This window comes from Bombus pascuorum, chromosome 2, assembly GCF_905332965.1.
Source record: "Bombus pascuorum chromosome 2, iyBomPasc1.1, whole genome shotgun sequence".
NCBI lineage: Eukaryota > Metazoa > Arthropoda > Insecta > Hymenoptera > Apidae > Bombus > Bombus pascuorum.
The window spans coordinates 23,116,198-23,260,376 of record NC_083489.1 but is presented as its reverse complement, the minus strand read 5'-3'; the positions used below and the strand labels follow the sequence as shown (position 1 = coordinate 23,260,376).

At 31.5% G+C, this 144,179-nt stretch overlaps 3 protein-coding genes, 1 long non-coding RNA gene and 1 pseudogene across 4 annotated transcripts; 3 read left to right on the top strand and 2 right to left on the bottom strand.

The window, feature by feature from the left end:
- The first annotated feature begins 75,579 nt into the window (after nt 1-75,579).
- On the top strand, nt 75,580-104,104 carry LOC132904726 (uncharacterized). Its single transcript, XM_060955440.1, has 6 exons — nt 75,580-75,727; nt 77,353-77,440; nt 86,761-86,933; nt 98,305-99,266; nt 100,167-102,857; nt 103,011-104,104. Exons 1-6 carry the CDS (start codon nt 75,580-75,582, stop codon nt 103,272-103,274), a joined length of 4,326 nt encoding a protein of 1,441 aa, XP_060811423.1. The 3' UTR covers nt 103,275-104,104.
- On the bottom strand, nt 103,984-106,550 carry LOC132904624 (serine-threonine kinase receptor-associated protein). Its single transcript, XM_060955279.1, has 5 exons — nt 106,249-106,550; nt 105,479-105,777; nt 105,166-105,395; nt 104,730-104,866; nt 103,984-104,629 (listed from the first exon to the last, which is right to left on the bottom strand). Exons 1-5 carry the CDS (start codon nt 106,361-106,363, stop codon nt 104,418-104,420), a joined length of 993 nt encoding a protein of 330 aa, XP_060811262.1. The 5' UTR covers nt 106,364-106,550; the 3' UTR covers nt 103,984-104,417.
- A 6,224-nt stretch (nt 106,551-112,774) lies between these two features.
- Nucleotides 112,775-120,422, top strand: LOC132904725 (E-selectin-like). The gene is made up of 8 exons (XM_060955439.1): nt 112,775-112,784; nt 113,701-113,933; nt 114,535-114,746; nt 115,484-115,698; nt 117,077-117,280; nt 117,372-117,488; nt 118,395-118,679; nt 119,699-120,422. Exons 1-8 carry the CDS (start codon nt 112,775-112,777, stop codon nt 120,196-120,198), a joined length of 1,776 nt encoding a protein of 591 aa, XP_060811422.1. The 3' UTR covers nt 120,199-120,422.
- A 4,999-nt stretch (nt 120,423-125,421) lies between these two features.
- LOC132904623 (putative serine protease K12H4.7) lies at nt 125,422-127,828 on the bottom strand (annotated as a pseudogene).
- Nucleotides 127,829-131,096: 3,268 nt separating this feature from the next.
- Nucleotides 131,097-134,146, top strand: LOC132904622 (uncharacterized). The gene is made up of 3 exons (XR_009657633.1): nt 131,097-131,739; nt 132,218-132,309; nt 132,893-134,146. It is a non-coding gene; the product is annotated as an uncharacterized LOC132904622 (long non-coding RNA).
- The last annotated feature ends 10,033 nt before the right edge of the window (nt 134,147-144,179 follow it).

Sequence of the window (144,179 nt, the reverse complement as noted above, 5' to 3'; positions counted from 1 at the left end):
TACATCACACGTTTACGTGTAGCTTTCTATGAAACTTCGATAATTTATTTTATGATCGAGAACACGTTATATGTTATTTTACCCACGATTTCTGTCCATTACTTTCCTGTAAACTTACAGGAAAATGCACCTTTCTCGCAAGTTCTTCTACTGTCGGATTTGTGTGATGTTGTTCACAAACCTTTCATCAAAAACTATTTTCCTTTATCTTTTCCAAAATCCCAAATTCTCTCTGACGTAAGTAATACCAAGAACAATTTTTGTGACTCACAATACTGCACCGCACGATATGTACTTTGATCGATGAATTGACTTCTTTAGTTTCATTTTTGGTTTTATTGAATGGTCAAATTATTAAATTATTACGTATGTGTATTCATTATTAGTGAAATTCTATGTTATTTTTTTTTATACTATATGCACATATAAAACTTTGTTAAAGTATGTTATGCATTAAAATTTATGGCAAACATAAATTTACTTCCAGTATTTCATTTTAATCATTTTCATAAATTATGTGCAGTTGGGTTTGTTCTTCGAAATCATTTATCTTTTGTTTGAAATTCAAGAAAAATGTATGGTATTCCATTTTTCATGACTCATTTTCTATCGTGTTACATAAAGATTAACAAAATTGTAGGAACTTTTAACAAATTTATTCAGTTACGAATATATTGTATATCCATAAATTTGTAAATTTTGTGTATTTTGTAATATATTTTTGCGCATTTCATGTATTTTCATGTAATTTTCTGTAATTTTTTAGAAAATGCAGAAACGTTTAAAACATCGTACTTTTAATTGATGCACTTTCACAACTGATTTTTATTCAAAAAATTTTGTTTTCTTTAATTTCATGGAAAGTGTTGTATCTTTGGTGGTACATCATTTTTAAAAGCAAGAGTAGATAAAATTTCTTGTTGCATTAAATGAGGAGAATCGTGCAAATATCATTTGCAATAGCTGTAACAACGTTTAAATAAGAATACGTTTAAGATAAATGTTAAAAATTTATGCTTGATACTAAATATAACTTAATATTTTACTAAAATTAAGAACGTAACTTATCTAATTCTAAACAATTAAAACATTAATTACAATTAAATTAAATTACATTTAATAGGAAGAGTTTTTCAAATCGATAAAGATCCAGTGAAGTTAAGATCTGGTAAAAATATTCAATTAAATTAAAAGTGCAAAACTGAATGACTTTAAATGCTTCGTGTCGAAAAATCAACGATTAAATTACGAATTACAATTAAGATGACAAATATTTTAACATTCTGTGTATGTTATTACCTATTCAGTCTGAGAGAGAATTTAGGTAATTAGAGATTCTTAAAAAAAGACAAAATTTACTTTTGATCATCATTTGTTCTCCTCCATAAATAGCTATGTGTCGCAAAAAGTCCAATAACCTTCGGCCGATTTTCGAAATCTTTGTTTTTCTTTTGGCACTAGCTCGGTCAACATTCTTCGCGGATATAGTCGTGATCGAGTTAAAATTTACGCACTCCGAGACCATGACCCACCTTGATAAATCGTTTGTAACCGATTCTCTGTTTCCACATGTTTGGAATGATCGAATGATCGCACGACCTTCATCGCGTCTCGTCCTCAGAGTTATTTTGAAGTCTGCGTGCGTTCAATATTTACAGGTAAATTGTTTTTTTTTTTTAAATCAAATAAAGATTAAACTATTTGATGGATAGTATTAACGTGGATCGCGACTATAAATACCTTTGTTTATAACAAGTCCAAAAGATTTGGGTATTATTCTTGATTATTAATTAAGCACCAGTCGTTAAATAGTAAATTTATCATATAATAAAAGAATTTTTATGAAATTATTTAAGTTTGATTATTTTAAAATGAAATTTAACCATCTTTCGTGCTCTAGAATATTTCGGGCCATGCAAAGAATTTAAAGATATGATGTAACAAAAAATAATAACAATAACATGTTGCACCATCCATACATTCTACTGCTTTCGGATATAATATATTATATTCTGGAATTTAAAAGTGTAAATATTGAAGTAAACTCTGACATGATTTTTATCTGTTTCTGTCAAAATAAATATATTATTTGAAGAGAAACACAAGATGAATTTGATGAGTTCATGGTTTTAATCTAAAGCAGTTTTGTTAACAAAAACATGAAAATAATTGTATTATAGTAAATTGTCTAATATACTGTTGTTTATACCCATTGTTATCTATATTGTATATAAGATTATTAAGGAACCACATGTCCGATCTGTACGTGTTAATTTAGTGACAGATTAGTAGATATTGTGTAACGATAATTATACAGATGTTACAAATAAAAGGTCCCATACTTAAAAAGTTTATAGTAGTCATCGGAAGAAGTAATAAATGTTTAACTAATGTAGGTGTTAAAGGTAATCCTTTCGATGTGAAGTCAACTTTCATTATTCACTAGATTTCGCCCGTGACGTCGTTCGCGTCGATTACTAATTGTAATCTGTATACTGCTACTCTGTACTCACCTGTGTTCACCTTTTTACAATATTTTTTCATAATTATTATCTTTAATATATTTTATAATATTTTTCGAAATACTTTTTAAGGTCATTTTTTAAATTAATGTTTCCACACGTAAAACGAAAGCAAAGATTCTCATTATTTGCTCTTATATCTTGATATTGTTTACTGTAATCAAAGAAACCAATTTGTTGGCCATTATCGTAAGTTCTCGATTGTGACAATTTCAATTCACTCTCGCCCTTGCGTTTTCGCCATTAACGACTTCCTTTACTATCTCGGATCGAGCAATTAAACCAACGTTTATGGTAGAAACCAGTCAACCTCAACCCTGATTCGCTCGTCCTTTCTTTCTGAAGCAACGTCACCGAAATTTCTCAATTCGTTCAGTGAAAAAACACCTTGCAACATGATTGTAACATCGTAAAGGTATTAGAATGGTCATTGTTAGTTTTTACATAAATTTGAATATTCATTGTGTAAAATATTAGAGAATGGCAATTGGTCAGTAATTCCACTTAAAAGTATTTAGAAACAGAGACATTGTGCTACTTGCAAAACGGACATGGATATATTTTTCATTTGAAATATTTTCTAAGAATGGGGTATAAAATATTTTGGTTTTCTAGGTTTTTAGATTCATAGTCCATGTGCTTTTGTGAACAAAGAATTCTTAAAAATTGAAATATGTAGATTGATTCAGTAATTTTTATTATTTATGAATTTTGAATTTCGTACGATCACTACGAAATCATCTGTGAGCGCCTCTACTTAAAATAAAGGAATCTCTTTATCTTAAAATAAAGGAATAAAATATGCATCATAATAGGTATTATCATTAACAATAGGAATAAAACGAATTGTATTAGCATCTCTAATAGCGTTCTTGTCGGATTAAAGATATAGCAGGAATGTTAAATATGCTCATTTTGCAACTAAAATACTTTAAATTAAAATATTGGCAATTAAAATACTATACAATAGATATTTCAAATTATTATAACAATTATTTAAAAAATTAAATCTTTACATTATTAAATTAAAAGCACAACATTTTCTTTTACATTTAATGTAAATTACATGTAATTGGGACGTTGTAATGGTAAATGATGTAAGTACCAGAGATGAAGATGTTCAGTATAAATGAAAAGCACGTACTCGTTAATTTTGGCACTTACATCGTTTATCACTTGGACGCTATATGCTTTTAGCATTTACCACCTTCATAAATCAATAGGATAAATAGATAAATGACACTTTGGTGTTTTCTAACTGCGTGTAGTTTGCACTTACATTTCTAACTTTATCTTAAAATGAATTCTCGTATTTGCTATTTCTTACTACTAAAAAAATAATTTTTGTTCCTTTTTGATAATTATACTCCCTTCAAAAGTACGTATTAGGAAACTTATTTACTTTCGATAAGATTACAAAATTACTTATGAACCATTTAAAAAGATCTTTAAGCAAATAGTTATTTATAGAAATTGTTGAAAGTTTACGCAATATTCTGTTGGATTGCTTGCAAGAATTATAGAAAATTTCTGTAACTCTAAAAATATAGACTGAATACAAAACTAATGAAACAGTTTACACAAATTATCAAATGTTTCTTTAGAACACGAATATTCGTCATATTTGTGAATTTCTTCACGTTTTTATTTCTACATTATACAATATTACACAATGGTATATATTTTATCTTTGGTTAATAACTTTTAAATAGTGTTAAACATAATCTGCGCCCAGTGAAACCTTCGTATGTTTGAAGAATTACGAGAATTTGTGTTCTAGAATTAAGAGTTAGTACGAATGACTTGTTGAAAGTGAAAATTCAAAATGTTGAAAAGTATTTAATAATGCATTTAATTCGTGACGATGTAGTCAGTTGTAAAAAATATTTAGTTTTAATGTGTTATATAAAACTGACTAATTAACGATTTCATGTAATAATTAGCGAGTGATCCATATCATTGTATACTTTATTACTCGTTGTGTTTGATATTTCTAAGATGATTGACTTAACGTTTCAATGCATGAAAATATAATTATCGCTGGACACAGATGTGTGTTTTGACGTGGGATCTAATGATTGAAAGATGGTTCGTTACACAAGGTTGTCGGTAGGTATGCTTTGAGAAAGTTTATCCAGGAAATGGGTGACCCTGTATGTTAGATTGAAATTGCCGCGTCAGAATCAGTAATTATTCGCTTCGTTCAATCTTAGTTATCCTTCAAATGGCACGATTGAAATTTTCTTCTTGCAATTTTGTTGCGTACGTATATCGGAAATATGGAATATTTAAATCTCGTTGAAATACATAGTAAATAAAGTACTTCATTGCTAAACATTTCTTCATAATTGCAGTACAGAAAATAGATTAATTTGCACGTAGTTCTGAAAATTCATAAATTTTGTTAGCTAATCATTATTTAGTTATTTTTTAGCTGAACATGAATTAAATTCAAAGATTGGATTGGAAAAATAAAATAATTTCTCATCTTTTCTTTTCTACCCTTTGAATTTTCTACTCTTAGAATCATAATGTATGATCTGTAATTTTCAGCATTTTTTACAATTTATAGATAGTTTCATTTAACTGTATATTACTTGAAGGAATTGAATAGAGTAAAATTCAATGAACGAAAGAAAAATCATTAAAAATATTACCTATGCATAATTATTATACCTTGTATGATATATGATTATTATTTCACATTACATATTTTAATACGATGCTTGTTTAATTTGAATAATTTTGTCTATAAATAATAAATAATTATAGCTATAAATTTCTTCGAAATCACAATAGAAATTAACCTGAAAACAAGGAAAAGCCTCGTGCGTGCAATAAAATTTCTTCTTCGTGCAGTTAAATACGACGTCTATAAGAAACAGTAGTAAATTACTGTATATTTTTTATCTTCCGAGATACATGGGATGAAATTAAATAGTGTACAGAGATAACTGTTCACACGTGAAGTTGCAATGTGTTTCTCTTCGATTATACTCGTGTAAGATCTACGATTAATATTGGATCAGAAGATCAGAAATATACTTTGTTTGAATTATATAATTACGTTTAACGAAAAATAAATAAAAAATAATCCAATAAGAAGTTAGGATATCCTTGGATTTAATGACTGCATGCCCCCTGCGTGGCATTGATTCAATTAATCAAGCACAATGTGCAATCGATATTTTGCTTGTAAAAGATTGACTATCCAGTTGACGTCTAGTGTGATGCCACAAATGTTCAATTGGGTTTAAGTCAGGAAATTGAGTTGGCCACTTAATTATATTAATATCTTGTTCCAGAAGAAATATTTTTATTAATTTAGAAGAATGTCTCACAATAACAACATATAAGATTGCGAATCAACTATCTGTACTAGTTGACCAGGACCATTGTTCGTATAGGTATTTAACATTGAAACTTATTGTATGTTTATGTATGCATCCACACACCTAATGTATCTCACAAGGTGTCGGAATAAGTTACACAGTAATTTTCAAGCGATCATTATGTTTCTTAACTTTTATCAGTAAGTGTATGTATATGATGCTATAATCGTTAAGCCATAAAAAATTAAGATATATTTATATTTATGATCGAGGTTGAAAATCCAAACAACGACTTGTTTTCCTCACTTGATAAACAAAAACGAAGACAGAAAGAAAGAATGAGAAAGTATCACATATAAAATACATTAAGTTAAGTCATCGCATGAAACTGTATCTTTCTCGATCATTTCAATTAGAATCAGTCCATTCCAATACCAAACGGAGCGGATCACGACAAAGAATCCATATACGTAGGTGCAAAAAAACTCGCGAAGGTACATGCATATACAGAATGTCAGAAAACATATGGACGATACCGAGTTTTACATTCCGAACATTTACAAACGAACGAGATTAAACATAACGATCGAAATCCTATCGTCGTTTGTATTAGTGTTTGCGGATAGAGAGAAAAATACATCAGCTGATTTATTGACACCAATATATCACTCGTACGTACATATCCAGCGTAAAATGAAATGATCCATAACTTGCAAAATTATTCTAAAACGACATTTTTATACATTAACTTTTTTCACTTCTTTCTTGTTCAGGTTCGATCCTATAAGCAGCGCACATTTCTTATTATCAAGCGTTCCATTGCTTTTGTAATAGGGCATTGTCTTTTTAGTTACTGAATATCTATTATTTTCTTCTTACTATAATCAGATTACTTAATACTAATTATACTAATTATATACTATTATTAGATTATCATTCGTAGGAAGAGTATTCCTTGTATTGTAAGATAATGTGATTTGTCATTGATACAGCGTTGCACAGTTCACAAAATATGACCTGATTGATATTCTATTTAATCAATTACTCTAAAAGAAATTTGATTAATTTTCTCGGCGCATGAAACTACCACGATGCACTCAACGGTGCAATTTTGTGACATCCTATACAAATGCACACGAAGCTCGTCTTGCACGACGATTACTCGACACACAGCATCACGCGAGGAATTACGCGCGTCGGTCGTGACGAACGCGCACGGCTACGTCTACGATCATTAAAGACCAATCCTTCGGTATGGTAGGAACGCGTCTCTTCTTCTCGTCTTTACCCAGAGAGTAGCACGTATAATACACACAGTGAATTGCAACCGTGAGCCAGGGTTGCGTAACGGATCACCGAGTCCCGCGAGTCCGTTGTGTTGCTAGCGAGCAGGGAAACACACTAGCTGACTAATGCACGAAGATGCATCTCTCCCTCGGTTACAACAAGCCGGCCCCTAAGCGTCGTTCAGCCGCCTGCATATTATGAAACAAGGATGTCTGCGACGGAAAGCGGGTCACTGCACGGTTCGTTTATTTGTTGCGCCCGGTTCCTGCATCGTTTCACCTAGCCACCGTCCTCTTTGCTCCTCTTTCTTTACTCGAGTTATCGAAAACAGTTCGATCAACATCGTTTGCCATCTCGCGCCATTGTCTAGTCTAGTGCGTAGATCGCGAACACGAGAATGGTTTATAGCGGACGTTTTCAAGAGGGTTCAAGATGAATGTAGCGTACAAGATGTCACGCGCAAGAATCTTGTAATGATCGTATAATGGCTAATTTTATAAACTTGCGTCGATGAAATAAAAATAGTAGTGTTTCAGCAGTTATTTGAAATCATTTTTCATGGATATCGTGAAGCTAAATAATTTAAATGATTAAAAATCGCAGGTAATCGTGTTTACTGCATGATTTTTCAGACATGATTTATCTGAATCCATCAGGAGATAAACAATTTATGTGATAGAAGCTCATTGATTGTCCCCGTCAATTGTGATTTTTTGTTTAGATAAACGACTTTACACCGTATGCCTATTAATTCTCATTTTACTTGTAATTATCCATACATGGGATATTTGAGGATATTAGACGTCAATGATCCAAATGTTAAATAACTAATTTAATCGCTAATTCAACTAATGATTATATATCCACCTTAATTGTCAGTTGGAATTATACATCGATCAAATAAAAATTTAATTGCAAATCACAATTCATATAAAAATATCTTTGTAATTGGTAACTGGTTATCATTAGACTACGATAATTTATACAAATTCATATTTTTATGAATATAATTAAAAAGATGGCACTTGAACAAAAATTTTGTTTGTATAGAAAATTATGTGCATTCTGTGCACATAATTCCAATTTCCAATAAATGTATAAAAATTCAATCAAGTTATCTTTAACTGCATTAAAACTTGCTCAACACTAATGGCTACCTACGTATATTTATCCACATAAATAAATATAAATCTTGTGTTAATTTGTACAAGTATCATCATTTCATCAGCCTCGAGAATGTCCCTAATTTATCACGCGAATTTCTTCATCTTTATAAACTAGATTGTAACTCAGACATTGCATAATGTTAGTCCAACACGCTACTTTTAATACGGAGCAAGTTCGCTCGAATTTACTGAAATATTTTATTTTTGTGCTGGAAGCGAGAAATATTTTCTTTGCTTTTTGAGAGCCTATACTTCCTTTCCTTCGTATTTCTTAATTACGGCGATTTTACAAAAAATTTACTAATTTAAAAAAGTAGATGCGCCTGACAAGTACCTACATTACAAAGTCTATTCGTATGGGATTAGAAATTCAAAACAGATTTCACAATATGCATTGCATCCTCGCATTCATTGATTACCGCAACCATTGGCATTACGGTGTTTACTTCTGTAAATCAGATTATTCAACACTCTGGTATGCTTTCATTAATTCAAGAGAGAGTAGTAAAAATGTATGTCATAGTAAATAGGCCATCTATTATTAGAATAAGCACACCCCCGATCATAGTTGTTAAGACGCTAACGTGAAATAAGGTAAATCTTAGAAACGATTAGGAAATCACATTAAAGTAAATTGGGAGCATAGAATTTTTTAGATAAATAAATAATCGATATATTCAATATTATCATAAAAATCTCATCTTTCTATATAATAACCTTAAATTTCTTTTCGTTTATATCCATTATGTATCTGGATCGTCGCTATCCAATACCAGCGTTCTAATAATCAATATCAATATTATTAATTTTTCTATCGTATTTGCTCTTGTTTAATCCCAAATTGTAGATAAACTTCTGTACTTTGCATCCAGTTTATACAACACATCGTCTTCCTAATAATCTAATATTTATAAACATTAGTGTAGTTTATTATTTCATCGATTCGCGTCCAATCCTATTCGCATACGTTGGGTAATTACGCGTGGAAGTCGCCACGTGTGGTACAATCGCAAACGTCCTTGATACACGTGTACGTACTTTACGTCACCGATGATCTGCTGACCCATAGCTAACCTGATGGAAAGACACGAAAAAATGATTGTGCTCTTTTGCACACTACGAAAGTCGATCAGCTGAACCGAATGGTCCAGAGATTCTCAAGATTGGAAATAAAGAGTGTCCTTGCGCGATACGAGCCTCCTATTGCACGTTAGGATAAAATTCCTTCGAGAAGATACTGACTGCTTTCCACTCGAAGCGATCGTGTTTCTCGTTGCGAAGGTTTCGACTAAACTTTTCCAGTTGCACCTCGTGCTCTGTCACCAAGAACATCGAGCAGGCTGAACGTCTTTCAGATTCTATCGTTGATAACACTCGTTTAAATATTCTAAAAAAAGGTATGCATGTACTTTTTCTCAGTGTGATGTATTGAATTAAGTTTTCGAACGGTTTGAAGAGGCATTGTCTTGTTATAGATGGTTTCTTTGAACCAAAGTGAGGTCACGAAAAATACTTTGCGCACAGTTATTTTATTCTCTTGCAAGTTAGTTTCGCTCTAATAAAGTTTTGTTTCAAAGTATTTGAGGAATAATTTGGTTGTGATTACTTTACTTCATTTTGGATCTCTTTTATTTAATAATGCCTCGTTTCTGTATTTTTGAGAAATGCTTTGTATACAATTATTTCATCTTCTTATGGATTTCCTTTGCTCTACAATAACTTTGTCTCCTCCGAATCTTCTGCTTAAGGTGATTTAATATGAATCACCTTGTATTTGATTAATAAACTTTTTAAATTTACCAACGATACCGACGAATTGTTATTAAAAGTATAACTAGTTCGGAAAGATCTAAATTCTGACCTACATTTCTGTGCATGTGAATAAATTCTATTTTCGAGTGAAAATTAAAATTATGGAAAAAATAAGTTAGTGAAAGCTTTAAAGTTGTAGCTTTGTAGCTTATACTGTTGTAAATCAGCTAAAGAAATGGAATTGAAAGAGAACTTTGCTTCATCCTCTAAACATTATAACCATTGTTTTATTATGATATATCATATTATATACATATATATATATATATATATATATAAAAAATTATAAAATAAAAATATATATTATAAAATTATAAAATATATATAAAAATTAAATATACAGGGTGCGCCGTTAGAATTCGGACAGAATTCAATTTGTAGTTCCCACCATATTAGAATTCAGATGTTTGTGCTGATTGACTCTGAAGTTAGTTAAATATGTCAATAAGTCTTCTATAACCTCAAAATGACAGAACTCGTTAAGCAAAACCCGGAATACGATAGAAGAGCGGCGATTATAGAAAGTCTTCGCGCCGGGAGAACGCCGGTCGAAATTATAAAATTCTTTAGCTACCCAAGATCGACGGTAATTTAATTTTGTTGTGGGCAAAACCAAATTTCCAGCAAGTGTTCACGTTTTGAGCGTTGTCTCAAGTGAGGGCGACGTCATGCCTCCGCACTTCTTCCAAAAAGGCGAAAGAATCACAAAGGAGGTTTATTTGGAGGTCCTGAAGACAGTAATAAAGCCGTGGATGGAAATTACGGCTTCTGGAAGGCCGTATTTATTTCAACAAGATGGCGCACCTGCTCACACAAGTCATCTTGTTCAAAATTGGCTCTCTGACAATGTGGACATGTTTTGGTCGAAAGATTTCTGGCCTCCTAACAGTCCCGACCTAAACCCATTGGACTATTACGTGTGGGGCGTTATCGAGAGACAAACTAATAAATGCAGGCACCCCAACGTCAACTCCCTACGAGCTGCTATCGAGTCAGAATTCGCGACAATTAAACGCGACCAGTTGAAGTCAGCGTGCTCGCGCTTTAGAGCAAGAATAGAGCAGGTCATAGAGGCAGAGGGTGGTTACATAGAATAAAAGTTCTCAGCAAGGACCCTTTAAATGAGATATAACAACATTTTCATGTGTTTTTGTGTATTGACTTAAATAAACAACTTTCTGCACAAAACTTCTTTTGTCCGGATTCTAACGGCGCACCCTGTATATATAAAAATATATATATATATATATATATATATATATATATATATATATATATATATATATATTTTGTACAATTTCATGCATTTAAATTTTGCGATATAATTATACACTTGTACCAGATTATAAAACTTGTTTGATTCTTGCGTTTGTAAGATTTTATCTTACATAAATATGATAAAACTTTGACTTTGCGTTTGTAATATTTGCACGAGTTGCGTAAATAAAACAAGTAAAATTCCACGTATCCTTATGTCATTCAGATAGTTTATTTTTATAAACCGATGGCCATCTTGAAAAACATTCTTTCTAATAATTTAGAAAAAGATGCAGGAATATGTATATAATTTTTATATTTTAACACTAAAATTGAACAATAAATCACTTTTATCCCTGATAATGAACATATAGCGTGACTTGATCTCCAGATTAATGCATTTTCTTCTTGAAATGCGGAAGCGATTATTTGTCGAGAAAAGTTGTATCTCTATTTCAATAACGTTGAAAGATTGTCCCCATTATACTTGCTGGAATAGCAGTACGCGCGGTATTCTTGTTGTGCTGGATGAAGATGAAAACGTATTGAAAACACATGACATTGTACATTACATTGAATAGAAGCGAGTGTTTGATATTGACATGAAGGGGGAAGGTTAATTAGGGTTAACGTCGATGATATATCCACGTCAATGTAAAATAATCCACTGTTCGAGCAGCGTGATATTGTCGAAGAGTCAAACGTTCTACGGGATACTTCATGGAAATTAATACTTCACAGTTTCTCCGACGTTTCAGGAATTTTGAAAATACGATGAAGCAATAAGATGTTCTAGCAATTAATTGCAGTTCTTATTCATGGAATTTTGCCCATAATTATAACGAGAAGTTATCCTTTTTTAATGGAACGCATAAAATTAATTTTTTATATAGAAAGGTAGAAGTATGATTGTTAAGTACATTTTAATATTTTATTTGTAGGAAATTTAAACTGTCGTTTAAAATTACATATGGTTATATAATGCTTAACAAAACAGTAGTAACAATATAGTTTATTTATTTAGATTATTTTTATCTTATGAGTTTATTATGATAACGTAACATGAAGTTTATAATGATAACAAAACAATAGCAAGAATATACTTATTTTCCTTACTTCTATCTATCTTATGAATTTATTTTCCTTCACTTTTCAAAATTTATTTTCTGATTTATTTCGTTTTTAGAATATCCTCAGCCTCAAATATTGTGAAGTACTATTGTGAAGTATTCAATTAATAAAATTAAAAGTTAAACAAATCTCTCATTTTCTGGAAGAAACTTTTTCTGATCATTTATATAAAGTATGAATAAAGTTTTGCATATATAAGAATTATCAAATACAACACTAGAAGTATATAAAGTTATATAATGTTATATATATAGTATAGACAATGAAAATTTGATCAGCAGTAAACTAAGAATTATAAAATAATAATAAGAATAAGAAAGATTAGAGAATGTTAGCAAGTAATAATTGTTTTTATTTTGATTAAGCTATTTTTAATGGCTCATTTATTTTTCTACACATATTTTTGTCATTCATATTCATTTCATTAATAATTCTGTATGGAAAATATGCGTTATAGTAATACGATTCGTAGTGACATTTCTTCGTCACACTATTATAAGTAGAGCGTAAAGTGACATGTTCGACCAATAGAAAATTTTCATTTTTGCGTAAATTTAATTCAAAGGGTTTTTCTACTATCGAAATTGAATTCAGCTTCTTCAAATGTTAAATGAGAATGAAATTATTCAGTTTAACTTTTAGCAATGAGCAACGACGCATTTAAGTAAAGAAGTAAATGAATGCTTCCACTGTGATTCTTCTATACTAATTTGATATTTACTTGTCATGATATTACACGATACATGTGCACGATAAAGTCAAGCTTACTTTAAAGAATTGAGTAACTCTTCCCAATTAAGATTCATTAAGTCCACTACACGCTGATAGCGTGAATCCGATCGATACTCATCCTGTTCGCGATTGCATTCCAGAATAATCCTCTTGGCGTAACAAGATGTAACGCAAGTAGGAGAAAGTTGTTATGTTTTTAGCGCATATTACCTGCCATATTCGACCGCATTCGGTGACCAATTCTCTATACGTAAACGTATTGTATAAGTATGAACTATATTCACGGCCAACGATCGCGTACAATGATGTGCAAATCGACTGGATGTGATTATATTATATAATTACACTTATTATTATATAATTACACTTCGTTTGTTTTCCAGAACATATTAAAATATCTCTGACTAAATTACGCCTGTGTTTAAAACGCATACGATTTTGGTATGAAAAATCGTGGTATTTTCATGAATCGCCGAGTTGCTAACGAATAAAAGAAAACTTTTGTTTACGGCTATATAACAGTATGTAAAATTGTTTACGAAATTGCGTTAGATAATGCGATTCAAGACAGGATGAACAGTGAGTCAGGTAGTCACAAACTGGAAACTACCGTTTGCGAAATTGAATAAAGAATTGTTTCGTGCAACTCCACTTTCTTTGTTGTATGCGTTTTGTTTAACTGTAGTTAAACATCGCTGCTCATTTTCATGGAAGTATATTCTGCATTTGCTAATGGAAAAAATTGATTATATTTCTTGAGATCATAAAAATGTATCCATAGCACAGTCTAAAGCTATACAATAGCTAGACGGTGAGGAACATTAGATTTTCCATAAATGAGGAATTTTTATATCTTTTATTATTCATTGCGTGAATGGAGATTCTTTTGTATTGTGTACAATGAAAAGATAATTATTTTCTTTTATTCAAATTCACTTGATTAGTAATCGTAATGTAAAAATCATAATACTTAAAAATATATTTAATATAAACGAAATTTTAGTGAAAGGGAAAATAAAGAAATGAACATGATGATTCTTAATTATTTTTCGAAAAGGAATGACTATAGCTTTTAAACGAAGAGAATTGAAGTTATTATTTGAAAGTTAGATAGAATATATTGAAAATCTGAAATTCAATCCAATAATTTACGAATGATCGTCGATTAAATTCGATTCTCAGTTTTCAAAGGCGTTTCATTCGTGTTATATTCGTCTGATTTCACTATTTTATACAACTTTTATTTTATTTATTAGTTTTGTAAGAATTTTAACAGCATGATGATAGCAATTTAAAATAAACGATTCATTTCATTGAAAGATAAATAATAATAATATTGAATATCACGATTGTTTATGCAGTCATTTCTTTTATACCTAATCGTTTAAGCACGTGCTTGCTCAATTTTATATTTTACAGATATAGCCACAATATGTACATTAAAATAATCAGAAGAACGAATCAGGAAACATTAATTATAATTAATTATTTTATGAGATTCATAATTATCCTGTATCCAAGCATGAAAGTATTTAATTATACAAAGTCATCTTCATTCAATTGCTTTCGCAGAACAGATGCATCGATGCATACATATAATCATAGTTTCTACCTGTTCCTTATCGGTATGCAAAATTAAAAAATTATCATATCGGCAAGCAGAACCTATTTCATTAATTGATGTTTGTAATTTTGTAGTTAATTTCTTTTTAATTTACCCTTTAAATGGAATCAGTATTTATTCAATTTCTATTACATAATAAAGGTTTGCAATTAATAACAATTAATTTTGTAATCTCATAGAAAGCATAATATAATTATCAATTCCTTATTCATTATTATTATGAATTAATATATTACATAACCAAAGATATTACAAATATTCTGAAGATGGTATTTATATTGTATTCTCCTAAAACTATGCTTACCAATTGTACATAAATATGCAGGAGCTGAATTTAAAGATAGGTATTTCTACAGTATATTGTTACAATGCTACAACATATAATTTAAGGCGTGAATTGCAATCATTCTATATCTCTATATCATTCTATATACATGTATCTACAATCGATAGATGATTATACAAGTATAATAGAAATCTGAGAAGCAGGAACTTATTAGACACTGTTCTAGAAGTAAGCGTAATATTAAGTCCGCTGGAAACTGACACGTGCACTTTCTTCACCGATTACAAGTTAATTCTGATTATATGAGCAACTGAGTATCTATAGTGTTACTAAAATATATGTATGTAATATATTAGTAAGTTGCTAAATTCTGTGTTATATGTAGATTTCAATTGCGCAAACAGTGTATATAATTTGATAATTTCACATCAAACAGTATAAACAGCTGACTTATAATTAGCTAAATTAATATTATTAAAGAAAGTTTACAAATGACAAATTGTAAATTAGCACTGTTAATAAATACTCTTGCGTAACAACCAATGCTAACTAGTTTGATAATGACAAAACAAAGAAAATTTTGTAAATAAACGTTCCAAATTAAAAAATCCTCTTATTGGGGGAAAAGTTGTAAAATCAAAAGGAAATGTCTATAACCTATCATCATAATTATTATTTTTAACACTTAATATTATTAATTGTTAAATTATATAAATACAAGAGAGAGTCAAGTTGCTAATTTCTAAAATTATTTCAACGATCACTTTTGTTACCAAACTTTTATTACCATGTAAACAAATTTATTAATAGTACTGATAATTTGTAAACTGTGACTTAAAAAATGTCACTAATAGTATTAGTCTAATTATGCAAGAAGATAAAGTTAAAAAAAAATCCAGGAGGTAAATTAAGTTATCGAAATAAGGAGTCAACGAGGGTTAATCTAATCCTTCGATCATCGAATTTCCTTCCATTGTTCCATTCGATGAAAGCATATCGAATAGAGGAGGTCTGTACATGAGTCAACGTTATTTTTAAAGACAGTTGCGTTTAGGAGCCCAGCCAAAAGCGGACTTAAAACGCGTACGTGTCGATGCTCGTGTCTCGCTTCCGTTTACGAACCATCGCATTCCGATGCGACGTGAGTTAATCGATGATAAATCCGAACCTTGAACCGATTTCGAACGCATGTTAGACACGAATGTAGGTGACGCCATATCCTTCATTCACCGGCGAATATTTCGTAGACGAGACTTTTCAAGGTCTTATTGAGGCCGCTTATACTTAATCTTGATGACCGATCGAATTCACCAATTCAATGCGTTTCGCGTATTATTACGATATTTTTTACCTAGTCGATGAATGCTTAATGATCGTACCTATATATCCGATTGATCCGAAAATTTATTCTTTCGTGTTTGTTCTTCGAATGGGAAGAGACGAAAACTCGTAACAAAAGTGACTAACATAAAAGAACAGACAAAAAGATGGAAAGATCGCTACAAACATGACCACAAACGCGTGATACTTTTGTATCGTAATCTTTTTGTCCGGAAGGGTACGCTTGGAAAACGTTTTCATCTCAATCGATTAAGAAATATCTTTCATCCAGGAAACACATTCTCGTGGAAAAAGCGTCATAGCTATAGCTCAACCTAGTTAACTTTACTTTCTCTCACTTCGCTCGATAAAGTTGATAGAGATAATAACGCTCTCTATGAAATTGGGGATAACGTCCAAATTCTATTTCTGCTGTTAACCGTCATATAACCATTTTATCACTTAAACTGTTTAAATTCTAAGATTCAGAAGTAACCGTTTTGAAAAACTACATCTCTATAACATATACTTACATATTTCGATACGATGACGCAAGTAAAACCAACTATTAACTAAATGACCAACATATTTCGCGAAATATATTATGTTATTTCGCAAATATGCAATGAGTTCCAACAGATACATATTACCAACCATGATACGAATATAAAATAAATATCTTCTATCCATTGCTATAGTAGAGAATAGATTTGATGTACAGTTTTGCATATTTTTAAATTAGTATGTGTTCTATAGAAATCAAAATTTAAAAAGAAAAATCTACTTAGAATTCTGGTTTTAGAAGATCTTCGTAGAAAAATTTAGCTTTTGTCAGAAATGTATCGAAAGGAAAGAAATAATTATTAATCTACGGTATTAATTCTAAACTAATAATAGAATTAGCGGATGATACAATATATAAGTATGTATAACTAGAAGTATATTTTCCATATTTGTAAAAATTTATAACTAATATATTGAGAATTAAAATAGTTTTTTTTAGTTATATTATTATTCGGGTGTTCCTTCGAATCAAAAACTTGACCGATCTTTATCAAAATCTATCTGTCGTTTCCATTAATCGGTTAAAGATGATGACCATTTTTAAACACCAAACGTGTAATTCTATGGCGCATTATAGCTACGTGTCTTCGAATTCCTAACCATCCTTGGACATCCAACACTTTCTCTAGCAAAGAGACGAAGTTACTAGTATAAATCGCACGATAGTATAACAGCATCGGATTAATTGCTTTCGACGATATTTAAAACCACGTCGTTGCTAAATGCGTAGGCGACAAGTTAAATAAGAACTCTCTAACGTATATCGCCGATCCATGATGTGCTTCTGATGGTAAAAGCGTGATTTGATAATATTAGCATCTTGCATATGGAACGTTGTCCTTTCAAAGTTTGAAATAAACATATGGCATAAATGCTATCTGAAATTTCTTGAGTAATATTCATTAGTTCTTAATATCAGTAAATTGATAAGCGTTAAGTTGTAGGTTATATGGACAACTGTTTCATAAAAATTTATTCAAGCATATATGCATCGCGTTATGTATAATAGAATTATCTCTTTTGTAGCTTTTTAGGAATATGTTATGTAATTAATACAATAAGAATTGCTTACTAGTGTGAGCACCCTGTAATCTGACATAACTTAGTATGAGAAGAATAGAGAATTTCTTTTTAACTTCGCAAGAAAAAATCAAGAGATAACTTATGACAGCGCAGAATCCTGATTATGTTGCAAAAATTTGGAAGTTTGCAACTCTAAACTCTCGGAATAGTAATACTTTTTCGTTTATTTTATTTTGTATTATTTTCGTCAATACAACAAATAATTTAATATATATATAATGAATATATTTAATAATTAAAATATTTAATAATTTAATAATTTACCAGTACCTTTCTTTTTATTTCTAAATTCTCTCTCTCATCTTTTACTACTGTTCCAACAGTTCATTCGAGTAATAAATAGTATATACATATAGTAAATAGTAAATTTATTCTATCACATATTGTTTGTTCGTCCAGTCGCGGGGAGACGAGTCTCCGTTAGGAGCGTCAACGGGAGTCGTAAATTCCCGTTACGATCGAAGGATCGACACCGCGAGCAAGGCGATCCCCTGATTTCAGTTACGACAATAGGGGTGGTTAGAGTGAAATAACTGTAGTTTCCAGTTATCTATTTTTATTTATTTCGCCACTTTTCACAACACTTGGAACGTATATATAAATATGTTATAATGGATATCGGTTAACGCGATGAATCCCGATATCGTATGAAATTATTAGACTAGCTTGCCGAATGATTGCAAGAACCGTCTGAAGTATGTTGACGCGAAGAATCGAATGTCTCGTTCGCGTGAATTGAAGTTACTACTTAGTGCCTCGGTGGCTAGAATTATACTTGAATGACTTGCCGAATGTTAGATTGCGACTTTACGATACTTCTCAATGAGTTCGTTGGACTGAGCGATCGTGGTAGACGTGTTGATTGAATTGACGACGAAGATGAACTAACTTGATCGTGACGATGCTGTGTCGGAGGTGAGCTAAGGATGGGTGTGTCTAACGCACGGAGTCATCTGATTTGTTGATGACAGTTTTTGGTTGGAGAAGTGAGGGTAATAGAAATTGTTTCTATTGGTTAGTAAGACTATCGATGGACTAGGAAGGGTATTAGCCACCCTCGATGGAAAGTTGGGAGTAGGAGGCATCGCACGTGTGAACACTTAGCGTTCACGTGTTTTCCAGATGCTAACCAGAAACCTTGGAAAACGCTTTCGTGGAAAAGCCCTTGTTTGCAATGAAAGACTTTCGCCAGAGTTTTCTGTGATTTATAGTCGGGCTGCGAGTGTTTTCAAGAGTACGCGATAAGGATGTGCGGACATCTGGCTGCCATCCGTCCGCGATGTGAGGTCCGGCCCAGGTAGAGAGTCGGGCGACGTAACACATATAACAAATAGTAAATTACAACATAATTTACACGGTAGTTTTTATGCGCGATCTTAATTTACGCGGCCAGTCACATCAATGCTGTAAGAGATAAGGATAAAAGTACATTACCGCTTATATTAAGGGATGGATGCACCTAAATATATAAATGTCAAAATTAATCGACATGCATTTTATGTTTCTATTAAAAATATTGATTTCTGTGACTTACAAACGCACATAAAGTTTCTCTGTCCTTTATTTTTATTTTTTACAAGTTCAACTATGGTTTTAAGAGCAATATATAGGTGCCCATCTGCCATCTTCTATGATCATAATTAATGCGAAATTTTTATATACACAGAGAGAACTGTTCTATTACAATGAATTATGTACGTATTGAAAATCGGAGGAATAGTTATAATAATAATATGATAATGAATGAAATTTCTTTATCATGATAATGTTCAACGTGTAATATTTTTCTCTCTCGGAGTGTAAATCGTAATCCTGCAAAAATCCACTGAATAATGAAGAAAATCATTATATTGATTCTGTTCTGCTGTATCACGCAAACGAAGAGAAATACATTCTGTTATAACGCTAGACGTATATCTGGCGAGTCTATTCGCGTAAAAAGGAGATTTGTTGGATTGCAGAACTTAAAATTTGTAAGCTTTTGTACATCGCGAGAATAAACGTATAAAAAAAAAAAAAAAAAAAGAAAAAATAAGAAAAAGTGTGAGTGTGACATTATACGAATCCACGTTACAGCAAAATGCGTTATATGGGGGGTTCGTTGTGCTTCGCATAAAAATACTTCTTTTTAGTCACTATATTTTTTTAAACCATCCATCCATCCCTCTCGTTCTCTCGACATCGCTTGCGTATTACTTCAGCCACCGAGCAATGTTATAAAATCCAAAAAGTCAACAAAACTGGACTTATATCTTTCCCGTGCTCTTCATATGGTGATGTGACACGAGTTAATGTGACGCGTACGGACGAGGCATGGCGTTCGTGCACGCGTATGCTCGTCACACGCAAGAATTGCTCATTGAGTAACGCTCACTCTCGCTATTGATACGAGCCCGTATGACACACTGACACAGAAATCGACTTTATGGCGGCTGCTCCTCGCGTCACCGATAGAGGGGCAAAAAGAATCTCGACGAGTAAAAAAGAAGGAATCAGCGTTATCGTGAACGGTGCTTGAGTATTTTGTCGGAGGTAATAATTTTAATGTTACGAATGTTACGAAACGCCTAGGTGAAACTTGTTATTGCACCTCCTTTATTTATTCACTTCGTTTTTGTTCGGCTTGGACGGCCTGTAAAGTTACAGATTAGCGATAAAGCAGAGAGAAAGAGAGTAATGACTTGGTGTATTATTTCTAGGAAATGTTCTTTTTTCATAATGCGATTTGTTTCTCGATTGCAATGATATAGATTGCTAATGAAGACAGAAACGTATAATTGCTGGAACCAGTTTCTTTTTTAAAGAAATTGTATCGTATCGGTTCAGTAGAAATAAATGATAAATGAAGTAGTTGTTATACGGTAGAATCTCGATTATCTAAATTAATACTAATTAAAGATAAAAGTCTCAGTCTCTTTGCTTTCAAATGAGAAAAGGTTACTTATCTTGAACTAATTAGCCCCAAATCTTCTATTAATCGATGGGCAATCGATTCATAGTCGATCGTTTTATTAATTGATGTTTCAATAATCGAAATTTCACTGTACTAGTAAATTGTCTTGTTTTTGTTTAAAAATTGTTTGAAGAAGATTCTTTTCTGTACTTTTTAGCCAATTTATAGGGAAGAACGATCCTGTTTTGTTTTCGCATAAGAATAGGTAAATCCGTTCAACCTTATAAAGTTTTTCGATAAAAAATGGAGAGAAATTTTTCCTTTCTTTTTTTACTTTTTCTTTGGGAAATTACTTCCTGTTCATCCAATCGAACTTATGAGGTAGATTTTTAATAAAGACTGAAGGAAGGTACAAAAATACTGAAATTTTACGAAAAAGACTTCCACCAGTAAAAATACATTGATCTTCTTTATAACGCTTATAATTACATGAATGCATTAGAATAACCACTATATGATCATATTGTAATAAATTTGGGTTTCGAGTTGTTCTTTTCATTATGTTCCGAAAAATATTCCGAGTTTTATAAAATCCACATAAATTATGAATACGATATTCCTTATTTTCAAGTATCTCGTGGAGAAAGACAAAGAAAATTTAGAGAATCAGTGACGAATAACAGCATTCTCTTCGAAAACTATAATAATTCAATTCCATGCCTATTCATCACAAAGGGCATACTGAGAAATTTCTCATGCTATTTTAAGTAGAAGATATACGAAGCAAAAGATCACAAATCGACATTTAATTTTATATATGTAGATCATATTGCGGGTAAACGATATACACGCTTCTTGATATAATCTATATAAAGAATCTGAAGGGTTCAGATGAACATTTCATAGGTTACAATCTAATATTAAAATACACATTCATGTACTGTTGCATATACATGCTTGCTATAGATTCTAAAATCTACACATACATATGTACCTACGCATAATAAAAATATTCGTACAGATTAGATCCTTTTGTAAAATTTTATGTAGTCTCGTGAAGCATAGAATTCTATTTATCTTGTTCTTCTGTAAAATATAACGTTCAAAGTATTGCGAGAATCGATTCCAGGACCGTTTTCGGATTAAATTATTTATTTAGGAGTAAAATATAATGACTCTAGATTGATATATTGGGCCTCATATTGGTTCCACGATAAAGTTAAACTTAAAAATCAAAATAAAATAGGAAATAATCTTCTAGCTGTCTTACGCAATGTATTTAAGCTTTAAATTCGAATTTTATATTCGATCTTTTCAGTCGAAACTTTACAAAGGAATTAATCAAAGAATCATGTTTACAAATCTACACAGAATATGACAAAACAAGGCACCCTATAGTCATTGTACATTATATGATATTTTGGTGAATTAATTTACTGAACCTAGATACAAGAGTTTAAATTTCTTTCATGATACTTTGCAAGACAATTCTGCTTTCTTTTGTTTAGTGTCTGAATTGGATAATCGAATGTATTGATTGTATTTTAACATTACTGTTTATACTAATATAAAATTATTCCGCAGTCATCCTTCTGGAAAGATTATAGGCATGTCTGGATTAATTAATTTTTATGGGGACAATAAATTACTGTTTTTTCCTACAAAATTTTCGTCCGGAATGCATTTTCTACAAATTTATAACATCCACCTCTATGGATATTTTGTCATACTACTTTTATAAAAATCTTTAAATTTGTCTTTAAAAAAGGATTTGTTATATTTTCATCTGAAAATTATTTCATCTTTTCTAGCTAAACCGATTATACTCCCTGAAAGAATGAATATTCGTTGGTATTAAGTTTGTCATTATAAAAAGCTTTCCTATGTACCCAATTCTTAAAGGACTAGTGGAAATATCTTATTCTCATCTCTTGTAAGCTATAGAAGCAAAGTTTACGTTGACTTATATAGCAATGTTTATTATATTTATTATAATATTGTTAACACTAGAACTACCGCTCTATAATACATACTTAGATATCCTGCATGTAAATCATTATAATTCAAGTGATATTAATGAAAATAAATATATTTAAATTCATTTTATTTCTCTATTCAAATAACAGTTAATATCGATCTGAGCAAAAATATCTGTATGTTTCTAAAATATAATCGTAAAAAAGGAAAATCTGAAATTTGCCATGTTAACGGGTTTGGTAATTCCAGTGTTAACTTATTTATATGAGTTTATATTCATGAACGAAGATGGTTACAGAATTTAAAATAACTTAAATAAAAGCACTTAAATGGAAAATAAATTAAACACTATTTACACAATAGCAGCAGTAGCAACGATTTAACATTATCTGCTATTTATTAAGTTTCTTGTTCAAAGTTATGTATATAATGAATTCGACGAAAGAATGTAAAAGGATGAGTAACTGAACATCATATATGCTCACGTGGAGACTACTCGGTCACATTGTAGATTGGTGGCATGCGTCGCGTGCAGGTAACCTCGAAAAAACGACCTTTCGAATTTCACTGGAACACCAATGAAATTCCTCTCCCTCCTACTTTTTTTTCTTCCTCCTTTTCCCTTTACAGCTGCCAGTCAAAGGACCCGGATGATCGAGTCATTGCTCTTCTTACGTTTGCAAATTAAACGATTCGGTCAGAGAAATTTCGAAAACAAGGCTCGCGAGATAGGCCTCTCGCGAGTCTTCGAATCTCGAATGCTCTTTCATTCCGCATTCGTCGAAGGCAGAGAGAGAGAGAGAGACACCGGAAGCGCAGACGTAACGATCCATAAAAGAATGTTGCCTCTGCACGCGTGACAGCGAATTCTTATACATACCACCATTTTCTTTGTTCTTCTTTTTTTTTTCTCTATAATGGAAGATTGCAAGAGAATAATAAAATAAGTCATATTCTGTTGGGAAGCAGTTTCAGAATTCGGTACATTGTTATTCAATTTTATATTATCAAAATTGTCTTCCTACTTGGTTCTGGAAACAAACGTGTATTGCTCCGCACTCTTCGTGATTTTAAAAATCTTACTTGTCATAATATTACAATTTTAGAAGATATTAAAGTATCGCTTGCCTTAAGAGCTATAGAAAAGTCAAGTTATAAGCTATATTGAACCCCTTGATATACAAATTTTTGTCTATTATTATTACAAATTATTACTAATTTTTTATAGCAATTAACCAATACCCCTTATAATAACTAATTGACACCGAAACATTGAAAATAAAGGTATAATATATCTTTTATTACATACATAGTACAATATTTTAGTTTAAGATAGCTTAAATTAATGAAGATGAATGAAGAAAATAATTGATAGAGTAGAAAACAATCTATTATAGACATATACACTGTATATCACTTTGACTTTTGATTAAAAGATATGTATCTTTCGATCTAATATTTTATTTTCGTTCTTAACAATGCCATTTTAAAATACTACTTTTTGTACAATTGATTACAATTGATTCAATAAGAGGTGATATTTCGTTTTTATTAGTTCAATACGATATAATATTAATTATACTGTAGAAGGGATTTATTTAATGAAATAGTAGCAGATCATAGGTATTGTTTTAGTTCGAGCAGTGATTAGAAAATGAAGTTTGTTGTAAGATGTTTAAGAAACGAATAAGCAAGAACTGGTATAACTTTTAGGAGATTTTCTGAGATTTTAAAATTAGATTTCGCCCTGTTATATATAAAAGAATAACATATACAATCACTTTGTTTATGTAAACACAAGTAGTTAACAATATACATGCCATATTAAATTTTAATACTGCTTAAATGCTACTATTTTATTAAATAATAATTTATTAAATAAAAATAAATATATTTTTCTATCTTAGATAAAAACGCGGTTTCAAACTTTTAGAAATATTCAAAACTGTGGCAGAAATACGTATCTATGATTGTTAATTAATAAACGATAGTTTTTTCCGCATGTTAAAGAGTTCGTTTCTAAAAAGCTTAATGATTGAGTAATTAAGTAAAGTAATAAATTTTAGTGACTAAAAATTAATACTTGATGAAATTAATGTCTATAAATATTTATCAATTTATTGGGTATTATAAAAAAATATTTTTCTAAAAGAGGAAAAGAAATGCGGAACAGCAAAAGTTTGCTATTCCTATTAAATCATTTTTATGCATTCTGTTCATATTGAAATAAGGTGCACGAATTACGTCTATAAAGAATTTAAAAATGATGAAGTGAAAATATCTTAACTCGGCATTTAAGAGCATGTTCTTTCACAGTGGTGAAATTATGTTTAAAGTTTAATAAACTGTCTGTTAGGAGGGCAATAATTTAATAAGGTCTTGCTTCTTTGTCGTTGAGGTGCAGTTTTCAATTTCAAGGAGGATTACGTTACCCGGACGAGTAGAAAGCTAACGGTGCTCTCGGACATTGCGGTTATATCATTGCCATGATTTGTGAGTATCAATCAATATTTGAATTCAGAAGTGGCGTAAATTAATGCAAAAGGAGAAATTTTTCCTGGATCACTGGGATCGTAGAATTTAAACTTAGTTAGAAAGTCAATGTTTTGATTCTGCTTCTCCTTTTACATTCGTTCGCATTCGTTTTCATTATGCTTCGGCAAGTGGCTTGTATTTCTTCACGCTTCCGGTAAATTTCTGTGCTTTAATTGTTTTAAATTGCTTTAATTGCAAACGGGAATATTACTTTAATTAATTTGCGATTTCATATCGATTACAGCACATATCTTTTCTTTTTCTTTTTTTTTTTTTTGTTTTTTTTTTTCTTATTATATATAGGATTATACTTTGAATACAAGCTATATTTTACAAATTGGCATCTTATAGAAATGATAATCTATGACTAGAAGCTATTTCTAAAGTATAGTGTATTTATAGTATACCAGATACTGTGTTTTTATCTAATAACTGAGAAGCTTATAAAACTTTACTAATATCAGGCTACAATGACTTGCACAAAAGATATTATAACGAATGAAAGGGAGTAGATACTATAAAAGACAAGAAGAAAACATTCGTGTCCTAAAATCTTGTCTTTTTACTTCCTGTTTTATGATCACAAATATTTATAAAAAGTTGTTGTATGCCATAGTTGAATTCATCGGCAACTTTTTTTTATGCAAGAAAATACTTCTCCATTGAGGGCGGCCATACGTATTTAAAAAAAGATATTGCAAGTATAGAAAAAGTTGATATATTTTATGATATCGGTAAAAAACGCTGTGAAACATTTTCTTCTTTTGCTTTCTTCATACACTTATAATCTGTAGGGAAAAGGGTGCCCTGTATATGTATGTGTTTTTTAATATTGTTTACTTCAGTTTAATTACTAGTAAATTGTTATACAAATTAATTAGCAAACATCAACTATTTTCATTCCTCTCTTTAAGTGTGATTAATGTACTCCAAAATTATATATATATAATAATTAATTATACATATATAATCCCCGTCTCCTTACTCTTTAAAGTTTGCAAAAAACAAATATACATAAAAGATTACTATTAGAGGCAAAAATTGACAAAAAATTGTACTTTTCTCCGGTTTAACGCAACAGGATTTTTGACGCGCTTCCATTTTTAGATATCTTATTAGAATGCGGAAATGTTAGGCAATACCTCGTGTAAACGTAACTTAACGAAACAACTTGCCATTTTGTCTACTACAGCCTGACATTTTTCAATAAATGTCGCGTCAACAAGAATAATAAATCGAGGAACGACTGGAACACCTCCACAATTGATGTTTCATGTGAACATATTGAATAATTGGAGTTTACATTTAGAATATTTAGAATATAGAATATTTTTGTTATAAAGTTACAAATTAAAAAATTGATAATTAATTAAATGACATTTTTACGATTTTTCAGTTAAATAACACTCCAATCTGAATTATACAGATGGTGTCAACTTGCTATGCTTAATAGTTCTGCCTAGTTTCTCATTTTGTATTCTATTCGCCAATTTACGTACAGAATCAGATGTTTAATTTTCTGCATCTTGATACTGAAAATACTGAATATTAATTTAAATTATAAATCAAACTATAAATGAAGTATTGTAAAATCAAATAAATCAAGCTATTGTAAGTCATCATTACAAGACAAATTTAAAGCAGGCTACAGCAGGTGATCCATAGTGATCATCAGATACAAGACTCACGAGACAAATAGAAATATTGTTTTCTCTATTATTGAAATATCTATATTGTCAGGATTTTTTATGCCTTGGGAATAATCGCGATTTCCTTTCTACGAAACTGTTGTCTAACCTCTAAATCAAAGAGTTGTTAATATGCAGTTAAAATGGGAAATTATCTTATGTATGTAATAAATCTTTCTTATTTATTTCAAACTTTTGAGTGACAGGAGATGCGATTGGAACATAAGTAATCTAAGCATCAAAGTAGAGGTAGGTAAGAAGGATGTAAGGGGAGAAAATCTGTAGCAATAAATAATAGATTCTATAATATTAATCATTATGTTGAAATATTTTAACGTAATTTACTTATTTATATATTTATACCTGAAAATCCCCACTTTTCCATTACTCCGTTTATCTTTCTGAACACGAATTGTGATACTGATTAAAAGCTGGGTAGAATAAATAAAAAATTTGGATATTCACAATTTTCATATGCTCAGTAATAGAATTATTAGTAAAGAAATTTCCAAGATTTTTAATACTCAAACTCATCACAATCAATCATATAATTACATGTTCTTAAGCTAAAATAGTATGTTATTTCAATATATTAAAATAATGGAAAGTAATGTAATAAAGTACAAATAATTTATATATATATATATATATATATATATATATATATATATATATATATATACACACACATATAACATGTTAAATAAATTTTATTATAAAACGAAATATTAGATATCATTTTATATTAATAATAAAATTTTAATATATCAGAATGATGTATTAAAAAATGAATAAAACACAAAATATAGTAGCTTAGCCATAAGATAAAATTTTCGTGGCTCTATTGTTAAACGGGACACCTTGTATATACATATCTGTTTCTCGATTTCCGCGAGTCTCCGTACAACTCGGCGATTTTTCACTCGTCTCTTTGGCTGAACGCACTTCGGCGTTGTTAACGTTGAGAACAAAGAGGGGAGTACTTTATAGCCTCCTTCTTTCTCCTTCAACAACACTTTCACTGCATGTCCCGTGACTCTGATCCCCTTGCCTCCCTCGTCGCTCTTGCCCTCGTTACCATACAGGTGTGCACGTGAAATTTTTGTCCATTCGAGGTTCTTGTTTCCTCGTGTAACTCCCGGACAATAGCTTTCTAGGGAATTACGGAATGAGGAAAAATAGTGGTGAGCTTCAATTCAAGATCAGCTTCGACGATCAACCAATGAATTCGGAAGCTTCTTTCGACGCGGATCCATCGACTTCCTAGACCAATTGCTCAACTATATTTCGTGTTTCTAGGATTGCTTGTGATTGTCGAGTGCTTGATAGAGTTTATGATTATAATTTGTCACGTTAGAGAGTGAAAATTGTAATTGAAGAATGATCTTATAACGTTTGTAACAATATAATAGCATACGTCATTGATATAGTATTTATAATGCACTGTTTAGAGTGAATATGTTCATATCGTATTTCTGAAATTAATTGAGATATTAATATGAAAATTTAGAGATATACTAAAGAGATTTTGATTATTATTTCTACATTATTTATTTAATATTATTCAACATATATGTTATCTTATATCCATAATTTGCAATATGATTATTCCACATAAACTCCAATTAGCACATTTCATCGTTAAAGTGTTAATATGAGTAGGTTCGTCACTGCTTGACTTTAAAATTTAGTGCATTTATTTTATTTTTACTTCATTGATGATTATTTTTTTATAGGAAAAGAAGGTTCGTAAAGTAGTTGGGACAAAAAAGTCCATAGAATTTAACTGAGACATGAAACACACATGTGTTATGAAATCATTATGGAACTAGAGTTGCTTTCAATTATCATAATTGTGGCTAATACCTTAACTATTTTTGTTTTTCTATAAATTTTTAGATCTTTTTGTTAAAAACAAATTTCATAATTTATCATATATTATTAATTAAGGGAATTTATTAGTTTTATTATCTTAAGCTTGTATTCTTCAACAGTTTTTTAAGTATTGAAGGAAAAATTAATACAAATTTAGATATAAAAGAAAATACAATAAAAATATATAGCTTACTTTTTATGTAATATTTAAAGCATAATAAAAAATATCATTGTTAGGTCTGAAGCTATTTTGTTATTTCTTGTTACCAATTACCATCATACTTGTTTTTGGAAAATATATTTTTAGCTTATTTTTAAAGACGATATGTTGTAAAATAAAATAATATAAATGACGTATCGTTCTCAAACAAAGCGTTTCCTACCAAAACTGCGCACCATTAAAAATTGCTAAGTGGTTTGGAAATCAAGAGTACGAGATGTTATCTAAACATTACGTAAAATATAGTGAATTGTAGAAAATCTTAACCTATTGTATTTTTGGTAAAAATAGATTTCGAAGAAGATAACGGGATAGAATGTTTCGCTTTCTTGCGTTTACACGATAGCAAGTTTTGCCGTGGCAAAGTGTAACTCAATTAAATTGAGTTCCTAATCGTAATGTTGTTGTTTTTTGTCTCCAATTTGCAAACTTTGAGCAACGATAAGATGTAACATAATTTAGCTAGTACATACATTGGATTTATAGAAATATCTGATAGAAAAGTAAAATTGATAACTAAAAATTAAAATTTTGAAAGAGAAATATATAGAACGTTTTTCTTTAGAAATGTGAAAGTAATCTATTTGTACTGCAGTTTCTACAATATAAGCAACTTTGCAATGTTTTCCTGTTCACTTATATATATTTCCCGCATCTGAAAATATTCCCTCAATGATGGTATAATTACGTTGTGATATTTGCATCATGGTGCATGTTTCGATAACTGAACAATTGATCACCGAACAAATTTTAAATACTTACCGTCTTCAAGAAATTCATTTGATTTTTCACGAAAATTCGTATCAAACAAAGTATTTTGCACGTACATCACACACACATGCACGCACATATTTTGAACTCACCTCAATTTTATATTAATGGAAATTGATCAAATCCATAGAAACTAATCGTTCGATTTCTGGAAACTTAAACCGTAATAATGTATCGTAAGATGTAAAAACATATTTAACACTTAGAGTAAGAAGATGATTGTTGCTTTTAAGTGGTACAATAATTGTATTATTATTCATTTAACGTATCATACATTTGAATTTAATTGACATACATTCCGTCAAATTATTTAAGTCAATCATCTGTCAGTCGATTTTAACGATAATTAATTTTATTTATTAATTCTGCTTCTATTTGTTATTCTAATTTGTTAGTGGTAGTGAAATAATCAGCAATGTAATTTCCATAAAATTGTTAGCGTTTTATATCCTACGATATGATTGTAACGAACAAATGTTTTAAACTGTTAGTTATCAAAAAGAACTGAATGTTTGAGAACAAACTGCATCTTAAAGACGGAAGTAAAAGTTACCCACGGAAATATGAACCTAAAGTGCAGCCTGCCAGTTAAAGCATCACGAGTTCAAAGCTCTGAATGCAGGAAGTAGTATTTCACCCTCAGGCGAACAGTCACCTTGGTTTTAGAATCCCGGTTGTTTCTATTCCGTATACCTTCCTTTCTTCTTCTTTGCCTCGTTTCTCACATATTTCTATCTTCATCGATGTACTATCGTTATTTATCTTACGCCCCTCTCTTTTTCAGAATTTCAATTTTTTGTAGGAAATGAGATTAGTTTGAGCACAAAAATTGATACAAGAGAAGAATTTAAGTCGAATAAGCTTCGTTCGAAGAGTGTAATTTTTTCCAAATTAAAACGTTTATCACTTAATTTGTCTTTATGCCTAACAATTATCGAGTATCAATTAGAGTACGTTGGAGTACTGTAGTTGGAATTGATGGAATTATAAAATATGTTAGATGGAGCTTTTATCTGTAAGAATGAGAAGAATTTTGAACTGTCCAAAGACGTATAAGGCTCCTAATTACGAGATCCTAAATAGAAAAAAAAAAATAGGTCGTCAAATTGGGATCATATACAAAACGTTCACTTTTCTAATTAGCAAGCACGTTATAAGTGGCAAATTATTCTTGGCTACACAAATGATTAATCGATTAATTAAACACGTAAATGGTCGCGTACGTGGTAATGAATTTTCAGGACAAATGTAAAGATTATTGAAAAATGATATGATATTAGAAAATGTAAAGAATATTTTCTCTTAAGTTTGGGACGAACTGATACAATACAAGAGTAGTTTCATCAGGAATTGATCGATCATTCTAAACATTTTTTATTTGAAACAGTGAAATGGTAAATGTAAAAAGCAATTTGTGATTTAGTAACAAAATCGAAGTTTCTCCGCGGATGAAAGTAGAATTACAAGCAGGATGTCAATTTATATTCAAGGGTCAAGGTCACGACATGGCTTTAACGTCGAAACAGAGTTGGGCGTTGTGGGTAGGGATCTCCCCATGTTCTACTTACTTTTATGTGGCCTCGTTTTTATTACTCGCTCAGTTTATTGAAATCTATTGATTTAATCGTTTCAGGATGTTTTCTCATGAATATGTTAATAATGGTTCAATATCATTACACAGGAAAAATTTGTTACGTGGTACTAATTCTAGATATAATATAGTTATAAATTATTATGGACAGAGTGAAACTAAAATTTTTGCTCGTTGTAAATATTTTCTTGTATTCTAATTCAAACAGCAGGTTATATATTGTAATAGTTTTCTTATTTGTTGTAATGTAATAATATATAGTTCATAATTGTTTAAGAGTATGTTTACACCAGAATTTGAAAATTATTTTTATATAGAACAGGTGTACTAATTAATTTATATTGTGTTTTATATACGAATATGAATTTTAAAGATTTAAACATATTCTACATAGAAATATAAATTATGAGCCTGATTTTTCCCAAGTATAAAGAATTTGTAAAACGAAGAAAATATTTTCCTAGGAGAAAAGATAGCTTTATGCTCTATGGTTGCAGTTGAATATTTCACTTTTTGAATGAAGGGATCGAAAAAACAAGTGATACAAATGATAAAATCTGTCAGTAAGGAAGATTATGTGAAATTTTAAATATAAAATAAACAACGTTATAATAAAGTTACATTTTAATAAACAGATTTTCAGGTTCTTAAACATTAAAACACGTTACTATTCATGTTAATAAGGACTTGAAAATTCATAAGAACAACTTTTAGGTAAATACGGATCGGATGTTTCATTTTCTGTATCTATCTCGTTTTGGGGGAAAATGATGCTTGTACCACTCTTTCCTAACGAGTCTCTCAATTATCAAGAACATTCTAAAACTAAAATTTCACTCCATCAGCCATAAGAATCATTCGCCGCTTCTTTATCCGTTCCCCGATCATTTTTAAAAACTCGATGCAACTGCTAAATTACTTCCTTACAATTTCACTTCATTCAATTTTTGCCTCATCTAAGTATTCTCACGAAGTGCGCGGGAAAAATCGTATAGGGAACAGTGAAGGTGCAAGATATATCGTTGGACGATCCTTTCGTCCGATCACATGACAATTACGACACTCTATTCTGATCGTCGAGGATTCCTTATTCGTCGTTTCTAGGAATTTTTGTAACACTCTCGTTTCAACCTCTTCCTTGAACACCTCGATACCGAAGCGTCGATCCCATCGATGTTCACCAACCTCCATCTCTTATTACGCGGACAGGAATGAAAAAATATGAAAAACAATAGGAGAGAGAACAGGAGAGACGACAGAGATGAGCATAGACGCCATCATCATCATCACACGTACACTCATATGACGAACCGGAGGAGGTTCGATAGCGTAATGCTGAATGCTTGTAACTTTCTGTCTTTCTACGATTAAATCAGAGTGAAACAATGGTAATCTATAGACTGTTTGGTTTTTATGCATTTAAAATAGAAAAATATGAATAGAAAAATACGATGGCAAATAAAATAGGTAAAATGTATTGGTTTGCAACATAAATTCGTCTTGCTTTTATATTTATTATATAAACGGAGAAAACAGGTCGAATGTATATTACAATATAATGTAATATATCTAATATTTATGTTATTATAATAATTAGTATTATTCTCTCGTTAATTTTACTTACATTTATTATATAATATTACTCTATAATGATATATAGTAGAACATATAATTTTTCATTATATTATTATTTTGAAATATACTAAAAAGAAATACGCGGTGTTCCGCATAATATACTAGTAATACAGCTACGGGGTGATTCTATATGAAAGAATAAATACAATATTCTAAAAAATTGTCTTTGTCTAGGGCTTAATTTTTGAGAGAATCAACTTCGAAATCTGTGTACAATTCTACTGTAACGAAATTCAATAAAAAGAAAGAAATATTTACATATGAGAATGTAGAAATATGTATAAGCAAAGAACATATAGAATATACAATTAGCATGTTACTAAAATTTCGATGCAAATGTTATTTAGATAGAAACATTATTATGATCATAATTTACAATTAATTCGACACATACCTATAATTCTTTTCTTTTCTAAAAATAAATATTATAATATAATCGAAGAAATTAATATTATTATTGAAATAATGACAAAGTATTTAGCTATTGTTACCATTTCTTCAACCACTTGACATCTGTTTCCTTCAATCCTTTTTCCTTCCTTATTAATCATTCTTCTTTATCGTTTCTATCTTTGGTTCCTTCAATTATAATTGGTATATCGACGTCACACTTTAGCGTCTAAGATATCAAGCGATTATTTTTGATTTACACATTTCAAAAACGAAAGAAAAATGGAAGTTTAGTAATAGTTAAGTTTACTAATTTTGATAAAAAGTGAAATAATTTTATCAGTTTCAGATTAATTTGATAGTTATTATGTTTGGTTCTATCAATTTATAATTCCTATAATTAATTTATAATTATTACTCTGAAATTCCAAAATAGAAATGTTTTCAACTTTTCCTGCCAATATTGATTCCTTTAGAATCGTTACATTCTTAATTATTTTGCCAGTTCTAATTTTCTTTAAATTTAATGACGGAATAAAATGTCTTTTTATTTATTTCTTACACGTTATTTTTCGTTTCTTTTCAAAATTTTGACTTTATATCTCTTATACGTTTGAAAACAGGTAGCTTTTAATTCACGATATACAATGTTTTATGGAAATCTTAACAAATACCGTACAAAATTAATGAAACTACTCCGCATTAAAGAAAGGAGCTGTAAAATCTACAATCGTGTAGTTCTATGTAGAAAAAACTTGAAACGATGAAACTGTTAAATGCTTCAACTATGAGTTGTTCTAGATTCCCAGTACTGTAACTGGTTCTATCCAATACGCAGGGAATACAGCAACGCCGAAGCGCTTCAATTATCCTCTCTACAAATTGATTCCACGAAAAATCGAGTCAATCCCTCTTTCCAGCAATTTTTCTATATCACTTCCCGTCACGTAACTATCGTACCAAAACCATTCGTACATACAGTCACGCGCAAATCTCATTGCGATGGTTACGCTTATAGGATTCAAACATTTGTACATATACTAGAAACAGATAAAAATATTTGCAATAAAATAAATGTTTAGGGTTAGCTACATACAGAAAAAAGTAAGTCAAATGGTAAATTTTTTCGACTAAACAAACATATCATTACATATTATTTTAAATTTATTGTTTTCTATGATTTTAGTAAATAATATTTGTGGTAGTTTTTTTAAGTATAATATCAATATGGACTTTTATTCATATAGCAACATTTAAATTCCTGCATGTTATTTTCGTATATTTTGTTTCGAAACTATGATCATTTGCAATCGACAGTTTCCTACTATTTGTTCTTTGCAACTTCTCTGCTATTCTTTCCCGTTTTTTGTTACCGAATTTTCGAGAAATAATTTATATACAATAATAATTGTACAATTTATCGTAATGCAAGAAATGACGCTTTACTAACATTTTAAATTCTGAATTTTAATCAGTTTCCGCCATTCTCTTTTATAATTTATCTCGCATTATATGTAATTACAAATACAATACTGTGAAAGAAAGTAGGAAAGATATCGGTGTGATTTATCAGCGACAAAATATTTACAGGATAATTTAGGTAATAGAGTGAAGATAAAATATGTGCGCAATGTATAAAACGTAATTATGCAATTGTCTACAAGAAGTCTCGAATGGATTAACATTTGATTAGTTAAGAAACATATCCGAAGAATGACAAGAATTTGCAATGTCAATAAGAATCTAACCATGTAGTTTTTATCGGAAAGTAGTCAAATAAATTGATAATTAGCGCTCAATAATTCAACTCTCCGTTATTTAATTTATCATCACATATTTCTACTATAACAAAGAAACGTCAAAGATTTTGAAAAATGTTTCCGAGAAAAAAGATTTAAAACAATTTTACGTATGGAGCAAATATCGTGAAGCTGAATAAGCAATTAGTAACTAATCAGTATCTCAAACTTCATACCAGTACCAGTATTCTTAAGATATATTTTAAAGTATTGAATAGTGAAAAATAAGTAAGAAGAAATTCACCAAAATGTGAATGCTATAGATTATTACAGCTATTTGATTATCTTTGATTTTTAAATATAATCGCATTCGATTCGCAGTTTTCAAAAATAGGAATCTCCCATGGATGGCCTAGCGAGCATAAAAGCCATATTTCATACATTTTATATATATTTCATTTTATATATTTCATATATAAGAAGGAAAGAAGCATATATCACGTTTCTTGGGAGCATCGCTTCGAGAGAATCCAAGGAACAGATCGGTCAGCTCGCGCGTGAGAGTCATCGCCGAGATTGAATCCGTCTGAAAAGCGGGTGAACCCGGCGCGTATCAGTAGGTTCCTTCCGCGTGGTGCTTTCGCCGTCGTTCCACTCCCTGTCGTTGCAACTCGTTCTGTTCGGCTCCGTTTTCTTCTTAGCACGTGACGAGAGGTTCCCCCGGACTCTTCTGCTCGTCCTTGTCGGGTTCCACTCGTTCCGTCCCACGTCAGCCTACGGTTCATCCATAAATGCCTCCCGTTTCTCACATGACCGGTAACCTGGTGCTTTCTCTCTCGCTTAAATCGGTCTATCGAGTTGCATGTAAGAGAAGAGACAACAACAACAGGCAGCGTTCTAACAACCACCGACCGATCGTTCGATCTTTCTTCGTCTTTTCTTCGCGTGTATTTCCCTTCGTCCTCTACCTCGAGTCCCTGTAAGTACGTTCTTCTTCCCTCTCGGAGCGTAATTGCAGCATCGTGCTTTCTTGCTCGCTTCAATCAGTCCTCCTCGTTGGATGTATGTACGTAACCAGGAGGACCATCGTCCTCGCGCTTCCACGGAGAACGTCTATCCTCTTGACTGCTTCTCTTATCCTCCACCTGGTAGCTCGTAAGGTTTTCCTTCTTTTCACGTGACTGAAGTAACTCGCTTTCTCGCTCAACTACACGATCCTCCGTCTTCCTCTTTCCTGTTCGAACTCGTGACTCGTCGGTCTTCGCTGGTGCCTCTCGCGGCACCTCTCGCTTTCACTCGTCCGTGTGAAGAGGCTATCGCAGGCCCTGAGAGCTCAGTATCCGCCGGACCGTCGCGTGGTTCGATGTCGTGCACGAAGCACGACTGGTGCTAAGGCCTGAGAAAAAGAAAGTGTTTTTCGCTTAGTCGATATATCGGTACGTTCGACTCTTTGCCGGTCTTTGGGTAAAAAGCTAGATCAGGCCTGTGGACACGCGTGACCTCTCTGGAAAAATTGTGATCACTTCGAGAGTATCGAGACAAAGAAATCTTATCAGGGTATCGTGCACCGTGCTCAATTGAACATGGGCAGATTCGATTCGTTCAGGTAAGGATTCTTCACTTGTTCCTTCAGAGTAACTACTCTGGTCTTGTTGGATGGTATATGTAGAGTATGGTTATAAGGTCAACTAGGAGGTAGAGTCAATGGATTTCGAAGGAATTTTCTTTTTCTTATCGTTGAAACACCTATTTTGCAAATATCGCTGTGACAGTTTTTGAATTTTTTACTTATTGTCTTGGGAAAGAATTGATTTCGACGAAATTAATTGCTTTCTTTTGAAAGAGCACAATGATACGTTCAGTAGTATGATCAATATAGCGATCCGAAGACTTAACCCCTTGGAATACCTTGCAGTGCGCTCATAATGATACAGAGAATGGTCCGAATGTGACGAAAATAAATTGTTCTTGTTAGAAACATGAATTTTAGTAGATAAATTTAAAGGACTGACAATTGTCGAATATAGATTGCATATAACATTTTAATGCTCTTTATGCAATAAGATATCAAAGTATATAATGACTGCCAAACATTTTTAGTCTAAATTATTATTTTATTTCGATCGAAATTATACATTGAACTTTGTACAAATAATTTTAAACATTGCATTCAGTAAGCTATCATACATCACACGTTACGCTTGTGCAATAGGCTTTTACTTTCAAAAACCCGCTATCTTAATAGTATGATAATACTATCGTACGTATCCTCTGTCAGGAACTTCAGTGAGTCTTTCTTATATGTATTCTGACAGCCAGCCACTAAGGAAATATGTTTCATAAAGAAATTGCGAGACGAAGATGAAGATTGATCCAAGACGTTGGTTCCACGAGAATTGCGAAAGTGGCTCAAATAAAAAATTTGGCATTTTGTCACTTACTTTGTATCTTTTTCTGACCAATATTGAAATAACATATAGTCGCTGTCAAAGAAGTAATTAAGGAGTAAATATTTTAGCAAGGATGATATTATATTCAGATATCTCTGTACGAAGAATTGTGTATTTAACAACGTTAGATTATTACAAAAGTTGCAATAACAGAAATTGAAATATATAACAGATATATAGCGTAGAAATTAAATTTATCCATTTGTTAATGAAGATAATAGAAATATTTAATAATAGTAATAGAAAAGAAAGAAAATCATGAAATATTACTTTAGAGGATGCGTATTCATTTATTCCAGTATTTTTATTTATAAATTTATATTTAAAGCTTTTTAGATAATTATTTGCAGTTCAGAAACAACAAAACAGAATGATTAATGGCCAAGAATATTTTTGAGATTCCTATTCTTATTATTCCTAATTGAAAAGCTGAAGTATTCTCTAACAGTTATAATTTGCAATCAAATTATTTATGAAATATCATGCAAATGTAATATCACATCTACCAAGAGAAAGTATTTTCTTATTTTATGACTGAATTTAGCAACACTCAATGATATTTCTAAGATAGACTTGTTACTTTAAACGAAGTATTTTGTCCACGAATTAGCTCAAAAGATATTTATAAATAAATCGATATTTTATATGACCTTCTTTTGCCTTTTCAGAAGCGGCTGTTCTTTTGAGAAAGTTGCCGAATAATTTTTTAATAAACTTGTTCAGCATTTTCTATCATTTTCTCCTCGATACTTCAAACAGCTGATTCCCATTTTTAACATTTTTAACTTTCCCTTCCGTTCCTGACTCATTTTAGACAATTTTATACGTATTCTGCATTACTGTGTTATTTAACCCTTCTAACTTTACCTCAGTAGCATTCCGTAGCTGAATTTTATATCTTTAATTTCTTATCGTAAATACAAAAGATAAAAATCTTTGCTCAGAAATAGTTTCTAATATAATTCTATAAGTATTTTGAATATTATATGCAATTTCATACAAGTATTATGAATTTTTAACTAAGAAATATAAAACTTATGTCGAAAAAGTTAAGATGAAAGGAACATGAAAGAATATAATGTGGAAGGAAAAACAAACTAATGTGCACATATTTTATAAAGAATCGTTCGAAGGAATGCTAAAAAATAAGTCATTATGAATCTGCAAATGTTCCCTGAAAAATCTCGAATTGCTAATTTTGATTCCGGTAATCCCAGTATCGCAGACTTAAACGGAGATTTAAACACGAAACGACTAACGTGACGCAAAAACTATGTAAAAATTCATTTACATAATCCATGGCCTAAAAAACATTCCACCAAAAATATTTCGTCGTGATCAGAAGATCGGCAAACATATACAGGCTGACTTTTGCACAACACCAGTGTGTGTACGTGTTCGAGTCTAATAAGGAGAGACACAGTCGAACTGACCGAAGTCTGACTGGAATAGGGTCTCGGCTTCGAAGGCTGATGCACGGTGAATCCTCGACTCGGAGGCTCGTTGCGTGTATCTTTAATTGTGCTCGGTTGCCTAAGATCTGACGTGTATCAACGTAACGAGTTAAGTAACGCGTGGGCGTTCAGTGTGTACGCGATATAGAAATGTCAGATTTCTCATGGTAATCCCGTATGTTGTACCGTTGCGGATACCGAGCATCGCGAGTCATTTCTGTCGATTGTGTGTGCTCGTTGCGAGCGCGTGCAGGGAATCAGAATCGATCGTAAATTCGTCGACGGGACAGGAAGTGGACGTTCAACAGTGAAAGTCGACGGATACGTTTTTCAAATTTTCGAGTCACGAATCACGCTTCTTGGCCCTCCTGTTGTTTAGTGGCACAGATAGGACGTTGCTGATAAAGATGAGTCGTTTGGTGGGTAAAGGGGAATCATTTTATTGTAATGATACGACGATGTGTAGCAATTGTTGTGTTATATTGGTGATTACCGGAATGATACGACCCGCATAACGAAACAGTTTCGGTTGTCAAACTGGCTCTATCAAGAGAAACTGTGGCTTACACTAACGTTTTAAAAGTATCCGGATACCTGATTATTTTTAAGATGTATTTCTATTCCAAAATTAAAAGCAAGTAGATCCGTAATAATTTTATTTTATTTATTTTTTCTTTTCATAATAATCCTAACTATACACGTTCACGAAAGTATTCGAACACAGACAATTTTTACGGATATGTAATGTTTGTAATACGAAATCTTGTAAAATTCCATTAATACTGTACCGAGACACGACTATCCTAATTATACCGATAAAATTTAAAATCAATCTTGAATCGATTTGTGAATGTATATAAAAGTAGCGAGACATTCGTTGTAATCTTTAAGTGAAAAAATTGAAAATACATCTTTCAGTGAAAAATTAATATATAGTATGAATAGTCGTCTTAAATATACATATAATCAGTGTTGAAAAGATGATATCTAAGTTCTATTTGTAAAAACAAACTTTTATTTAATGCGATTAAATGAATTCCTGATTCCATTTATCTGATCGTGAATTCCTACTATATGAAAGGAAAATCATAGGCAGAGGGGTGAATCAGTGAATTTTCATTATACGTAAACTCCACTTACGCACAAACTATTTTTTTGAATCCTACTCTAGCGTATTTGTTCAGATTTTTATTCTATCTGTGATTTTTATTTTATTGAAGTATATTTAGAAATATTTCACATTTTCAAACGTGAGTTATTAAAATAGAATGAAGAGTAGAAACGTAAATAAGGAGAAAATATTGTAACGTTGTAATTAGTGTGGAGAAACCGTTCAGACGATCCATCTATATGGCAGCGTGAATCATATATTCTTACTTAACTTATGCATAACGTTTATTGAGTAAACGATTGTACACTGAAGTGTATTCTTTTTAAACTAAAAAACATTGATTTCTATGAATTAAGTTCGCGTTTCACGATACTATATTTGTGATTTCTTATCGTGTATGAATAGTGAAGTACTGAAATAAAATAAATAACGCTAGAGTAATTAAAAATTAATATTTCGATAAACAATCTAAGAAAGTGTGAAAACGACAGACAAATGTGCTTAACATTTTGTACAATATCTTAATAATGTAAATATATTCATAGTAGAAAACAGAATACTAATTATATCAAATATTAATTTTTAACTTATTTTACTATTTCCAATCTTTATATTACTGCCACATTTACTTAATTTTTTAGTTGAAAATCAAAGGACATAAGCCAAATAATAAAATAGGAATTACGTTCATAATTATTAAAATATATAACTAATTCATTGTACGTAATCCTTAAGAATTGACAAGTGTTATTTATAAAATTTTCCCAACAATAGATTTGCATCGCACATACGTAATTATGATGTATTTGCTAAAGGAAAAATAAGTTTTAACGAGATGTACACTTTTCACTTGATTCAGCAAAACGCGTCATTTCCACAAATGAGCTGTTATCTTGTTAAATTTCCAGTAAACTATCTGACGTTAGGTATCGAGGGAATCGTGAATCGATTTTCCTCGTGATTATCAGTGATCGATCGTTGTAATTGAACCGTTTAATCGCCTATAAACACTACGTAATCCTTCTTTATATTCTTAGTACTTAACCATTATTATGAAGCTGTTGTTTAAGATATAATGTAAGTTGCAAATTTTATAGTGCGTTGATAAAATCTTCCATAAATGGTAGGAGCAATCGATTGTTGTAAGTTTCGGCGCATTGAAGTATGTAGAGCTTCCAGTGCAAGTAGTATGAGACGCTATAGGTCAGACTCGAACGAATTCTCGTAATATGTGAATTTTATATTTGATCTTATAGTACCTTGGCTTTTATTTTATACAAAACGATATAATAATTCATTTACAATAGCTCTCCTTGCCAAATTTGAGACTCTAAGTAACGAATTGCTAAAAAATAAAGATGATATTTTTGTTGCATACATATAAAGTTTGAAATATGTTCGAAAAATTTTTTAAACGAGGTCGCCATAAAAATTACTTTATCGATTATTTATACGTTTAAAGAATTTAATGTAGAATAGTTTTCTTATATGTGTGATTAAATTTTGAAAAGTACTTATTAATGATGAACATTAATATTTGAATATTAATTTAAAAATGCTTTGGATTTTAATCCCAGTCATCTTATTCTCTAAGGTATTTTTTTGATATACTTCTAATTATATTATTTGAAACAATAAAAAAATTTTTTAATTTTAGAATGATAATCAAGGCATAATTACCATTTTATAATAATTATAATTATTAATACTTTTAATATGTAAATGAAAATATTTTAAATTGTACACGCTTGTCTGTAATGGTATAATTGGCTACAGCATGATTCTATGTGAAACAAATAAATTAAAAATATGCAATTTTTTCATATGACGCTTCGTTTTTGAGAAAATCAAGTTTGAAAAGTTAAACTTGTCTAAGTGGAGACTAAGCATGACTAAACAGTCAGCAGGAGATTATTACACATACGAAAATAAATCAAAACTGTAAAATAAATTTTGTCCATTTAAGCTGTCATTTTCCAGAAAATAAAGTTTGAACGTTTAAATGCTAAGAACTGGCCAGGCGTGTGATACATTCTCAAATTTATTTTTCTCTAAAAGAAAGCATTTTATGAAAACATTTTATTCCATATTTCTAACTTATTTTTCCTTGCAGGAATCATCCTGTATCCCTTGTACCATCAGTTATGCAACATCGTGTATATATTAAAAAAAAAAATTGCTTATTTCAGAAACATAAGCTACCAGACTTTAAGATCTAGTCGATCATTTAGGATCAAGTGCACTTTTCTGACATTTACACGTGTACGTACTGAAGAAACATTTACTTCGCTGAATTTTGTTGAACATTATTCAAGTAAATAATTGTATTTAACAGTATTTTTATCGAATATTTAGATTAATTGGTGTGAAACTATATGCGAATGACTATCGACTAGCAGCGAAAACCCCGTAAAATGAATTTCGATGTGTTTATAGCTACGTGCATTTATGTAAAAATACATTCTATGGATCATAAAAGTAGTAACGATTTAATTGAATAAAGAGGATTCTCTTATTACTGAGAATTACTGGGACTTGAATCACGAGAGTTTCCGAGAGATAAATTATACTAATGCACGGAGAAAAATTCCAGAATCAGCCGTGGAAAACACGGTGAGTAAGAAAAGTATGTTAATGAAAGCATTTAGAATTCACTAAATTACCGAATATGTTTAATGAGTTTGATTTAGTAACAAATATTTTATTAATTCAGAGAACGAAATCGTTCAAGTAATATAATAAATTGTTTAAATAACGTAAAGCATGTATTTTACAACTTCTTTTTTATGAAACTTCAAGAATTTGAATTTATATTTGTTATACACAATTTACTTTAGATCTTTTATAATTCTAACAGATGTTTTTTTATTATTTTATATTATTTTATAATATTATAATAACGAGGTTTAGCATCAATACGCGAAACAATTTATTTTTAGAGCTTTATTTCATTTTTGTTAAAATTGAAATGTCCTTTTATTAGTGATACTAGCTTATATCTTTCTATGGGGAATTCATTTCATGATTAGTAATATAGATTCCATTTTATAAGCATTACAGAAATTTTCCTGTAACTAGAAAATTAACGAACACTTTTTCGGATAGCTATTCTGCTTATTTATCAAAAATCACTTTCCTTTTCATGATCGAATTACGCAATTACATAGTCGATAGTATTAGACTCGTGATTTATAGCGAAATGATAGTGTACAGTATACATTAAAGCATACAATTTTTCATTAAATGGATCGAATTAATATGTTGCATAGTTTTTTGTCATCTTACCGTAGCCGACAACCTTTAATCCTTTCAATTACGGTATCCTATTCAATGCTTCCTTATTGAGAAGATATTGATCTCTCACTTTGAAGGACATAATCTGTATGATACACTATGGTAAAGAAACACGAATATTTATGAAGATAAAAAATAAACGTTCTATAATTGAAATATACTAATATTTTTAATAATTTACGTATTTAATTAGATGTGTTTCGTAAATATAATTACGTTGTTAGATTTTAGACACAAGCTATTGATCGTAGACAATTAAATGTAATTAGCAACCTTCACGCATTTTTGTTGGATACCGACAAATGTGATATTAAATGAGCCATACGTAGTAATTATAGAAAAATGCCATGAGGTTTGTAAAACTTTATAGTTGTGTGAAGTGAATGTATTATAACAGTAAAAGTTCATGAATCTTATAACTTTTAAATCAATATTTAATGAAATCTGGATACTTGAGATTTTATATAAAAATTTGAATATTTCTATATAGCCTTCAGCAAAACCAGCTTGCCAAAACTACGAAAACTTTCACGAAAGAATAATTATTTCTTATGTAATTTTTCATTTCTATAATTCTATAAATATTCTATAAATTTGTACGTTCTAACTTTAATCATTTGTAATTTTATCGAAGAAGTGTTAAATATTAATTTTGAAAGTGTATCGAAATTTTTACAAGGTATACGGTTTAATCGCTACAACGAACTCCACTGGATGTCTCTAATTATATTCCAAGCTTGAGCGATTGTGTTTCGCAACGTTTAATACGCATTATGTAAAATATAGAAGCTAATTATTTCATACATCGTTACCTTTATTATCATCACTATGGTAATTGTTATTTCTGGTATTTCATTTCAGTATAGATTAAACATCGCGTTTTCTTTTTTTAATAATCCATATACGGTACTGTGCAAAGATCTGAGGCATAGGAATCGAAATCTTTTGTGAGCCAAATTGTTGGCTCACAAATTTTTGGAAAATATCGACTAAAGACATGCATATACGAAATTGTTTAGTATGTGGCAAAAAGGAAAAACTAAAGCCATAGATCAGTATTTGGAGGTAATATAAATAGAATGGCAGGAACTAGCGAGTCTACTGAAAAATTATTACTCGAAATAATTCTCATTATCTAACAAGTAGATAGAGAAAAAGGAAAATACACTAATAAAATTAGTACTAACTAATTACTAAATAGTAATTACTTACAAACTAGTGTTACACAGACTAAATATTACTGATTAATATTAAAAACGAAGCAAATATTAATTATTAAATCTTGAATTAAGTACTTTTTAAAACACACAAACAGAATTAAAATAACACCAAGAGTTTTTTAGTCAAATATTAATTCGTGAAAGTGAGATATTTCCATTAGTAATAGTAATATTATTAGTAATAGTATTTTAAGCTTTTTGTTTGATCAGTTCACGTTATTTGGAACGTCTCAAAGGCATACATACTGTTAATAGTCTTAAGTAGGTATTTCTACAGGCATCGTGGACATAAGAGAAGCACGCTTTCACACGTATAGTGTAAAAATATACTATCTTCTCCTCCATTTTGATACGTGTTTCTAGCTTGTTTAACGCAAACGATATATTATATAAATAACATATCTGCAAGAGTTTTCCATTGATAGAAAGTATGCGTAAAAGTCAAGATTTATAGAAATCATGCGCGCACGTACAGTGAAATCTTTGCCATTCTCGTGCAAAAGTTCCGAATCTCATTTTACTTATCGCGTGCCTTCTACCGAAAAATTTTAAGAATGGCGATTAAATTCAGGTTTCCTAAAAAATAATGAAAGAAAATTAATTGTATATATTGTATTACTGTAATGTAGGTATTTTATAAAATTGGAGTTATAGTCAAAGTGCCTCCAAAAGTATTTTTGAATCATCATAAATTACCACAATAGTTACTATTGCTATTACAAAGCATAATACTCTAAAATTAATTTTGAATTAGATTACTTAATTTTAACGACCACTGATGACAATTAGTGCGTAAAACGTAGAATGTAAATTAAAATTATATGTAGTAAACTAAATGTAACGGTACACAAAAAATTTATTGAGATAGTATTAGTAATAGAAACATAAGTAAAGGAAATTAAGTAACGATATATTAATTTCTATTTTTTATCTTCTATTTTCGATGGATACTTTAATTTTGAGTTGAAAATAATTTATTAGGAGATGCAATGGAAACGTGGCGGGAAAGCAAAGATGGCAGGGAATAAAATCAGAAATTAAGAGTGAAAAGATATGTATGATATTATAAAACCGCATGCACGCATGGAAATAAAAGAAAAGCTCAAAATAGTAACAAATTTGCGTGCAGTTGTTTTTAAAATTTAAGAGTGACTAAAAGAAAGGGCGACCAAACGTAACTAAAATTACTCTCTAGCGTGTTATAGTATAATCTTTATTACCATATAAGACTATAAAGAAACGATAATTACGCAGTTTTTTAATTTTTGCATTGCTTCTTCAATACTGCAGCACCAAAGTTAGCTATGATGTGTAATAGGAAGCATTTTATGCAGTTTTTACTTGCTCATAAATCCGTTGTTTTGTATTAATCATTCTTTACGAAGTGCGGAATATACAAGATGTACTGAAGTGAAAGGAATTAGTTTTAAATGAGATTCTTCAAATTCCTCGTTTAACATGCTCTAGGAATGTCGCGGTATTTTTCAGGTGACGCGATCAACTATAATATATTATAGGGAAAGTCCGATTCTATTTAAATTGTAAGTTTCAAGAAACAGATACATCTATACAAGTATATTATTATCACACTTATTTACAAACTATTCTCTTCCCGCGCTATAAGCTCTATGTACTACATAAAATATTATACAAAAAGAGAAAATAAAGTTCTCAATTTCTTCTCAATTACAGGCTAATAAAAAGTAATACATACGAGTTTAAGATCCCGAATTGTTTTTGAACATCATAATAAATTTAAATGGCATAAAAAAATAAAAATAAAATGCTAAAATTATTTAGGGAATCTTTTATTATAAAATATTGGGCATTATCAGTTTTTCTTTATCTTATAATTTTCCGTCTTATTTACGAAGAAACCTATATATGCAAATGTTTTTCTGTTACTCCTTCTAAAGAGATTACATTCTTCGTTATATTATTTGTTTAATATCTTAAAGGATTATTTCTCATTTATAATATTTATCTCATTCTTATCGCCATCCGTATTGTTTCCTACTGGCAACTTCCTTTTATAATGATACTTTGCACATTCAGTCCTTTTTAAATGCTTTCTTCAGAAGAAGTACCATAAACCAAACTGCTCAATTTCATGCCATGATTTTAGTATGAAAATTCGTGAGCTTATTCGCATGTAATAGTATTAACTACTTGTATTATGATATTGAGTCGCAGTCGTCGTACAAATTATGGTTCAAATGCAACAACGACACGTTGTATTCGTAATAAAGTTTCTTTTTAACACCGTCTTAAGCTTTAGTAAGGACCATCAGAAATAAATTACATACACTGTTTGAATATTGCACTTCTTTTGCCAAGTGCGAAATCATCCCCGCACGAGCACTTTTTCACCAGACCCCCCTCCCCTCCCCACTCATCCCCCCCCAAAATCCCACAACGCATAAAAGTAATACACCGAGGAGTCCTGTTTTGCGGCCAAGTTTCAGGACAAAATACAACACACACAAGAATACACAAAAATCACGCACCAATGCGACTTAAACCCAAAAAAACAAAAAAATAAACGCAAAAACCTAAAACCCACGACACATATTAGACCATGGCTACGTCGTACCGACGCGTATCGGTACTTTTGCCTAATCCACCCTACAACCGAAATTCATTGTTTATTGTGAATAACATACACATGTAATACTCATCTTCTTGGACAATAAACGTTATAAAAAAAAAAAACTTTTTCACCAGAAATACATCACACTCGACACGGTTTAGAAAATTGCTTAAATGTCTTCTAAAAAATCTTAAGGTAATGAATTGGTGCAAACAACACAGCAGAATTCTAGGGTAAAAGATTTTCTAATATAATCAAAACTCTCGTGGCCCATTCTTTACTTTGAACCTAACAGTATAAGGATGTAATTTTAGGCGAGGTTCGTATATTGTAATCGTACAAAACGATTAGAAAAATCTTAATGAAATTCTTCATTTAAAATCTTGACATATAAAACTTCTTAAAATAGTCGAAGCCCATGACTTCTACGAACCTGATCGTTCTATTGTAGAGCTACGTGAATGCAATTTAGGAAAACATCGTACGTTACAATGGTAATTTAAACGACATTCAACAAAGTAGAGTCATATATTCAGAATTTTTAGGTAAAAATCTTTCTGTAAGGTGAAATAATTCAAATTCATAGTCTCCTTTCTTATTTTAATGTTGATCGTTTTACTGCAATGTACGGTAATTTTGAATTTGATCGTTCCATTTTAACGCCATAGAAAATTTTGCGAAAAGTTCGTACCTATAAATATCGCAATGTTAATATGAACGATACCTGAAAAAAGAGTTAATAAGATAGAAGCCCAAATATTATCGCCCAAAATAATTGATTCAATTGCCTGTCCTATATTTTAAATCTGATGGTTCTCTTCGAATTATACGTACACGAGATGCATATCTGAATATACGAGTGCAATTTTAAGAAATAGAACGTTATCAAGTGTATTGCGCGACTCTGTGTTACGGTTATCGTCCCAGATGACGACGATTAGTAATCTAATAATGCACGTGTTCGTTCTACCGTAAATCCACTACGGTTGTAAACACAGGTATCCTTACGGGAGTGCAACGTCCTTCGCGTTGTCTCTGTTGCAGAGGCGCACGTCCTCAGTTTCACTGGCGGCCGCGACAGGAAATTTTCAAACGACTCAACGGCAAAACGAAAAAATTACAGCTTGTCGAACGGAACTGGCGAGTCAATGAACACTGGCGCGGCCACGGTTAGATTACATGCCTGCGAAAAGTAGCTTTCCGTGATATGTAGCTCGTTAATCATTTCGCAAAATAGCGCGTATTTCGTTAGTCGCGACGACAGCGTAGCCAAGTAATCGCGTTAGCTCCGTATCATTTCACCGACACTGTTTTCACCGACAACAATTCATCGACGCTAAACTTCACCGATACTAGACTTCACCGACATCAGCTTTGACCGACAACAACAGTGACCGACATAGAGTTTAACCAACTGTTTACAGCGAGCTCGGCCAAAGTACACATTTAGCTTCCAGTATTGTATCAGTTTGCGTTCCATTTTCGCCCGTATAACACGTGCAACATTGATTTAACGTACATACGTACGAATATCGAATATCAATTTGCCACGCGAGCAAATGAAAGGAACACACGTGTTCGTCGAAAATCATCCCCTCTCTCTGAATTGGTATTAATTTAGACTATAATTCTCCTTCTTTTTCTTTTTTTCTTTTTTTTTCCGTTGAGGAAATCCGCACGGACACCCGCCGCCTCTAGGGGGAAGGGCGGCGTGGTAGTGTCGGACTCCAACCGACTAAAACCTCCACGAAGACTGTCCCTATTGCGCCGAGGGGAGCCCGGGAACGGCTGCGGCGACACACCGAGCCCCCCTCGCACAATATTCTGTCTGTACTACGTCTCCTCTCCCTTTCTCAGGGGACGTCCGGATCCCCAACCGGACTGTTTCGTGTCTCCCGGGTGCTGGAAAGTCCAGCGCCTAGCTTCATTACCCTTCGGAGGTCGCTGCGGCTCTCCCGCGCCCCATATAGGCGCGTCCACGGGCACCGCCGCGTCCTCGTCGGCCAATCCTCTCGGGATGGGAGGCCCGCTTCTTCTCCCGCCCCGCCGCCTCCTTCCGCAGCATAACTAGCTCGCAGAAGGAGGTTACGGCCTTCCTGCCCCTCTCGCTTGTCAACAGCGCTTCAAAGATCGCCGGTGGCGAGAGGTCGAGCCCTATTTTCCCGATAAGAGAGTGTCGCGCCGCTGCCCACGCCGGGCAATTCTCCAGAGTGTGCTGCGCCGAGTCCACCCTTGCGTCGCAGTGACATCAACGCGTGGTCACCTCCTTTCCGATTTGGCGCGGATACTCACCGAAGCATTCATGCCCCGCGAGCACCTGCGTCACTCTGTAGGTCAGGGGAGGCGCGCCTCTGTCCAGCCAAACGTCCCAGTTTGGGAGGACGGCCCCGAGGACCCTGAACCCAGGCGCGCCAGTTAGACTATAATTCTCCTGACGAGCGGGCAACGCTGACGACTCTACCACTCGCTGCTATCCATAAAACACAATATGCCTTATTAAAACGTATATATCGTCGGTCATTGTTGTCGATAAAATCATGGCGTGGATGAACTATGGTTAGTGTACCACTGTCCATGAAAACTATGTCGATCGATTCGGATCGGCGAAATAATCCGTACGCGACCAAATAGCTGGAAATCGAAAAGCGAGAGGAAACTTTCACGCTACTTGTGCGTTTATAAATTTGGTCCGTTCGCTTGAATATCGTTTGACCGTATCTGTATCATTGTGTCGAGAGCCACGTAAAAGCGATACTAACGAAGTTATACTGTTATAAAGTATTTTTATTACAAATTAGCTTCTCAACACTAGCTGTCACGAATGGAATATATGAACTATTTAGGAGCAAAAATGTTCCATCCTATTAAGAGAAGATTCCACAATTTTAACGCTAGGATGCATAGTTAGTAATTCTTCAAGAACAAAACAGTTAACCTCGATCAGCTTAACTTCCCTGTGGTTGATCAAAATAACCGACTTTAATGACATTGATTAATTTCATTAAATTGATTAATATTTCTTAGGAATCGTATAAACTTAGAATGATGCATTTTTGGAAATTTGAATAATTTCACGTAAAATATATAGATAGACGGTCGTGTTTCGTCTGAGATAAGCAGATACATTTTTCTCTCGATGCCTTGTATAACGTGGTAGAAATGAGATAATAGCTGGCAGGAGGAACAGGCGTGATTTGTTCTACATAGTACATGCTTCTCTCACACAGTCGTAAAGATACAACATCTTTGTTGCGGGTTAAAACTGTCGCGTCTCAAATTGAAACCTGCATAGCATTGCGTGATGCAGAAAGCAAACGAGACACGTCAGAAGCGAATGAAATATGAACATGAAAGTATTGACATAGATACACACTCAGAGTCTTAAGACTAGAACTATCAAATCTATTAAAGTAATAAGAACTTCAAATTCTGGACTTCATAATTATCGGAAATAATATTATATTATAAAGCAATAATAATATAATAAATATATGTTTCTTTTCAGTATATCATTTTAATTTTAATCATCCATACATGGAATATGTAGGTACATATCTATCTATCTATCGATTATCTATCCCAGTACTATATCAAAATGTGTCCTCAAAACCTAAATTGTAAAAGTACCGGTAATATTAAAAGTGAAGTCATACGAAACGAACAGAATTTTCTTCTTGTCCCTGTGTGGCATAGTTATCTTTTCATCTGTATTTCATACGATTAGGAAATGATTCCACGTACGAAAATAAGTCGATCGTGTGAAATAAAATTTACATTACATTAACATTTATCATGCGAAAAGCTTCCTTTTGAGGAAAATTAGCATGTAATATGTATCTAATTAAAAATTTTAATTTTAATTTGCATAGACGAAATTAGGTGCAAATAGTAGGACGAAGTTTGATGTTTCGCAACAGAGTATTGCTTTAAAAAAATATTATTGTTTTTAAAAAAGTAAGGAAAAAAAAGAGGAATCCGTGTGAATAGCAGATATGAATTGTTTAAATAAAAACTTTATTCAAACTTTCCTTGAATTAATTAAATGTGTTCGTCGTTTTTTTTTTGAACAGATGATTCAGGAAGATATTTTCGTTGATATGTGCACGGAGATGAAACAAGTTTTTGTCTGAGATAATGCACGTATTAACAAATATGAATGATTCATAATTATCGTGATGCATCTCTAAGTAACAAATTAGATCATATGGCAAAAGGTCAATATTGTCAATGCGTGAAAAAAATGACATTGTCATTTTTTCTGTACAATTTTTTTGTTTCCTTCTACTATCTGTGATACCTGACAGTTTATACATTCACGTACAATACGTGCAGTAAAGCTAAGAAAATCCAGATATATTTTCGATACATTTCGTCAGATACATACATTTTTCCATTATCATAATGTACCTCGAGTATCATTTTGAATCAATAGAATATATCAGTTTCTTCCTCATCATATACTAAAATTTTGTTATGCTCGTTATTTGTGACAGTTAAATCTCCGCACTGAGGCTCTCCTCATACTTGTTTTTTCCTTTGAATATCTTATCATATCTTAATGTTAACGACCTGCATAATCATATTCCACGATAGCTGCGAGTCCACATTGCTATAGCGAAAAAATTAAGTCACTGAAAGTAGCACATTCTTTTTAACCTTATGATAGGATGAAAATTTTGAATTTTGAACTATAAGGTATTTATAACGTCTATATAGCCGAATTTTCATTATGTATCAGAAATAATTTTATCTTTTTTCTTTTTAATGCGGTTACTAATACAGTGTATAGCGTATAGTGTACACTATAGTTGTATACACAAAGCGAATATCATCGAATATTATTGCCAAGGTATTTGTATAGTGACTCACGAAAGTATTCGTACTTGTAAGCACTTTTCATAATTATATTATGTATGTTATACGAAAGATTTTAAAATTCCATTAGCGCTATCATAGGATTCGACTATTATGACTACATTAGTAAAACTTGAAATAACTCTGAAAATAACACGAGAGTACATTTTGGAGATATGATAAAAGTATTTAACCAATCAATCATCTTATTGTTAGTAAGCGTCAACATTCAGCAGAATCACCTTTAATATTTGTTGTATACTTAAGATTACCTACAATTTATATTGCGGGCTCGTGTCTTGTTAAATAATTTTTTATTAATTTCTCAGCAAATATCTCGTAACTTCTATATAAATTTTCGAATTGGTTTCAAATTTTATCCATGTAATCGTGACAGTCGTGTCTCATTACCATGCTAATGAAACTTCCAAATATTTTTCAAGACATACACGATATAAGCATGGATAAAATTTTTCTACGATAAGCGTTACAAATATTTTCGTTAGCCACTGCATACACTATTATCGATAATTAATTAATTGTTACGAAATTGTAACCGATTCTCACGTTTTTCGATCTATCGTATAGTTGTCGACCCGCAACAAAACATTTTTTATCTTAAATCGTGATAGGTCACTGCCATGAAAAGGTATTGTCACCGCGAACAGATAAATCCGTGATAAAACGTTGCGATTATTTACAGTGTTGTTTGAATTTCGATTTAATCCTTGAAATTATATTTCAAACTCTTTTTGGTGTTTAATAAACTTTCGAGCTATCGTAAAGGAAGCTTTATTTTAAATTTACATTCCTTAATTTAACTCTGATCGCGTCTCAATAAATGAGAGGATTTATAATGTTTTAAGAAAAATGTTGACACAGAATTAAAACAAGAAATCATATATATTAACAACAACTCTATCACATTTTCCCCAATTTTAAGAAGTTTATTAATGTTTGAGGAATATAGTTCAAATTATAGCAGGATGAATAAAAAAATCTATAAACTAAAAAATTTGATATTTATCATCTTTCAGATTTATACATATTTCGTTCTATTTATTCGAATTGTTTGTTTCTTTGTTAGACTAAATACGAGCAGGGCATATTTGGCATTAATAAATTTGAAAAATTGCTTCTGCACCAGTACAAATACGAATTCATCTAAGAGTATAACAATCATTTACCAAAATTATATTCTAAATTAAGACTTATGTAACATTGATAACTCAATGTACATATTTCTTCAAAATACCTGTTTAAAAGTTCTCAACTATTTAATTATGATGATAAACGCTTCATTTATTATACTATACTATGTCGACAAATTAATCGATCAAGATTTTATACTTGCAAAATCGTAGAATTTGTATCCATCCACTTGTACACAATAGACAATTTCCTCCAATTTCGACTTCCGGAGAAACTTAAACACGCTATTCCGTAAATATTCAATTGTGCCAACGTTTCTACCAATTTCTAATCCTCCACGATTCTTGTATACGGACATCCGGATTTCATTAAAATAATCACATTAATTTGAAAATCGAAGCGTACCAATGTGTTTCGTTAGAGAGAAAGCAGAGTTTACCCCGACGCTATTAAATGGATCACAATTATATACGCGATTCGTTATTCTCCACTGCTGGATGTGTAACTACCTTTTTTTATGCGTTGCAATTCGTTGCTTTCGAAGAGCGCGTGTTGAAGTATATCAATGGGAAGAGAGTAAATACTTCGTAGCTCGTAGTTTCGAGAGAGAAAGTAACTCGCATGTTACTTGCGGAACAGCGTAATTATGCACACATACACCTAGAAGTAGTCCTCTTTCGAGGCTAATATATTCTTATTCAAACTCAAGCAAGGAATCAAGTATAAATTTCAATAGTATTGTACTAATTGAATAAAAAGTAGAGCAAAACAAGAAAGAGACGTAGAATTGAAGATGAGAGATAAAAAATTGTCCGTTAAAAAGGAAACAAGAAGCGAAAAACGTAGATCGACAAGTACATTAGGATAATAATTGAATATTATACAACGATGAACACAAATGTAAATTATGCGATTACAGTTACATTAATGCAAAGATAATAAGTTACTTGTGTTATCGTTTGAACGAGCCTATTCTGTGATATTCATATGTAACGAAAGAAAATATATATTTGTATATATGTATATACGTTGCCAATTTTAAATTCATATAACAGAAAATTTGAAAATATACTTAAAAGTCGAGATTAATTTATGTCATTTTCCAGTTATCTAATTAACATATTAAACAACTACTTATAATTAACCAACTACTTACTGAATTACATTGATTTATAATTAATCTATTATTATATTTTGCAATTATATTTCACCTTAATATACTTTATACATTAGATATGATTAACTGGTTATTATCTCGAACTTAACCTTCTATGACCAGGATTTCATTTACTCATGAGAACAAAACTCATAATCAATTACACTTCCTGACACTGATCTAAAAATCAGCGATCAACAAATATTAGACATAAATTACTTGGTACAAACAAAATAATAAATTAATAAAATATAATAGCGCGATAATAAGAAAATGAAACATCAAACTTAAAATATTTAGATACGCGAGCAATATAACTTTCTATAACTATAACCAAGCAGTATATTACGGTATATGATAATAGTTAATATTCATATTACGATGATCTAAGTTGGAAAGCTTTTACCTAGGAAACCAGCGTCAGCGATCAGAAAGCAATTAATTTTAAAGACCAATGACTCCGGTGAATTATGCCGCGAAGAAGCACGAGAAAAGTTACGTAAATTATTGTCACACCTGTATCTTGTGTGATTACGGTAAGAAGCGTGCGTAACGAGGATAACGATGTCAAAGATGATGAAGTCAAGGAGAGCGACTTTTAACCACAATCTTTCTCTTTCTTCTTCGCATCTTCATGACAATTTCGATTTTTTTTCTTCGTTACTCTGTTTTGTCAATATTACGATAGACTCGCTGCCAGTCAAAAGAAGTTTCTTAAAATAGAAATTAAAAAATTTCTCTAAAAACTTTTTCTTATACTATATATAAATATTTTTGATATGATATAGTTCTTACTTGATAATTCTTCAATTGTATATGAAGAAACATTTTCAATATTTAACATATAAATGTGGATTTAATTTGAAACTGCGAAACCGTGATTTTTGAAATTGTAATTTGATTGTGTAACTCACTGTAAAATGTGAGGTGCGAGAAAGAGTAGTTTATTAGAAATATAGAAATTTGGTATGTTTGCATTTGTAAAATGTACAGGTTTATTTTTTCGAAATAACAGCAAATAAACGCACAGATTTCTAAATTCAGGATATCAAATTATGGTAATTCTAGAAAATTATAATATTTACCTTCGTGCAAAATTTTTTAAATGCGTTGCAGGATGTTTTCACAATAAAGATCTTCCAATAAATTTGCATAATATTTAAAAAAAAAATTTTATTATTATATCATGTAATTCGATTCTTTTATATTTTCCAAGTAATAAGCAATAAATATACAACTTTATACATACAACATATGAAACTACTGTATTTTTACAAAATTATAATATCTCAATTCGTACCGAATTTATAAAAAGATTTGTTTTTCTCACATTTCGAATTTTGTTTTCTTCATTTTGTAAAAATAAGAAGTAAAATATAAAACTGCAAGTAAACTATATGAATTACATTAAAAACATCTAAAGCATAACTATAAAGCATATATTGTAACTTTATAAATTCAAGATGTCAAATTACTATACTTCAAAAAAAATGATACTTTACTTCGTATAAAACTTATAAAATTTGCTTGTAAAATTTTGATATCTGCTGTTCTCATTTTTTTAAAACACTAAAAAACGATATCTCATTTCCTTCTTATAGAATTCCTTAATTCTTTTATGCAATCATTTCCTTCTATACTTAGGATTATCCTTATATTAAACGTCGTTTTATTTCAAAGGTGTTTAATGTTAAACAAGCCGGTAAGACACACTTTTCTTTTTCTTTCTCAATGTATACCTATTTGCTATTACGTGGCTGATAATTTATTCCGTTTAAATGTCGCCGCTATGTACAGAGCTTAAATGTAATACACAATTGGCTGAAATTAAAAAATTGCACGTACTGAAACTATCTGATCGTATAGGTCGATAATCCGATCTATTGTTCAACGGGACTAGTTTGCTCGATATCTTTGATCGTTGATATCGAAACGTAGAATTATTACGTGCAAAGAGAAACCGAATGAGTAATCTCTACTGATTGTTTTAACGTAACGATAATGTATTAATTGTAGCTACGTATATTCGTAATTTGAATTCATTTGCATTTTATTTGAATGAATTACGAATTACGGATACAATTTATTTTTAACTTTCAAGGTACGTATGCCATTAAAAATGGGAATTACATATGTCATAGTGTTGTTTAGAGATAAATCATTGAGAATCAAAGAGTATTAATAATTTTCTTCCATGCTTAATAATTTATTTTCAAATGATAGTATTATATTCTATAAAATATTATTATATATTATAATGAATAAGATTAAAAAGAAATATATAACATAATTTTTTAAAATCAACGTAATAATAAAATATATATAATACGTTTATTTTAAAAAGTTTTGTTTTTATTTCTCGAAATAAATATTCTTAAAGGCATGATTGAATATATTTTGTATTTTCCTCTTCTTTTTCTTCTTCTCCTTCGTCTTCTGCGTTTTACTTCGCATCGACTGCGGGACCACTAACAACGACGTTGAGTCTGGAACAGAATATAGTGGGGAAAATGGTTAGAATAACAAACAGAACAGATCGTTAGGTACATATAAATATTTTTGACATATTCAGTAAATGCATTTTGTTTTATTCATTTTTTAAATGTTTAGTAAATTATTTTAACCGTTTATCTTGTTATATAATAAAAATTGATATCCTTGGGAATCGTAAAACAGTACTTAAAAAGTCGCAGGTGACACTCGATTACATAAAAATTAACGAATATGCTGAATTTTTGATCTCATCACTTTCACTTTTATTTGCTTGTCCAGAATGTTTTTTAAGATCACCTAAAAGTTCAGAGAAATATATAGTATCGTAATTTAGATACCTACAGATATTCTGGTAAAAGCTATACGATGATACACCATACGAGTGCTACACATGTGCTACATACATTTAGATTAGAGATAAATTTTTTAAAAATAATTAAGATCATAATCTCTCTACTTGAATTATCCACCAATTCATCCTGCATAGTTAAATTTAATTAAGAAGTTGCGCGGACTAGTTAGTTAATAAGAAAGGAAACCAGAAAAGTGTCATATAAAATCAAAGAGACATCCTTTTTGAAGAGTTTCGTAGACCTTGAAGATTTTTGAAGAAGATTATGATAATAATTGTTACTGGATTCTTAAATTGAATGATTGTTTAATTAGACATCAAGGTGTGCGTTAAATTTCTCCACTTTTTAAATTTTAACAAGGTAATACCATAAACTAGATTTTGTTGTATCATCTATATATTTGATATTATTAACTACAATAAAGAAAGATATTTATAAAATATGCATCGAATACTAAAGGGATTAATAACGCAAGTATCAAGAATTTTAAAATTGTTGAAGATATCAATAGAGATATTAAATATTAGACCTTCCATTGTAATAGCGATCGATAGCGATCGATAGCGTTATAACAATAGTAGGAAATTTGTGTCATTTTTTATATAGAGATTAATTCGAAGTAAATATTTTTTAACTGGTTGGAGACACAAGTTTAATATTTACAGATGATTATGTAAGCGTTAGTTCAACCTTATGCGTAAAAGTGTATGACTGATAACTTTTCGTTGAAAAATCAACTGAAACGCAAGAAAATGCTATCGAGAAATAATGGAAATACAATAATCTATGATTGACGACAGGGAAAATAGTATTTCCAATAAAAGTGAACTATTTATTTTACCATTACTCGACAATTGACTCGTACGGAAATTACTTTGATTAAATATACATTAATCGCAACACATGACGCTTTGGAGAAACATCAGAAAATGTTATTTTTACAAGCTTATTTTAAGTGTTGAATAATGATGGTAATAATGCCTTTCAATAATCTTGCTATTAAAATGTTTGATATTAAGTTTCATAACAAAAAATAATTCGTACATCCACGCATATAAATGTGAGAGACTAATAAACTGTTTCGAAAGGAAGAAACTGTACAGTAGCGCACGATGAATTTTGAAATACCAATATGGCCAATAAATTTCTATAAATCTACTACGATAAGATTAATCACTTGCGGAAACAAGGTTTCGCGTGCATCCACCCAACGATAGATTAGATCTTGCGAATTTCACCGATATGGTGTCGAAACTGGAATTCGACTGGATTATCGTGGTCATGGTGACCTTCGATTGCAACGTGGAAAGACGCGTCCGTGTCGTCCGACACGGGGCCGTTTTTCTCGTGGGCAAACGTGTCGGACCGCTCTCGAGAAACGTCCCAGAAGCACTTTCACCCGCGGACACTTCCTCCTTGACAGCGTCGATTTTATTCCTCGTTGATAGCCCGGGGAAACGGTCGACCCTCGCTCGGCTATGCTCATTCACCAGGCCGCCCTTCTTTTTCCTCCGAGCACGTTTTCAGCATCGAAGCTCACCTTCTCTCTTACGAACCGGCCAGGGAAAGAAGCAACAAGGTCGCGCGGCCTTATATTGTGCAAGGCGAATGTTGAGACAATGAAACTAGCACAAAACCATAGTGCAACCGACGTTTTTCGCGCACAAATCACGCCTGTTCCAACAGAATTTCTTAACGCTTTAATTCATTCCCGGCATTCATTAGTACCGTTAGACGCCTAAATGTTTAATCGAGTCAGCGAAGGAAAGTCGTTTGAGAATTTGTTGATTTGTAGTATTTTTCGAATAGGGTAGGCGATTTTTTCTTGAATTAAAGTTTAGTTTTAAGATAATTTATGTAAAAGGCTATAAAGTATGTTGTAAAGTTTTCTATTATATAGAGTACGTATTATTTATATTGCGCTATAGTTTGTTTCGTATCGTATCAATAATTTTGAGTAATTAGTTAAGGGAGTGGGAATATTAAGTTTTTTTATTTTTAATTTAATTTAAGAAATTGACATTGAAGAATAAATTGAATTGCGTAATGTAAAACGCTATAGTTCATTTAATTACAATCAGGATTGCCTTCTTTAATCTTGAATCTACGAGCAGAGAAATTTCTGATTAGGAAAAGACAAACAAATTTACGTTACGTTAAACGTGTTTCTAAATATTCGGTATACGATTTAAGATGGTAATAATAAATAATTTTTTTGAAACAGCTAAGGCTTTGGAACAGCTATGTATTAATTATTCAATGGTGAAGATTGAAACATAGATCTTTGAAAATTTAAACAGCTCTTTCATATTCGGATTTTAATTCATAGATTTTTGATGAAAGATTTCTTATTTCGAAGAAACGTTTCATTAAAGAAATATAAATCTGATCATTTTATATTTTTTGTACTTTTGATAATAATTTGTAATAAATTATTGTTAAAAAGTTAATTGATATATTATTTTCTAATAGAGAAACTTTAAAGAGAGCATTTGGAGAATTTTCGAATTTTGATATAACCAACAACTTTTACAATATTCTTGGAATATTTAATCTAAACTGTTTTTAAAAGAGACATATAGAATCACGTGGAAATTATTTTGATTAAATACCCGATACGTCGAGGAAACTACTTACGTACGGTAAATATTTTATTCGAGAAAATCACTGTCAACAAACGAACAAAATTTCTTGATACTTTGATTCAATGGATTTTTTGACGACTTATAACGTACGTGGAAAAAGACAGAAGGCGGAAGCTCGTTAAAAGTATGTACTGTAATTATTTTAGTCAAATTTATATCATTTATACCGAACAGGAAGAGCAATTAAAAACCATATCGTGGCTTTCTAACAAAACCACGAAGAAAACTAAACTGCAACTCTGGTCGCTTCTGAATATCCCCTTTCTAAGTCAAACATACGACTCTAAAATTGGCGATTGGTCAGCAGGCACGTTCACTTCTCATCGTTCCAGGGAACGTGAAAGTAACAAGTACAGCTGAATCGTCCAATAAGATCAAGTCCAAAAAAAAAGAAAGGGGGAAGAAGCAGGAAAATGAAAGCAGAAGAAAACGAGTGGAACAAGGTGCGTGGATCTGTGAGAGAGAAAGAGAGAGAGAGAGTGAAAGAGAAAAGTGGATTTATCTAGACGCGTTAAGAGATGCATGAACCATCGAACAGATAGATATTCGTCTGTAAATCTTGTCTGACATTGATTTTTCGAACGACGAGGGATGTACACACCGTATCCTCACAAAATGTGAGATTCTTGAAAGAGAGGCACGTGCGTAGTCGAGGAGAAAGATTTCTCCAGTTTCCGTTGACCCACTGACACTGAATCACCGGTGTTCGTGCGCGTACTCGTGTCTCGTATCCAGCAAAGAAAATAACCTCGTATCTACCTGGCTGGTACCAGGCCATTATCGTTTCTGGTAGCCCGTAAATGCCGAGCATCGTATTTGTTACGCATCGGAAACGTGGCCCTTAAACGAAGATCGTTACGATTCTCTCACGGTACGAACATTGTATATAAAACGATACCGATTGCCATTCGATAGTTTCCCATTAGAAAGCGAGGGTTGTCCTTTTCTTTTGTATTTCCTCACCTTCTAAGACGATGGTTGTTTTGTAAACTACGCGGTGATATGCGATAGAACTTCCGTATTCAAGTACAGAGACATAATTATTATTCCGCAATGCTTATAAAAAGATATTTCCATACCATTGTGTTTATCGTAGCATTTACATATTAAGTAATTAGGCCTCGGTTTATTAAATTTCGTATTATGCAATAGTACTTTTACGTGGAAGTGAAATGTAGAACCTGATAAAGAAACACCTCATTGGAAAGTAAGGCTGCAAATACGCTTCGTAGTCGCTGTATATCTCAAAGAAAGTAGTAGGATGTAAATGTAGTATTTCTTTAATTAGTTTTAATTGCTATATCCTCTTCGCTGCTAAATCATATAAGTTTTTTAATTGCATTCGGTTTGTCCCTATAAAGTCACTTTTACCTTATTCTTATTCTATTTCAGTACGAGGATTTAAAATTTAGGTAATAGTATTTATTTAAATTCAATAACATAGGTACAGGTAATGACATTTCTGTATTTGTTTGACGTACAGTAACTATAAAAGGTATTGGCACATACCCTTACGTTTCAACGAAGCGTCTTTATCATATTCTACGTTTCATTTCCATACATAAGATCAAATTTTTTTTATAGTCATAAAAGTACCATCAAGTTGTTTGAAATTTAAATATGTTTGGATCTAACTAAGTAGTACATACATGTCATAATAGATAAAATGGTGTAAAGATTTTTTGTAGCCACTGTATGTCCATATTTGCCAATACTAAATCGGAAAATATCGTTCGCTTGGTAGAACATTTCGATAGGTCTTTGAGTACTGATGATTCCATTATTCTTGATTACAGCATTTACGCATTTAGTATAGAATCTTCGATCATTGAAAGTAAAACGAAAAGCGTATTTCTCTGTTTGATGAAAAAGTTCTTGAAATTCGGTGTTAGTATTGTGCTATTCGGAAGTTCGTAGCGTATTTGACGGTCGATTCATACTGTCATGCGTTTAGGGGAAAGATATAATCAAATGAAATGTCAAATTTGATATCGCTTATAGTTAGCAAAGGAAATTAAAATATCCGGAATTGGGTAATTACAAGGATTTTCTATTTTAGTAAGATAAGGAAAATAGGCAAAAAATTCAATTCCATTGACCGGATGTAACATAGTTACGCTGCCCCATTTGTTCTGGCTTCTATAAAACTTGTAAGACCGAATTTTATGGACATGAAAAATATTTGAAGAAACGTTGTATATTTTATTTAATAAGATGCTAATTCTGTCGAGATATATTATCTTCACACTTTTCTTAAATTTCTCTATAAATTTTCTGAATACTTTAATGCGTCCTGTAGAGAAAAGTCGATCGCTATAGTATATATTGATCGAAGCAATTATTAGATTGATATGCGTATAAACTGATTTTTTTCTTTTTTTTTCCATTCGTCAGAAGGAAAAAGGAATTTTAATATTTGAAAAATGTTGCAGTAAATGATAAAGGTATAATATTTGAAAACTGGATCTGCAGTTGTCACTTCTTGAGTAAAATCACTTTGTAACTATTTTTTATGGTTACATTGTTGGAACATTAATCTGAATTATTGGAAGAATATAAAATCCGAACTTTAATCTCATCATACGATGACTGTAGAAAATAAATAATCGAGGCCGAGGAATATTGTAAAACGTATTTGTTGAAATTTATTAATTTCTTAATTTAAGTTTGTTGGTAAGTATTCGAAAATAACTAAACGATATTGCAATCAAAATAACATAACGAAAGTAGTAACTTTTACTTAGTTTTTTCACATAGTTTTCTGAGAAACGTTTTTATATGTAATTATAGAAGATAAATAAAGAGATCTTCTTGTAAGATATATATTTTTATTGGTACTGTCTACTTTCTACGTAACCTGTAAAAGTGATAAGTAAATATTACAAATATGTAAGAGAAATTTATATTAATCTTATATCTGAGCTAGATTTATCGCGCAAATTTATATTAATCTTATATCTAGGCTTGATTTATCGCAAAAATGAATCAAGGAAAACAAAAACTAAGTTGCTCCAACTTAAAAAAGAAACATAATTGGTGTAACTGATAAAACGAAAAATGTACACGTTATAAATAAAAATGAAACTTCCCGTTAAAAGGAAACATATTTTATCAGAATCGAACAATTTATAATTCAGCAACTTCTAATACGTCTATTATTTGGCTAACACTAATTTCATCCTGGTGGTGAAAAATAAGTTTAAGCGGAGGATTTAAACAGTTTCAGAACCAATTTAACGGCTGTTCAAAGCAGATTGATTTAAATAATTGCTTATGATAAACGATAAGGGTAGCAGAATTAGATGAAATTACATTAAAGATTTAACATTTTGTATCTGTATATGCAAAAATAATTCTTTCCAGTAGTTAAAAATTTGATAAATTTTTTTAAACAAATAATTTTTACGTCCTACTTGTAAAATTTTATTCTAAGAACGGCGAAGGAAGTTTTTTGTTACAAAAAAATTCAAGATGAAAACATACTGTTAATTATTAATAAATTACTTAAATTTCTTCCGATTATACCGAGTGTCCTTATTCTTTTCGAATTGGATAAACTTTTTCCATATTTTTGCATAATTATGATTATTCGATATTCGTATTTAGTCCAAATGAAATACCACATTCTAACAGAATTTTGTTTATTGCGTCATTGTAACGTGTTGCGTTAAATAAAGGAAGAACTACGGAAATATCATATCCTCGATACTAAGTTCCGTAAAAATACGCATTTTGCACACACTCTCGGAACTTTCCAATGTGATGTATTCTTATTCTTACTATCTATATGTTTGTATTCTTAACGCATAGCATACGTGCCTAGACATAATTTAGTAATTTTTACCCACGCGATATTTTTATGTTAACTGTAATGTTTTAACGATCAACATAAACGTAAAATAAGACAAGCTCCGAGATACGAAGCCATTATTCTTAAATATTATATTATGTTGTTTCATTCATTTCTTAATTTGTTTAGAGTATTTAAATAAGTAAAAAGTATTTTACATAGATAACATCTAAACATACGAAAGATAAATACTTAAATTGAAAGTTATATATTGATTTGTAATTGAATTGTTATGTTTAGTATATGTTTAATATATTAATATCGGTTATATCGCTGTATACTATATTTCTAGGTTTTTAAATATTTAAACGTTTCTAATACCAATTTTGATTAAATTTAACACATACGTTTTATGCATAATTACGCTTAAAAGTTATATAATAAAATTAACAAGGCGAAATAATAAGAATGAATGCGCCATATATTATACGATAAAACCATTCGTTACTATAATAAATAATCCCTACCTAAAACTGAAATTAATTCGAGTAATAACGAATGAAATCAAAACTGATTTAAATTGGGTATATATATATATATATATATATATATATATATATATATATATATATATATATATATATATATTAAATTAAAAGCTAACAAAAGGAATAAGAATTTCCATTGACGCACTGTATGGCTCACTTTCTGTTTCGTTTTCTTTCTCACTCTCTTTCTTACTATTAGTAAGTACTACGCGCAAATATAATAACTTATAAGCTTTTCTTACCTCACGTATTCATAAATTCTCCGCAGTCAACGTTAAATAGTTTCCTTAACTGTGTGCCACTTATCTGGCCTAAAATGGTAATTTCTATGCTAAGAAACGACAATACAGCTGAAAGTCATAAAAGAATTTCGTTTTTCACGTTGAATTCTCGCAAGGGATAAATCTCTGAAGTGACTTGGTAGAAAAGGAAATTATCTGGACCGGATTAGGAAGCGGCCTAGGAATTTCTGCGTGACAACCAAGTAAAGTCAAGACCGAGAGAACAAGGAATGAAAATCAGTATCTCTTCGAACTCTGATTGATGTCTATTTAATCGCAGATATGGTAGATCGATCGTTTGAACAAAGTGAAATCTTATAAATGCGTCGTCGTATTTAGAAAATTTCCTATCACGTGTTTTAATTGCACCGATCGATCGATGACTTTCTTACGTATGTACGTTGATATAATTCGAAACGTAAGTTAATCGACATATGGAAATAGGAATATCGTATAGTAGGGAATTATGATATTTGAAATAGGAATATGTATCGCTTAATTGGAAATGTTTTTGGAATAGAATATGGTGCAATGAAAAATTCAGTTCGATAGAAATATTGTTTAACTGGAAATTTAAAAGCAATGGGAATTTCGTTTAATAAGAAATTTAGTTGGAATAAATATATCGTTAAAAAAGACATTTAATCAAAATAAAAATGTTGTAGAAATTTATGTAAAATGGAAGTGTCATTTGGGGAGTAGAAAAATCATGTTCCAATAAAACTTTAACGATTCGCTAATTTATTTATAGAAGAAAGAATGTTTCACAATAATTTAAGAGAGAGAGAGAGAGAGAGAGAGAGAGAGAGAGAGAGAGGGAGAGAGGAAGACAATTTCGGTAGCTTTTAACTAAACATACACGATATTTCAAGGATTTACGATCGACAAAACAAATGATATTTATCGTTTAAAACACAACAAAAGGAATTAGAAATGTGCTACTTCGTAATAAAAATTAATATTATAATGAATGCGAAAGAGAATCATTTCATTCACTAAACAATTTAACATAAATCGGATAGTTTTCAGTACACAAATATCGTGATATCAAAAGTTTAGATTTACATGTAATAAAGCGAAGGTTCAAATAATCTCAAATAAAAATTTATCAGATATTTGATGATTCACGTCGATTGTTTTGATGTATATTAGGCTTCTAAAATAATACATTAAAAAGCGACGAAAATCTGTAATCGAGAAGGAAAAAGTATAATAGCAACCAGAAGCCTCTTTGGATCAGAATGTGAAAGTTTTACGGGATCGGAAATAAAAATCATAAGTTTTTATAATACGTCACATTAAAGATGGATTGCTTTAGTCGAATAATATATATATATATGAAACATGTGATCGCGATCACGAAAACTAGAACAGTGTAACGTAGAAGCAAGAAAACTGTACTCTGCTCGCGTTTCCTGACATTGAAATGATTTATAGAAACAGTAAGGAAAGTTTCATGCATCGACAGGCAGAAAAGTGAGCGTTCATTAGGTGTAGCGAAGGTGAACAAACCGTAGAAAAGTACAAAGTCACTTGCATTGTGCTTATCGACTTGGTTCGAGGCTAAAGGAAAAGAAAGACGAGATTCGTTTGATTTCTAATTTATTTATTTGTTTTATTGTAAATATGGATTTGCGTGAAAACATGTGAGAAAGTTCCAGTGATCGTAATGGCAGAGTAATAATTTTGTAGATGTAGAAAATATTTTGTTCAGATGAAAGACACATTTTTTGTGTAGTCAGCGTGAAAAATCCGATCATTCGTTTCGATATGCTGTTGGATATATTTTTGAGTGTTGATTCAAGTGTATTTCTTTACAGTTCGATATATCTTTTACATTTTAAACCAGAATGATGGATTAAATTGTCACAAACTAAACGTATGTAACATATATATATAATTACATAGAACTTATACTACTTAACATATATATAACTACTAAAACTAGAAATTAATTAACCTTCTGATAATTGTTAATATTGCTCTTAACTCTGTTCATAATATATTTCACATTTCGATAATTAATACAGTGATGTGCTTAATATTCTATCACGTGTTCTTCTCAAATATGATATTTTATAATTCATTTATGCGCAGCGACCCGTGTAAAGTAATCTTCAAATTTATATACATATTCTTTCCCTTATTTTATTTTCGCATTGTACAAACCATTTCTTTAAACTGTTCCATATTAACTGACTAAATTTATCATAATTATTTTGAAATATTTACAATAACATCTAATTTACATTCGACTTGATAATTTAAATCTTGGATACATACTTTTGTGGCTTCTTATTTCATAAAGGTTAGACAGTTATAAATACTACAAATTTACGATAAATCATATATATTCGATATTTAATATTCATGTACTGAACAGTATGTATATTAAAACGATTTATAATAGAATTTTTAGACAATATGGAATAGAAGTTGTCGAGAAACGTGGCATTTAAAGAAAGTTAAACACATCCTTTATTATACTTGGATTATTTTTTGTTAAGGAAATTACAACCATCGCGTTCCAATAAGTTTTATATCCGAGAACCGATAATTTTTAATACACGAATTAATAACAAATATATAAACATAGAATAATGAAATTAGATGGTCATCGAAAAAGTGCACTGAATGATGATTAACGTAAGAACTACTCCTATGTTTTATTTGCCGAGTCGACGTTTCATATTGCACCAATCTCTAATGTTCTTCGATATTTCAGACTCTTCAAAGTTCTCGTTATCGCAAGTCTTATCACAATTCGAACTCCTTCATTTGCACTTACATCAATTGCACCCAGAACCTGTTTGCACTGAAACCAAACTTTCCAACACCCAAGATCGCATCGTTCCATCATTACCGAGAGAAAAGACAGATGCAAGTTCACCGAGTTTTTCCAAAAGGGCAGCCATTGTCCGTGACCCGCGGAGTTAGAATCACGATTTAATCAGGTTTTCTGCCTCGTCGAGAGATCAGACGAGGCAGATTGAAAGCACAAGTCGAATCCAGCACGAATCGCGTTAATGCGATCGTTCGCATACCCTTTGGATGGATCTGCGGCCGTGTTTTCCCACGCACTTAAAAAATTTCCATACAAACAAACGACATGGTCGTTCGAAGCAAAATAACGAGTCTTTATTAAACAGGTTCTCTTTCTTTCAGCGACTTTCTTAACGCTTTCGAAAGCCGTGAAAGGAATTTCATGCCGCTTCTCCTCGATAACGTTCGATATATATTGGGTTGTTCGGGAAGTTCGTAGAGAAATTTCAGAAAAATTTCAAGATACGGTAGAATCTCGACTATCAGGACATCGATCAGATAGAAGACTCGTAGACAGTCCCTTGCAGAAAATAGTGGGAAACAAAAATAGAAACTGAACACGATCGTTGCATTTGTATGACAAACGTTTTTGTTCCTTTTTGATGTTAATATTTGTAAAATACCTTGAACAAAGTTATATGTTTATCAGAAGCGCTTCTACGAATACTTCTATTTAAAATTATATTATTATTACAATTTGAATTAAATTATAAAAATCTAATTGATCACAGTTCTATCGTAGTATCATCGGTTGATTTTCAGAGGCTTGTAAAAAATTAGATCTAAAATTGAAGTATTTCGTAGGATGAGATTTTAACGACAAGCAGTAATGTAGATTAACAACAATTATTCGAAATAATTATATCTCATATTCACACGTTGTAATACGATTATTTAATATAATGTGCCAATGAGCGTGTTGCGTGGTTAAGGTATTAATACGAGTAAGTCCTACATTGTTCACTTTCAAATTTTTATTTGTTTCGTCGCCGATTTTTTTCTATAAAAGAGAAACGTTCGAAGTTAGTTTTATAGAACTGAATTGAAACAGTAAAAATAGTACATGTTTATAGGATTAGAATTATCGTGGATTCAAATTCGATAAAGTTGTTTGGGGTTAGGTTCGGTGGTTAAAATATTAATACACCTAAAGTTAATACAATAAATAAACATTCATTGACACGTTGATTTCTATATGTCTCGCTTACGGGCCGCGATATTTAATTTTCATAAAATATATATTACGTTTCGATAGAATTGATTGAAAGTCCATTGGTTGTCAGATAGGACACTGTTCATTTCATTCCGTTGCTTGCGTTATTTAAAATTTTCTATTCTAATTTATCTTATTATGATCATTGTAACATACCGGTATGTTACAATGAATCAGCATATAATTTCCTTAGCCAAAAAGATGAAGATCGATCCGATGTGAAAGAGCGATGGTTATCGTTCGAACAGTCCACTTGCTGTTCGATTCTCGCTGGAAGAATAGAGTCTCCTATGCACCCTCCTATGCAGGAATTCTCCAACTTGCTCCTCTCTGATCTGGTTTCTATTTGACCCCGGGGGAACCGAGCAGGCCCACCTTTTCCTCTGTCCACCTACATATACGCGATATCATCGAAAGTCGAAATCGAAAGGCCAGTGTCTCTCAGCCGATCGTCATTGAAATTGTGTTCTTCTGTAGTGGCGCGTAAGAATGTTAGAGTTACTTTCTAAGACAAGATCCAAACGTCTTTTCTTCATCAATGGACTGCGGTACCTTTCAGATCATGGTGTTTGGAAAGGAGGTTGAATTGAAATTATTAGGTTCCGGTCGAAAGATTGTATATTGTATTAGGCGAATGGCGGAGATTAGTTAAGATTCGAGTCGAATTGGTAGCATCTCGTTGTTAGGTAGGTTCAGGTGTTTTAATAGGTTTAAAGGTTAATTGTAAAGGTGGTTTGATGGTTAAATGTCTCTGAATTGTTAGGATAAGAATGGTTAGAATATTTACTTATTTATTTAGAATAGTTTAGTGATCGTACGTGACATAAATGGCAGAATTTTTAATTTGAAGACGATACAGATTTTAACAGAATGTAAAATTTTTACAGAAAAATCTATGTATACGGATATATTCAAAGTTCACGATAAAATGTATTAAAGAGACAGAAATTTTATTTATTATTTCTTTCACTAACTTTGATTTTTAAGAAACTACATTTGTAATATATTTTCTCTGATCCTTTCGATTGACTAAAAAATTGAAAATATGGTTTCATATATAGACGCTATTAATTGAGGTTCTAGCGTTATTAACGGTTCAAAACTAAGAAATATTCTGATTTTACGTTGTGTAATTGTTTTGACAGTCTGAATTAGACAAACAGATTGTGGTTGTATTAATAAAATAATTAATATTAAACAAGATATTCTGGTTTTACGAAGAAAAATTATTGCGATTAGTCCGGCTTGAATAAAATGAAATGCATAAATGAAAATTTGTTCAGTGCATGAGTTTAATTGCTAAATTTAAATGAGTTTTATTAAATGAATTTTAAATGAATGCTCACATACATACATAGTTATTTGTTATAGTTTAGCAAAGCTGAATTAACATACATACATATTTTGTACTAATTTACAATATCAGTATAAAATGATATCGACTTGAACTTTTAATTCATTCATAGCACCTATTATAAAATACCATGTCATATGACATTTATTAATATTTTAATCCTATTATTTTTGTATTATCCTAAAAAAATAAGTAATAGAATAACTCAGTTAAATTTGTATCCTGATGTATTTTTTTTTTTTTTTTTTTTTTTTATCCATTACAAATTTATGGTTCCAACTTAGAACCTGAAATTTTGTACTATAATTTATTGATATATATCGTAAATGTTACATATAACAAACTTATATTTAGTATGAATATATGTACGAATGACATCGTAAAAGAACGCAGGTAGTTAACAATTCAATCTTTAAAATCTCAAATGAACGTGGACATCGGATAGAAGCGTCAAAATATTAACATGGCTGATTTTTACGATCATTCAAAAAGAATAAAAGGAATGTAGGGAATCTGTTAAAAATCAAGAATGGCGAGATACCTACTCGACACGATTTATAGTACGAAAGGTCAACGATTACTTCGTAATCGGCGTTTTTCTCTCGGAGAATCCTCGTTCCTCGCAACTCACCATCACCCACACACTCGGCTCACTTTCGAAAAAATTCCGCTTAATTCAGTTGTTCTCAATTCTTCATTCTCTCTTTTGTTTTCTAATAACTCTCGTTCTTGCCATTCCCATTACTAATCTTAAACAATGATAACTCTCTTTTCGTTTTCACTCTTCTTTAGGCAATAAAACATCAATTTATTAAAAAATATTAACTTCTCCTAAAAAGTACTAAATTTTCAACATTTTAACCAGTTTTTATCTCCTAACGTTTATTCAATTTTACCTCCTGTCTTATGATACATCCATTATCAATATAATCCTAAGATGAAGTGTGCAGTTCTATCGATCGAAAACGTTATCACTGATTTTAGACTATTGGAATTTTTCTGTATAGAAATTCGATAAACTTATATTTAGTCTTTCCGCGTTTTCCAAGGCGAAACAGCTTTTCCATCTTAATTCTTTAAAAAATTCCAAAATCTAATTCTAGAACATAGGAATCCTAGAACACTAAATTTTGATGTTTATTAAGTTTTATTTTCTATCTTGATATAACATTTATCGATATTTATTTAACGTATTCACTTATGCTATTAAAATATAGCTATTTCTTTCTAGAAGTCGTATATCGTTTTTATCAGAAACTATAGAGAGATGACTATCATTTTTTGAAAAGGATAATTAGAAGATGAATTTACTATAGTTTGCGATTTTTATCATAGCATTTATATTGCCCAACATTCTTTGGAATAAACAACCGTTTTCTAGAACTAACCAGAAGAAATACAAATATTTAATTAACAAAGTAATTTAGACCCAAGATAGAAAGAAACATATTGTTTTCCAAAACATCGCAAAAACATTCCGTAATATCTACGTGAAATAATAATGCTCATTTTAACCTCATTGCTTACTACTTACTGCTTTATTTTCCTCCTGAATTCCCTTTTAACTGTATAAAAATAAGAACCCATTAATATCCATAATTATTACCACTGGAAATCTAGTAATCTCCTTTTAGATAATTATTTGCCACGATATATGCCAATACCAGCGAATGTTTGAAATAATTTATATATATTAATTCAATTTGTCAAACTAAATTTATTAGAAATATTTCTCAATACTCACAATCGTTAATTTCTTAATCCCACGCCAATTTCATCAAAATTCATTAATCATAAATTTTATTGGTCTTACGTCACTCTACGTCTCTCGCCTATTTCCAAGTGTAGATCAAAGGAATCGAATTGAAAAAAAAGCGGTTCTTTCCAAGTAAGAATTTCACCAAGGATAATCGTTAAAAGGCGCTTCATCTTTTCTCCCTCTTTTTTTTTGGATCGCGCGCATCTCGTCCACGCGGCAAGATCGCTAAGCAGCGCAGACTTGCTGAAAGCTTGCTGGTTGAAAACATTTCGACGCTTGTAGTTATTTTCTATGAATACATCGTACATATTATACAAAAGATTTTGAAATTTCATTAACATTGTAACGACTATCGTGGTTATATCGATGAAATCTCAGATAGATTTGAAAATGTAGGTAGAAAGACAGAAATATTTAGTGCACGTGTGCAGTTAGTCACAAAAGTATTCCAAGACATATAGAAATCTTTTAAAACAACTTGGAATTTTGTTAGCATTGTCATGAGACTCGACCATTATGTTTGTATCGAGAAGATTTGAACAAATTTGGAAATGTACATACAAGCTACAAGATATTCAATGCAAGTATACATTTCGCAGAATTACAAAACTGTTCAAAACGAAAAGTCAATTTATATTAACGAACCTCAATATACAGCGACACCAATTTTAACATTTATTATTCATGCTGTATACTAATTTTCCGTAGGTATAGGTATATATAGTTTGCTATAGGTAGGTTCATATAGGTTCATATAGGTATATACTATATAATTTCTATATATATATATATCTTCAGATTGGTCTCAAATTTTACCAGTATAATCTTGCAGTCGTATTTCATTACGCAATGCTAGTGCAAATGAAATCTTCAATGTTTTATACGTAGCAGGCACAAAATATATACATAAAATTCCTTCATGAGAAGTGTTGAAGTATCGTAGTGAGCCAGCCACGATACGTGTAAGAAACTCGCGACGCTTTTGCCGTTTCGATGATCTTACTACCAAGAAAAAACGAGAGGAGAGGGAAATCGTTGTTGTAAATAACGTTTTCGATGCGTAACTCGCGAGTCGAGATTGCGATAAAACGTCGATCGGAGCGGGGAAAAATTCTTCTACCCGATTCTCGAGCGAATCCGCTCGCTGCTCTTGATCTTTCATGGCCTTTCTCTCTTTTTCTCTCTTTCTATCGATACCAACCTCCCTTTTTCTCTCGTTCTCGTTGTCTATCTTTTCTGTCTTTCTTCAGCATTGCATCTCTCTCCTGCTCTCGCAGAGAAAGTATGCGCAGTTCAGCAGAGACATTCGTCGAAGTCGCATACCGATGATTTTAAAGATACTTGGCAGTATTTAGTACGAGAGAATCGTGTTTCCCTTACTTGAACTTAAACTATGGTTAAAATAGATTTGAAAGAGAGAGAGAGGAAGAGAAGAGAATGATACTGTTTATGGATGTATATGACCGTCTGCAATTTTACTTGATTTAATTAGAAAATTGATGACACACAGAAAGACCTATCATAACTGCGATCTTTGTGATTATTAATAACTGAACTGCGTATATGGTATGTGTTTATGGACAAATTTGAGAATCAAAAACGCACACGATGCATATATATTATACGGGAAAATGTATAAAATATTCAAAGTACAGTGTTTATTATGATATTTATTGAGTACAACAAGGGTTTTGCCTTGCATTTATCCAAGCATGTTCATAGAAATATAAAAGTGTATAAAAATCCGGAGTCTAATTGTTACAGTCGTATGCAGTCAAAGGATATCAATATATATATATATATATTGTAGTAGAATATTATGAATGCGAGTAATATATATTTATATGAATATTAATATTAGACACAGTAGATAGGAAATTGATTTTTAAGAGCTGCTATAAATTTACATCTTTACGACTGTCTTATGCAATTGAAGCAATATTATCAGTGAAAGTCTACAAGTTACAAAATTCAATTTCCTTGCATAATGATCTAACACAAGTATAATAGAGTCCAGTAATAAAATACGTAAGGTTGTATAAAAACTGTAAAATTTCTACTTGTGATGTACTGTGTTCCTTTTGATGTTTCATCTGTTTAATCATTCCTATTGTCACACCACGTTACTATTTGAAGATAAAAAATTTGACATATACATTATCACAACGTATCATTTTAATGTATATACATATATTTTATACAACATTTTAATATGCTGTTCGTAAATTAAATAATAACAAATAAATAAATGATTAGTCTTAGAAAATTCTGTTCATATGGACGCTTAAATGTACTAGTTATATTACTAATTTAATTTATAATAAAATTACAAGTTTAACTTATAATAAAATTATAATATACTAATATTATAATTATGATATGGTTATAATATTATAATAAAATTATAGTATATATGTATATAGAAAGTGTTTGCGTAATAGAAGCCTATAACCTGAAACGTACAACACCATCTATAATTTATTAATAGGGTATTAAATGGATAATATTATGCAAAATTATGTATCGAATGAAGGCTGCTTTTCTAACTGATAGAAGAAGGGTTATCATCACGATTAACTCAAGGTGTGATATTTAAAACCGGTAGGTATGTATGTACATCAACGGATATTGAACTATAATATTTTACTGCCGAGCTGTATAATAGATACTATAAACGTATAACTTGCTAATATCATAAACATATAGCAAGTGCTATCGAATCGTTAATTTATTTTAATATTTTATCATTAATAAATTTTACATTAGTACAATTTACGTTGTAGAACAATCATTCCTGTACTTCGACATAATGCGGTTCGAAATGTTTCCGAAAATATTTTCTCTTCAGCGTGAATATTCATCCTCTAACTGAATTTGTTTTTTTATTTTTTGCTTCAGGTGCAGCTTAGATCTGCTATCCACTATAATCTTTGTGGCCTTGGCAGTCACAGCGACAGTCCACCATTTTGATATTTCAGGCAAGTAGAAATTCTTAATTAATTCCTTCGAAGTATCTGAATATATATAGACTACGCTTTAAGAATACATTTCTTCAGCTAACCAAAACTATTGCTTATAAATTGATAGCTTACAAGGCAATTGCTTGTAATAATATTAAAAGAAGATCTGAAAAATAATAGGAATTATAGTTACTAAATTAGCAAAATAAAATTCAATATTTAACAATTTCTTTTAAAATGTTGATGTAAAAGGAAATGAAAAGTAGCGTTGAGTAGTATCGTTTAGACCTTTTATTTCCAAAGTTTTGTTTGTCATTCGGGTTAAGCAGAAAGGATAAAACGAAAAGATAAAAATTATTATTTTAACTATATCTTAATTGTTTTACAATCTCTCTGAAATATTCATTAACACTATCAAAACCGATACGTTGTCTTTAATAATTTTCCTTACACATTTGTTATTCACAGTTTTAGTGTGTTCAACGTTATTTTCGTTATCTCCTGGCCATTGCAAAAGTTAAAAATTGCAAAGTTCAAGGAATCTTTCAGCGTGCGTTAGCAAAATTAAAATATGCCTCGAAAACTCGAAAATCGTGTTTTTTTTTTTTTTTTTAATAACCATGTATCCGTTGTGCAACGAAAAAGGCACATGATCTTTGCTGTTACAATTTTGAGGAGAATTGTCGAAGACAATCGTGAGATTTCTCTCACGCCGCAGCAAAAATTGGTTGTTGTTGTTGTTGATCGCGATGATGTTCCACAGTTACATCATAAAATCAACTCGCGAATAAAATCTCGTTAGTATTAAGGAACTCATTAATGTAATCATTAATCATGTTTCATTCGCTGTACGTCGCGTCACGTAGTAATTCCTTGAAGTTACGCTGGCACATGAAACTATTTAATCGCTTGCCAGAGAAAATTTTTATGAACATATTATGTACAAGTACGTTAAAGGAATCGTTTTGAAATTTCATTACCACTGTAAGAGAACAGTGAAAAGACTACCGTCATTATATTCATAATTGAAAATGTATATGGCAAATAAAACTGGCAGACCTTAAACTCTAAAAGATTATATAAGATATTTATTAAATAATTACCATTACTACAGATATAAATAGTGATCTTAAACGTAACAATTAGTACAAATTGGTCTGATTATAGTAACAGTAAATAATTGACTGTTCAAATTCTTCGACGCTATTTACAAAGTGCTGCAATAGCTATCTCATAATTTCCATATACATTTTCAGATTCGTTTCACCAGTATAATCATAATGGTCGCATTTCGTTACATAGCATTCACATATTTAAAAATGTTTTGTATAAATTATTCATAAAATTTTAGAGAAGTGAACATATTTTTAATATCGTTAATCTGTGAAATATCGTGTAAATGACTTGCAATTAACCAATAAATAATAGATTTTACATTTACTAAAGTCGCGTAGTTATTTCTTGAATTAATAACTTTTCTTAAAATATCCCTATAAATATATATATATATATGTTTTGGGATACTTTCATATGAAGAAAAAAAAAGAAATGTAATAAATTGAGAAACCCAGGCACTATAGTGTCTATTGCAAATTTCTTATATACTTTGTATATCAATTTTGAATGTTTATTTAATGTATTATCTGTTTACTTTGTTGTATATCGTTTTTTAATACTTTTCTATATCACTTTTGCCCTCATGAGTTTATGACGTAAACTGTGATGCTTAAAAGCTTAAGTTTTATGCAAAAGTATAAGTAATGCGATTAATTGCCCTATTTTTATTGACACGAAGCTGTCAAATTATGTATGTAATAATAGAAATAACTTGATAACTTTTTATAATGAAATATTTCCTTGCTTATAAGATAGAAATATGATTAATTATAATTGAAAATTTCATAATCTGGTAAGAAATATAGAAAATAACAACTATTGTGAATATGATGTTAATAACGACGAAATGAAATAATAAGCATAAAAGATAGTATATAAAAAATATAGATATATAAGATGTGTGTGAAATTATTCTATAAATAAACAGCAATGATCTCTTATGCAAAACTATTCAAATGTATGGAATACATTTTTTTCCATGACTTAGGCTCTGAAAAATTTGAATGTAAATATTCACTCTATACATACGTGCGTTCATACACACATACATACACGTATAGACAATATATTATAGGATATTAATATTTTTCTCTGTATTAAGCATTGTTATTTGTTAATAATAATGTGTGAAATAACTATAGTTTGTAGAATTTGTAAAGCGTTGAGAAAAGTTTTATTATATATTACTATATACAAATAACATTTTACATGAATAATATTGCATATACTATATATTTTTATACAGCATGATATTCCTACAATTCTTCGTTGTAAATTTATAAGAAAAATTATGCTCTATTCGCAGATTACGTTTATGGAGTTGATCATGATTTGCAAGCAAGAGCACGCGCAGGAATCGAGGCAGAAAGATTCACTTACCAAACGAATTCTAGGTAAGTTTGTCTATCTCTGTATTGTTCAATATCTTATTAATTTATAAATTTTCTAACTTTCTTTCTAGATAACAGCTTGTCAATCGTAGATTTTATAAAACTGACTGATTGATTTTGTTCAACTCGTAATTTTAATATAGAACTTCCTCGATTATATTGAATCTAATTTGTTGGACTTTACTTCTGATTGAGTGAAAGAATCTTGTACGCTGACTCGAATACGAATCGATTTGATACAATTGTTGATGCTGTTCTCTCAAAAACAACTAGAGAGGCCAACTTTTCTCTATCATAAATCTGATGTAGGTAGGTAATTATCTGCAAAAGATTTTGGAAAAAAGAAAATTTTCTGTTTATCATTATTAGACTGCGGATGTTCACGCATTTTAAGTGAAAGATTTAAATATTCAGAAAACACAAGAATTAACGTGCAAGAATATACAAAATATGCAAAGTAAAGCGTTCGTTATAAAATTTAGTATCTGAAATGAATCTGTACATACTACGATTTCTATTAAAAATATAATCTGCTATATAATCAATATAATCTTAGATTGTTAATGGTAATTCGCTACTGTCCTTCCTAACAATGTTTCAATAGATGATCAATTATTCATTGTTCATAATGAATTTCTTTAAAAGTAGGCCATTTCTGGTCATAAACGACCTTGTTCCTTAACAGACACTTGGTTAGTTATGCTCTAACCATTGACTATTTATGTACCGACCACTAACGGTTACGTTTATGTCGTCTCAAGGCAAGTTCGGGCCATTACATTGTGAAGTCAATAATGATAGTCAAATAATATTTACTGCAAACTATAAAGACCAGTTCACACCCTAGAGTTAATCTCTCCCATATGAAACTTATAGTTAGTTACTCTTAATACTTAGGTCAATATTGTCTTAAACCCAGCTATGTTATTAGATTGTCCGAAAAGTTCCTTTCGTTTTATAAGGAAATAATAGACGCACAATGTTTTTTGTTTTATAGTAGTTTATTGAATTACATGCTAACATAATAATAAAAAATAGAACGAAATGGATCACACCTAATTCAATAAAATAATATAAAACAGAAATTGTTGCTCATCTATTATCACCTTATGAAACGAAAGAAACTCTTCGGACAACCTAATATATTCGTATAATATTAAAATAATATTGAATAATATTAGACGAATGTTATTTAATATTCTAATAGTAGAAATATTACATCAAGGCTATTTCACGATAACAATTAATATTTATAACATTCTACTGAAACGTACCTTGTATACACTGCAAACAGACATTATATATATATATATATATATATATATATATATTTAGAAGCTTGTTTAAATTAAACACTTTCTCTTACAGCCAATTTTATTTTGCTATATACACTATATGCTTCAATCCTTTTGATCCTACGCATTGCTTGTGAACGTACATATTATATATTCGTAAGTCTATGAATTTTTATAACTCGAATACGTTCAACGAAATCTACGATCATTCTTTTTCAGAAAAAACACGCATCACAATTATGCGGGCTGTTTATGCATTAGTTCTTCATAAACTTTATAGAATGATCACAAACGTGTTATCCCTTTAACCAAGTAGCTACGAAAAGTAAGAGCGCTCAATACTTCGATTCCTAATCTCTTGGACGTAAAGCTCTTTTGTACTTATGAGCCCATTATTTTTTAATACGTTCCTTCGTTTCTATCGAAAATAAACTATACCTATAATTGCTTATAACGTACACAATTATTCCATTAGGTAAAACGTCTCTATTAGTCTCAATTAGGTAAAAACGTTCATCCTGTGACCGCGACTACGTTCGGCGACTAGTTGTCGCCTCGAGCCCAAGCTCATTATCGCAGATCTCGGACAATTATAATCGGGTTAACTTATGAGATTAAAGTGTTGCGGATTTTCCTAAGAATTCGAAAGAGAAGGCAGGTGTCCTTTCATCTCCGACATATATATTTACAAATATTACTTAAACTTAAATGTATAGAATAAAAAAATATATATAGATAAAATAAAATTGTAATATAAATATAAAATATAATATATAATAGAAACAGAAAATATGATATAAAAATATATATACATATTTGTGTATATATATATATATATATATATATATATATATATATATATATATATATATATATATAATATATAGGCAATTGTAACTAAAAGAGATTCACCTTTTCATCAATTACATCATCACTACAAACTTCCGGTCTACCATACAATATTCTCTCCATCCCTTTCGTGCCGGGTAGTCGTTTAATTTTCGCGAGCGATCGCGCAACGTCGTTTCCAAGGAAGCTAGTTATTCGCAGAGAAAACTGCGAAGCGTCGGCCGAATTAAAACGGCAGATTAAAAGCGCATCAGCTTGACGAAACGGCCGGAACGTTGCAGCACATATCCTGAAACCGCAAAACGTAATTACCGTTCAACCTCGTGATACCTTTCGCCGAATTTGAGAAGGTGAATTGCCCGATGCGGAAAGTGAATCGCAATTACAGTTAAATCGCGAATTATGTCGCGACATAATTGCGAAACCCGACTTGGCTGCTACAGTTACTCGCAAAAATTGAATTATATGTATAGCTATATATCTAGGTTAATTATGAAAGTATTTGTTTAACTCTTAACTCTCCTTTTGTAAAACGTTATTTATTGTACTTTAAAATTGTATATTTCTTTGAAATATTCGTTGAAATTGAAATGGATCACGTTCAATTATATTGTGATAAAATTTGGACAAATTTGTTGTACAGAATCATTCACGCAACTGGAACAACTCATATCAATTTTTCGATTGGAATTATTAGTTTGGGATTGTTCGTTTTTCAATTTTATGAATTAAATTTAACCATGAAATTTTTCCTGATCGTTATCGATCATATCGAGGAAGAAGAAATTTTCTGGAAATAACGTGTATACCATGTTACAATAACTTGTAATACAGTAAATCAGATTTCTTGATAGGGTGTACCAAACTGTCGATTTTTCACGATTTTTCACGATTTTTCAGGCATTTCCGTTAACCTGACACAAAAATGTTTCAATCGACTACATATTACGATATAGGACGATCCCAAAAAGTTTTTTTTTTTTTTACAAAAACTCAGTCACCTTGTCTTTCTTAACGGCATTACGTATTTTCGACTACATACTATGGCAGCTTACGTTAAGTCGAGTTTTCTGTTACGTCGTGACGCTTCCACCTGTACAAAGAACCGAAGTACTGTTTTTATAACAGGAATTGTAATCAGATGTTACAACTGTTACAACGAATACTTTGGGAAGTAACTGTATATTTGCCAGTGTCCTGCAGAGAAACGTCGAATTTACGCCAAAACTCGAGCAATATTCGAGTTTTCGGAAAGTTTGGGCCAAATTTCGTTTCATATCACTCTGGCCAACGATTATTTACTCGTAGACGCAAAAATGCGTTTGTCTCAGTTTTTAAGCATTGGATAACGCGACGATAATATGAAAATAATGATTCGGTTTAAGAATGTGAACTTACGTTGGTAAAAAGTGCTGTACGTCCAAAATTTTTTGTTTGCTTGCTCGTGGTTTTAAATGGCGTTTAATCTTAGGTAACTGTGGAAAGATTAATGGTTCTTCTGCAATTAGTAATGTTTCTTGTAATTTACGATACTGTGCATTATGGAACGTGTATCCCATACGGACAGTTTCGTTGTTGCAATTTCAAGAGATTTATTGTATCGGGGCCTTTTAGACAGTTTCTATTAGTTAAAGTGAAACGTTTCGTATATTGACTGTGTGTGACGTTTTATACCCAATATTTACCTTGGTCCATAATTTATATTGCTGAATCGTGATATGAGTAAATACGATTATCTCATTTTGTTGAACACTACAATAAGACTTTTCGAATAAGTCATAGTAATTGTACGTAATTGTACAGTACAAGGTATTGTCTCGTTCAATTCCTTTTTCGCTTAATATTTTTACTCACATTCAGTATCTAATAAAAATCAAAATAGTTTCCAGATATCAACTTTGTACAAGAGCAAGTTTTGAAGAAAGTAGTAGCTTTTAATTGAATTTCTTCATTTTTAATAATGATGTGATTGTTATTAAACAACGTTTGTCAAGTTTATAATTTGTATAACACTTTGTGAACACTTTGTTATAACGAAACATATTGTAATAAAAGACATAAAATGTACACCATAACTTTAAAATGTTATGTGATTTTTATAATATCTATAAAATGTTCATAGAAATCGAACTGGTGGAATTCAGAAGCTCACACAATACCATGTACCATCGAATTATCGAATTATTTATTATACCAGTAATTCTCAAGTGAAAAATTATATTCTAAAACGAGGTCTTTCTAACGATAAAACTAGATGTCAGTCTAAGTATGCCAATATGTAACGAGCTCTTTTGCAACGAGCTTCGACAAGAATAAATAGATGTGATTGTGAGTGCTAAATTTATTATATATCGAATTCTAATTCAATTTCTTCCCATTCGATTTGTTTGTATCTTAACAACGCTATTGATATATAGCTAATTTACTATCGTAAAGAATCAACAGTCGTTAACAGTATCTCTAATTCTCATTGCCAACTTTCCTATAATTAATCCTAATATCAATTAATAACATAATGTACGAATCGCAAATCAACCACAATTACAAACTAAGAAGTTCCGTCAACGAGATTAAAAAAGAAACGAAAGATACAAGACCCTTCGAAAATGCCATTGTTCTACGTAATACTGCCTTCAAAATTCAATTCGCCTACCTTATTACTCTTCTTCCCACAACGCGTCCAAATTCGACAAACAGAGAAAGAAAAAACGAAGCAGCTTGGCAAAACAAACATAAAAGGGCACTGCGAACAAAAAGGAAGTGTCGAAGGAAGAAAAGTGCAATAAACGGACGTGACGAGGCTTTCCAGTAGCTCGGCCAGTCCGGCCTCCATCCTTCTTGCTCTATTTTCTTGCTTTTTCTCGCGGTAACTCTGCCACGAGCGAACTTTTACTTTCATGGCCGAGAAAAGGAGTGTCGGTTGCCGGCGCGTCCTTCCGTGGCCACTCATTTCAGCCACGAGGAATATTTCTCATCCGATCATTACCGGTACTATCGCCTTTCCTCGGCCACAGGAAGGTGGCTGGCCGCGCATCGACGCGCGCCACACGCAGTGCTTGCGAACGGATATGTCAGCAGCAATAATTCGTACTTTTCATTATTTCATTATATTTTATTCCCCAATTGTATATATTATATTATATGCCTAAGGACTCTGGATGTTTATTTGATCGAAACGAAGTTTGATCTTCGTGTACGTCATTAACACATTCGAGACAGGGGAAATTTCACGATTCTTACTTTCTGCGACGAACATTGAAGAAATGTTTTTGTACGTGGTTTTATTTGGAAAAATTCCCAGAACACATAATGGATAGTTGAAAAATATTTCAAAAAAATTATATACATGCATCGACGTCTGCGCTAATTTGTCTGTTGAAGCGATAGAGCCTACGTGGAGATTTCTTTCCTCCTCAAAATGTTATAAATAATACTTCAATTCGATACATTGAAAGTTTTTATAAAAGCATAAACGTTCGCATTCTACTTATAAAAATTACGAAAATACTGTAATCGATATACAGATGTCATTAATTTGTATTGTCTTAAAGAATACCACTTTTCGGTCGATGTTCCTTCTTCGGATAAAAGGTGACATTTGCACTAAATTCTTTTAGATGTCATACATTTTATAGTGGAATAATTTTTGCAACGGAGAAACATTGTATAAATGTAACGAAGATACTTCTATTTCTCCTTCTAGTGTTCGTTAATTTCGCGAAGCTTAAAACGGTGAATTACATAACAAAACAGAGATTCTTAAAATTTTCTTGGTAATTCTCACATTGACGAAATAATTAACGTCTTCGTCGATTTCACGTCTATCTCTTTACGCTGTAATATATAAATCCCAGCAATTATGATACAGTCGACAAGTGACAAAACAATATAAAATACAGTTAAAGACATAGAATAAAATCTTTTCTTATTACGCTTCGTTCTCGAGAAAATTGAGCTGAGAAATTTATCAGGTATACTTAAACTTGGCTAATTACCGACTACGTACGAGTAAATAATCAGCAGGAGATTATTCTACATGCAAAAGATAAGTAAAAAATGTGGAACAATACTTTTCCGTTTAAGACTTCATCTTCGAGAAAATAAGGTTCGAATATATCTAGTTAAAGAATTTCAAAATTTATTTTTCTCGTGATGGAAGCGTATAACGGGAAAATTTTATTCCGCGTTATCGACTTATTTTCGCATGCAGAATAACCTCCTGTCAATTATTTACTTCTGTCCAGTCTGTAATTAGCCAAGTTCAAGACAAATTTTGAGGTTCGATCTTTTCGAAAACGATGCATCATATGAAAACACATTATTCTATACTTTCGATCTGTTTCATCATTTTGTTGTTAATCTTGTCACGGTTGTCGAGATACTCTGTAATAATTATATAAATCTTCCATAATTATAAATCAATTAAAAATCAATCGGTGGCCGCCGCGTCGATGTTGCACCGATGAGAAACGCGAAGACCGCGATCGTCGTCGCAGGGCTTCCTTCCTGGCTGACCGAGAAATCCGCTAGGCTCATCGTTTCTTTCTTCGCAAATTGTTGTTTCAAGGTCGGTTTTTTTGCTACTGATAGAAAGTCGCTACGGTTGCTTTAACTCCGACCGACAGGCTCGTTTTTTACGCTGTTCCTTTCGGTTTCAATGCCTTCTTTGGATAAAAAAGCTCGTAGAAATATGTACGTGTGCGTTTATGTTTGAATTTGATCATAGAATCCTATACACGCCTCGCAAAATTTAATTTTCTATAAGTTTCGCTTGTGTAAGATCCATTAGAAATCAGCCAATTTTATCGTAGTTCACGCGACACTCGATAAACTCGGCTTACGATTGCCAAAATCTTCATCAAATACAAAATTATTCATCAAAGATCCGTTATTAAATAGAATACGAAATCCAATATCCTTTCAATTAACTTATTTTACTTGATATATTTGGCTTGTTGGATGATTGCAACATCTACTTTGCTATCTATCCTAAACTACTCATAGCTGGATGGAAGAAACTTTACAATATTTGAATATCACGTGAAAAAGTTAAAATGGTCTCGTGCTAATTTAGTTCGAAGGACATAATTCTGTATGTAATAGCGTTTCTAAATTAATAATACGAATCTTACTATCTTTTAAATTTACAAAAGCATTCAAATTAAACGTAGAAAGCAAGCTGATAATAAATAAGTGTCATAAATAAAAAATTAATAATAGAAAAATAAAATATAATATAAGATATAATATTAAGAGGAAACCAAATCATGATTTGGCTATCCATATTCAGAAATACATAGAAATAGTTAGAGAGTGAGATAAGCTGAAACACTGTTAATACATTTTTTAAGTCGTTCAGTTTGAAAATTAGAGTGCACATAAAAGCTTTATCGTGTACTTTTCCACTTGTTATTTCATAATCAATATTCTATGTATTTATGTATCTATGGAAAATAAAAATGTGGAGAAGCATAGACAATGCACATAATATACAAAATATTCAAAGTATCCCTTATAGCATTGGAAGAACGAAATAAATCTCAATTTACTTCCTCTTTCTTTCGTTGTATTTATAAAAATTAGGATTTCCTTAAACGTCCATGATCTAATAACGAATGATCTGCATTTTTAGCACATTCAGTTCATAGTTCGTAAAGATAGGTATAAAGAATGTTTGAATATGTGTATTGTAAATATGTATATAAAAATGGTGAATTTCTAAAAATTGGAATAATCTCACTGTTCGTATCGTTTTTCATAAAAAAGTGAAAGAGAGAATCCTTTGATTTAGTAAATTATTAAAATAACTTAAATTTAACAATCTCGCGATGTTTCTCCTCTTTTGAGAAGTCTCTCTCTTGGTGTAAAGACAGGAGGAAAATACGAATTAAGAAGCAGATCTCATTCTTTCGATTATTCTTTGTTCGCAGGGAACTGTAGTTCCTTTAATTGATAATACTGGCATACGTCCGATACAGCTTCGGATATTGTTCCCGCGGAGCAATTTGTACGTACATAACACGCAATCCTTTACTGTGCGAAAGCGATTTGATTTATAACCATGCACACGCATCAGCAGGCAACATCTTATTGTTAGACACTTTACATGGCTCACATGACTCACGCATGAATTATACTTCCTCGTTGTTGTTGTTGTACCATAAATTCCTCATGGAAAAATCGCAAATCGTTTCCTTTTTTTCTTATCATTTTTCTTTTCATTCTTCTCTTTTCTTTTTTTTTTTTTTTTTTGTTTTTTTCTTTTTTTCAAAATCTTCTCCACGACGATTCAAACGTCCATTTCCTCGCAGAATAGAAAGTCACGACGATTATCTACGTTACGTTAACTGATTGAACGGTTTGAGTGTCATGAGTGATTTATCACGGCTCGTAAAACTCGCACAGGAATTACTTGAATACGAACACGAACCGATCACACTTGATACGTGTTATATTATTGCAACATTTGGACGTTTTAGCTGACACGAAGATTACTCGTTGAGAAAAATGAGTGATCTTAGTTAAGGGTTTAAATGATGGCTTATTAACCTGTTGCGTGTACGATCGAACTCGAAAAGGCATTCGAAAAATGATTTTTTCAGAAATACCAACTGGATAGTTCGTTATAGGGTGGAATAAGCAATAGGAGAACCGAATAGTAATTTTCCTATTGCTTTTTTCCTTTAGAATGAACTATCCAGCTAGAATTTCTGAAAAAATCAGTTTTTGCACTTATATATATGTCGGAGATGAAAGGACATCGGGGCCTTTCATTTGGAATGTTTCGGAAGGTTTCCGATACTTTAGTCCAGACTTTTTATTATAGCCGTACTTAAACAATAAGACCGAGAAATAGCTGTCTATGAGTTAAGTCAATTATGTTCGCCCGAGATTTTAGACAGTGGGCTTGGGCTCGAAGTGACATAACGAGTCGCTGAACGTAGCCACGGTGTCCTTTCATCTCCGACACACACACACACACACACACACATAGTAACTTATGTTAGTATTCGTCTTTTCTTCAAATTTTCTCGATATTAGTATACCAAAAATAATTTCATGTACCTATGTTGATTCGTTCTAATAAATTTAGTTCAACTTTTTTCAATTTGTTTCGTGTAATTAAAAATGGACTTAATTGATAAGATTTATTTTATACAAATCCTTTGATTTTTCCAGGTACCAAAATAGGCCAGAATCGAACGATGCTCCCTGCAGAATCATACCGGATAGACCTTGTCCGCCAAGCAAGTATAGGACACCTTCTGGTGCCTGTAATAATATACGACATCCTGTTTGGGGTGCTCGTGGTGCACCCTTCTTGAAATTACTGCCACCAGTATATGCCGATGGTAAGTAATTATATTCATGAATAATACATATACCGAAGCGTGAATAAAATAGTTCAAATCAAAAATTTTAAACTCGCATAAAATGTACGACGAATGAGACTGAAATGTCAATTTTGTATTTTTTGTTGTGTTCGGTATACGTAATCATACTAGACGAATCTTACACAGAATTTATCAGCTGCTACGCTGACAAATTAATTAGGTGCGTTAATTAACAATGACATCTGATATTTATAATTGGATTATAGGAAAAATCTAGTAAAATAAATCTTTTTCACTACGAATACCAAAGAACCTCTCTTTTGATATAGAAAGATGTTAACATGAAATTATATAGCTTATGTTCCTTTTTTCTTTTTCTTTTTTTTTTTTAAGATATATAGTAAAAAAAACGAATGAAATACTTTTATATGAAGTTTCGTATACAATGCTATAATGGAGGCTATTAAAATAGAGAGAAATATTTTAAGTGATTTTGAGAAATCTAGTCTATATGTAAATTTGAGTGAAATTATAATTTATTATTGATATTTTATATCACAGAAGATATCACAGAAATTATGCGTAGAAAGTTTTAAATGTCAATAGTTACGTAACTATTAAACAGTTTTCAAAAATTTATTAACGATTGCTCTGTGTAATTTACTTACATTATACGTCACAAAAATGATTAAAAACAAAAAAAAAAAAAATTATTAAAGTCAGATAATAATTTCTAATAAGATATAAACTTATTTAAATAAGATATACGTTAAAGACAGATAATAATTTCCAGTTAATTAATTTGTATATTTTCTAATGATTTTAATTACCGGAAAATGAATTACAAACTCAAACTGATAAACTCAAAGTTTAGTTTGTCCTCTCTTGTTGTACTTGCGAAAGAAATACGATCGTAAGAAATTATAGTTCGTTTCAAGCATTCTTTTTCTACATTTAACATTTTTGTCTAATTATAATCAAAAAAAAATATAGGAAATATATTTTTACACTGAAATATGAATTATATGCACTATCTTGCATGTCTTACTCTGTCTATAAACTGCGGATAGCTTAGCACATTTATCGTGAGTTACAGACTTAAGTAGCTTAAATTAGTGGCGTTAATCGGACCATACTTTAACCAAAAATTTCTCTAATTGAACCTCTCAAAAATCAAAATGACCAATTAGGTCCAATTAGATAATATTTTCTGTAAATTTCTTAATATTTTTTCTAGTTGTCTTAAAAAAACAGATTACCTCTTTCCGTAGATTCACTTGTCACAAGGAGACAGCATAGATAACAATAAATTGAAAGGAAAATTTGCAAAAATATTTGAACGTATCTTCGCGTTTCTCTGCTTTTTAATTTATCGAATTAGTAAAAAAATGTATATCAAGGAAAGATCAGTTTCAAATCGACCAACCAAAGCAGATGTTAATCCTTGCAAATGTAAATACGATATAATTCATTTGTAACAAAGATTGCTAATACGATACTAATAACGATCACGACAATCGTGTCTCATTACGGTACTAATACAATTTTTAAAGAATATTATATAACAGGAGGAACGCGTGTATTATAAAAGAAAAATCTAAATTGTTATATATCGAAGATTTGATTACAAATCTATCTCACTCCAATTAGCGTGTAATTAGCGTTCCGTAATTTATAGACGAGAGCGTACGTGCAAAGATTATTCGAGAGTATTCGATCCTCGACGATCGTCCCCAGATCCGTTACAACCACTTTCTGTATCGCGAATGGAAAGTGAAAATTGGAACGAGCTAGACGTACGAGCTAGACCTACGAACTGAGAGATCCATTTCGAAGAGCGTTGGCATGCTCGCGAGGATTAGAAACGGCGAATTAGCATGCCAGAGGGAGCGGCGAGCCAACGAAATAGAGAGTCCCTCGTCGAGTGTCGATTGCGCCATCGTCCGCGCGAATAATAACTGATTCCACCTGCGATCACCGTCCTCTTCGACTTATTACGCGTTCACCGACAAAGCGGAACAATTCCGATCAGGAATTTTTTTCTGCGCAAGGAAAACACGCAATCGAACGCTTCTTCCTGCATATTCTCTCAGTGTGGTATATATACAGAGGCTCGTAGAAATATTCAAACATTTGCCACAGAGAATGTTTATTAGCGTATCGTCTGTTTTATATGAAACTTTTTGAAATTCCATTATGCTGTAACAAAACACTGTATAAGAAGACTTCTATTAGAAACGGATGCTAAAGATGATCTCGTTAAATACAGTTTACTAACATAGTCGATAGCTGATATAATTGACAGAGCGAGTAATCGATCGTTTAAGTAATTTGCTTATTTTTGTGAAGTGTATGCTTGTAACGAATATCTTCCAATTTCTAAATAGGTTTTCAGATTCGTTTTAAATTTTAGCTATATAAGTACGATAGTCGTGTTTCATTACAGTGCTAATGAGATTTTTAAAGAATTTTGTATAACACGTATAATTCGTACAATTTTTTATGAAAATTTATGGAAATTTTCTGTAATAAGTATTCAAATATTTTCATCGGCCACTGTAACCGCTTCGTTCGATTTGTCGGTTGAAATGATGTTGCAAAATGTGGTTTTTTAGAGAAATTCATTCGTGCTGGCGTTGATTGGAAGGTATTATTGGCAAATTGTGAAAGCTGATAGAAAAATAAAATATAACCGTTAAAAACAGTTTAATTAAAGGTTTATATTAAAATCCAATTAATTTCTTACAGTATAACGTAAGAGAATAAAATACTCTTTGAACCGATTTTATTCTAAAATTAACCGGTAATTTTGAACCGATATTATTCTATTTCTTTTCTTTTTCTTTTTTTTTTTTCAAATTAATATTTTGAGAGTGATTTAAAAGTTGTGCACAGCTGTGTATTAATCACGTTGCAAGTATATAGTAACCATTTGCTAAAGACGCGTAGAATATATGTTCTTCGCAACCGCAAAATTATATTTTTTCCATTAATTTCAATTATGTAAAATGATTATTTATATGCATATTGCGTATTGCTATTTCGATCCGAATATAAAAAACATTTTCAGTTAGAAGTGATATAAGTTGAGAATGCAGAAGTTTTTGAATTTACAAAGCATAGAAAATAAATTTTACTATCCACAGCCTTTTACTAATTGTTACACAAACAAAGATGCTCGATTTGTATTGCATCTTACTGATTCTTCAGTATGTTTGTACTTCTATTCAGACTTAGCATGACTACGCTAATCTTACTTCTTACGTACCTGCATATATGTATGAACTTAAATAGTATCTCATTGTTTAGTAATTTTTCTAATCAAAATCTTCGTGAAATATTATTGAAAACGTAATAACCACGAAGAAAGAAAATAGAAAATTAGTAACTACAGTTTATCGTCTAGAAAAAAAATATATGTGTATATATATATATATATATATATATATATATATAATGTATATATATTTAATACAAAATTCAGTCCTTTCTCTTGGTTCTTGATATTTTGCTGTGCTACGTAACACTTTCTTACTACCTTCTTTCTAATTTTAAGTTTAATGTTCTATGATGAAAAATTAACGACATTTTCGAAAGTTTATTAGTTACATAATGTTTGAATAACGACATTTTAGCAAAATGTACTTCCATATAACCGATTTCTTTTTTACCTTACTATAGTTTGCTGCAAGTATAGAACGATACGTAAGATCTGAAATTGAATGGTTCCAGAGTAAAAGAGAAGAAGAAATTCCTGTGAAAGTGAAGAACCGTAGAAGGAATTAAATTATAATTAAGGATTGAATTGCTCGTAATAATTAGATCCTGATCTAAGTTCTCGTATATAACGATTTACTACGTAATAATATCTATGAATTCGCGATTCACAATTTCTGAGTTATAAACTTTTCATTCATAACTTTATAATTCCACGTCAAATTAGATAGAAAAATAAAGTGTAACTTGTAGAATTTTTCGTAAACTTTCATTTGCTTTATTACCGAATTAAATAAAATTGCCAAATATTAACTTATGATACGTAAACTTCCGATTTATAAAATTTGACTAATAATATTAGCGAACGTTTATGCATTTCTGAAACACGTATGAACATAAAGTGCATAGAGTGCAGAAACGTATAAAATATGCAAGGCATAAAAGTTACAACGTATATAAAATTATAACGTGTACGTGGATAAAACAAATCCCTGGTCAACGACAGATCCTGTTCCTTTAATTGTATTCATAAATATGTGAATTATGTATTACGTAGCTATTTATCGTAAAGTAATAAGATATAATAAGATACATACGATACATAACTAGGGGTCGCTGAACGTTTGACAGGGATGCGGAAGAAAAGCGAAACTACAGATAAAAATTGAATAGAAAGTTACAGTCGCATCAATGAGTGTACACGAATAATCCTACATTATGAATAATTCTCGTACGAAAGGCATTTTCCACGTTGTCAGATTAGATACGCGATCATTATTAACGTAACCTAACACAATTCACAAAAGCTTCGCGATCGATGTTCACTTCCTCTAGTTCTAGAAATATATCCGCAAACTTTTCGTAACAGTTCGCACACAATATGCATTCTCCCCATGTACTATCTCAATGCGGTTTTAAGAATGATTCGTTACATCCAGCTTTTTCTTTGTACTCTTTTTGTTTGATCTCTTCTTTTTCATTTTAAAATTAATCGAAACTAAGAATTAAGATTTCATTTCGAAAGTCAATTTTTGTATCGTTGGATAACAAACCATTGGTTTTTTAAAAATAAATTGTAAATTCTCTGTTCGTGTCAATCTAACTTACATTGAAAAGATTCTATTATTAAAGTAAATTCATGTCTAAACAATAATTTACTTTTAAAATCGGTTTATATTACGTGTATTATAATAGTATAAAATCACATTAAATTGCCATTCATTCTGCTGGATATTATTTTCAAAAATCACATTAACCTGTCAAACAATTCCGCAGCAGCTTGTGGCAATGTAGCGCAGAGGAATTATTAACTAGAATTTATTCATATCATGTTGATAATATATATTATAACTTCGATACTTTAGGAAATATTTTGCTTGTTAAAAATTATTTTCGAAATGTTGGTTATCTTCTATTAAATATAGTACGCTTTAATTAGTAACTTCATCTTCTGCTTCAACGCCATAAATAACTAAAAAGCGTGCTACGAAACGTTAGAGTGACTACTAAAAATTATTTCGAAGAAAAACAAATTAATTTGCATTAAAACTAATGCGATTGTCAGTTTATTCGACGATTAAATCTGACAAAGTGTTAATTAAAACCTGGACAATGAAATTCATTGGAAGTGTGATTTTGGACGCGGCAAGGGAAGGCGCGAGACAGTTGGCGCCTGTGTCCAAGGAAAAAAAAGATGCAAACGAAAATATGAAAGTGAAAAGAGCGAAGAAAGTGACTCGGGTGCTCTGGCCAGTGGTTCCCCGCGCCTACCTTTCAACAGCGTTGACCCAAAATACCTCTGATCGCCATCGAACAGTACATGCTTCCACGTATTTTCGTCGCGTCGATTTAATCGAAAGTCTCTCATGTAGCTAAACTGTCGGTGTTGACCAGAATAGCGATCGGCTCGACAATTTGTACAACGTAACATGTTCGAATGAGTTCGAATGAGTTAAAATAATGGACTCATCAAACGAGATGACACTTGTCAGAATGAGGAATTTGCTTACCTGATTGCAGCTTACTAGCGTATACAGTGAAATCTAACAATAAATAGGTGTGCACCTTATTCTAAGAATTAATCTATCGTTCTAACATAATCTATAACTTAACATGTCCTTTCTTTTAAATCTGGATATATTAACATTTGTCATTGTTTCAACTTCGCCTATATTTTCTTTTCGTATATATTAAATTTTGATATATTAAAGCCTATAATTGTTAAAAAGTCGATCCGAAAGGATTATTACCAGATTATAGTTTATGAAAAAATTACCTAAGAAGAATGTGTTAATCTGTGAATAAAAGAAAAGATGGTAACTGTTGAAGACGATTAGGAGAAGAAAATGTTATTGTTTGTTACTAAATATACACTAAGTATACATGTGTTGTTAATCTTAAAATTGTTGAGCTAAGTTTCCAGCTGGTAGAAAAAAATCATAATGCATCACATTATACATTGTTCGAATCATATACATACATAATCTTCTCTAACGAAATTCTTGCCTATCTTTTACTCTTTTGACGTTATGGTTTGTTTTAGCGAAGGAAAAAGATCTTACGTAAAAATTATTTTTCGTAACTATTGGCAAACCAGAAGCTACCTCCGACTTTGATCTTTTCTTTTTATCTCGACCATATATCGGATAATATTTAATGGAATATAAATTTTAGGAGTAATATTATAGAAGGTAAATTTTATTCTATCAAATACTTTATTATTAAAATAAATTAAAATAAATAAGAAAGAGAATAAGAATGACATTTGTACAGAATAAGTAAATATTCACAAAAAGAGAGTCATCTTCGATTTTGATAATATTTTAATATGTTGTCAAGATTAAAAATTTTCTTAATAATTATTTTTCGATAATAAAATATTCCATAGAACAAAATTTATGTTGCATTCAATATGATTCTTGAAACTTGTATTCTGCACAATGGTATTCCTAAAACTAGTACATACATATTTTATACAATAACTGCTCTTAAAATCGTCGGCTGCTTCAATTGCTAGGAACACCCTGTATATGCATCGTAGTTAAATGCATTTACAAGTAAACTAAGTTTCGTCTCAGACATTTACGAGAATATTTAAATGCCGCTGTTTCCCATGCTTGTCTCTACACACGCATATGAATCAACCTAATTAGGGGCAAGGACAGGTCTTATTGAAATACTTTTCGAACTCTGTTCACCCGTTTCCCATCGTTAGACGAATATTCGTAGCAATCGACAGATTGATTAAACACGTCGATTCAACATCATCATCGTGTCACCATAAATCCTGTCGGTACAAACGTATCGATAGACACATCGAACCGTAAAAAGACGATTGTAACCGCGTAAGACACGTGTGCCTCATTGTCAGCCTACTTTAAAGTCGAGATTCATCGAGTACGGATAGACACGCGTAACCATGACACAGAATTTTGACACACCTTCCACATTTCGAGGTTTGTTAGGTCCTCCTTTCCTCCTGCGTCACATCGTCATTAAGGTGAATCTGAATCACTCTATGCAACCAGAAATTCGGAGAATTTTTTGCCAGCTTCGGTGGAATCGACGATTTTGGGTCACGAAACTAATGTCTATTTTAATGATCATGTAAATTAGTCAACTGTATTTTATTTAGATCAATAATTATTGACATAATATATATTCTTACGTATTATGTGCACTGTGTGCTACTTTTGCATCTTGCTTAATATCTATTGTTTTCTATGATTGTACCATCGCTACCGTTTTCATAAAAAAAGCTGATTGTGATATTAAAAACTGGTATACGATTTTCTAATGTTTTTACTAATTTTTTACTAATACTAGCTTTTTTTATATTTCATCCATTTAAATAATTCTGTATTCAGCGAAAATAATGATAGTCTGATAGTGTCATGTTTAAAGAATAGAGGGGATGAGAAAGAAATTCAAGTATGTACTCTTTTTAGATTCATGTAATTGAAACAAAAACAGGCTTTGCCGCGTTTCATGCCTAACTATCAAAATTGATCGATGTACATTGATTTTTAAGCTTAGACGAAGATCGAGTGCTTTATGAATACAAAAAATCATATTTACAAAATAATTCTATTTTAAACTGCGGTTTAGTGCATGATCCATCTAAGAGCGGTTTTCTTGGTACGATCAAAAACCGACATTACTTTCCCACCAATCTAATAATACATGGCAAGAAGACGATTCGAGAATTCTTCAGAAGTAAAATTCTTCAGACAAATATCGTGAATTTCTGAATCAGGAATTTTTTATCAAAATATTTACGTCATATGAGAGTATGATTTGGAACGCGTAATGTATACATGAAATTAGCAAATTACATAATTCAATACAATAGTATAGGGAATTATTATAAAAAAAAAAGATAAATTTTCCTACGTGCAGAATAATAAATCCGCTCGTTTGTTGATCATTAGTTACATTCATTAGTCCGAAGAAATATTGTAAGAATTGTTACTTATGCTGCTACATCCGATATGGACAAATATTCAAAAGGGAACTAAAGAATCTCAAACAGTTTGTATAATTCGGTTTTTTTGTGTTTAAACAACATGAAAATTATAAACAAGTGACATATAATGCTATATATTATACGTATATCTATATATTACACGAGTGAATTCAGAAGATGTAAGATGTAAGGTGTAAGATGGAGAGATGTAGAACTTTCTATTTTCAGACCTGCATATTTTTAAAGAAATTCCGATAAATAAAAGAAAGGATTATCTTTGAACGTGGTAGATAGAAACATTGTTTTCGATAGTCAAATCGATAATACCGATGGACTAAGATGATATGAAAAGGTATTTATAGATTCATATAAAGATTTTAAATTTTAAACATTTTTCAAAAAATACCGGATAAAATGTAAATATCAAAATGCGGAAAAAAATGTTCAATTCGGAATGTAATGTATCGAAACGCTTAAGCAATAATATCTTAACTTCGGTGCTATTATCGAAGATTAACTCATCCAAAAATAATAACGTTAATACTAAATAACAGTATTTTCTATCACGTCATATACGAGTACATCAGTTCGTACATGTGTAATCAATTTGTCGAATTACATGTACATTAACGTGTTTTTAGAATTATTCAAGAAAATTATCGTTGAAAAATATTACTGTTATAAATTGCATTAAGTATTAAGTACCATATGGCATTACTTTTGTTGCTACATAATCTTATTCAACAATAATTGAATTATTGAACAATCAACATCACAGCTCAAAGTCTGGCACCTCATAAAATAATGTAAAGTAACTTTCTACTTTGAATGAATATTACTATTCTGCTTCTTAATATAGTATACCTGATCTCACTTGTGATTAAAGATAGCGAAATTCACTACAACTTTCTAGGCCAATACTTATGTTCGACAAATCAAATAAATCTTATTAGAAATCGAAAGCTTTTTGTCAGCACCATATAAAGTTACTATGCCTATATAATTCAAGCAAATTCCGTTTTTATTTATGAAAATAATTTCCAATTTTGCAATGTTGAATACAACGTAAAATATATAATAAGATATAAAAATATAAATAAGAAATATATATAATAAGTAATTTTTATATTAAAATAAATTCAATTTAATAAGGTTGATTTAATTAAATTTTATCTGAAATTGTTATTCAACACTATTCTTATACTTTTTTGAAAATAAAATATTAAATTTAGCTGAATTAAAGAAACTATCGTTCGTTTAAAGTTGCTAATTAGAAAGGAAGAAGAAAATCAAAGCTTTTGTCGAGTATCTAATAAGAAAAATAACAAAGCAAATGTGAAAATAAATAATACAATACAGTATGTACAATAACTGACGATAAATTACGATAACTGACGTAAAAAGTATTTGAATTTTTCTAATACGAAAATTTTAATCAAGTAATTCTCTTCCTATTATTATTCACATTAAAGTAATGTCAAAACTTCATATTCTACGTATACATACATGCACGCATGTGCCTATATATATATATATATATCTTCTAGAAATATATTTTCTACCTTCAAGCATCAACATTTAAAAAAATCAAACTTGCTACTTTTATTTATAATTTATTACAACATTTATCATACCACGTTTAACACCGAAACGCAATTATCCAGTACTATCTTTAGATTACAACTACGTACGCCAAATGATTCTACATTATTCATTGTCGAAAATACTAAAGGCAAAATTACCATCATTTGACACAATTTGTCGCGTTAAAGAGTATAAATTCTTGTACTCGGTGCAACCGTAACTCATCAATTTTCCATGTGATATGACCAAGAATAATAAACTGTATTGGGTAACGTTTAATTTAACGCAGATATTACCGATCACAGTCTGCGCTGGCCAACCATTTAATCTGATTTACGTCGCACACCCCCGTGAAGTAAGAGTGGAAACTGCGGCCATAATAAACTCCGTAAAGAGGAAATTATCTTTCGTTTGTGTGATAATATACTATAGTGCAATGTAGAGAACACGTCTACCATCTTGTCGTAAGGCTTGTTTCGACAACTTATAATTGATGCGCTTGTTATTTAAAAAAATATTACGCTACGACATTTGCGAAACATGTCAGAGACACTCATTTTCTTATTTTATTTATCATATAAAAGACCTATTATAAATTGTTAATAAAATTCATATAGCGTGAAAATCTACCAGCAGATTTATTGTAACGTCCCTTACAACTCCGTTCTTATTTAGAAAGCTATTTAAAAAATAAATATTTAAGATTTTAAAAGTTTGACAAATTCCACAATTGACTGATAAATTGCTTTGTATAAATAAGTTTTAGGAAATAAAGTAATAAATATTGTTATATATATATATATATATATATATATATATATATAATAATTATAATTATAATTATAATTATTATAACTAGACTGCGGATATTTAAACAAATTCGTATCTTTATGAATATAACTAGAGAAACAGCGCGCCATAACGAACAAAATACTTTAACACAGTAACTAAATGTTGTGATCAATACTATACTTTGACATATATAGTTTTATATATTGGCATATTGCGCACATCCCGCAATTTTTGCTGTTTAAATTTCCTATGAAGCTAATAATTCCCTTTTAATCGTCTTTGCTACAATACGCAGCAATTACGCTGGATCTATACTTCTCTTGGACTATTTATTATTACTATTATTATTATTATTATTATTATTATTATTATTATTATTATTATTATTATTATTATTATTATTATTATTATTATTATTATTATTATTATTATTATTATTATATTACTATATTATTGCCGTATATAATATACGTATGTTATTTATATTAATATTACACATATATTTCATAAATATGAAATTATAAAATACATTAATTCAGAATATAATAATATAATATTCAGAAACAAGATGAATCAGCGTAGAACTAGGAATTTCATGTAAATACATATTTACAGCGTAATTAAGTTGAAATTGTGATTATGTACATTTCTGTGGATAAATACCAAGGCGCTTATGAAGAACGAAGTAATGGTAAAAGATTGAAAACAATTGTTGGAAGCTTATCTTTACCCAAATATATACATATATTTGGTACCTTATTCAAAAAATCGACTAAACATAAAATTTGTGTCTCACCATCAAACTTAAATGCAACTACTGTCTGTTATCAGGTATCGCTAGTCCGCGGCAGTCAGTCGGAAACCACGTGTTCCCAAATCCTACTACAGCAGTATCAATGCTGATTAGCCATCTGCGCCTCACCTCAGAAGCTCACGAGGGTTTAACGAGTTTGTCTGGTGTATGGTCAGAACTAATACTCCAAGACATCGCATCTACAGTACACCCATCGAACAAGCAAAATATTTGTTGCTCTGGGACGGCAAGACACCCGGAATGTTACGAAATCCGCGACGAACAAGGCAAATGCATAGAATATTGGCGCTCTGTACCAAGTCTGACCGTGCACAAATGTAACTTCGATACCAGAGAACAGATGAATGGAGCATCGGCGTACTTAGATGGCTCCCACATTTATGGACCAACAGACGAACAATTACATCGGCTGAGAACGTACAGTGAAGGGAAAGTGGACGTTTCTAACTGCGAAATGTGTAATAATACAGAAGATAAGGCTTTAGGAATGATATACGCTGCTCTTTTGAACGAACATAATCGAATATCAAATGAATTGGCCAGGGCCAATGAGCATTGGGACGACACGAAATTATTCCTGGAAGCTCGTCGAGTGGTCGTCGCACAGATTCAACATGTTACTTTGAACGAATACATGCCGAGCATTCTCGGAGAAGGCGCTCGAACGGATCCAGAATTGATGCCTGTTACGAGCGGATTCTACAATGGTTACTCGTCTTCGAACGTGGGAGGCACATATGATGCGGTCGCGTTGGCGGCTCTCCGTGCTCTGACATCGCTACGTAAACCCGCTATGGACGATTCCACGTGCTTGGAAGACCACGTGATCACGTCAGCCAATCGCGTGAGTCTGGATTTGAGTCAGTCCGCTTTCGAATCACGCGTTGATGTAAACGCACGCTTCGTACACGTGGGTCGCGATCATGGCATTCCTGGATATGTCAAGTTTGTGGAGGATTGTTCTGGACACAATGCCACGGTAGGTTTATACCAATTTAATTGTACGTGAGATTTATTTATAGGTTAAAATTTTTGACCTTGTAATAACTTTATAAAATGTAAGTTTCATGCACTGCATAATATGCCTGATAGTGACTGACCGTTTCTTACATAATATTAAAATATAAATAAAATGCAAATAATAAAATACATACATTATATAGCGAATAGGTATTATTTAAAACTATTAGCTTATACATATACATAGAGTTAGCGTTTTCTTTATATTAATACGTCCTTAATAATCTATCTTTACAATTTTTAATTTTTCTGTAGTCTTAAAAAAGATTCTAAATGATGACAACATAAAATTGGCAGGTTGGTCTAAGAATAGATTTTAGAACGTATTAAAACAAAAATTTAGACTCATTTGTAATTATTCGTGTATAGATTTTTCGTTTCGTTTTGAAATATGTATGTTAAGAAGATTTGCTTTATAGGGATTACAATCACTAGATCCTATGTATTCTAGATTCTAAAAGTTGAACTAGAAACTTATTGCCCATCACTAATCTGAATTTTACTTCTCTTTTATTTAAATTATTGTCAATCTGATATTACTTATTTTTTTATTAAAACATAGCTTAATAATGAAATTATAATTTATGAAATATTATGCTTATATCTATATCCTTTTTCAGCATAAAATTCTTAATTATATAATATGTGTTGTATGAAAATTTAATCCTTTTTGTAAGTTACATTGAGTTTTTTTCTCATTCAGAGAATTGCTTATAGAAAATGATAAAATTATATGAAAAGACAATTATACTTAGATTTAATTAACAATTTCATATTTTAAATATTTTACTTTAAACTTCAAAATAAGACAAGAGATACTATAGAAATGTGCTTTTTCTTTTTTTTTTTTTTTTTGCAGCTCCAAAATTTCATGGATTTGGAACATTTTATGCACCCCACGCACGTGAGGCTATTGGAATCCATGTATTCACAGGTAGAAGACATCGACCTTCTTCTTGGTGGAATTTTAGAAATTCCCAGAAGGGGTGCAACAGTCGGCCCAACGTTCGAATGCCTTTTAAAGAGACAATTCATCAAAACTAGGAACTCTGATCGATTCTGGTATGAGAACGACATCCCGCCTTCCGGATTGACTGCAGCCCAATTGGCCGAAATTAGAAAAGTTTCTTTAGCAGGTATTCTCTGCGGCAACACGAAAATCGAGAGAATCCAGCCAAAAGCATTTATTCAGCAAGATCCATATTTAAATGCTAGAATTAATTGCGATCAACACAGTGTACTTGATATAGCTCCATGGAGAGAAGAACCTCTTCCAGAGCCTACCAAAGAAGTGGTAACTGGCAGCAGATCTGTGATTCCAGAATTTATTCCAGAACTCAGTCCTAGTTTGATAGCTGCAGCTGTGAAGAAAGCTGAGGCTGATCTGATCCGAAGGAAACAACTGGAATACAATTCCTGGTTACAACAGAGAATAGCAGATCCTAAATCTCCAGCTGGGACGGCTGCCAGTTTCTCGAAAGCCAACAGAGATGCTCTTTTATTAGCCAACTCTTCGATTATGTACGAGTTAGCTACTAATGAAATTCTGAATAGTATTCATAGCTTGAGACGTAGGAAACGACAGATCTTCGATACCACAGACAACATCCTTGGTTTCCCTACTAATGACTTCTCTGATTTACTACAGAATGTTGATATCTCTGGATTCTTATCTCAAAAAAAGCCTACTAATCACGACGAGATCGAATGTCCCGTAGATGACAGTCCTTGCGATCCAACTAGTCCATATAGAACATTATCAGGTCACTGCAATAATTTACGTAATCCTAATCTTGGAAAATCGTTGACAACATTCGCAAGATTACTTCCTCCGGTCTACGAAGATGGAGTGTCAAAGCCGAGAAGCACATCTGTTACTGGAGTACCTTTACCAAACCCCAGAGTTATCTCTACGGTGATCCACCCTGATATATCCAATCTTCATAATCGATATACATTAATGGTCATGCAGTATGCCCAATTTTTGGACCATGATCTCACAATGACGCCGATTCACAAGGGTTTCGCTGAGTCTATACCAAGCTGTCGTTCGTGTGATTCTCCTCGTACGGTTCATCCTGAATGCAATCCCTTCCCAGTGCCTCCTGGTGATCATTATTATCCCACCGTGAACGTAACTTCCGGTGCGCGAATGTGTTTCCCGTTTATGAGGTCTCTACCTGGTCAACAGCACCTGGGACCTCGAGAACAGATCAATCAGAACACCGGTTTCTTAGATGCATCCGTGATCTACGGTGAAAATACTTGCATTTGTAATGTTCTGAGAGGTTTTAACGGCCGCATGAACATCACTCAGAGCCCACATAGAGGAAATAAGGACCTTTTGCCACAATCTCCCACGCACCCAGAATGCAAAGCTAAATCGGGCTACTGTTTCATTGGTGGTGATGGTAGGGCATCTGAACAACCTGGATTGACTGTTATGCATACGATGTGGATACGAGAGCATAACAGAATCGTGGAAGGACTAAGACAGGTGAATCCTCATTGGGATGGTGAAAAACTCTTCCAGCATTCTCGTCGTATAATCAGCGCCATGTTGCAACATATTACGTATAACGAGTTTCTTCCGCGAATTCTCGGTTGGAATGCAGTCACTCTATATGGATTAAAGCTTCTACCTCAAGGCTATTACAAAGAATATTCACCTACATGCAATCCTAGCGTGCTTAATGAATTCGCCTCTGCTGCTTATAGAATTGGTCACTCGCTCTTGAGGCCTCATTTACCTAGGATGGATCGTAATTATCAAAATGTAGAACCTTCTATTTTATTGAGAGATGGGTTCTTTGATCCAGATATGCTGTATCAAAACGGTATGATGGATGAAATGACACGCGGATTAGTGGCCACTCCTATGGAGACCTTGGATCAATTTATAACCGGAGAAGTAACCAATCATTTATTTGAAATTCGTGGAATTCCGTATTCTGGAATCGATCTTGTTGCGCTCAATATTCAGCGTGCCAGGGATCATGGTATACCGTCGTACAATAACTATAGAGCTCTGTGTAATCTGAAGAGAGCTACCACTTTCGAAGATTTGTCGAGGGAAATGGCACCAGAGGTTATAGCTCGGATGAAACGAATCTACACATCAGTAGATGACATCGATTTGTTCCCTGGCGGAATGAGCGAAAGACCTCTTCAAGGTGGACTCGTAGGACCTACGTTCGCGTGCATAATCGCGATACAGTTTAGGCAGTCGAGAAAGTGCGATCGATTTTGGTACGAAACCGACGACCCCAACATTCGATTCACTGAGCATCAACTTGCAGCAATTCGGAAATCTACGTTGTCTAAAGTTTTGTGCGAAAACATGGACGAGCATAACGAGATGCAACGAGCGGCATTTGATTTGCCAAGCAATTTCCTAAATCCACGAGTTCCTTGCGGTTCTATGCCACATATAGACTTGTCCGCTTGGAGAGAAACGAGGCACGGTTGTCAAATCGGAGGAAGAAACGTAGCTCTTGGAGAGTCTGGCTTCCCTACACCTTGTACTAGTTGCGTTTGCACAGCTGAAGGTGTACGTACCCTTTACTTTTTATTTTAATTTATTTAGAAAAATAACGTATCGTTAATTCTTGTACGTTTTATGAAAAGATGGGAATTACGAAAATTTTACCCATATCATATGTTATTTTAATTTCCCCCCCTTTTTTTTTTGTTTTCGTTTCAGACTCAATGCGCTTCTTTGAGGATTACCGACTGTAATCAGCTTCTACGTGAAGCTTCTCGAGAGGCGATTTTACGCGACGACGTATGTACGGCACAATGCGGCTTCGTCCTAGCAGCGACGGAAGCTACCTCGAGACTTCAGCAATTCACTACACCAACCAGCTTTTCCGGTTTCGTGCCACACAGAAACAGCCTAAGAAGCGCACCAACGCCGGTTTCGTTCAACGGTTTCAAGTTACCCGATCTCTCGCAATTCATCGGTTGAACAAGAAAATGGTCTTCAAAAAGACTTCTCGCATAACTGGTCGCTTATTAACTATCACACGCAAGAGACCACTGTCTTCCTTCAAGAGACTGTACAACGACAGTGACGTTGGTTTTGTAACGAGCTGCGCTCATCGTTAATAATCGAACAATTTTCTCTGTACAGAAACGCGAATCAAGAATTACGCATGTCGGCTCGTACATTTCGATAAAAATCATCCGTAAAGAGAGTGAAGAAATAATATATTAAGATTCGCATATGTATTATATATACGACTGGAAACGTTTTAAACGAGACACTGTTTCATTTTGTAAGAAATATCTCTTTTTTTTTTTTTTTACTTGTTATGTTTAGTAATATTATTTTGTAGATTATAAGAAGTATTTAATTTGCGCGAAAAATCATATACTCAAGTAACAAAAGTGTAAAGAGGTCAGTACACGACGTGCCCTGTATAATAAAGCTGTCATTGGCAGTTGGAGGAAAAATTGTACAGTGATCTCGTGGTACGTAATTGCAGTGTGAAGATAAAGAAGACTTTAATAAATTGTCACGGCACTTAATGAAATAGTGACATTCGTTAGATAAAAGGAGTACACAAGTGAATATCTTAATGGGCGGATGAGTGATATGTGTATCAAAGGAGTTGCGCTGGTGTTTGACATAGCGAAATTGTTTTTATACTTGTATAGTAATTATAATGCGAAAATAACAAATGCGAACACAAAATTTAATTCTGAATGTCTTTCTTCTTGTCATTACACCTCTATCTAATTTTGTAGTATAATAGTGACATGTATAACGTTAATAAATGTTAATGTTTCTTTTTCCTTTTCTTCTTTATAATAAATAGTGAACGGCGTCCCACACTCCCATGACTTATTAGACTACAATGAAGGTTGGTCCGCTTTTTAGTCCTCTCGAGAATACCACAATTAATAGGCTGATTTGAGACGTTGATTATACAGATCTGATATTTACAAAACATATGGTAGATATCAGCCAATTAAATACAATTTCATACATTATGAAAATTCGTTCCGTGTCGTTTCATTTATACACTTCTATAAATGAAGTATTTGTTCCGTTTTTTTCTTTTTCTTCATTTAAAGTACTTTATACTATTTGTGAATCGTTAGATTTTTAACTGGCAGGAACTTCTTGTTTATTATTCAGCACAGCAGTATTCTCTTGTATTGCAGGCGTTTGTTCTATACATCGCCAAAGACCATATGTTTTGCCAACAGTTGTTTGCCATAATCTCAAGGTACCGTCTTCTGAACCGCTAGCGTATAATTCACCATCTGGCGAGAAACGTACACAATGTACAGGACCAAAGTGGCCTTTGAATGATTCTGAAAATGATTTTAAATATTTGTAGATATATTAATATTAAAGAAATATGTATAGCTATTTGCTCGCTTTGTAAACTTATGTATTACAATATTAACTTACCAATTTCTGTACCTGTAGCATAATCAAACTTGTACATTTTTAAGTCTTCTCCTCCACATACAAAAATGCTACAATCTGGATGCAAACTAGCACTATTCATTTGCGTCGGCGCAGTGTACTCACGTAATTTGGTTAATCTGCACAAATAATTACAATTTTCCTCAAGTGCTACCAATAAGTAATGAAGAAACATGAATAAAAGATATACAATCTATTAAAATGTAAAATATACACTGGAAAGTACTTCCTAGTGGGACAAGGTTAACTTGGAGGTTCTGTAGAAAATCCATGTTCAGGATATTAATGTGTCTGTACCAACAGGTGTACAAGCAGGTACATTACACACTAACCTTGAACTTGTTTTGCTGACTTCATTTATTTTATATTTTAAGATATGCTATACGCGTTATGGTAAAACAGAAAGAAATGGACATACTCTCTGCTATTCCAAAAAGTGACTATGTTGGAGTGAGTTGTGGTAATAATGTTCCCATCTCTTGACACTTCCATAGAATTTGGAATTGCTGGAAAATCTAACCTTCTTACTTCTTGACCACTCTTTCTGTCCCAAACTCTCAATGTTTTGTCATCGCCACAGGTAATTAATGCAGTATCATTATTGAAAAACGTAACATGCCTGATGCCATTTTTATGACCCGAGAATACCTGTTGATGTTAATGATTAAATAAAGCAGTACTAAATATTATATCTTTATAAAATATAATTATAGATACACGATAATATCTACCTGTGGTGCTGCATCTGGTTTGTTAAGATCATAAATTCGCACAAGTTTCTCATTAGAACCTGTGCACAAATAATTAGAATCAATGCTGAAGTTGACAGACTTTACAATATGTTTGTGTTGAAACGAATGAATTTCTTCTCCTTTAATTGCATCCCAGACTTTAGCATTAAAATCCGCAGCTCCTGAAGCAGCTCTTGTAGCCCGAGGGTTTAATGCAACACCCCATACCGCTCCTTTATGTCCTTCAAACGTTCCAATCCAATCTCCAGTATCTCCTTGTCGTAACATAGGTTTGCCATCTAAAAATATATCAATTTGTTTGTCAGCATAAATTTGCAACTAAGGAAGCACTATAATTTTGAAAATTCATTCATTGTCTAACAAAATGGAGTAAATAAAGCAGATGTTTAATTTAATGTACTTTAATAAAACAGATTAGTCAACAACTTTCATCCAATTAGGATAACATACATAGATGTATATGCACGTAAATACATTAGCGAAATACAGCGAAATTTAAGTAATTCATATTCAATTTTAGTAATTCATTCATTTCGATACTATAGAAAAAATTCATCAGGAAATCCATATCGTCGCAAATGTATAGTATCTAACCTCGAAACCCGTAACTTATAAAACCTTGGTTTTCAAAGAAACTGGGCCAAGGCGATCAAGAACTGAACGTTGTCGATCGCAGAGAAAAAGAAGATTGACCGATACGAATCAACAACGAGTTCCTTCTCGAGGCAGGAGATTAAAAAATTAATTACCTTTACACGCCGAAATCAGATAATATCCAGATTCAGTGATGTCGGAGAATGCAAGATGCACCACAGGTCTAGTATGTCCACTACATGTCAGCGGAGTCTGTCTCAAATTCGCCATAGTGTGTAATTACAATCGCAAACGATGGGTCGTCCTCTTTTTTCGATGCACCAACACCCCTTAGGGTACGAGGAAGAGATTTACTTGCAAATCTACTTCCACACTCCCTATGAACTTTCCACGATCTCTTAAACCACTTCCAACGAACCGTCGCCATCTACGTACGACGCGACACTAATCGTCATGAATGTAGCAAGCGCACAAAACTGTAGGCCAAGTTCAGACAGGAAGAACGTTATGGCGGCCTCGAGAACTTTTCAACTCGCTTCAACCAGTTTCGAGGACGAAACCTGAGAGTGTATTCCTGTTCTTCCTTTAACAGACAGAAAATTGTCTTCTGTAGATCAGTTAACAAATATGGTAGTTAATCAGTGTGTACATTATACGAATTTTCTAAGCAGCACATTATCTGTTTATTTATAATTTTTACGTATTTGAACAAAATACTTAAACATATGTACATTATTCTGTTTAAATATTTTCTTAGAAGTTTTTGAAGATATACTAAATACATATGTATATTTAGAAATCAATTCAAGGGTCAACTATAAGGAATTAAAAGAATCAGAGATATAATTATAATTTATATACTATATAAAAAGTTCATCATAATTTAACACATAAATTTAATATATGAGTAAGTACATATTCGGCCAGTATAATGTAATATATTAATAAATTCATATATGTATATATTTTATTATTATAATAGAAACATTTTAATTTCAATGGCATTTCACGACAACGTCTAAAATAATACTTTTATATTATGAAATATATTTATCAATTTTTTAATATAAAACCATAATTTTTTACATATATAGAAAACTCAAACCTTTATTACAATCCTTTTGTTTACAAATATAAAAATAAAAAAAGAAATATTAAATTAAAGAAAATTTAAACATCTATACACGTATATGTAGCGGATTTTAATTATTATCGAAGAGTAGTTTTATAAAATTTGTTGCCTACTTTTTCGTAATTTTTTTATTGTATGGGTAATGTATAAAATATGTTTTAAAGAACGTCTGGATGGAACTTTACGTCCTTGATAGCTTCTGTTGCCTCTCTCTAAAATTCGTGGTTTGTTTTCGTAGTATCTATATCTATCTTTGTTTACCACGTGATTTCGTTGACGACCGTGAGTGGCTCCAACCGATCTCTTTCCCTTCGAATAACCTTAAAGCCTGTTCTGGGAAATGTAAACTTATGCATCGTGCAAAGACTGACAAGCAGTAGCATATATGTGAAACAATGCGATAAAACTAGGTCGAGTTAGAGAAAAGAATGACGAATACGAACTGTGGATAATAGTTTATTGTAGGTACAATTGGAATTTAACCAATTATTGCTACATATGCAAGGGTTTTTTTTTTCTTTTTTTTTTATTTTATTCTGGTTATTTTACAATTTGTCCTTATGGACATTTGGTAAAGTGTTATATCTTGTTGGTGAAGAAAAAAAAAATAAAAATAAAAAATAAATATAGCATGTGGGCGGCTACCCCCAGCGGGGTGCCTGCTTCGTGTTTTCTAAGTTATATCTTTTATGAGGTCTATTGGGTGTTTCCTTTTTAGTCTTCTTGCGATATTTGTTGTGTTGCGAGTTTGTTTAGGTGTTTTTTGTTTTCTTTTGTTCTATGTTTTTGCCATTTTGCTTTCGCTTTTCTTTTATCTCTAATTTTTTCGAGGATGTCTGATGGGATTTGTTTTGTTTGTCTAGTGGTAGTTGCTGGTTTTGTGATTGCCCGTGCTGCCTCTTGTATAGTTTTTGTAAGTGTTGTTACAGCTTGTTCGATGTGTTGGGGCGTTTTCAGTGGGATGTTGCAGTTGATTTTGCTTTCAATTATTTCTTTGAAGGTTTGCCAATTAGTGGATTTGTTGCATAGCGTCTCTGAGTTGTTGTAGAGTATTGGCTTGTTTCTGTATGTTATTATTATGGGTGTATGGTCGGAGCTAAGCTCGAGGCTGGATGCTATATTTATTTTATTTCCGTTTAATCCCTTTGTTCTTGTTAACATGTCGGTGCTTTTGGTGGATTGTTTTAATAGTTCTTTTATTTCTGTAGCGTCGTTGGTGTTATTGTTGTGGTTTTGGTTGGCTACGGGTGTTACTTCCTTGGTTGCTTGCGCGTAGCTTCGACTGCCAGTGGTGTTGATATTGTTGTGGTTGTTGTTCATTACGTACTGTACTTTTATTGGTGTCTCAGCTTCTGCCCTGTCTTGTTGTGTATGTGGTAGTTATATGTCCTGCTTCTAAGCGGCGGAAACAATTTACGTTGGAGTATTTTTCTGGTTGGGCAGCCTTTGTAGCTGGCTGGGTGGTTTCCGTTGCAGTTGTAGCACTTTACCTCGTTTATTTTTCCCGTATATGGGCAGTAAGTTGTCAGGTGCTTTTCTGCGTATTTGACGCACACCGGGTTTCTGTTGCAGTAATTTTTTGTGTGCCCACATTGTTGGCACCGCATGCATTGAGGTATGTCTTTTTTTTGTCTGGGTGGTTCAACTGTGATTATTGTGTTTAAGATTTGTTTAATGTCCTTTTAATTTGTTTAATTTGTTTAAGATTTCCTTGTTGTTTTTGTTCGGTTCTAGTTCTATTAGGAACAGCGGTAGTGGTTGTTTGGTATCAAATCTTGTTATGTTATTTATTACCCTTACCTGGTGTCCGATTTTGGCTAGTTCGTCACATATGTTGCTTGTGTTTGTTTTAGGGTGTAATCCTCTGATAACTGCTTTATAGCTTTTGTCAGTTTTGAGTTGGTAGGTATGGTACCCGGCGTTTTTTTCTTTTAGCACTTTTACCACTTTTCTGTAGGTTTCTGGGGCGTTGATCAGCACTTTTACCTGGTCCAGTTTTAATTGTTTTATTGAGTAGTTTTCTTTGCCTACCGTATTGTTTAGCAGTTCGAGGAGGGGGTCTATTACTTGCGCATCGATGTATATTGGTGGTGGTTTGGCGTTGTGTTTTGGTTTTTCAGTTGTTTCTGGTTCCTTCTCTTGTGATAGTATGCTGAAGGGGTTTTGTAGTGGGATTTCTTGGAGCCACTGCTTACTTTCTGTTTCTGCAGCCCTCCTAGTATTTGCGTTTGTTGTAATTTTTCTTCTTTTGCTGGGAGTTACAACCTTCCAGCTTCCGTCTTGTTGTGTCATTTCGTTGTTGTTGGCGTTTGTATCGTCGCTCATTCGAGTGATTTCCATTTCGGTTTCTGTAGATTCTTGGATTTCCGTATTTTTGTGTACGGCATATGTTTCTCCGTTGCTTGATATCCTGAGCGGTGGCACTCGTTGCATTTTTGTTTTCCCTGTTTTTCGCACTTTCGGGAACACTTTCTCTCCACGTCCTGTTTCGAGGGAGAGACCTCCCCGGGCACCCGGCACGTCTGCACTCTTCGGCAGTCAAAAGGGAACTTGAGACACATATGTATTCAAAAAAAATGAAAAAGGTGAACTCGCAAAAGGTGAGTCGCGAAAGATTGCTCATGTTTTTGCGTCGATGAATGCGAAATGAACGACTTCGTTGTCGATAGTTGTGAGCAAAAAAGCAGTTTCTGAGGTAAAGGCTGTGAAGATTGAAAATTGGAGGTTCAAAGTACTTATTAGTGATGTATGGGTATCCACTCTGTACACGCTCATTAAGGAGATATTCTGTTCTTAATAAAGTTTCAATATAGTTTAATATGGATTATATGAACTTTCAATTATATACTTTAATTATGCTTCGTTCATTTCTTTGTCATATAAAGCATTAGGGTAAATATTTCTTTACATGTTTTAACGATTACTTAACTATCTCTGATTTTGTAGCAAATGTAATAACTGTATTAAAATTTTTAAGTGGAAGTGATATGTATATTTAAGAATTTCACTGAATAATAAAATAACGAAGAATTTAGGATGAATTTAGAACAATTAGTAGAACAATTTAGTTCTACGACACTGAGTTTTCTTGTATTTATATCAGATGCGAAAAATATGTGCTTTCAATGTTTTATTCGAGATGCATAGGTATTAATTTGCATTACATATGACATTTATAATATGAAATTTTTAATACTATAATATATTTTATGGCGGAAGATGTTAAGAAAATAAAATCTTGGAATCTAGCTTATAAAAGGTCACGTTTTGATATTTTTTTTTTATTTATTTTATTTTGGTTTTTTTACAATTTGTCCTTATGGACATTTGGTAAAGTGTTATATCTTATTGGTGAAAAAAAAAAAAAAATAATAAAATAAAACTAAATATAGCATGTGGGTGGCTAGCCCCAGCGGGGTGCCATCTTCGTGTTTGCTAGGTTATATCTTTTATGAACATTTAAATAGAAATAGAGATCGCTTTATACATGTAACGCATACATGTAACACCGTTTGACTTGTATAGATCATGCGCGGTAAAGTATAAAAGATTTGAGCTATAAATATTTTTAAGAGTTTTGACTGAAACTTATTTGGATTAGATTTAAATTTATTTTTTGTTACGATACCGGAGAACGTAAGAACACTTTCTCGTAGAAACAAGGAAATATTGAGTAACATTAATTGAAAGATCTGAGAGAAAGATCTTCTAGGTATATAGGTATTATCTTTTCACCGACTTTCCCTTTTTTCATTTTTTAAGCAGATTCAGATTTGTATGCAATTTAATATTATCACGTATAAGTATCAATCACCTACTAATCTATGTATCACAACTCACTAATCAATTCACTTACGAAACCTCCATACTAATAATAATTTTCTAATTATAAAACCTGCTTATTCCGCGTTTTTATAACGTTATGTATTCTTTTTAATTATTTAATTTTTTGCGTTTGTTCCAACATTTTTTCTAATATATATAAAGCACTTTGATAACAATCTAATTTTTTTAATTTCCTGTTTTGTTTGATTGTTCAATTTATTTGATTTCCCGGAAAAAAAAGTTACACTTTTGCATTAGAAATCACTTCCTGTTACATCTGCTACAGACTGTTTAGAACCGAAAGTTAGGAAAATAAATTAAAAGGCTAAAATTAAAGTTTTAAGTTATAGTTTTGCTTATCCAAAACTTATTATCTGCGTATATAATGCTTATAGAAATTCTATAAGTTATTAGCTCTGGAAAACGTAATAGGAAATTTTATTAACGATATTTTATTTTATCTATTAATTTCTAATTATCTGTTTATCATACAATTTTATCAGTTTTACGGATTCAGCACCTTAACGCACCCGTTTATTTTAATAAAAGTATGAGAGATCGTCCGCGAAAAAATGTTTGATACATATTTTTTTTATTAATAACATGCAAAACAACTTAAAAACCAGAAGATACAAGAATAAATTTCCTTTAAATCTCATATTGTTGAATAAGGATCCAAAAATTTTAAAAACAAAATTCTCCAAGCAATCATTTATATATGTAATTATATATGTAATATGAATTATTCAGATAATTTTTCTAAATGTTAATCCACTTTCGCGTAAATTTTTGTATGTGGACGTGTATTTTTCGAATGTGCCATATTGTAGATTTTTACTGCTGTAGATAGATACTGCTCACCTGTAAAATACTTTAGTCGCAACCTGTATACAAATAAATCAGGAACAAAATAAAAATACAAGTAAAATATTTAGCAGATAATATAAATATAAATTTATATTTATAAAGTTCGAGAAAGATTTCAGAACAAATTTTCTTATTTTTATTACATTACATTTTATCTGATTCACACTAAATTCAGCAATCGTCTTCAAAAATAAGTGACATACGTGTGTAAGGACCCTAATTTCAACGCTATTTAATATACTATACAAATTAATTCAAATGATTATTAATATTAAGAATATTGTATATAATTATAAATAAATAAAAATAATTATATTATTTCAGAAATATCCAATTATACTAACACATAAATAAATGAGCACATAAACATGTAAATAAATATATATTAAACAAATTCAAAGAAGCGGAAACTAAACTATCGCTGCAGCGATGCATCGTTAGAAACGCGATTTCTAATATCGCAGAATGACTCGAGAAATTTCTCCGGCTGGATACTTTTTTATGTAAACAAGAAATTGTCGCCATTTCGAAGACGATTACAAGGGACAAAGCGTGGAAAGCATGTAATTGGAGTTGGTGGTGGCTATGAACTCGGCGACGACTTGACCATCTGGTCACACCTGAAATGTTTTCCAGGTCGGAAGATGTAGTCCTTACCTAGCAGCGGATTATTGCAGATGATTTTATCCGTTCAAATGCAATTGCCGCGACAGGATAGCAATTTGAGACGCCAGTGAAAGCCTAGATCGATGCGAACTGCATTCTACTAGATTGTTTCTGAAGTATCCTCTTCAGTAATGTAATATAACACATTTTATTATCTTAATACCAGGGTATTCTTCTTCCGTCTTTGATCGATGGAAGCTTGTGAGTAGAATCGAGTTTATCGATAGAAATAAAGAGGGTTATTTTCTGTATATTCGTTCTTGTCGATTCTAGTCTTTTATTTGCTGTGTCGTGCATTACTACAATGTAGTTGTTTCAAAACTTGAAATTTCATGAGATCATTTTCTTCCACATTTAGATAAAGGCAAATTTGTCTCGTCGGTGGAAATAATTGTTCTTCGTATTATGGAAGTTTCAATTTGAAGGCATTAGACTCTATCTAACGATTTTGCCAATTTATGATTTTAAATCACTGTAATAAAAAACTGTGTTTTAATGGAATACTAATATAGGAATACTAATATTTACAAGAAAAGGAAATCGGGCGTTTTATTTAAATTGAATTAAAATACTGATAGGATACTAATATATTAATATATAGCTATCGTCATATTTTTTGCTTCTCAAATCACTTTCTCTTTCGTTAGTAATTACAATATTCGTATTTAATTACGATTACCACACTCACAGATATTAAATTTAGGTACTTTTAATTAGCAATAATCGAGCATACAAATAAATTAATAATTTAACATTATTACCCAAGTGACTGAAAAAATACATCAATTTCTATAACAATGTTAAAAAAATTACTTAAATAACAATAAAAGTAATACATAAAATAAGTCTAAAAGTATGCAAAGTGCATTAATAAAAAAGTTCCGCTAATCTACATTTTCGAAAAAGCTGATATTTCAATGAAAAACTTGATCTTTTATATATATACTTGATTTTATACACGTATGTATGCATTAAATCAAATATCAATAACTCACTGAAGATATTATTATACACAAATAACGGTGCTTTTAAATTGTCGAGAAATACAATTTCTGAATCACTTTCTATCACTCGAAAGATATCAAGTTCAAATTTTTCACACGTTCTCTGATTGCAGGTGATGATATACCCGGAACAATTGTTGTTCGTGTGGGAAACAATCGGCCGGACTTGGGAACGAATCCAATTTGCAATCGTTTCACCGGTCCCCTCGAAGAAGGGCAACCTCTTTTTTTACCCTGTAATCCGCCTATGCCTGGAGCTTTCGTTTCCGTACACTTGGAAGCAAATACACCGGCACTAGTTCCAGTGCAACTTTCATTGTGCGAGTCCTTCGTGTACACTGATCAGGTACGATCAATTTGCTCTACCTGTTTCAAACAAATAAAATTATCCAAGTATCATAAATAGCTTTGTTGTAAGTTATATAATCTATACAATATATACAATATGCAAAAGATATACAAAAACTACGTATAATGCTTGTTATAATATTTAGCAGGTGCAACAAATCTCCACGTAAGTTCAATTTTTTAAATTGTGTTTATAAAAATATAAACTTTCACGAAACTTCCCCTTAGTTACCCTCATAAATTTTGAATCCATGAACGTGAATTATGTTTACTACAGAAGGGACTAATTAATGTGAATTTCAATTGTTAAAAATGGATAATCAAGTTTTAAAAAATATCACATTTCAAAAGACTCTTTATATATACCTTATTTATCATTTCTTATATATATTTTGTTAATGTAATTCATTTTGTAGATATAATCAGTATTTTAACACTTTCTACTAATTAAAATGTACCAGGGTTATTAGAAAAACTTGAGTTTTAGGGTTTTTATACTGACTTTTACACCGATTATTCTTTTCTTATGTGTATATTCTTCTTTATGTAAGGTTTTTCCTTTTTATAATTTAAAGAAACGTGATTACTTTTTTATATAGGCTCTTCCCATCGAGAGGTGTCCACAATTTAGAGATCAGCCACCAGGTTCGACAGCAACCTACAATGGAAAATGTTACATATTCTACAATCGCCAACCGATGATATTCCGAGAAGCATTGGCATTCTGTCGTGCACGAGGTGGTACTTTAGTGGATGAAAGTAATCCTGCGTTACAAGGGTTTATTTCGTGGGAACTATGGAGGAGGCACAGGTACCGAATTCATTAATTGTCCACCTCTACGCTTCGCTATCTGCTTTCAACTCTTTTCTGTAACATATAACTAGTTCAATTTAATCAAAATCAGACTGATCTATCTAGTTCGTTACAATAGACAATTTATTATATCTAATACTAATAGCAACTTTCATCAAACTGTTATTTTCATATTTAATAGTTAATAAAAATGCTACATGAAAGGTATAGATATTATTCTATACGGTAGTAATAAAATTTTAAAATAAACACTTTAGCTTCAAAACAAGTCAATTTTCCTATTGTACCATTTGTACCTTGTAATTTGAAATTACTTCTATTACTACCATGAAATAAACTAAACCTACCTTCTGACGTAAATTGTTTACAGTGGCGAGTATAAAAATAGGATAACTTGTACTCATAAATACAAATAATATTAGAGTGAAAACTTTCGTTTCTATTCTTCTTCTTTTATATAGAATTCAAAAATACATCTCTTGTAAAATATTAAATAAATTTTAATCAATATGTAGCAGTTAAATACGAGCAATAACAAATACAAATAATTAGATTAGAATCTTAGATTCTGATACATAGATAATTTAATAAATTATTATAGAAATAGTTTAAGCGAAAGGTAAATTACCATAAAGAGAGTTATTATCATAAACGAAAAAATGTTCAACGTTCATTGTGTAATAAGTGTGTTTTCAACAAGCATTTCTAAAAAGATATACCTTATCTTTATTAAGGAGTGATACTTCGAGTCAATATTGGATGGGTGCAGTAAGAGATCAAAAGGATCGTACGATTTGGAGGTGGACAGGAAGCGGCGACGAAGTTTCTGTTTCTTTCTGGAGTCTACCTCAAGGCAGCGAAGAAGACTGCGCCCGATATGATGGTAGTAGAGGATGGCTTTGGTCTGATACCCCTTGCACAGCTCGATTAAATTTCATCTGTCAACACCGTGAGTAACAAGTATTTTCTCATTACTATCGAATTACTATCGAATGTCATCTATATAAATGTCATCTTCATTACTATAGAAATATATATATATATATATATATATATATATATATATACTTAATTCTTCATAGATATCTTAATACGTACATGATGACACATTGCACAAAACAATTAGAGGACCTTTTCTCATATCACTTTGTCTTTTATATTCGCTTCTTGTGTTTGTACATTGTTTTTTAATTACCATTCGAGATCAATTTTTAGAATACATCATGATATCGTACGAATAGCATGTTGATATATTAGGTTTATAGAACTTCTCCGCTTTTATTTACTTGATTGGTGCGATAATATAGTCAATCCGTTTACTTTTTTTAGCAACGCGTAAAGAATAGAAAGATATTAAATAAAGGGTGAAAAATATTATGCGAGCCTCTCAAAAGCTAAACTGAACAACTTGGCTTATTGTTCATTTCGTAATTTCATTACACAAGTACACGATTAACGTTCAACTCTCAAGACACGAATGATTTCCTTCCATCAGTTCATTTATCGCAAAATGACGACACTAATGATAGTAAATTCTGTGATAGTAGATTTAAAAAATAATGTTTATATCATCATCAACTTGTTGTATTTTAGAATTTATGGGATTGATCAATATGGTTGCTGAAAAGCTTATGTATAAAAAATGAAGTTCTTATCTCTCTCTTCTGAAAAAGATAGATAGAAAAAGATAGAGAAAAGTAAGCAAATGTATGGAATATCATCTTGTTTTTTAAACGTTACTCATATAAAATCAGTCACATAAAATACAAGATTTTTGTAGGTATTCAATCATACATTTACACTCAATTTAAGAGCAGTCCCATATTCCTAACGTTACGAGCAATCTTCAGTATTGAACTAACATTTAAAAACGCATAAATTATATCTAATAAGAAACAGGTACTCAACTACTGGAAGCTCAACATCAGGTACAATATTTTCATGGAAAACAAACAAAGAGTATTCTTTTTATTAATTATTCTCCTTATTAATTAAGAAGCTACTTCGCTTATAAAATTTTTAAAAAATTACATACCCAAGTATCAAACTCTCGACCAATACGTTCGTCATGTGCACAATATCCGCGCTATTTTTCTCCGTCAGAGTATCGCGAGAGAAGTTATTGGAAAAATAAACGGTGCCAAGTGAGGCAGTGAGAGAGCCTCATGACGTTTCACAGATAAGTCACCTGTCAGATTCGATTCGTACAATTTATTTATCGGATTTTTACAAATGTCTCTATTCTATATTAGATAGATACTATTCCATACTTGGTCAAACAATGTGAGACAACAAGTAAAACCAAGGAATTCTTTGTTTGCTCTTAGAACCACGAGCGTGTGGTCGACCAGAACAGCCTCCGAATTCCACGATGACGGTGACCACAACAACAGATCGGAATTCCGGAAGCGCATATGAAGTTGGCGCGACGGTGGATTACACTTGTAACGCCGGCAGCCTTCTTATAGGACCGTCGACTCGTACATGCCTCGATACTGGCTTCTACAACGAGTTTCCACCGGTGTGCAAAAGTAAGAGAGCAAGAATTAGACACAGAGGCCACTCGGTGAACCATACACGATCGTCCTATCGATGTTAAATTCAACATTCTGCTCGTTTCAGGCATCGAGTGCGGTTATCCAGCGAACATAAAACACGGAGGTTACACACTTATCAACAATACCGTTAGTTATCTCAGTCAGGTGCTTTATTCCTGCGATGAAGGATACGAGATGACTGGTAAGAATTTATCGTGGCGTTAGCCATTATTTCTCATTGATAAATGGCTATCGTTTGTGGGTAATATCGTTTGATACCTGTGTTGAAACGCTTCGCCAACGAGCATTTTGAAGGAAATTGGTAAGAATATTAGTTGGTGTTGGATCCTGATGACATCATCTTTCTGATTGTTTATTGATCCTCTCGTTGCGGCTTGATTTTGTTCCTGATTCTAGAATCGTTTAAATTGGTTTATCATTTTTAGAGATTTATGGTAGAGATTGAAATTAATCTGATTGAAGATAAGCTTTGAATGCGTGCATGATTTTAATATGAGAATTTTTATGTTGCACAACTGACAAATTCCTGTGTCAGTTGCACTGTGTAGTGTTTATTCATGAAAATGAATAAATAGTGTAATAACGTAATGCAATGAATCTTTTCCTTTTTTTCTCTCCATGTTGCGAATCATCTACACAAGCGTTTCATGCGACCGTAAGCAATAAAAGTAAAAAGAAAATCATGGAGTACATTCAGTTTAAGCAGATATAAATATAAATATGTACGCATGTACATTTTCCAAGATACTCATCGATACGTTATAATAATATATTATGATCAGATTTTTATACTTTCTCTCTAAGATTTCTAATTTGAGATTAAAACAAAATATTTTCGATTTTTATGAGACATTAAATGTTACAAGATTTATTAATGAAACTCCGATATAGTGGTACTAAAGCCAAAATGTTGTATAAAACAATTTTATAAAACGGTTTTATAAAAAATAATATAGAAGGATATGTATAACTTATATAAATAGACTTTTCATTTTTAGTTTAACGCTACATAGACATTGTTTACAGCTTATTAATAAATTATAATGGATTAGTAATTTGCAGAAGAAACAATTTGTTCCGATTACAGGTCGTGCAAGACTGACATGCGATATCGATGAGCGCTGGAACGGACCGCCACCACGTTGCGAGCCAATTCTGTGCGATCCTCCTGCTCCTGTTCCACATAGTTATATTCAAATCGATGAAGTCGACGAGACCGAGACAGTACCATCGAAAACGAACTTCAGTCGAAGTCTTCTCGTAGGCAGTATCGTTACATACACTTGCGAGAAGGGTTATAGACTTTCTGGCTTCCGACAAATATTATGCTTGCCTACTGGCTTATATGATCATGTCGCACCCACTTGTACGGGTATGTGATTTAATTATTTTTATGGAATAAATACAAATTTAATTATTTCTTTAGAAAGAGAAGCAAGTCATTTTTCGTGATAGTGTTTGCAATCTTCAAATACGAGGATAATTTAATTTCATAATTAATTATTGAATCTTTATTAATGTAAATGATATAATATGAGAATATTCAAAGGTTGTTTTTCAATCCAATTCATGAGATATTTATTTTATACTTGGAACTTAAATTCATTTATGCATATAACTGTTATGCGCGTAGCAACTCAAAGAATTAATAAGTAATTCATAATTGTTTTAATATATACATATATAAATTTCAAAATGAATTCTGATTTACAACAGTATTGTTTTCAACCAAATTCTACTTAACTATTGTGTACCTTGTGTACCTGACTGTTATATGTGTGTGTCCGTGCGTGCGTGCGTGCGTGCGTGCGTGTGTGTGTGTGTATAAAAATAGTATAATACATATACTATTAATATAATATAAATGCTTATATATTAAAATATTATTTTAAACTAAATCACATATAATTCGTATGAAATCTGTATTATAATATATCTGCAATAACTGTAGTTGCAATAATTGCAATAATTAATTTCAGTAATTTCAATAACGATATATGTAGATTATCATTTACATTTAATTTTTTGTTGAAATCGCAAACAATAATCTTTTGTCGTATTGACCTCTTAAGGACTCTTGACCTCTTACTCTACAAAATTCAATCAAAAATGTACTCAATTTTTTCGTTATCAATTTAAAACTATATTAATACGCTAATATATCATAATTAGAATTACAAAAAGGCTCTTTTCACTTAAACCAATACAGGAGGTCTAAGATAACTTGGGATAAAAGAAATTTTACATATGATTGGAAACTGGGAATCTATATATTCCTAAGGGATTATGTGAATACATAATAATAATAATCATTAAATTTTCTTTAACAGAACCTATGTGAATGATTAGAATTACAAGAGAATCAACGTCTCCAAAATTCCTTTATTACAGAAGAACCACGTACCACCGTGACTGTATCTTCCCGAACAACCGTGCGACCAACGACCAGCAGAACCCGACACACATTCCTACCACCTCGAGTTCGAACCACAACAATCTCGACGACCACAACCGCAACCACCTCTGTGCCACCACGAAGAGTGGCTAGCACCGCCGAATTACCCGCGACGGTTCGGGAAACCATAGCAAGGAAACCAAATATTGGTCTTCAGAGACCAGCACCGCCTCCGTCGCCACCTTTGAACGATGACACCAACGATCATCCTCAGGACAATGAAATTTCTGGCAGTGGAGTAGACAATGCTCAGGCTGGCATTGGAACTGGTGTTCCTGAACCTTCTGGACCTTTCAGGGTGGACAACGCCGACCAGTCGAGTAACACTCATCAAGCAAAATTAAATCTAGGCGCGGTGATCGCCTTGGGTGTCTTCGGTGGTTTCGTATTCCTTGCTGCTGTAATCACCACCGTTGTAATACTCATACGCAGGTAAAAGCAAATCACTCACCTAAATCCGCGAATCGCGTGTAGAATGATGGCATTATCGAGTTGTTGTCGGTTCTTTTGATTTCTGTGATTTGGTTGCACCAAAAGTAACGCCTGTTTTGTGATGTCAGATTATATTCATCTTTGTTTTTATTTGTTTGTTACGTTTTGCTCGTTTTCTAGCGCGTTGTTTATTCGTTTCTCATTCGTTGCTGAGAGCAATTTGAGGATTATTTTATTATGAGTAAGGATAATTAATTAAATTAATTAAATAATATTTTTCATATATTTCATAGGTAATTTCAATTCTATATTTTGAAACGAAATAATTTGTGTGTGTTTAAATGGAAATATGAATGTTTGATAGAGATTAACATTCAATTTCTAATCGTTGAATTTCAAAATTAGGAAAGAAATTTAAATATTTTTCATTGCATTAATTGGAAAATTAAATGGAAAAAAAAAAGAACTTGATTTGAAACTTTTACTGATACTGATACTGAAAAGTTTATTTCGTGGCAAAATACATTTGTTTTAATCTTTGGGATTTGTTTAATTTCGTTCAATTTCTAATATCTCTACTTTAAATTAAACTTCCTAAAATTAGAAATATCCTGATATTTTCACATACTATCAGTTATGGGAATTAAACAAATTTCGTATCACTTCAAATGAATAGAAATCTTAAGATATAAATGGTGGAAGCTAATAAAATTACTCTTATACATATACTACTTCCTTTTATCGTATTACTCTATTAGAAGGAGGAAATTTCTTACTAATTCTCTAATGGCTCGATGGCAACCTACTTATTTAAAAGACTGGTTTTCTCGTCCTTACCATTGACTGACTATCAATTACCGTAAATATTCAAATATACGTAGCGTAGATGCATGTTACATTGTTCCCATTTTGACTTTTAGATTCTTGTGTCATGAAATATGTTATATTGGTAATCATCTGGTTCTCTTGTTATCTGCAATTTAAAAATTGTATTGCCTTCGACTTCTCTAACAGGCATTATTTCTTGGACAGACTATGCATAACTATAGCTTCTATATACATACAATACATTCGCTCTTTGACCCAACGTGTGTATATTGTATCGCTTACTCTACATTTGTTTAAACTTTCTTTATTCTTTCATCTGTCTTCTTGCCTATTTTCTTCTTATCTAAACTCGCGTTTCGTAGCTCCCTCGAAATATTGTAATTTGTAATTCATTCCGGGTGTTGTAATTAGTGTAACAAAGAGTTGTTACGTAAACAGTCTTTGCAGAAGAAAACGTGTAAGAATCAATAACCTCCGAGCCCTCTTAATTTCGATTATATTTTTGTTTTTAATATTGTCGACTGGTAATATTATAAATGTTGTTTCTATGCAGCATGCTGTAAAACATTACATTTTAAGTGAAAAAATACAACGTTACTAGACCAAGATATCTTCTGGAAAATTTCCATCTATATCTAAAATACGCTTTTACGATGTGCATTGTGAATTATTTTGGATGCATATTAAAAGTTTACAACGAACTACGCTCCAGGTTTTGGTTGATAAAAGAAATATTGTAGAATCTTTGTTATTCGAAAGATTGGAAATTTTTGAATTCATGGAAACGCAATATATTTGTCCTCTTAGTTTCATACATTTTAGAAACATAGGAATCGCAGTTTCTTTTTGAATGGAGTTTTAATCCAAACGTTAGTTTTTATAGACATTGAAATCATTGAAATTTCGAATCTGCACAACATTATAATATAGAACATTATATTACCATTGAATTCATATAAAGTAATCTGGTTTTGAAAAAAAAAAGGAAAGAAAAAGAGCAAAAAATGCGTTATAAAAAAATTACGTACCTTATAGAATGATTTAACACGAATTCTTAACAGAAATTCAAATGAGAGGTTCTATTGCATCTTTTATTTGATTCGATCCAAATATCTCTAAATTTAAAAAATTAATTTACATACAAGTATAATTTATAAATTTAATTCCTATACATTTACAAATTTTTAATCATTATATTCCAATTTTAAAAATATTAAGTGAATAAAATTTTAATTAACTAATAAAAAATATCTAAAAGAAATTTTTAATATTTATTTTATATAAATTATAAACATTTTTTAATATTTCTATACTTATTCTATTTACAAATTTTAATTCAAACTGATCAATTTTATTAAAAATTCAAATAAATAAATTTATATTCCATAGATTCTTTAGATCGAATCAATCCTCCATTTGATTCGATCCAAATATCTCTAAATTTAAAAAATTAATTTACATACAAGTATAATTTATAAATTTAATTCCTATACATTTACAAATTTTTAATCATTATATTCCAATTTTAAAAATATTAAGTGAATAAAATTTTAATTAACTAATAAAAAATATCTAAAATAAATTTTTAATATTTATTTTATATAAATTATAAACATTTTTTAATATTTCTATACTTATTCTATTTACAAATTTTAATTCAAACTGATCAATTTTATTAAAAATTCAAATAAATAAATTTATATTCCATAGATTCTTTAGATCGAATCAATCCTCCATTTGATTCGATCCAAATATCTCTAAATTTAAAAAATTAATTTACATACAAGTATAGTTTATAAATTTAATTCCTATACATTTACAAATTTTTAATCATTATATTCCAATTTTAAAAATATTAAGTGAATAAAATTTTAATTAACTAATAAAAAATATCTAAAAGAAATTTTTAATATTTATTTTATATAAATTATAAACATTTTTTAATATTTCTATACTTATTCTATTTACAAATTTTAATTCAAACTGATCAATTTTATTAAAAATTCAAATAAATAAATTTATATTCCATAGATTCTTTAGATCGAATCAATCCTCCATTTGATTCGATCCAAATATCTCTAAATTTAAAAAATTAATTTACATACAAGTATAGTTTATAAATTTAATTCCTATACATTTACAAATTTTTAATCATTATATTCCAATTTTAAAAATATTAAGTGAATAAAATTTTAATTAACTAATAAAAAATATCTAAAAGAAATTTTTAATATTTATTTTATATAAATTATAAACATTTTTTAATATTTCTATACTTATTCTATTTACAAATTTTAATTTATATATTTATAATTTTATCAAAAATTCTTTATTTAAATTTAATTATAAATATTTATTATTAATAGAAATTTAAATTTTTTATATTATTATTATAAATATTTAATCTTTTTGTTAATAAATCATAATTAAATAATTAATTTCCATTTTTTTTTTTTTTTTTTTTTTCAAAAAAAAAAAATGGAAATTACTTTATATTAGAATTTAAATATAAAAATTTAAAAAATAAATTTAAAAAATTTAAAAAAATTGACAAAAATTTAAAAAAAATCGTAAAAATTAGCAAAAAAATTGCATTTTTTCAAGAAAAAATGCAAAAAATTCAATTATCATATGTATAAGTATTTATACATATATGTATAAATATATATGTATAAGTATGTATATGTATAAGTATATGTATAAGATTTTCGGTGAATCGATTATTGTGACGAGTCGCGATTAGATCACGAGCAAGTTGTATTTTTTATGCTGTATGCATATTTTATAAATGGTGACGCACTGGAAGATGGTGACTTTATGTTAGGAAATACGTACAAAATGTAAGGTAAATTTCCTTCAATATAGAGTTTTAATTTCAGCAAATGTATTTTTGATTATTTGTTGAATGTGAAAGATATAATTAATTGAATGTTTATTTGGTAATATTTGGATTTAAAAATATTTGTACAGACAAATTTGTTTACATAAGTGAAATACTTCTTGTGTATGTGTATTTTTATATATAAGAACATCTCTTTTTTATTTCTTCAATACAGTAGTATGTGAATTTTATATATTGATCTGATTCTTTAAGAAAAAAATTAATGAATTCATATATTGCTTTAATTTCAATTTTAATTTCTAAATAACTTTACTTTTTATAGAAAAGCACATCTATCTCAAAATCTTTTGAGGTGGATCGTTGACATTTTCTATAATATTCTAGATCTAAATTACACATATACATTTTGAAACATGTATAAAATCTTGTGTTTAAAATTCAACTAACTGTTTCTAGTAATTCAGCTAATTCTAAGTTAGAATATCAAAAATGTATATTGTTTTCCATTTACAATTCAAAGTTTACTTAGAAGAATGTATATTTAACATGAATTATAAATCTTTGTCCCAAATTTTTTCAAGAAATATGTATATGTATATCTAATATTCTTAGAACAATATTTTGTAGTCATTTGACGAAGAAATTAGTAAAATAAAATATTACCAAATGCATATATATCATAACAAACGTTTGACAAATATTTAAAATCATTTTTTTTAGAAATAAAGTTTCATGTGGATAAATTTTCTTATATTTCATCTTCTTTTTAGCATTAAATCACCATCCATCCATGTATTCTGCTATATCATTTATGAAATAATTTGTAACTCCATTTAAAATGGAAACTTAAAAGAACATGGTGAACAATTCAAACGTTGCGTAGGAGAATTTTTAAGCGTGATTCATAGATAGAAAAACTAATTCATCCTACATTTATTGTTCTGTTATACAGTAAATTATTTACGACTACCTTGTTACGTAATGTAAATACCGTATACTGCAGTAGCGTAAGTCAAAGATGAAAGTTGTGAATGTAGGAGGATCACGAGTTGATCGAAGGATATGCCAAAAAAATGAGAAAGTAATATATGTATATGTATAATTACTGATCAAACGAATTCTAATAATTTTTAAACGAATTCGATACAAACTATTATAAGAATGTTTGATTATAATAGGATTGACAATATTTTATGAAAATCATACGCATACTCGGTTGATCAATATCTGTAATGGGCACCTTGGCCTCGCCTTAAAGGAATCGAACAAACTCATAACGAAACGATATTCGAAGATGGTACCGTTAAGGAAAGGCCGACGCTATACATATCAGAATCAAAATTCATTTAGTTATGGTGCTCATTTTAAGACACTTTGCACTTATTTAAATTCATGTCGGATCTGTTTTTGCAGATTTTAAAACACCTTAATAAAATATTTGTGTTTAGTATTATTTTAACCAGTTGAACATCTTTTCTCATGCTTGTCAAGAATAAAACATATATAATTAATAGATATGTATGTATTTATTCATTGACTGACGTAAGATATTCGTAGTAAGTTTGTACATGTATTTATTTAATACTTCAGTAATCTACAAAAAATTGTAATAGTGCCATTATGGGCAAACTTGTTTAATTGTATCTATACATGCATTCTAGTTGTTTAAACATAAACACAGAATGGTGAACACTCGTGTATCTTCAGTAACTTGTTATGTACGTACATAGTTAGTTTTAGTCTTAGTTATGCACGAATTGTTTCAACTAAAAATATTTATGTATCATAATTGTTTCACAGAAGTTCATAAAGGAAAATACAAATTGTTCAAAAAGTTAATAAGATAAATTTAATTCTTTTAATACATCATTTTTGTTTAAAAAAATAAAAAACTACTTATCATAAAGTAGTTAAATGTAGCACACACAGCGTTAAAAATATCATATTTAATTATGCAGCCATTCATCTATTAAGTGTCCAACTTCAACTCTGGCAGCTTTCAACTGAAGTGGATCATTTTTGGAAGGAGGATACATGTTGGCACAATGAGCAGTACCTATGGTCATAATAATAAATAAATTTTTTGTATTACACGAAAAATGAAAAATTTCAATTAATATGTACACACCATCAATATAAATGACAGGTATTTGCGGATTTGCTGATTTTGTAATTCCCAAAACATGCCAAGGATCAATTGATCCATGTACAAATACTACATTTGTAGTCTTTAAATCTAATCCTCCATACAGAATATTTGTTCTATTCACTGCCGAATTCAGCAAATGAATATTGTACCTGTTAGAATACGGAAATGTTATAATTTTATAGCTAATGATTTATCATAATTGAGAAATGTATTTATCGTAATTTTAAATAAACCTTGGGCCAAATATATCAATGCATTGTTGTACAAAGAAATCTACTGGGAAAGTTTCACTAAATAATTTTGGATGTGCTGTCGAAGTTTGAAAGAATCCAAATTCTGTACACGTTTGGTACGTCCATTGACGTCCTACAAGAAATATATTTTAAAATACAATAAATAAAAATTAAAACAGCAATAGTATAAGTAAAAAAATACATTACCCCCTTCTGCTTCTTCGCTAGCCATGTTATGTTCCGAAGTTTATGAATCATTTTATTATACATATAATCCAAACACTTTTTTTCTGATGCCTGTAATATTTTAGTGCTCAAAATTGCAAGTCTGTCAATAGCAATACCCAATGTTTCGTTCGTTAATATGTCGCAGGCACTATCGATAGTTAAATTAGCCATTGCGGAATTATTACGATTGTCTTTATTGTACTGTACAATACCAGCAAAGATGCTTGCTATTGTTTCATACAAATTCGAAATATCATTACGTTTGGTATGTTTGTTGATTGGATCACATAAACTATAAGTAAAAATAATTTTTTAATAATGATATATTTGATTTGTAAATGAAGAATTTTACTTTTACTTACATAAATTTTTTAGCTATTCCTTGTTGACCGATAGGATGATGTAACATTATATGAAATTGTTTGTTTGCTTCTAGTATTGCATTTACACATGCTTCAGAATATTCTTTGAGGGCATTTTCAACAACAACAAAGTATTCTATGAAGTATAATTATTAATATAAAACACTTCTGTTTTAAATAAAATATTTTTTATATTTAAGTGTATCTTATATTTACCCTGAAAATCAATTTCTGCTAATAAAGGACCACTAGCAGAAACAGCCCCGTGTACTAAATGAGGATATTTATTACGCAACCAAGCAGCTAATGATCCAGCATATGATCCTCCAAATGCAATCCATTTAGTACCAGCTGGTAACTTGTAATTAATATTGATGAATTCTATAAAGTAAGCCAAATCTGCAAGTGCCTGTTGCGATGAAAGATACATTAAATTTTTTACGCCAAGATCCCTGCAGATAACAAAAACGTAACATTATAACTTAAAATGTACCAATTATATATTTTATAAACAATGTTACATACGAAATAGGATGACTTTGTCCATAAAAGCGGTGTTCCACTTGAAAACATAGCTCTCCAAATTGCTTAGCATATTCGATCCATTGACCTTCTGCCATCCATTTAGCATTTGCTGCAGCTTCACCACTTATCATCAAAAATACTGGACCACCTTTCTTATAGTGCTCTCCATTTACGAAATATCTCTGAAAAAATAATAAAAAGATTTATATTATAAAATAAAAATTAAGAAATATTTAATATATTCTTATTACCTGTTGCCAAACACGCGCATCAGTTGGATCAAAGTGATCTAGAAACTGTGTAAACCATTCAGCACTTGGAAGTTCATGATCTTCAGATAAAATTGGAGCACCTAGATTACCATATTTGCTTCGACCCCTCATAAAAGTCTCCCATGATATACTATTATTTATAAAATTAACGAAGAATAATAATAGTAGTAAACGATTCATAGTATCTTAGGTTTGGATAAACTATAAAATATGCATTCTGAAAAAATAAAAACTAAATTTATTATTTATATTACACATAAAAAATTAATATATTACGAATATTATTTTATCAATTTTATTCTCTAATAAATTAAAACATAACGATAACATAGTTAATACTACCTTTTCAAAATACAAGTTGTCTTACATTTATTATTTACAGAAATGATATTTTTAAAATTAGTTCTTATAATATAGGCACTAATATTATTCTTGTACAAATTTACACGTGTTTTTTATATATGAGTACTACAACTTATTAACTTGAAACCATGCTTGGAACAAAATTCCAATCTTTCCAACATGATAAAACTAAAAGAATATAAATATAAAAAGCAGAGGAATGTACTTACAAATTTTATAGTAATGATAAGTTGTTCTTTCCTGTTTAGAGCTTCTTTTTCTTTATAGTACTTATTGAATAATCTACTTAGTTCGTTTTAATATATACAATATTTAGAGAAAACATTATAATTTGTAACGTTGATGTAATGAACAATTTTGCTGCTTTGCAAAGGCACTATATGTGTATTGTTAACTTGTTGACTTGTAGCAGCTTGTAGTACGTGCAGTCTAATATATATATATATATATATATATTATATGTATAGCTGATATAGTATGTGCATTTTTTGTATAGCGCCCCTATAAAACGGTTTATTACAATAAATATATATATATATGTATATCATATACACGAGTATAAGTTAGCAAATAAAAGCGCATAAATCATTTTACGAAAATAGTTCGTGAAAAAAAGACAGATACAAAAGTTCCAGATAACATTACCAAAAATGGCTCTAAATATATGAAAACGTTTTAGATTTTAAATAAATGATACATGTAGTTAAAATATTATCAATGTAAACTGTGTAGTGTTAATTGTTAACGTAACTCGTAAGTACACTTATTTGTCTTGTATTACTTTTTGTTGTACTGGATATTAATTAGATTAAATATGTTATAATGAATAAAATCCAATTTTTTTTTTCATTTGAAAAGAGTTACATTAAGAATCTTCTTCTATTATTGATTATACATACACATAATTACTTCTTAAAAGATAATTATCATACAATCTACAAAAACTATATTTTTAATGTTTTATACATTTTTCTACGCATTATACTATTTATCTTATGATATTATAATATTTTGTTTTTTATATATTTAATAGTTCCGTTTATATATATTTAAGTATATATTTGTGCATGTTGCAATCTTTTACAAAGTAGAAGATTGAATTCACATATATATTTAATAAAATTTTATTATTGTTATAACATTTAAAAATGCTTGACAAGATCGAAAAAATGTTTTATTTATATTAAAAATTAAATTCAAAGTAAATGTTAATTGAGAGAATATTCTGAGGGTAATAATATAATAAAAGATTGTCTCAATATCTGATAAAAAATACAAAAATCCACATAGCCAACTTCAAATAAAAATGTTCGTAATTATTTGTGTGCTATAGTTCTACTTTCTTATATATAATCAACTATTTGATGGATATAATTCGGTTAAAAAAAATAAAAATAAAACGTTTGTACAAAAACAATATACAGTAGCGGACAAAAGTTTAAGACGATGATTTGTAAACCGGATTACAAACATCTTATACGCATATTGTTCTTCTATTCGGTTTGTCTCTTTGGAATAACGTAGCTGTATGTTTGACCTTCGTAACCTCAGACAGTCAGTTGTTAAATACAAACAATGTAGGAGTTACAACAGTTAGTTACCGCCTAGCACTTGGAAACAGTGGACATTAGTTTAAGACGATCTGTGTAAAACGTGAGTACGAGTACAGTTTTTGAACATTTTGATTCTGGAATGTCAAAATCATTGTTTAGTGTACCTTTTATTGCTTAAAATTCATTTAGGTAGGAACAGACTATGGGTAAATCAAAGAATTTACTTGAAAACGAAAGGGAACAAATCGTAAGGCTGCGAAAGCAAAGTAAAACCTTCACCGAAATAGCAAATATAGTGAACAGGTCAGAAACAGCTTGTAAACAAGCTTGGTATAAATGTTTAAAGACAGGCATGTATTGCGATCAACCGAAAAACGGAAGACCACGGAAAACAACACCGAAAATGGATCGCCGGATTCATCGATTGAGCGAAAAGGATCGTTTTCGTAGTGCAAATAATATTGCTGCGGAGATAAACTATGAAAACGATACACAAATTAGTGCTAGAACTGTTAGGAGAAGATTAGAAGACTTTAACTTAAGAGGACGAAAACCCCAAAAGAAACCACTGCTGAGTTCTAGGAATCGAAAAAGACGACTTGCATTTGCTAAAGCTCATAAGCATTGGACAAGTGAAGATTGGCAAAAGGTATTGTTTTCTGACGAATCGAAATTCAATCGCGTCTGTTCTGACGGGATACGGTACGTTAGACGTCGAATTGGCGAAAGTTTGAAAACACAGTGCGTTTTAAAAACTCTTAAACATGGTGGTGGCAACGTTATGGTGTGGGCGTGTTTTTCTCGAAGCGGCCCTGGTCCGATATGTCGTATCAATGGAATTATGGACCGTTTTCAATACAAGGACATACTCAAGAACACAATGTTACCTTTTGCACGCAACAATATGAGTGATGATTTTATTTTTCAAAATGATAATGATCCGAAGCACACGGCTCGGGTTGTGAAACAGTTTTTTCAAGAAGAAAATATCACCGTGCTGCCGTGGCCGTCGCAATCACCAGACATTAACCCAATCGAGAATTTGTGAAGCATCATAAAAAAGACAGTACAAGGTTATAAACCGAAAAATTTAAATGAACTTTACTCTACGATTGAAACAGCCTGGAATAATATTACGGTAGATTAATATAAAAAATTAATAGATTCTATGCCAAGAAGATGTACCGAAGGGATAAGAAATAACGGATATTGAACAAAATATTGAATTTAAACAAAAATTGTGTATATTTTTTAACCAAAAATTAATATTTTTTGTATAGTCTTAAACTTTTGACCGACGAAATATTATACAGATTTCGTTCCTTTTTTATAACTTAGCTATTGAGCAAAATATCAAAATGAAATTTTTTTTCTAAGTGTACAAACAAATGTACAATTAGTTAATACCAAAAGTAGAACACCGTATTTATATTTTTTATGGAAAGTAAATCAATTATTTATTTCTTCCATTTCGTCTTAAACTTTTGTCCGCTACTGTACATATATATATATATATATATATGAGGATATATTTTTTACATTCAATATGCATGTATACATATGTACGTAAACATATAAACAAAATCTTTTTTTGTAAAGTAAGAATCGAAATATGAATGCTTAACATTATAAACTGCATATAACTATTATAGATTATATACATATCACATATAAGCATTTTATCTAACTGAAATAAATCTTCGAGCGATGACATTATCAAAGGTATTTAATCGGAAAATTCTCGTCAATCCTTACTAAACAGATGGACACTAGAAGCTATCTATATTTGCGAAAAACGTTCTAAATTAAGTAATAAAAAGACTTGTAGCCGTCTAATGAATATCGCCTGTACGTATGAAGAAACAATGCTGCTATGTGTCGTGTAAAGCTTGACAGTTAAACATAAGAAGTAAGAATAAAGACATCCATATATATGCGTCAGGAAGATGATACAGTTACACTGTACATGCGAATGTGTGTGTTTTCAAGCGTCAGGGCATGTCCAGGCCTGAGTTGAGGCAAAGGACGATTGGCAGTCGTTTAGAAGCATCTGGAAGAGTCGGTTGACAAGAAGGGTGCGTGCGAGTGGATTTACGAGGTCTTCGGAGTATAATATATGTGTATAACTGTTGTGTGTGAAATAAAGTGAATTATTTGAATTTCCGAATCCCTCCTATATCTTTACAATATGTAAGTAATAATAATTTATCATGAAGTAAACGAATTCAGAAAATATTGATTTAGTACTGCCGACAAAGGTTTTAAGTGCATTATATGTGTATGTGACCTCTTTCGTGGTTTAATTCCTTAAAGACGAGCGTGAAACGAAACATTTGATTAAATTGTTCATCTTTTCATTTTCTACTTTGCAATTATATTATCATAATATTTCACTTTGCTCATTTTATTATATTGTTATTTTTTTGGTATACGCTGTTCGTAATAATAAATTAATACATCGAGTAAATGTTGTTTATGAAGATATATAGACTATAGAAATAAAAAAGTTTCTTCAATTATAATGTATGATTTTCACACTTTGTACTTCACTTATATATCTCATTCTTTTATGTATGCTTTATTATATACATAATTATTTTATGGAAATTTTTAATATTATACATTTATATCGCTTTAGCAATAATTTAAACGAATTTGTTTATTGCAGATTATTGCATTAATTGAAGCAAGATGAAGTTTGCAGAACATTTGTCTGCTCACATTACGCCTGAATGGCGTAAGCAATACATAAGCTACGAGGTAAAATAAAATAGCCTTGGAAATTAAAATATTTATATTTTAATTGTCTTTGTTAAAAATTTATTTCTATGCTAATGGATATATACAGGGTGTTTCAGAATAAATAGGAAATATTTTAGGAGTAGCTTCTGCATATATAAACAATAGAAAGACTTTATATAAATATATCTTACTTGAGTTTGTTTTCGAGTTATAGTGGATTTAATTTTTATTCTTTTATTTTGTATACTACAGTATATACTGCTTTTCATAAAAGGTATTTGAGATGGTATTTTTATATTCCAATGCAAGCTTGCAGATATCTTACCAATGACTGTCTTACTATGTTTAAATATCCAGATGTAGTCTGTATTTGCTGGAAACTTGAGAAACACAATACTTGTCTACGGAAAGAAATATGAATTGCAAAAGAAAAACCGTTATAATTTGAAAAGAAAGTCAAATAGGACATATCCTCATATGAACTTTTTATGGTTTAGGTATACAGAAGCCACTCCCAAAATATTTCCTACTTATTCTGAGACACTCTGTACAATGAAAGATCAGAACACTATTAATTAAAATGACCTCTTTGGGTTAATAGGAAATGAAGGCAATGCTCTATACTGCTGTAGAAGAAGCACCGTCAGCTGAAAGTGTTGTTCGTGATATTTCGATCGCACCGATAGAAAGTTTTGATCAAACGCAAATTTTTCGTATGATGGGTGAAGAAGAAAATGGTGTACTCAATAGAGGTAAACGTAAAGTTGGTGGTAAATGACAAGCTACTAGTAAAGAAGACAAACAGGCATTGCTGAAAGAAGAAACAGTTGATATAGATATATCAAATGCCAGTTAAAAATAGTTCAATTGTTTTATTATCAGAACCTACGCAAAGCAATATTATTCCAAATTTAATGTAATTTTTATACAGGCAATAGTTTGCCAGAAAGAGTGCAGGTCGTACTTTATGAACAATTAATATTTCCTTTGTTCAAAATTGAAGATTGTGAGGCTGAACTGAACAAGTGCCTTGTATATATCCTGTTTATTAAACTATGAATTTAATAACTTAGTGTAAAGATATAGAAGGGATTCGGAAATTCAAATAGTTCACTTTATTCAACACACAACAGTTATACACATATGTTATACTCTAAAGACCTCGTAAACCTACTCGCACGCTCGCTTGTTGTCAACCGACTCTTCCAGATGCTTCTTAACGACTGCTTGTCGGATTTACATGATTTGTCGAATTACTTAATAGAACCTTTAAACCTTATTACTTTATTTACATTCCTCTTAGTTTACATTCATCCATGACCTAAACCTTTCAAATTTCTTTCTACACAGTGCCTTCGTAAAAATATCCGCAGTATTTTTGCCTGTACTTACTTCAATTATATTTATCTTGTTTTGTTGTTGACGAGTGTGCTGTATTTCGCATCCTTTATTTGTTGATAATATATACGTTCCAAGCAATGCGGTTGAATACCCGGCATCTCGCTGTATTCTGTAAAAAGACAATAGTTCGTAGTCATTTATCAATTTATCATTTATCAATTTGTCATTTATCAATTTTGATGTAGCTTACTCTATCGGAGCCTCTTCCATTTCAATGTCTCCTTCTTCCTCCTCACCAGTCGTGATAACATGAATGGGGGCCTGGTGGTCCACCCCCATAGCGAGTAGAGTTGTAGTTCTCGTGTGCAGATAGTGACTCTATGAACTTTGTGAATTCGTTGTTGTTGTGCTCTTTTATTTCGTTTTTTATTTCCTTTGCGAGTTTGTTTAGGTGTTTTTTGTTTTCTTTTGTTCTATGTTTTTGCCATTTTGCTTTCGCTTTTCTTTTATCTCTAATTTTTTCGAGGATGTCTGATGGGATTTGTTTTGTTTGTCTAGTGGTAGTTGCTGGTTTTGTGGTTGCCCGTGCTGCCTCTTGTATAGTTTTTGTAAGTGTTGTTACAGCTTGTTCGATGTGTTGGGGCGTTTTCAGTGGGATGTTGCAGTTGATTTTGCTTTCAATTATTTCTTTGAAGGTTTGCCAATTAGTGGATTTGTTGCATAGCGTCTCTGAGTTGTTGTAGAGTATTGGCTTGTTTCTGTATGTTATTATTATGGGTGTATGGTCGGAGCTAAGCTCGAGGCTGGATGCTATATTTATTTTATTTCCGTTTAATCCCTTTGTGACTGCAAAGTCGAGTAGGTCAGGGATTTTGCCCAGGTCTGTCGGCCAGTATGTCGGTCTTCCTGTGGATAATATATTGAGATTGTTTTTCCTGATGTGTTTTTCCAGGGTTCTGCCTCGAGGTGTAGTGATTCTTGATCCCCATGTTGTGTACTTTGAGTTGTAGTCACCTGCTGCGATAAACTTGTCGCCTAGTTGTTGGAAGTATTCTTCCCACATTTGTGCTGTAATTTTGTGTCGCGGTGGTGCATATACTGCTGACAGCTGTAGACGGTTGCTGCTAGTTTGTACGGTAACGGTAGTTGCTTGTATGTGTTCTTTACTAACTTGGCTGTGTAGGTGGTGTTTAATGTCGTTTCTTATTATCACTGCGGTCCCTCCGTGTGCTTTTCCTGAGGGGTGCTTGGTATCGTATATGGTATAGTGCGGTATTTTTGTGTAGCTTTTTATTGTGAAATGCGTTTCTGATACGAGTAGTATGTCTATGTTGTTGTGGTATAGGAATGCTTTGGTTTCAATGGCCCTTTGTTGTAGGCCGTTAGAGTTCCAGGCAGCTATTTTTAGTATGTCCGTTTTTACTTTTTGCTTAGCATGGTTGTTATCAGTTGTATCATAGCTGTGGTTTGTAATGATTGCTGTTTGAATGCTTCGTTTAGTTCGCTTATCGTTCTTGTTAACATGTCGGTGCTTTTGATGGATTGTTTTAATAGTTCTTTTATTTCTGTAGCGTCGTTGGTGTTATTGTTGTGGTTTTGGTTGGCTACGGGTGTTACTTCCTTGGTTGCTTGCGCGTAGCTTCGACTGCCAGTGGTGTTGGTATTGTTGTGGTTGTTGTTCATTACGTGCTGTACTTTTATTGGTGTCTCAGCTTCTGCCCTGTCTTGTTGTGTGTGGTGGTAGTTATATGTCCTGCTTCTAAGCGGCGGAAACAATTTACGTTGGAGTATTTTTCTGGCTGGGCAGCCTTTGTAGCTGGCTGGGTGGTTTCCGTTGCAGTTGTAGCACTTTACCTCGTTTATTTTTCCCGTATATGGGCAGTAAGTTGTCAGGTGCTTTTCTGCGCATTTGACGCACACCGGGTTTCTGTTGCAGTAATTTTTTGTGTGCCCATATTGTTGGCACCGCATGCATTGAGGTATGTCTTTTTTTTGTCTGGGTGGTTCAACTGTGATTATTGTGTTTAAGATTTGTTTAATGTCATAGATTTCCTTGTTGTTTTTGTTCGGTTCTAGTTCTATTAGGAACAGCGGTAGTGGTTGTTTGGTATCAAATCTTGTTATGTTATTTATTACCCTTACCTGGTGTCCGATTTTGGCTAGTTCGTCACATATGTTGCTTGTGTTTGTTTTTGGGTGTAGTCCTCTGATAACTGCTTTATAGCTTTTGTCAGTTTTGAGTTGGTAGGTATGGTACCCGGCGTTTTTTTCTTTTAGCACTTTTACCACTTTTCTGTAGGTTTCTGGGGCGTTGGTTAGCACTTTTACCTGGTCCAGTTTTAATTGTTTTATTGAGTAGTTTTCTTTGCCTGCCGTATTGTTTAGCAGTTCGAGGAGGGGGTCTATTACTTGCGCATCGATGTATATTGATGGTGGTTTGGCGTTGTGTTTTGGTTTTTCCGTTGTTTCTGGTTCCTTCTCTTGTGGTAGTATGCTGAAGGGGTTTTGTAGTGGGATTTCTTGGAGCCACTGCTTACTTTCTGTTTCTGCAGCTCTCCTAGTATTTGCGTTTGTTGTAATTTTTCTTCTTTTGCTGGGTTAGATCGGGTAAGATCTAAAAATAATTTCTGTAAGTCCCACGTGTTGTTAATGGTGATAAATAAATATATACTAGATAACTGTAGACTACAGTTATTCCAACACAATCACCCCTATTATCGTAACTGAAATCAGGGGATCGCCCTGCTCGCGGTGTCGATTCGTACATCGTAACGGGAATTTACGACTCCTGTTGACGCGTCTCAAAGCGAACGCGTCTCCCCGCGACTGGACGAAAATACAATTTCCTTAAGTTAACTTATGCTGTTTATGATATTGCAAAGAAATAAATCATAATATATTCATTAATTAAACAAAGAAATGCTATTACTTGTAAGAACCTATAGTGACAGGCAAGAAATATCACAATTATAGTTTATATTTGGAATTTATTTCACAACAAATACACAGAGCTACATGATAAACAACAGAAAAAATATATAAATTTACTAACTTTTAAATCTTACTTATTAAATATAATCATATCTATACATCGAGTAACACGACATGTATCTATATATCTATTCTATGTATCTATGTGTAACAACAACAATTGTCTAACAAATTTTCAAAGCGTTGATAAATGAAATGATAAAAACTTTCTACTTTTAATACTAGATCAACCAAATTTAGATACGTTAATGAAAGAAGAATTTTGAAAATCAATTAAGGGATATGATACATAACAATAGATACAATAGAGAACAATTGCAACACGATAAAAATTGATACAGCGTTTAACAATGTTTAACAATGTTTAACAATGGGTTAGTTTTCGGGCTCCTGCCACCGGGCACTTGACCCACGCAGTCCCGAAACCGCTTCTGGTTGTGCCGATCTCCCCGACCTGCACCTCCGCGTTTCCGCATCCAGCTGCCGATGCCAGCGCTCGCCGCAATTCTTCCTTCCTCATCGAAATGTCAATTCCTGCCAGCCTCAGCTCCGCCGTCTTTATTGGAGCTGCTATTTTCACCACTGTTGGGTCCAACACCTCGTTGAGTTTTGCCGCTAGACGCGACGCCTTCCCTCTGTCTTTATCGCCGGGGACTCTGATTACTATTGCCCCGGTCATTGCTTTCCGCATTTCTACGGCCTCTACGCCGATCTCCTTCAACGGGATCTTCTCCCTCGCCGTTGCGAGCACGTCGGCGTACGACATGTTCGCTCCCTCCCTTATCGTTATAGTCACCGCCGACGTTCGCGGTGTGCGGGGTAGCTTAGTCGTCCTTTGTGTTTTGGCCGCTTCCTTCCTGGTAGCGGTCGTGGTGTTGGTGCTCTGTTTCGGTGCACCTGTGTTCCTGACCTGCGTAGCCGAGGTCGCCCCTTTCTTTGTTTCATCGCCGGCAGAGGCGGGCGTTTTCTTCTCCTTCCTTTTCTTCCGCGACTCCACCACCTTCCATTCATCGTTCCCCTGTTCTTTCGGGGGTGCCGACTTCTGGATGGTCTTGGGGGTGGCAGAGTGGTCTGCCTTTCTTCTGGGTTCTGGGGTGCGCGGTCGTCCGCCCCCATTTCTTTCCTCGATGGCCTCTCGTATTCTTGGGCCGAGTTCCTTGAGCTTCTTCTCGAGTGCGTCTATGCGCGCGCTCTCGCTCTTGCTTTCCCGCGAGGTGGGGTCCGGCGCGGGCCTTCGTGCTAGTTCTTGACGAAGGGCCGCATTTTCCTCCTCCAGAGCTAGCAGTCTCTCTTCCACTGTCCTCATGGTCGCGGTGCCGCCATTTGGTGCTGGACCAGTCTCCTTCATTCCCCGGTCCTTCCATGCGATGGCGATATATGCCGCTGCATCCCTGAGGACTTTTACGTACGTCCCCTTGAGGTTAGACGACGTGTTTGCCACCCTCATTATTTCCGCTATCCGCCGAGTAACCTCGGCGCTAACGTCCGCCGCTGAACTTGTTCTAACCTCCAATGTTAGTTCAAAGGCGGTTGAATACCCGGCATCTCGCTGTGCTGGACCACGTCATGCATCTCGATTTCGTCATTGTTTACTACGTCGTCGATTATCTCCATTTGGAAACAGCTGTGCACCCTCCGATGCAAAGTTACATAAAAGTGGCAGCTAAACAGTACCAGGATGAAGTCTGCCAATACCTCACTGATGCTAAGGATTAACACGAACCAACTATAGCTTCCAGAGTCTGTATTCTGTAAAAAGACAATGGTTCGTAGTCATTTATCAATTTATCATTTATCAATTTGTCATTTATCAATTTTGATAAATAACAAGAGATGTAAAAGACATGTAAACTGCGTAAAATTCTCGGAAGAATTAGAAAGAAGATATTAGTGTTAGAGAACAAAGATATATCACGATTATTCTTAAATAGATTGAAAAAGGAGAAAAAGAAGATTCATTGGACAATCATAAACAAAAACAAAAAATTATAACATACTAGAAGTATATTATAAATGATGGTCTTTGCAATTTGTAATGGCATACGGTACTTTCATTTTATTAATGATTGATGTTACTTTAATTACGAGGTCATTAGCGACAATTACATTTGATTATTTACATTAATCTGGGTTATTAATCACCTTAGACTTTCTATAAATTTTGGCATTTTATGAACCTTTTTCGACTTTAAATATGGTAATTATCTTCAACAAGGAATTTTAGTGCATATTATATTGTAAAATATATATTTACGATTTATAGATATATAATCTTTATTATCACTAGAATATAAAATATGGAATAATTTATTGTAATAATTAATATAGAATAATTTTTATTATATGGTATAATAAAATTATATATTTATTACTCAATATGTTTACGTTTATTATATATTTTTCAACAGATAAATAATAAATAGTTTTATTACACGTACGATTACATTTGTTTATGGAATATGTAATTTAACTAATGTATTAGTATTTAAAAACACATTAGTATAAATGTCTATCTTCATAAAAGATATAACTTGGAAAACACGAGGCTGGCACCCCGCTGGGGGTGGCCACCCACATGCTATATTTATTTTATTTTATTGTGCTATCGTCTATGGAGATGACATATTAAAATTTATAGATTTATTTTATATAGATTATTAAATAATGAAGAATTTAACTGAAGGAAAAGAAAACAAAAGTAACGTAGAAAAATAGTAATTAACATTTGAGTAGTGCAACATAGTGTTCAGCAGAGAAAAAGAAATAGGAAAGGACAGTACCGGTGAAAGTACAGACAATACGTACGTTTGTGTAAATGTGAACGACGATCACACATAAAGATGTTAGCGAAAGGACAAAGCTAACGAGGTCGAATACCAGGAAAGCAATGGTAAATCCGGAAAATTTGTTGCGCGACGTCCACAACGCATCAAAAATACCAGCAAGTCCTGTGAAACTGGCAACTACGCCTACGCACATCTGCAAACCTTGGCCGAGAGACTTGAAGGGCGACAGTAGAACGACGAATACCAAGGTAATCAAACCTGAGAAACATTAAAATCGATTTATATTATAATGTGTTTTAGCATGATAACAATTAAAATATGATTCAATTAAGTTTTAATATATAAAAGTAAATCGTATATAGAGTTATATAAGTATAATAAGATTACAATCACATAAGTTTAAAATACCAATTAAAAAGCACGAAGTATATGAGATACTCTGATTTGAAAATTTTCTTTAATTTTTTAAATGTGTAAAATGTTAAAAAATATCATTTAATTGCCATACATATATATCCTAGATTTGTTTCAAATTTTACAAATATAATCATGATAAGCGAGTTTGCCATTTATAGCCAATACTAATTAAAAATCCAAAATGTTTCGTATAGCACATATAATTACAGTAACACACATATATTCTTAAACGTGTCTATAGGTGTGCGAATATTTTTTTGAGCCTGTGTACTTCAACCTGATCATATATGAAATATGAAATAGTTTTTCAAATGATTATCCATAAATGTGTCAAAAATAGACTTACCAATAAAGCTTTCGAGCATGAATGAAAGGAGGTAGCGCCTATTAGCAGACCACCACTGGGATCTTGGTTGTTGTTGTTCCATCGAACTATTATGTTCACAACAGGTGTCCACAAGTTTCGAATGCTTTCTGCACAAAGGATTGGGATTATATATAATATATGTGTGGCAGTTTTTTTTTTTTTTTTTTTTTTTTTTTTAGTATAACATTAGATTGATATAAATTATTTTTGCAACGATTTCCGTCAGTAATTTTTATATTTCATATAATAACAGCTAAACTAAACCTTCTTATAGTAGTTCACTTAAACAAGAATTTGTCAATTATTAACAACAACTTCATTAACTTCTCAAACCTGTCAATTTCTAGTTTCACAATTCACTAAAAAAATAAATATGATATTTATAACCGAAAAAACTTCGTGCCTGTTGAAATTAACATTTCACAGGACGACGATTATCTGATTTAACAAAATCTTTCTACCGATAAACCTTTTTTTCAATATAATTCACTAGATTATAATAAGCCAACATCTTTTTCTTTCTTATTCAACAGTGTACATAGTTGTTAAAATCAAAATTATAAAAGAAAATCTCTTATCGTTAAACAACCTACAAGTTAGAAACAAAATTCGACGTGATTTAATTTTTTGGCTTAAAACGTTCCCAACGATCAGAAATCTCTTCTACTTAAAAAATTTTCTCTTTCAAAACGAGCGACCATTCTACTTGATTTTCTCTGTCAGAACGATCATCCGCCAATCAAATATCATTCGTCGGCAAATTAACTATCGCACGATTCCGTCATCTTCGAACTCAGCCTCGAATAAAATCGCCCGATCTTCACAAACGAATCATTTCTTCGTCAGAAAAATCTCTCACTATCTGAACGACTCGTCGAACGATTCATCAAAAGGTGGCAGCGTCATAAACATTGAAACTGTCGCGGCGCTTGGAAGTTTCGGATTGTCAACTGATAGAAAAAAATCTTTCTTTTTCGAATGTTGGAAAATTGGAAAATTGAATTTTAGCAACGAAATATCGCATTTTAAAACATCGCGCGCTTGTAGGTTGCAGATAAAGTTGCGAAAGGCTCGTGAATATACGTACCAGATAGATGTAGCTGTTCGAAGTTGCTGGTTGATAGGGCCGCAAGGAATCGTAACACGCCTCACTGGTCGAAAGTCACGCATATAATTGCATATAAATGCAAATAAATGCGTATAGATGCGTATAGATGTTGCGGATGCGCCTGGTCCAGATCGCAGTCAGATGCTGAGACCGTGAAGCCAAGGGATGCTTGTGCAAAGTGAGAGCTCGACTGGTGGTGATGATGTTCTTCTATGACCGCCTTCTTCAACACCCAATCGCTGACTGAAGTCGGAGCGTTGTTGGCTCGAAGAGGACAACTCGCAACTGCTGTCTTCTCGCTCGGGATAGCTCGTGACTACAACACTCCACGCACCTTTCTGCGCCCTTTTATACTTTTCCATCAAGGTATAACCCCTGGTGATTGCCCCCCACTATTCCGACCGCCTCTCCGTACAATAGCCGTCGTTCTTTCCACCATGGAACACCCCTAAAATTGCTCAACGACCGATCAGAAATCCTTGCGCGATACGTGGTTCGCTGGCAGCGTGCGCGCGTGTCGAGGGCGGAAACTAAAGGTTTGCGCCTGCTTGCTTTCCATTTTAATTACGCTTGCAAATTAGGCTAAGCATGTCTGTGAGTTCTTTATGTAACTTAAAAACGGAACGCCCTACGCATAACATATATAAATATGTAAAATATTTTTCGTAGAGTACTTGAGATATTTAAACGAAATAAAACGAATAAATTTCGTTTCATTTTTTTAATCGAGTACACAAAGATAGGAAATTGCACAAAAATCCGTTTATCCTAATTATTATATATCAAAGCGTGTAGTTTGAGATTAAACGGACATTATTCGGCTCGTTCGATGCGAAACTGATTGATTTGATTCTGTGCTGAAAATTCGCGGCAATTCCTTGGTTTTTAGCGATCTATAAGTAAAAATAGAGAAATTGCTTTTTTTTTAGTTTCTTTTTTAAAGTTTCTTAAAAGTTGCTTGCTCAGGTCAGAGGAGAACGCGTACAAATAATATTATAAATTCTACAATTTGAGGAAATTCTATAATGCGATAAAAATATTTGTACGTTCTAAAATATTAAACTTGCTGCGCTCTTTGAATTTTTGCATCTTTTGTTTAAATGCATAAAAACTTCAACGCACTCAATTTAATTAATCTGATATTAAACATATGATATTCAACAATGATTCTTCTATTTTATCTTCAGTCTTACAAACTGATAATGATTAAATGATAGGAAAATGCGACAGAATTGCTAATGATTTAAAAAAGTAGTAGGTAAAACAGATAAAACACGTTATTATACATATTTATAAAGAATTGGAAATCTATAATAAGATCTTCCAAACACAGTCGTTTTAATCAAATTTTGTATTTATCTTAGTTGTACAAAAAATTATATCCCGTCTTCATCGAAGCTATTGCGATTATCGTATTTAAAGATTTCAATATTTTCAATTTTCAATCTTTAATTTATGTTTTAGATCGACCAACTTTGTCGAAAACTTTATCGAGTTATGTAGAAATCTGAACTGCTACGAGAAAAGTAAACTAGAATTCAATGTTGATCTATAGTTATAGCTAAGAAACTTCGTTTTTATTGGTACTGATTTTAACATTTACTTTCGCTAAAGGTGACTATAGTCTTTCATTATACAACGCTAGCTGAATGCGAAGGGTGTAACTCATAGTAAGGAAAAGATTAAGGTCTTAACTCTATGTTCTGATGTATTATGGTTCTAGATGCTAGATGCAGTTGTTCAATGCCATGCATTATTTGTCATCGTGTTCTTTCGAATTAATATATATTATTTTTCTGAAAGCTTTTTCGTTCACGGATTTTTCTAAATTTTCTAAATTCTATATACGTTTCTATATTATTATAAATTTTACGAATCTAACAATCCATATTTATTCAATTGCTTTTAATTAATATGGAGAATCAGTTTCCTTAATAAACTGTATTGTCTGTACAATTTATTTTTGGAATTTAAGTCCGATGACCGATAAATTTTTTCAATTTTTAAATAAGTATTTCATATATTCTTGCATACGATTTGTATTTTCCATGTTTTTCTAAACGAAATTTCCCATAAATGCATAAACATCCATAATCTAGTAATTAATAAATGATATCCTTTAGTATATTAATAATTATATTAATTATCAATTTCCTAATTAAAATTAACTGACTAATCAAAATATAATTAACCTGGCTGAATACCCTGAGCTAATTTTGATTGTTTATTTATTATTTAGGTTAAGGGAATAAAATAAAAAACTAAAAGTATAAAATAAAAATAGAAACGTTAATAAAATAAGATAAGAAATGGTGGTTTAGACGATGTGATATGCATGAGAGATACATTTTCTCATGAAAGAATATAGATGTAATATATTGTCAAATAAAATTATTATTACCTATATAAATTAATCGAAACTTGCTTCTCAATCTTTTCTTGTATAAATGTATGTATAAACATTTATTTATTTAGGAGAATCCTTTTTGCTGAGGATCAAGTATCAAATTCAAATAAATAATGATAGTAATAAGTAATGAAAACGGAATTTCAAATATCAAAATAAACAAATTGATCGCAGTACCACTAACAGCACAATTTCTTGAAATTTTATAAAATTGTACAATTTGAGCGAAAGGGGAAATAGCGACGGAAAAAATACTATGCAAATCCTTCAAATTTCCTTTCGTAATCACAATGTTGCGAAACGGAATTGAATGATATAAATATTAAAACAATTTTATATACCGCTCGATATTAACAATAAGTTTATTCCTTTGATAATCGAAAGTTTCTGAACTTTTTTCTAAGCTTTTTCTTAAATGTGATAACTTTTTACCTCTGATTTTGCCTTTATCTCTATCTGCAAGTATGAAAC

What these genes read in the sequence shown, in the direction of transcription:
- LOC132904725 (XM_060955439.1), top strand. An exon ending in AAATTTCATCTGTCAACACC is followed by an intron (nt 115,699 to 117,076) that starts GTGAGTAACAAG and finishes GTTTGCTCTTAG; the next exon opens with AACCACGAGCGTGTGGTCGA. An exon ending in TGAAGGATACGAGATGACTG is followed by an intron (nt 117,489 to 118,394) that starts GTAAGAATTTAT and finishes TTCCGATTACAG; the next exon opens with GTCGTGCAAGACTGACATGC.
- LOC132904726 (XM_060955440.1), top strand. Translation starts at nt 75,580, where the DNA reads ATGATCTTTGCTGTTACAATTTTGAGGAGAATTGTCGAAGACAATCGT. An exon ending in ACTTACCAAACGAATTCTAG is followed by an intron (nt 77,441 to 86,760) that starts GTAAGTTTGTCT and finishes TGATTTTTCCAG; the next exon opens with GTACCAAAATAGGCCAGAAT. An exon ending in GCGTTTGCACAGCTGAAGGT is followed by an intron (nt 102,858 to 103,010) that starts GTACGTACCCTT and finishes TTTTCGTTTCAG; the next exon opens with ACTCAATGCGCTTCTTTGAG.
- LOC132904624 (XM_060955279.1), bottom strand. Translation starts at nt 106,363, where the DNA reads ATGGCGAATTTGAGACAGACTCCGCTGACATGTAGTGGACATACTAGA. An exon ending in TCTGATTTCGGCGTGTAAAG is followed by an intron (nt 105,778 to 106,248) that starts GTAATTAATTTT and finishes ATATATTTTTAG; the next exon opens with ATGGCAAACCTATGTTACGA. An exon ending in ACTTTTTGGAATAGCAGAGA is followed by an intron (nt 104,867 to 105,165) that starts GTATGTCCATTT and finishes TTATTTGTGCAG; the next exon opens with ATTAACCAAATTACGTGAGT.